Source organism: Chamaea fasciata, unplaced genomic scaffold (genome assembly GCF_029207755.1).
Source record: "Chamaea fasciata isolate MVZ Bird 193981 ecotype frontalis unplaced genomic scaffold, bChaFas1.0.hap1 SCAF_1, whole genome shotgun sequence".
Taxonomy (NCBI): domain Eukaryota; kingdom Metazoa; phylum Chordata; class Aves; order Passeriformes; family Sylviidae; genus Chamaea; species Chamaea fasciata.
In genome coordinates, this window is record NW_027094086.1 from 18325050 (window position 1) to 18469228 (window position 144179).

General features: G+C 38.9%; 1 protein-coding gene across 2 annotated transcripts; it reads left to right on the top strand.

Annotated features, from left to right (window-relative positions):
- The first annotated feature begins 11743 nt into the window (after positions 1 to 11743).
- RSPO2 (R-spondin 2) lies at positions 11744 to 114522 on the top strand. 2 transcript variants are annotated; one of them, XM_066177359.1, is made up of 5 exons: positions 11744 to 11974; positions 68284 to 68472; positions 74393 to 74536; positions 75239 to 75427; positions 112275 to 114522. In XM_066177359.1, exons 1-5 carry the CDS (start codon positions 11881 to 11883, stop codon positions 112382 to 112384), a joined length of 726 nt encoding a protein of 241 aa, XP_066033456.1. In that variant the 5' UTR covers positions 11744 to 11880; the 3' UTR covers positions 112385 to 114522. The 2 variants fall into 2 exon arrangements, with proteins under 2 accessions (XP_066033456.1, XP_066033462.1); XM_066177365.1 differs by having other exon boundaries at positions 75242 to 75427.
- The last annotated feature ends 29657 nt before the right edge of the window (positions 114523 to 144179 follow it).

A 144179-nucleotide genomic window follows, 5' to 3' on the forward strand; every position in this document is an offset into this window, starting at 1 on the left:
AAGAAGATGAAGAGGGATTTGTCATCTGTACAGCCTGAGAGCATGCCCAGGACATTTAGCACTAGGCTTACATCCCTCTTTTTCTTAGTTTTAGAACAAGGGTTTGAACCTCAACATCTCACCTCTCACAAGGCACTAGGGGGCTTTTCTGGTTTTGCAATTTCTAAATGATTTTTGGATCAGGTCTGCCTCAGCAGGTTTGATAATCGCTCCCTTATAATCAATGTTTAAGGGCTTTTTTCAAAGCAAACCAGCTGTATCTAAGAAAAAGAAACAATCTATTGTTTGGGAATCCAGTAATGCCAAGACAAATGCTTTCTCTACCTTGTATACAATATGATGCAGTTTATGGAAAAGTTTTGCTATAACAAAAACTCTCCAGCAGTGTAAATGAAGTGACAAAGTGGATTTATTTTAACTGAGGTACCAGCTAGTGATATCTGAGAGAGAAGAGCTATCTGCAACGGGAATCATTCTTAGCAAAGCTATGCTAATTGCTTACTTCAGGTTTTTGACTCAAAGGGTAGCTTTCTTCTACTGTTTGTTTGAACAAGTTACAAAGTATTGCAGGATTTTTTGTCTGCAGTCTTAACACTGGACATGTTTGATGCATATAGTTTAGGTTATTAACTTTTTATTTAGTAAAAAATATTAAATTTTTTTCATTAGCTACTCTGGTGTTTTTCTCACTATTAACATACTACTTGCTTTTACAAAAAACTCTCCACTTAAGAGTATCTTGCTGGAAGATTGAAAAAGCAAATAATGAAAATTATTATGTTGTGTGTGTTGCAGAGTCAAATGGAAAACCAGTTGTTGACAATTTGGCATTTAATTAAACATGCTGTAGCTACCTCAGCCAAATCTCTCATGTAATGTAAACAACACTACCAGGTTAGATGATGTTAAAATAATATTTGCAATATAGTTTTTTATGGCCTCTCTTCTGCTGGATCTGGGATTGTATGGTCATGACAGTTTATTGGCCTCGTTAGACTGCCCACAACCAGGTTCAGATCTTTTGTCCTCGGGCTTCCTAAGCAGTCTCAGACCTGACACCTCAAAACAGGTGTCCATCTCACTTGGCCTTTCTGTGCCAGCTCAGAAGACCCATCTCTGTTTTTCCCATTTCAAGAGAGGCATGGACTTGCTGGAGTGAGCCCAGCAGATGGGGACTAGAGCATCTCACTTGGGAGAAGAGGCTGAGAAAGCTGGGACTATCCAGTCTGGAAAAGAAAAGGCTCAGGGGAATCTTGTTCGTATGTATAAATAAATATCTGGTGGAACGGGATGAAAAAGAGAAAACCAATCTTCCGAGTGGTGTTTGGTGACAAGTTGAGAGGCAGTGGTCAAAAAGCTAATAAACTAAATTCAATCTGAACACAAACCCCCCCACTTTTTACTCTGAGTATAATCAAACACTGGCACGGATCAAACTTTTTCCTCTGAGTATGATCAAACACAGGTTTCCCAGTGTGTTCCTTGGACAAATGCAAAAGCCATCTGGACAACCAGCTGTTGCTACATGGGCAGAGGGGTTGGAGCAGGTGACTTTCAGAGGTCCATTTCAACGACAGCCATCCTGTGGTCCTGTGATAATTTCTTTGTACATGAGACGATAGAATGGAAATGTGCCAGTACCAAACACTGCAATGTACCCAGATTTAATAGAAAACTGTAAAATGGCAACACAGCTGTGCCAGACCTTAAGTCAGGCCCCAGAAATTACTAGGTGTGTATTCTCCAAGGATGGCATGACATGGGTCTAAGGTTTGTTCCCCTAGTACAAACCATGCACACAAGAACAATAGTTGGAAATGCCCAAAATGAATTCCTCCCAGCAATTTCAATATGACTGTGGCCAGGATCTGGCACAGGACAGGACAGGGCTGAGTTCTGGTGCAGGTCTGAAAGAAAGCTTGGTTTGATCAGAAGATGGAGTAGCTTCTTGCTTCTGTTGTGAACATCTGAAACATACCTTGAGCATAAACATGAATAGAGGGGGTCCTAGAGGAATCATTGTCATTGAAAGGTAGTTTGTATTTTGCATTTCACAGGGGTAAAGGATTTTTTTGGAGCAAAGCATTTTCAGGAGCATACTCTTGGGCACAAGGTGTGACTCCTGGGGATGGTGCTGTGCAGGGCTGGGAACTGGACTCGAGGATCCTTGTGACTCCCTTCCAACTCAGCTTATTCTGTGATTCTATGGTTCTGTGATTCTGTGATTCCGTGATTCAGTAATTTTCAGGCTGAGCCACTCAGCTGGGGGGTGAGAGAAGGGAACTCAAGAATGTCCTCAGTCTCAATGTACATTCAGATCCACATCTACTGCTCCCCAGGCACTGGGAGCCGTGTGTTTCCCTAGCTGGAATCATCAAGAGATGCATTCCTGCCTTCACTTACAGCTATGTCATGGACAGTGTTTGCAGACTGGGCTTGTTGTGTGCCGATTGCTGCAAAGGCAATTTATAGCTGAAGGCTCTCAACCTCCCATTCCAAAGTGGTTTTCTGTACTGGGACTCATAATATTTTAGGCAGTAACTGATGAATGCAAACACAAATATTTTGGGGGACAAAAAACAGGAAGCCATGCATGGATCTTTCTAGAATGTGGGGCTTCTTTCTCCTGCTTCTTTCTAACCTAACAAATCCTGATTTCCTGGGATTGTTTAGATCACTGTGTCTCCACCCTGCCTTCCACTACTAATTACTTAGGATACATTCAGAGATGTAGGTTTTGATACCATGAAGCAAATGGGAAATAGTCACTTGTGTAGTGTTAGGGTACTGTTGCTGTCTAACAACGAAATCACTACAGCTGTGTTTTGCAAGGACACCATTCCTGCATATTTTCCCAGAATGTATCTGATAAACCACACTGGCGGGGCTAGGGGCATAGACTAAAAACAGTAATACACATTTCATGTTTGTTTTGCAATTCAGGTTTGAGAATGTGTTTGCTGAAGGGGGTCTCAGCCTTCCACATTTGCCAGTTTGAGGTGGAAGCAAAGCCTTCAGGATCTCTGAAATCAAACTAAATGGTGCTAAGGAGTTTAAAGCCTCCAGCTGAGGAGGAAGCCAAGATAGGATTTTTTTTATTATTGGTTATTTTCGTTTTGGATTTAGGTGCAGCAATTCAAGTAAAAATTAGTTGCAAACATTCAAATATGTTTTTCAGGGATTTAGCCCCTAGTTTCTATCCCATATATATAAGGGGTGAGAGACAAGGAACCTTATCTTTCCCTAATATTTAAAAAGCATCTTAAGTTTTGAAGGTGACACTTTGTTAGGCACCAGCAGTAGCACAACATGAATTCCCTTTTAAAAATCCCCTGAAATTGTCCCAGCCACATCCCTCTGTATCCCTCATGAGAGGCAGATAAAATGTGGATTTTGATACTTCAACAATTGCTTACTGTGCAAGATGCTGTTCCCCAGAAGTACTAAACAGCAGGGAGTGGACTTGGGGCCTGAGATATTATTAGTTGTATTCACCAAGCCAGCTATCAGTCAGAAAATATTCATCTGCTAGCTGTGTGCCAAACCAGCACTGGGGTAAAGGAAAGTTTGGGACTGTCGTGAGGGCGTTGAAGATGATCAGTAGCTGTTTTTAGACTGAACCATGTGATTTGTGATATTCTCTTTGTTAGTTTTTATGCTAGTTAAAAAAAAAAACCCAAAACAGTATTTTCCCCAAGGAGAGAAGTTGACATTAAATAATGAAAATCAACACAAAGGTCCATCTGATCTGAAAATATTTCTCAAAGTGATGATAAAACACTTAAGTATTGAGTTCAGGGAAAGGAAAGTGAAATATCTGCATTTGGCATGGCCTCGCATACTCCTCAGCTTTAAAGGGCTCAGTGGACAGAAAAAAATGTCCAAAACAAAGTAGAAATTAAGTCTTCTAGATTATCATATGTATTATTCTGCCAGTGCATGACTGAGTCCTTTAATACTTATTTAAGCCTTTCAGTCCCTAAGGAACGTGATTTATGGGCTTTCTGCTGATCATCAGAAGATAGGCAAGGTTAGAGGCTACAACTACTTATGTACTGTGGTTCATGCTTTCGGTTCCAGCAGTCTTCTCAGCCCCTCGGGTACTGTTGGAATGGCAGACATCACAGTTTCTCTGCCCTATTCTCTAATTTAATTTTACTTTGGAGAATTGTTCTGAAGCATGATGACTTTAAATTTTCACTTTTTTCTCCTTCTGGTTTATCTCTATTTTATTGTAAGGACAGAAATTAGTCTGATTTTGGTTCCAGAAGACAGATTTGGTACACTTCTCCAAAACTTGCAATGAAGTAAAAGCTGCCAATCAGCCCCCATCATGACTGGCAGGGTATAAAGCTCAAACAAAATAATATTCTCTGTGGTTTAATGCACTTTTTTAAAATTAAAAGCTGTATTTTGTGGCTCTCTCACATTTTAAAAATATGTCTTCAGTTACATCTGTACAATTCCTCTGACAAAACTGAATGTAAGGTCCTTTGTTGCCCTTTCACTAAGACCCGTCATTTCTGTACTTAGGTATTTGTGCAAGGTCGTGTTGGGGCTGGCATCCCAAGTGCACTGAGATCATGCTCCCCTTTCCTATTCCTGTCACTATTTACTCCTTCAGTGTAGGATCATCGACTGCTCCAGGCTCTCTCCTGAGCTGGCCCAAAGGAGGTGACTGTGTTTCAGAGAGAATGCTCATGAGTTCTCTTTTAATTTGTTTTCCTGAGCTGTTTGTTCAATATATAGGACAGGGAGTAAAAAATGATGTGACAGTGGAAAAGTATAATATTCTGTAGATTATAAAACTTGAACATATGTTTTTTTTATTACTGGAGTCAATTTTATTTTTGAAAGTCAGTGTAGATTAACTACACAAATTTCAGGATTTTATCTAAGAATTCTCAACTGTCCAAAATTCTTTTTAAACTCCCTTCTTTATTATCATTTGGCAGAGGTACTTCTGGTATATTCCAACAAGTATTGCAATCAGTTCATTGCTAAATAGATATGCTGGAGAAAACATGCACTTAACATCACAACATTTAACACTTAGACTTTATTAACATTAAATAGTAAATATCTCTAAATTGTACTTGGAAGACATCTCCAAAGCCAGTTACTAAATTAGAAGCTTATTAAGAAAAGATGTTGAATACAACATATGCCTATGCTGTACAATGCTTCCGCTACAAGAAAATAACCCACAAATTCTGACATTTCAATAAAAAAGTTTCCACCATCTCATTTTTTCTCATTTTGAGAGCCATTTTTGATTGTCATTGGTCATTGTGGTAACAGTTCCATGTTTAAAGGTACACAACCATCTCTGCTCCCTTTCCTTCTGCTACCAACAGAAACAGTGGGAAAACAAACGAGACATTTCAAGACAATAGGGTTAGTCTCAAGGATGTAATTTTTAAGAAATGTCTTAAATATGTTCTCCATTCAATGCATAGGTGATAAGGAAACAGAGGAAAAGCAAAGTAGAAATAAAAAATACATATACATTTAAACCAGAATATATTATAAATATATACATAATTTTATACATATTTGTTATATATATATAATTCAATATAAAAATATATATCTACAAACATATATATATATTCAGGTATAAAAGGGAGTTTATAAGAAGATGGAGTTCACAGAGAAAAGTAAAAGAGCAATGATTAGAACTTGCAATGAGGAAACTTTTCTCTGGAGACATGGCAAAAAATTTTCACTATAAGCATGGACAAGCACTGGAAGAAGTCACTCAGAGAACCTGTGGAATCTTCCACCTTGAATTTTTCAAACCTCAAGTAGATAAGGCTCTCAGTAACCTGACCTAACTTTGAAGTTAGCTCTGCTTTGAGCAAGAGATGATCTTCCACAGTCCCTTCCAAACTCAGTTACACTACGATTTTTTTTTGTGGGGGGAGGGGTGGGTTTCTATGTGTATGAGAAATAAAGCAGTGATTGCATAAAGCTTACGGCACATGATGTAAAATCTTTGTAAAAAAACTGTGCAAATCCCAGCTCACCATTTCATCTTTGCATTCCAGGTCCTTGTGAAGCCATTTTGTTGAGGCCATATTAGAGCAAATTTAAACCCATGTATATGTGTTGCAAAACTCCTCTGTAGCTGTAGTGCCATGAAAAGCATTGCAAAACAAAAAGCCTGAACTTCGGTATACATTAATTTTTCAGTAGTTTTCTGATCTATATGCTGGCAAACCAAAATGACCATTCTCCAAAAGAAGTGGATTTTTTGCAGCTGCCAGGCTGGAATTTGAACTCTCACCTTCAGAATGCAGTATCCACACAGGAGGACACTGGCTCTTCCATGCTCCAAGAGAAACATGGTGGCCAAAGATGGCAGGCAGGAACTGGTAGTGTGGCGCCCATACAGACCGGGAATGGAGGATACACACCATTTAGAATACCCTTTAGGCAGCGACCCTGTGGGGTCCTGAGTGCAACCCCTTGCTAAAAGCATGTACAATCAGCAGAGGCCAGACCAGGCTGCTTAAGGCCTTGCTGTAGGAAGGAGAGTCCACCACTTCTCTGGGCAAACTGCTTCCAGTTCTTATTCATCCTCAATGGGATGAATAATGGAAAATTATTTTCTATTATACCTGGCACAAATCTCCCCTGTTTCAGTACCTGACCACTGTCTTCTGTTCTTCTGTCCAGCACCTCCATAAGGATCCTGGCACTTCCTGCTCAGTAACCTCCTCATAGGTGTGGAAAAGAACTGTTTGATCTCCTCTAAATCCTCTCCTTCAGGGCAAACAACCCCAGCTTCTTCAGCTTTCCTTCACAGGACTAGTGCTCCAGCCCCCAAACATTGTGGTTCTCTAGTAGTCTTGCTCTGGTTTTGGGAGCCCCCAAACTGGGCACAAAATTCCATTATTGTTATTATTTCAGATGACATTTTGAAGAACTAATGAATTAAGTGCATTTTAAGAATTTAAAGAAGGTAAAAATTGACTTAGAAATAAAAAGTTTGAACCTGGGTTTTATATGAATATATTTCTTTTTGAAGGTTAGACATAAAGCTTGCCAGATTCATTCATTTCTTTCACTGAAAATAAAGATATATCTTTTCTACTAAAATGTAAGGCTAATAAGACATGTTATTGCTGAGATTCCAGTGTTAGGAAAGATTATAACTTTCATGTAGCAATGAGTTGCCCAGTTATAAGAATATGGAGAAATTTCTTTTAAAGTAGACCTTAGTGTTGCTCATTTTAAGATGACAAAGTTAGGATTCTTACAGATCAAATCCTATGGAGCCCAATAATGAATGGAAAGATTCAATTACAATTACTTTATATTGCAAAAGCAGCAGTTCTTTGGCTTTAATACAGCTGAAATGTAGAAGGCAAGATCTTTTACAGTCAGTGAAACTTCTGTGGAGCACAACACATAAAAATTAATTTTCTATGAACTGAAATTTAGTTCTAGAAAATAGTATGATTTCTGAACAGTGTGTAATGAATCATCTCAGCACTATTCAGATAAAGTAATTTGGCTGCTGAGAGTTTTGAATAATCTATGTAAAATACACCAACTCTTAGCTATCCCCATTGCTGAAGTTGTTGCCCAGACTGTCATCATCTGGTATTTCAATCACTGCCACATCATCTACTTGGGCCTTGACTAAAGCATTCTTTCTATGACTATGTTAATTGAACATGCTCATATAATTTTCCCAGTTCCTCACTGTGACAGAGCTCGCCTTAGAATGAGTGCAGTGTTCATCAGAGCTGCAGGACACACAAGGTGCTACACCTACAGTCAAGCTGCAAAGGTCTACCAAGTCTTAGAGAACTCATCCCAGTCCTTCCCTTCTTTTGCTTTTTAATCTCCTGACTTTTTTCTCCTCTGACTGTAAAAATGTTCTGGGCTGTGCAGACTCTGTTTTGGCATCCAGGCCACTGATACCACACTTTGAGAGATGTCAGTCATCTTCAGTGCCAGCAGGACACCTGTCAGAAAGCACTTTCTTACTTTTATTTCAGACACTTCCAGAAGTGGAGCTGTGTAAGTGGGGAGCTCCCGGTATCACTGTTTGCAAAAAGGACTCCAAGGTTCTAGACAACTGTCGTTGAGTCAAAGCTGCATAATTATGGGTTTGCTGACATGAAACGGTAAAGGAGATTAGTTTCTGGAGTCCCCACAAAAGTGTAGGTAACACCTTTGTTTGATTTCCCCTTCTTGCAGTCTGAGATCTCTCTCCCTGGCATTAAAGCCTGGGAGGATCTTTAGGGTGCTGGTACATTTCTTATTTCTGCATCAGAAAATCACAAGCATATACTCTAAATATAGTGCTAATGCAAAAAGTCTCATTTTTAGCTGTCTAGTGTACACAACATGTCACATGAAATTAGAGTGGATACAGGAACTACACATCTTGGAGAGCTCCAGCTGACAGTAATCACACCTGACTGAAATAAATTATGTCCTCAATTGCAGCAAGTTTTACAGAAAAGTTTCACTGTCTAAGTAGATTGGGGAAAATAAAGACCATAAACCACATATATACATGCCTTTTTTTTGGCACTCTTTCCCTTAGCATCCACTCCAAACCCACTTGGACACCACTGACACTGAGCCAGACTAACCTTGACTGACTGACTTCTTAGATCTGTGTTAATTAGTTGACAGGTCACATCTTTGCAATTCTTAGATTATGACAACACTGAAAGGTACTGGTGCTCTGCATAGCACAATGGAATCTCACACCCAGTAACCCCATATTGGCAGTTATAATAAATAACTATTTTGCATCAGAAAATATATCACAGAATCATAAAATTTCTTGGATTGGAAGGGACCATAAAGAACATTTGGTTTCAACCTTTCTGCCATGAGTAGGGACACCTTCCACTGGACCAGGTTGGTCAGAGCTCCATCCAACCTGGCCTTGAGCATTTGCATGGATGAGGCAGCCACAGTTCCTCTGGCCAATCTGTGCCAGTGCCTCACCACCCGCACAGTAAAAAAATTATTCCTAATAGCTAACATAGAACTCCCTTTCAGTTTGAAGACAACTCACCTTGCATCATTATAGCCCCTTGTAAAAATTCTCTCTTCTCATTTCTAGTAGGCTCTCTTCGGGTACTGGAAGGCCGCAACTAGATCACCCCAAAGCCTTCTCTCTCCCAGACTGAATAATTCCAATACTCTCAGGCTTTCCTGAAAAAGTGCTCCATCCCTCTAAATAGTCTTGCTGGCCTCCTCTGGACTCACTCCAACAGGTCAATGTCTTTCCTGTTCTGAGGGCCCCACAGCATTCCAGGTGGGTTCTCATGAGAGCAGAACAGAGGGACAGAATTACCTCTGTTGACCTGCTGCCCATACTGCTTTTGATGCAGCCCGGGACACGTTTGGCTTTCTGGGCTGCAGGTGCACATTGTTGTTTCATGTCCAGCATCTCATCTACCAGCACCCCCAAGTTCTTCTTGGCACAGCTGCTCTGGTATTGGTACTGGGGGCTGCCCCAATCCAGGTGCAGCACCTTGCACTTGGTCTTGTTAAACCTCATGAGATTCCCACGTGCCCACTTCTTGAGCTTGTTCAGGTCCCTCTGGAGGGATCCCATCCTTCAGGTGTGTCAGCTGTATCACTCAATTTGGTGTCTTCTGCAAACTTGCTGAGGATGCACTCAATCCCTACTGTAATGTCACTTTAAAAAATCTTTGCCTTTAATATTAGTGATTAAACTAGCGTAGTACTACTATACACTGGAAAAATATAAAGAAGGGCAGCACAGGGATTACAGAAATATCTGAGAGCTTGGGAAATTCAGAACACAGTCTCATAGGCCTCTTGATTTCAGACAAGTTATTTACCCTCTTTATAAGTCAGTCTTCAGTATGGAAACTGATGACACTGATCCTTCTCTGCTCCAGAGGAATATTATACAACAAATGCAGTAAAAAATTCTGAGGTCTCAGGATGGTATGGCAAACACCATACCGTTGGACTTCACTTATCTGTGGTTTGAATATTCAGGCCATGGATGAAAAGCCAGCTTGGGTCTAACACGATATATTAGCTCAGGCACAGTGCCACATGAATGCAGTTATGCTCTTTCTAAGGCCAGCTCTGCTGTGGAAAGAGTACATCTGCTTTTGTGAGAACTTAGCTGGCTCCATCCCGAGGCAGCTCAGGTATTTCAGCACCAGAATTACTGGCACGGGGTTTGGTGGGAGGGGGCAAGGAGGAGCAGAAACATCCAGCACAGACCCTGCCTCGATCCTGGATCCAGCTGGGTTTATTAGACCTGGCTTTGCACCAGCTGTACCAGATCCATGCTGCCTCCCAGCTTTTGCACCTGCTCCACAGAGCTCCAGGTCCTACGGGGCTCATTAGGTCAGGTACAACGGGACGGGCATCACAAGCAAAGAGCCACGGTCTGTCCATACCTGTAGTGCTGGGGAACAGGCTGTGAGTGAGGAGCAGAGAAATAAATGGCACTGTGGAGTCAATGTAGTGGATGTTGTGAGGAATTAACAGACCTTCCTGTATCAAAACTAAATTCACTTGGAAACCCATGGCTTCCCCCTTGTTTCAACCTATTGGGATTCCCATTTTACTAGCTTTACAATACCTTTGCCAAGCAGAGATGTGGCTAGAAACCAGTACAAATCACTTACTGAAGTCACACTTTAGGACTTCTAGAGCCATCTTGCCAAGACAATGAAAGTGGTGTTTCAAGGAAGAGACTTTGAAACGTGTGAGATCAGACTTTAGGAAGCCAGTAGGAAGGGGGAGGGGGGGTGATGGTGGTGGTGGAATATATCAGTCAGGGTCTTAAATCCAGGGTTGAAAGCCATAATTATCAAGACGAAACGAAAAGGGGAAAAAAATAAAATAAAAAGGTGAAAGAACAGGGCGAGAAATAGGAAAGACTGGTTTTTCCCAGGCTGTAAGCAGGGCAGACTAAGAGAAAGGACGAGGAGGTTTGCGGGGAGAGGGAGAAGCCCGCCGAAGAAGAGCCTCCAGGCAAAAGCATCAGCGGCTCTCGGGCCGGGCCGGCGTTAGGGCCCGACGGAGGCGGGGGCGCGGGCGGCGCCAGGGCCGGGCGGCGGGAGGGCCGGGGCCGCGGCACCACCCACGTACCGCGGCCCCGCGCCGCCGCGCATCCCCGCGGAGCCCGCACGGCCCCGCCACCCGCGCCCTCGCCTCGCCGCATAAAAGGAGCGGGCGGAGGCGGGCGGCCGGGGGCCCGGCGCGGACACCGCCTGCATGTGCCCGGGAGCCCCCGCCACCCGCCCCGCCGAGCCCGCGCCCTGGCGGCCGCCGCCGGCCCGCGTGGGGCTGCCCCGCGGCGCGGAGCCGCGCTCGGGACCCGGCGGCGGGACGGGGCGGCCGCGGGGCCGCGCCGCGGGAGGTAGGGGGGGACGGCTTTGCCCCGCCGAGCCGCGACCTGAGCGCGTGTGGGCGGGGAGCGCCCCGCGCCGCGATAAATAGCGCTGTGCCCCGGCTGACAGCCCGTCCTGGGGCGCGGGGGCCGGAGGCAGCGCTCGCCCGCCGCTGTGGGACAGGCTTGGGGCGCTCGGTGACTCCGCTCCGCGGCCCCACTCCTGCCCCGACCCGGGTTGTGATTTTTCTCTCATTGTTTTGGGGAGAGCCACCGCAGGGGAGGAGCAGGAGAGCCCGGGTCCAAGCTTTTCGCCTCTCTCTCCCTGCAGCACAGGGGAGATGCTGGAAGCGGCGGTGAGTTCGCAGCGCCCGAGAAGGGCGGCAAGAGGCGTGTAAACTGCGGTCCCCAGCGGCAGCCGCTGCCCCGCGACCCTCCGCCGGCCCCTCCTCGCCCCACACGCCGCCGGCCTCGCCGCCCCTCGCTGCCGCCGGAGGAGGCTGCCCACCCAGCGGCCCAGGATGCAGTTTCGCCTCTTCTCCTTTGCCTTGATCATCCTGAACTGCATGGATTACGGCCACTGCCAGCCCGGCCGCTGGAGACGCAGCAAGAGAGGTGAGTAGCGCCGGCCGCTCACCCGGGACGCCGGCGGGAGTAGCTGCGGGAGCGCCCGCGGGGAAGGGCCGCTCTCCGGCAGGTGAGCCGCGCTCCGGCTCCGCGGGCACCGGGCCGGCACGTGGGGCGGCGGCGCGGGCGAGCCGTGGGGCGCGGGGCCGTGCCGGCGTGGCGACCGCTCCGCGGGGTTGCGAGCCGCCGTCCTGCTGCGGTGGTCGAGCCGGGAGCGGGCGGAGCGGCGTGGACGTGAGCTCCGAGGGGAAGGGACCGGCCGGAGCCCGGGGCTGCCGCGTACGAGAATGTCGAGCGGTAGACGCACGGTCCCCGGCCCCCGTGGTGCGTCCTGCCCCGCGGGGCCGATGGAGTCAGGGTCTCCCTGGGAGCTGGCCGTAGCGGGCAGGGGACGTCGCTGATGTCGCCGTCGCTCCTCGTCCAGCGGCTCACGGCTGCCGGGGGATCGCTGTTAGCCCGCGGAGTTTAGAGTCGCATGTCGATGGGACGGAGTTTGAGGCTGCTTTCCGTGGACGTTTCCGAGGCAGAAAGGCGGCTTCTCCCCTTCCATCCTCCGGCACCGCCGTGCCGCTCCCGCGGGGCTCGGCTGGCGGGAGAGCTGCGGCGGCGGAGCGCACCGCGCCTTGCCCAGCGCCCAGGGGATTTCTGTGCCGCCAACTTTGCTGAAAACGTGCAGATCCCTTTGTGGAAAAGACATGAACGGTGCGCTGGGGCTTCATCGGTTTCCCTAAACGTTGGTGTTGGGATGCCGGATCTTGGGAGCCGGAGCGGTGCAGTGTGCCAGTACAGCTCCCGTGTGGACGGAGAGGTTACTGCAGCGCCTTCCGCCTGGCAGCCTGGCCGAGGCTTCGTGGTGGTGGTTGGTTGTGATTTTATTTTTTTTTTTTATTTTTTTTTTAATTATTTTTTGAGTGGTGGGGAGGTTCACCTTATTGTGAAATGTTATTATTATCCACATATTCTGAGTTATTTTTCTGTCCCTTTTTTCTGTTATTATCTTGGCCATGTATCCCCTTCGCATTTCTAAGTTAGCTGAAAATCAGGTGGCTCGTGCCGCTGAGAAATCCGTATTTCTGAAAGAATTGTACTTTTAGTGGTATTTGGAAGGGGTGGGACTTAACATCTCCAGTGTTAAGGTGCTATAAATAGTGGTAAAATTGTGCAAAGAATATAGTTTGCACTTTCATGCGTATATCACCTTCAGAGTAGGTACAAATAAAAATGTAAGGCAGTTTGGTTTTGATGGTTTTTCAACAGATGGTTTCCAGAGTTTAATTTATGTGTGTGTGGCTAAAACGATAGCAGTCCTTTAAAGTGACCAGACTATCTGTGCTAACAAAGGGTATACTGTGTCTTTAATTAAATGTGGAACTACTTAGAGTGCTGGCTAGACAGCGGAGGGTGATAGTGGTATTTCTGCTTTACAACAGAGCTTAAGGGCTGCATTGTGGGAGTGCTGAAATGAATAGGCATCTAACCCAAGTTGTGTGAATTGTCCTCCTACAAAAACTTAAGCTGTTTTTAATTGATCTTATGTTCACTGATTGATCCTAGACCAATTGTTGTGCTTGTTGAACAGTTGGCTTTTCCAAAGGCGATTGATTTAAATTAGTTTTTAGTTTAATTATTGGATAAATACGATCACTATTGACAGTTGACTTACTGGCACTGTTTTGTGCTGTCACCTAAGGGTTTTGTTTTGGGCTTTGAAGAATGCAGTCTTTTTCAGTTAATAAGTCTAAAGAAGTAAGCATAGCCAGTTGTAAGCACGGAAAGCACAAGCTGAGAATGTATTCAAATTATAATAGATATTTGCCATGACACATCCAGTCTGAAGTAATGCTTTCGTACAGGACCCAAAATTCCAATAATTTCACAATTTTTCCATATCCCATCTGCTAATAATCAGGCAGTCACTGTGGGGTACTGGCAGTTAAAATTTCTCTGGCATTCTGTTTTGTCTGTTACATGATCTCAGATGCTCCATAATATCATTTTCTTAATGAAATACAATTTTTGGCATAGATTAAGTCTCCTGTGTGGTAGGAATCAGTTGCATTCAGTCTGGAATTATGGGCAAAATATCATGTGATTTTTTTAAAAGCAGCTAAATGTACAATAAACTTTAAGTGTATATGCCTGTATTGACATTTGCATGGATTTGTTGCTCATGTAGAATACTCTCGTAAAGAAAACTTAAGTAAATTTGGGGAGATGTTCCCAGAATTTCTCATTCACCATCTGCTTGCAACTCTTTCCCAAATCAAGGCTTGCAACATTGCAGGAGAAGTGGAATAACAAAATAGGGTTTAGAAAGTGGTTCGTACCTTGCATTGATTTGTGTTTTGCTAGTCAATGTCACTTCACTAAATTTTTTTTGTTAAGTATGTAATAATCAACAGGCTCTACTTATTCCACTGCTGCTCCTAGTTACTTTTTCAGCTCATTAGAATATTGCTTTGCATAGTTGCTCAGAACAGAACCTTACTTTCCTTAAAACACCCCGCCAAATTCTCCCTCTGGAAGTCAGTGCCTTGAGCAGATAATTATGGCCTTTTTTTGCCTTTCCTGCAGAAGATATTTGAAAACTTATTTAAGGTTTAAGGTCAGTGGTGTAATATCACAGCTGATTTAGCCTAATCTTTCTTTTTCTTGTTGAATTGTATAACTTGATTTTTTTTTTTCTCATGTAAGCCTTCTCCAAAGGAAATTTACATCTCTGTTTCGGATTTCTCTTTAGCAGTCAGTATAAGATGGACAGCTTCAGGTCTTAGCATTTCACTGGATATCACAGGATGCATGAAAGACCAGTGGTTTTTCCCTTTGAGATGTAATGAAAACAACTTTTCCAAAGAGCACCACAAGTCAGAATGGGGGTGCATAGATGAAGGCTCTTAGGCTGGCTTACTGGGAGGTGTGATGGTATTCTGCAAAAGCTTTGACGGCAGAGAATATAAGGAAAATTACAAACAGCCATCAGAAAACAGATGCTAACAAAATCCCCCAAGGGAAAAAAGGTCGATATGATAGCAGTGTGTGCATTGATGGGAAGACTCAGGAGTCTACAGAGAGGCTCTCTACAGTTAGTGAGACCAACACTGAAATATTAAAAATGTGAATGGGACACATTCACATAGTTAAACTAAAAGTTTATATCCAAACCAATTCTTATATCCAAGAATTCAAAACCTGTGGCTGTAAAATACTTGTTTATCCATTTAGTTCCTATTCATGGAATGTCATGAGGGCTAAGGTGAATACTTCTCCTAGATGCTTGCACTCTGTGTTAGAGGTACATAAAGGTGGCAATGTGTGAATAATGAGTGACAGTGGTGATGGCAAAATATCCACAGGTGGAAACAGGAGGAGTACCTGGGGCAGGAAATTTTCCAAGTGATTCTCAGACCTCAACAGAGCTTTGTGCACAGTGTTTATTGAAGTATATGCATATATGGAGGGACACAATCACTGGGTTTAAAATTATGTCAATTAAATATTTATGATCGTAATGTAAGATGGGAATCTTGACCACAAACCTGTTATTATTATAGGAAGCTGTTACATGGATTTTCAGCTAGAAGAAAAACCTGCTTGGATATTGGAGGTTGTGATTTAGCTTTCCTAAGAAGGAACTTACCTAGGATAATCTTAGAACCTGTCTCAGCTGGATTGTATGGTCAGGCTTTTGGAAAGATAGATGATTTGAGCATTAGGGAAAAAGAAACTATGTTGGAAATACCTGACTTAAATAAATACCACATCTACTTTTACAAAGACTATGCTAGCTCCTAAAGAGTAATTTATCTCACAGAAAGTCCTACTACATAACTTTTGATTGTCTAGCATTATCCGAATATTCTAGCTATTATTAGCTATTCTGTCCTTCTCTCTTTGAGGTTGAAACATGTTGTAACATGAAGGACAGTTAAGTTTTTATCTGTGGGTTAAGACTTAAAATCCTATGTGGAAGCTGTACTTTGAGATACTTTTTTCCCTCAGGTGTGACATTAAGCAGTTGTAACAGAACCTGTAAAAGAACTGAGTTGTGCTAACACAAGTGGTAATTTTTCAGGTACTCATGATCAGAAGAAATGCTTTGGAGTGCAGCTTCTGTTCCTCAGACCGGTACTTAGGATAGTTACTAATCATTCTTCATACATACATCATTACTACAGCAGTTAGAATATTCTAACACTGTAGCCATTGAAAAGTTAAAACTTTTAAACCTTTGGCTATTTGCACTTATTATTGAGTACATCTGAGGAAGTTTCTTAAACTGCCAGAAATCAAAATTTCTGAGTGAATGACTGAATACTGAACTAGCTAATGATGCAGTGTTACTGGGAATAAGCAGTGCTCACACTATATGTGAAGATTTGCAGAAGAATGCTTAAAACACCAAGAGCAGGATTCACTGTCAAAACAGACATCTAAATTTAGGTGTTTGATTCAGCTTCCCAAAGTTGGTTTGTAGTGCTGCTGACATTTTAAAGATCTACTTCTGGACTTGCTATGTGCATGACTCTCTTTAGCAACCAGAGGCTGGGCAGGATACCTTGGGGCAGGGTCCTATGCATTTGACACCTTTGGGTGGCCCAAGACCTGTTATTGGGGAAGCCAGAAATGGGGAGCATGTTCTGGCACAGTGTTGGTGTGTGTATGCTTTCTTCTCCTATAGGTTCTATTATAGGTCACCTGAGGTTAGGATGCTGGGCTAGATGGGTGTGCCTGATCAGACCTTGAAGTCTGTGTACATACCTGTGTTAAAATCTGCTGTAAGATTTACACTGATGAAGAGCTTAGATTTGTATGCTTGATAAACTTGTCTTAACTGTATATTTTCCCCTTTTGGGGGATGGAGGGGATACGCATTTTAAAAGGCTTGGCTGAAGACTTTCACTGAAGCAGCTCAAAATGCATGACAGATACTGAAAGTGAGTTTTTACACTAATATTGGGACATTATGGTGATAACAGCAAGGATGCAGTTTCTCAATTCAATGTGTCATTTACAATATACAGGCCAGCATAATTACTGCATTAAAGTATGTTAGGATAGTGTTGTTTTCATAAGCTGCCTTTAAAAATATGGAAAATATGAAATTATTTAAAAGGTAGAAAGTGGAAGAAGTGCTTGCTATCAAAATTCAAAGAATAATGAAATAAACAATGGTCTGTTTCTTTGTTGGGTTTTTTCATTATCCTTCTCTTTCTGCCAAGACTCTGACTATCCCGTAGAGGTCTGCATTTCGTTTCTGATTATCTATGTATTTTTTAATGCCAAAAAACTTTAGCTAACTAGAGAGATTGTCTAGTTAAACCTGCAGATCATCACAGGCTGAAAGCATTGCCCAGCTTACAGTACCACCAGCTTGAAAATTTATAGCTCAGCATAACATCCTTTCCAGAAATGTGTCCTTGATTTTGAATTCTGGAGTGGGATTCATGTGACTGCAGGTAACTATCTGGAACATGAAGGTCTACATTTTCTTTTGTAATTGATATAGTTCTAATTGGTGCAGTCCATCAAACTGTTGGTACAATTTAACTCATCCTATGGCAGGTGCCTGCCTTTGATCAGATAAAGCATACCCCTAACTAAATAAATATAGGACTACTTGATTACCTCTATCTTTAATTGAAGCATAGTTCAGCTGTACATGTCTTCAGTGTTAGCCCCTGAACAAAACTGAAATCAATGAGCCCCCAGTGAGAAAGGATCCACCACCTATATATGTTGGTGCAGCTCTTAACTTTAACAGATACAGTCCCTGAAAGTTCTAATCTCTCATGTATTAGAGATTGATTTAGTTTCAGGTATTTTTTTAATATATTCAGTTCTTCAAACATGCCCTTTCTTTTCACCTCAGAGTTTTGTTCAGGCACAGTTGGAGAACCTGTATTTGTTTAGGCTCCAAATATTTGCTAATCCTTTTCTTAGTAAAAAGCATGACTTCGTATGTGCTGTCTGTTGATAATGCACAAATGTAACAGCTTGATCCTTACATCATGGGCTGCTTTAGACACTGAAATTAAGTGCTGCTGTGGTTTGTATACTCATTGTATTTGTAGTACGTGCTTAGCAGATGTATTGCTTTGGTGTCAGTGTGGTGCTGCAAAGTAATTTTGTACAAGAGGAGTAAATCTATCACTATTTGGGACAGTAGTAGTGGGTTTAAACCTGTTCCCAAGTAATTTTTAGGGTAGAAGGTGGAATAGACTTTGTATCACTTTTTGGTACTTGGATTCTGACCAATACATGTTAGGAAGTGAGGTATCCAAGTGTCAGCTGGATCTTGCTTGTGAGCAGCAGGAGGCAGATGCAGAGCTCTCTTTCTTGCCTACACAATGGCCTTGTCCAGGCAGCTCCTCCATAAAGACCACTTACCTATCAGACATCAGTGATACAGTTGTTGAGCTTTGCATATCTGTGGGCAGTAAGGTCACTTGTAAGTCTGACTTGAATTCTAGCTGGGTCACTTTATTCTCTCAATGTTTGGCTCCTGTCCATTTTCACTAGTACTTTTCAAAACTCTGAGTAGAAATGAAGTTGAAAAGGACCAGGGTGGTGGTCTCTGCAGCATATGCCCCAAAAAGGCAGATGGTAATGCAGCACAGTGTCAGGCTCAGGAGAGGCAAGAGTGAAAGCATAAGTTTGCCAGCACTCTAACGTCACCTTTCCAATGAAGTTTCTGCAGTGAAGAGGGTGGGTGGGATGAAGGAATTAGTATTAGGAATTAGTATTTCTTGTATTAGGAATACAAGAAATAAGTATTTATACATAATACTATTTCAAAACGCTTAAATGCTGTGAACATAGAATGGAGATGTCAAGTGCAACTCCTGTGAAATGATGGAATATAATGATATTTTCCTCTGTAGATCTTCCTCTGAGCCTAAGAGGATTTGAGACTTCAGCTGTGTGTCCTTACTTTGGGATTTCTGTTGTCTTAGCACTTTGATTTCAAACAACTACGTACATCTCTGACCTCTGTCTGTCTAACTGTGGCCCATGGAGCGGCTGATGGCAGCTTCTGGATGTGTAGAGATCACACTCTCATCCTAGTGTTTCTACCTAAATACCCTTGAATGAAATATTCCAGTAAACTTCTGTAGCTCTGCTTTAATCTTGTCCTACTTTGATGCAAGTGTATGTTACTTAAATTCAAATTTAAGCTTAAAATTTCTTTTCAGGGGCCAGCATATGAAAGATTGGCAGTTAGATTTTCTGAAATTTCCTCTTGTTTGTGGACTTGAATGTGAAAACTGTGAAATGCAAAAGAATACAAAAAAAAAAAAAAAGGAATAGAACTATAATGTGAGGAAGAGATTAATTTTTATGGGAAAGCAGAGAAGCAATTAGTATTTGAGGTACCTTGATTATATGATCAATAGATGATTTTTAAGATCCCATCTGTTAAGTTCTGGTGAGAAGTACAAAAAACCCCTTCATGTTCTTTGTTTCAGTAATTAATCTGTTATGTATTTCTTTTTGAAATACAAATTTCAGTAAAGCCAAGTACTTGATGTATCTCTAAGATTTTTGTCCTTTTATGAGGAAATGTTGTCTCCTTCCTTTTTTGTTGTTTTTATGGTACGGTCGTAAGACTGTAACTAGGGAAATGTAAGCAATTACAGGTTACACACAGAATATTTAGAAGAGGTATGCAGTTCTGTAATTTTGTTTCAAATACCCCCTCCCCAACACTTTCAGTGAAATTGTGTGTTATATGATGAGAATTGCGAATCTCATGTGTAGTTAACATAGATCCAAAATATCATGGGAGTACTTCTACTGTGATTTTCTGTTTGTAAATATTTTTTTCTCTAGGATTTAAATCTAAAAATAATCAAAAGCATATGATTTAAGGACTGAGTCTCAGATTTACCTTTGACTATATTTTTTGTGACAATTGTGAAGATTTTCCCCATCTTGATGAAAATCAGTCCCAAACATAGATGCTGTGAGATGGAGGAAGGGACATGGAAGGTAAGTTATGTTTGTGATGTTGGCTTTTAGGTTGGTGGTTTTTTTAATCACTGGACAGTTGCACAGGCACTAACTCCAAAGTAACCATGTGCAGCAATAAAGACAGTGTTTTTGCCTTTTTATCTTGGAAGATACTTGTACTGCTTTTACACTACAAAGGGACAAGCGTATTTGTGTTAGAGAATTGCAATGCTGCCATAAAATATGAACTTCCTGATCCAAGCACATTATTTTCTTTTTTGAGTTGAAATGCTGGCTGAAATATGTTGCATACACACATATACTCTGCAGTCATGTATCGTCTTCTCAGCCGTATGGTTGCCACCTTTGGAATACCAGAAACCCCCCAAACTATCCACATCAGACAAATGTCTGTTGTGCATGCACAGATTAATCTGCACGTGGGTAGCAGTGCTGACAACACCCATCACGTCCGTACTAAAACTTTATGGGCGAGATGGAAACAACTGGAACAGCAATTCTGCTTAGTGAAGATAGGTGTTACTGATTCGCTCTTCTTTCTGGAATTACTCAAAAAATTTGGTAGATACCTTATGTTTTGATTATAAGCCTTCCAGCTAACAGAGTGCTTCCACTGCCAAGCATGTGGCTGTTGACTCTTAAAGGGGCACTTACATATCTTGGTTTGGGAAGACAGGTATCTGCCAGGGAAAGCTAGAGTTTCCCCTGGAATGGAGAATGTCCCTGCCCCCCCCCCCCCCCTTCCAAATTATTATCATTTTGCAATTAAAGGCTTTTCAGGCAAAGATTTGGGAATAGGAATAACAGTTCTTTACTAGAAATATTAAGAATGCAAATGTAGTACTACTGAAAACAAGCAACCAAATGAACAAAAATCCTAGAAACCCTGACTGAGTCAGAAAAACAACCTGACCACGTGTTGGTCGGGGTGTTGGAAGTAGTCCAAAGTAAGCCCTCCTGGAGTGGCAGATGTGGTTCTGTTGGAGTAGAGATGGTCCTATAGAAAGGGTCCAGTAATGGTGAGATGGGTCCAGTCCTCCTTCAGGAATCCTGTGGAAAACCAGAGCACCTGGTGTCCTTATGTTTCAGTTTTTATCTAGGTAGGAATGGTTTGGCTCTCCCCACTGGGGGGAGCATCTCACAATGGGATGATGTAATATGTCATGGGTGAGCCTAAATGGCCCATTAACAGAAGATATCACCAGAGGGTTTCCTGGGAGAGATAAGGAACAATATTCCACCTGGTTTTAACAGCTGGTCCATTATCAGAAGGCCCCCTGCCTCCCCCCCGGAGTTACAAGAGAGAAAGAAAAACATCTTCCCAGATGCTTTCAACAGATGAAATAGAATACACATTTTTTGGTTACATAACCCAAGACAGCACTAAAGTTTTATCATCTTTTGCTTTGTCTGTATTGAGATGGTATTTAAGGGTCCCAGCTGAGGTGAGGCCCTGTAGTGGTGGCCCTGCTGAGCTGACAGCCTCTGAACCAATGTCACCAGAGCGAATGTCAGAAATCTGTCCTGGGTTCCCTTTCTTATAGCAAACATATTCTTTGGCCCTTCATGTGAGCTGGTTCAGACCTGGTTTACATCTCAGTTTACACAGTGCACACTAATAATGTGAGGGGTGTGGGTTCAGTTTTGACTCAACAAGAGTAGCTGTTACCTGGCACAATCACTGCGGTGCACAAGAGGTGCATTAGGTTGTGCTCACAGCACAACACAGCAGCTGCTGGTTTTAGTTTGCTTAAAGCTTTTAGCAAATACTGAGAAATACTTACAACTAGCCTCTGATCTGAGATGATTCAGTCTTGCAACAAACCTAAATCCAAAGAGCACTTCACAGAGGGTTTGCTTATTTATCTGTCTGCATCAGGTTACATGTTTTACTTTCACCAGGAGCATTCTCAGAAGGTGGTTTTACCTCTAAATTTAGTCTCCTGTCTTCTCCAAAATGGGCAGTGTTCTCTCCCCTACTTTGTTGAATGCAAGGAAGGCTGACAGGCACTCTGAGGGGCATCTGAGGCAAGGCACCTTTTGGAGTAGGGTAGTTGTGTGCCTTTGCTGTTGTGATCTACTCCTGTGGCAGCTGGACAATTCTTCAACTTAAGTTCCTTGCCTGGGCTATGCAAAATACGCCAGTCTTGCATGCATCTGTCTTGGTCTTTTTTAAGTTATTCAGCAAATATTGATTGTATGTAGGTACAATCGATATTATACAGTATAAGTTTGGTTTTACCTGACTTGGTTCAGTGCTGGGAATTCTGCCTCCCTGGTGAGAGGGTACTTTCAGGATGTCACAGTGATTGCTTTCATTGTTAGTCTTTCTACCTGTAAAGCTTGTGGTTCATACATCAATGAAAATGGTAACAGAAAATAAATTACTCATCTGTAAATGCTAAACAGCTTTCCAGTGTGAAATGTTAATATTATGGCAGTAGGGATGTAAATAATGTCAGCATCTAATTGGGGTGGTGCTTCTAGACAGGTGCTTTGGCTTCCAACTGTTTCTTACAGCACTTGCAATATGCTGGAGAGCAGCATCTTTGATGCTGAGATGACACTGAGTCATGGCTTCTCTTTTTAGCTATAATGGAACTGCAGAATTACAAGTAGTTATCATGGTTCTTTTATTAGTCACAGAGTTTGCTGAATTTTGTCTGTAGCCTTTAAAGTTGTTTTGGAATTCAGTTTAGGAAATGCTTATGGCTGTAGTTAGGAATTAGAATGAGAGGAATCTCCAATATTTTTTGTAGTGTTTCAAATAACTTTTTTGCTTTTTTTTTTTGCTCTAAAGGTTACTTTGGCTTCACTTTACTTTTTTTTGTGGGTTTTTTTTTTTTAATATAGATTCTTGTCAAAGTAGAAAACAATGATCTTCTATGATGCAAAATGTGTGGTGTGAAACTGAGAAGCAAATCTGAAAAATCTTATATTTAAGTAAACAGTACTTGTAGACCACCTAGTCTAGTGCTGTTCAGATGTGGAGTAGTAAAATTATATGTACTTCTTTTGAAGGATTCAGGTAAACAAAACTGACACATGGAGAGGAAGAAGTGGCATAGAATAACCTTTTTATTAGAGGGCAAAGTTGGGTGTCTGATCTGTAGTTTGGATTCTCATATTCGCCTATATTCACTGGATTATGTAGCCCCTCTGTGCTGAGCCCGTGTACTTGCACAAAAAAGTATTTCCTCAATTTCAGATTAGTGTTCAGCCTCATCTGTATCTCTTTGAGCAGGACAGACTGTTTTTGTTATCGTTCTGTATTTGTGCTGTACATGCTCTATCCATCTCTTTTGCATGGTCTCTGCAACACAAGACAGAGACTCGTGTATTGTGTCAAAGGGAATCTAGTCTTGCTTAGCTTTGAGTACAAGAAGAGGATGATACTGTCTGTTCTTCTGCTAAAAATGTCTTGCTATTTGCATCTTATGCCAGCAGTGTTCTGGAGAATACCCCCAATCCAGGGGATGTCAACAAGCTGGAGAAATCAGAAGAAACCTCACAAAGTTCAACAGGAAGTGCAAAGCTCTGCACCTGAGAAAGAACAACCCCACACATCACTCTAAATTGGGGGACAATAAGCAGGAGAGCAGCTTGGCAGAAAGGGCCCTAGGGGACATGGTGGATGCTATGCTGAATGTGAGCCAGCAATGTTCCTGTGCTGCAGGGATAGCTCATGGTGTTCTGGATTGCCAGCAGGTGATCCTTCCCCTTTAGTCAGCAATGGTGAAGCACAGCTGAATGCTGTGTCCTTCTCTGGGCTCTCAGTACTAGAGAGTGTTCAACAAAGGACCACAGAGATGATTAAGGGACTGGAGCATCTCTTCTGTGAGGAAAGGTTGAGAGAGCTGGGTCTGTTCAGCCCAGAGAAGGCGCAGAAATATTCATATCAATGTAGCTGAAAGGGAAGGCCAGGCTTATGCTTGGTGCTCAGTAACAGAACAAGAAACAATGAGCACAAGCTAAAACACAGGAACTACCCTCTGGACATCAGGAAAGACATTTTTACAGTGCACCTGTCTGAGGATTGGCATGTGTTGTACAGAGAGGTGAAGTCTCTGTCCTTGGAGATACTCAAAAGTCATCCACATGTGATCCTGGACAGCTGCATTTTTCTGGCCCTGCTTGCACAGGGTAATTGGACCAAATGGTTCCTTTCACCTCCAGAAGTTCCTTCCAACTTCAGCCATTCTGTGAAAGATAGTTTAGAAATGTACTGGGTACCTGGCTTGAGCCTGCTTTTTTAATAGCCAGATGTGGAGAGGAAACAGACAGTCCATTCCCTTTAGGAATCCTTAGGATAAGTGACAGAATCATGCGCAGTTGCAATCCCATGTTGTTGGAGTACTAAAATGAACTTAGAGAAGCTTCTTGGTATTTAGCAGTAGCACAGGTTGTCATAAAAATAAGATTCTATGTCATGTGGATTTTGCATCCAATGAGTTTCTTGCTCCCCTATTTTTCTTCTCTCAAATGTTTAGAGACCAAAGAGTGCACTGTGAGTGTAATAATTAAGATACTAGACCTAACTCTGGTCTCCCTCATTTTGTTGTAAATCTGGGGGTAATGTCAATCTGTCTCAGGCATTGTGGATATTCCTGAGATGGTGCTTGCTCTGGGATGTTGTTGTCAATTTGCTGATGCTATATTTGAGAACTCGTTAATTACTTTTTCATCAGATTCCTGGAAAAAAAGTCTTGCCGCTTTCAAATTTTATTTCAGTTACTGTAATTAGCAGTGGCATCAAAATGTAGGGGTTTATTTCAGCTTTGGAAGAGGGCTTTTCTGTAATAGCTTTCCAAGCAGGCACTAAGTGAAACTACTCTATATTCAGTCTGATGTAACATGAGGCTCATTGGGTAAAATAACATTAGCCTGTGCTCCTTAAACACACTCTGGAAGGCTTAAGGAGGAGAGAAAGGGAAATATTTGAAGAGATCAACTGGATGTGGTTGAATACATGTAATGTCACCTGAGAAGGATTAGAATTTGCCAAACCTTGACCTGAATGAAGACCTCCATTTAGGGCTTGTGGTTCTACCAGATCAGCTACAGTAGTTTTTGTATGCACAGTTCTCTAGCAGCAGTCATAGAGTGAAAGAGTCCAGTGATTTACTTGGCTTCTGTGTCTCAGCTGTAGTAAGTTAAAAAAAAAAAGTCTCAGTTTAACATTCCTTCTCCTTATTAGCTGCAGCTGGCTTTTTCTAATTACTAAAGTCAACATTTTTTTCATCTGCGTTCTGTTGCTTTTATCTTTGCTGAGAGCTCAGTGTATACACTCTAGCTGATAAGCAGCTACACGTGTAGTTCATAGATGTGGACAGCTTCAAAAAAAATACATGCACTGACACTTCAAATTCCAAGAGAAGACCCAGTGGAGTAGTTGGTAGCAATGGTACTTCATCCACCATGGTATTTGCTTTCTGATTATGTGGTGTTAGCAAACCCAGTGACCTTTTTCTTAATTACATGATTACTGGGATTGAGTCTTTGAAAATTATGCGTTCTTCTGTTTCGTGATAGTGTTTTAGAGTGCTCAGGGTCCTTTCCTGTGCACTCCTCTGAAGTGATGGGTGTCTCTTATATGTGTGGAAATGGAGTCCTGGGGTTACAAAATGAAGTAAAAGAGAATGACAATTGAGGATGCTTAGTGCCTCTGGAAAAACAAGTCACAAGTGATGTTCTCCTTTTGCTCAAGTCTGCTTCAGAATTGGGATAGGGGTTGAAGAAAATTAAATGACTGATGGTGCCAATATCATGCAACTAGACAGATGTTCACTACAGCAGTCCCCTATAGCCATTCCTGCTAAATCTGATTTTTGACTGTTGAATGGTAAAAGTAGGTAACACTTCTATATAGCAATAAAAAATTACGAATTTTGTTATTAAAATTATAGGGGTTTTTAGAGGAATTACTTAATTTCATCCATCTTGATATAGACTTGAGTATCACAGTCTGGGAATACTCTTAGCTGGAAGATGAATTTGCCTTTACCTACAAGAGGTTTCTGATACCTTCCTCTAAAGCATTGACTGCTGCTGGAGTGAGCAATGCTTTTGCTCAGTATAAAGTCTTCTATGTAAAATTTCTGTTGCAAAATTTCTTTTTCTACACAAAATGGTAACTGAGTCTATATTTTTGGGCTTCAGCATAGCATGTGCCATTTTGGGCTTGATCTTAAAAATACCTTAAGTCATAGTTAAGTTTGGTGGATATGTAATGAGAAAAAGCACACAAGGAAATACAGTGCTATAGAGGAATAGAATGTCTCTCAAGAGACCTACTTTACAATGATTTAATGTCACAACCATTTAGACTTAACCTTCTTTTGCATTTACATCTCATATCACTGAATTACGAAAGTGTGACTAAAATCTAACCATTTTGTTTAGCCACAAACATAGTTATCACTGCTTGTTATTGTGTTTGTTTTTGTCATTAATTTTTAGTTTGTAACAGAAACACTCTCCTTGTAGTAGTCATGTAAAGATCCTCATGATATTCTACTGTGTGAAATAATTTTTCTTTTGTTTATGTATGTTTAGCTAAGAAGAAATCTGATTAGTTGAATGCTCTTGATAATATTCAAGTACATCCTAGAGCTTTGCATTTGCTGTTTGATGTTCCATTTTACAGCTTTACTTCAATGCTCTGCAGGGATTGTGTTTTAGTGGTGAGAGCATGAAATTTGAATCCAAGGTGCCTGGTTCTCTTGCCAACAGAGCTGGTCAGTATGTTTAAAACCAAATTCTTGTACCTCACCACCCCATAACGGATTTTTGCATGTGTGTCTGCAAGGTTTTTTTTTTCTTCCTCTGTTTTTCTTAAATAAATATTGAGCAGCTTAAACAGGCACGGCAAGTCTGTCTTTCCTTTCTGTGCCTCCAGTATCTCTGGTGTAGAGCGCAGTGTTTTATCACAGTGTAGTTTAACTTATAACAGTGATATGCCTGGCTAACAGGACCTAGAGTGTTAATCTCTAGGTATTTATATGGTTATTATGAAGGATAATAAGCACATAAATAAGTTTCCTGCCTCCAAGTTTATTGACTGAGCACACACAACCATGTAGAACGTTGCATTAATGACAATGATTTAGGAGCTGCTGGCTCTATCTAATGTGAAGACTTTTGTGCTGTCATGTCTGTCAGAACTAAGATAGTAAAATCTATTTGACTCTACATCAGTGCTCTGTGGGGTGCAGAAACTACTACTGCCTGTTTTCGTTACTAGGTAAGTGTCTGAAAGTATTTAAATGGGGCTTTATCCTGACGTTTAAACTTCAAGATATGAAGGATGGAGCTCTTCAATTTCAGGTAGGTATTTCCAATAGTCTGACTTAATTATTACATGAAGAATTTATGTGTTTGCAAAAAACCCCCAAATTATGTGTTATTTCCTTCCAAACTGAGATAACTCAGATACCTCAGGTCTGGGCGGTGAAATTAAGATGTCTCAGAGAGGCCCGTATTTAGTGTCACTAAGCTGAACACCTTAATAAATTTACCTCATCTGAAAGTGGAAACATAGCTTTAAAATTTTAGGACATTCTCAAAATTAAGAAATGTGTTTTTCTTGTATTAAGAATATAAGAAAAGGAGATATAATTTTTTTTGGTCTTTGCCTCCTCAGAGCTTCCACTATCTTTTCTTTAGTTCTCCTCTTTCTCATTATTCACAATGCAAACATGATTTCTGTATTGTCAGCCAAGTTGCTTTTAGTTTTTTAGAAACATATGACCTGTCTGTTTTTAAGACTGTATTTGCATTTCCATGGAATTATGAAAAAAAAATCAATCGGCACTTGCTAAATGCTAATTCTAATTTCTGCTTGAAATGTACTGAATGGTAGGCACTCAGAGTACATAGGTAAATTTAATACATTTTTATCTTCTTTATGAGGGAATTCTCATTTCAATTTAAAAAAGCCCTGTAGTCATTAAGCATCATTTTTCAGGATGACACCCAGCCTGCTGTGATTTAAGTGGATCTGAAATACAGAAGCTAGTACATTTAATTTCATTTTTAATAGTATTCCTGCAAGATGTAGAGATAGCTATATGTATCTGAAAAGCAGATATGCTCCATCTGTTCTAGTTCAGGATTTCTCAGTCTGGTCCATCATCTTTGAAGTCTCAGGCTCTGATGCCTGGGGTTGCCAACAGGGAGAATGACAGGAGATTTGGAGGAGGATTTGAATGTGGCGAGTACAAGCAAGATGTAAACCTCAGTGATATTGGTTTGAATTAAAGCGATGTCCTGAAGCTAAGTGTAGGTTTGTGTAGTGTGGAAACATTCAGTTTGTCTTTTTAATATATCTTTTTCTAAATCAGATACTTTCATATTTTCAGAGTTCTAATTTTTCAATCCAGTGTTTCTCCACTGTGGTTAAAGATACCTATTCTTCTCTTCTACCTTCCCCCTTCTAGTTAAATTGTTTTGCTGCTCCTCTTCTCAGCCTTGTGCAGCTATGGCAGCATAAATAGCATTTGTTCTTCCTTCACTGTTTGTCCAAGTATCTATAAGCTCTTTTATTTGCCTGAAAATTCAGCACTTTCTCAAAACATATTGCTGAAAATTCCATATTTATTTGAAATACCACCTCCTTGTCTCCCAACATCTAAAAACCTGTCCTTATTGAAAGTGGTTTCATTGGTTCATTTTTGTCTTGGAAGATGACTTTGTAGGAATATTTGAGGTTTTTAAAATCTAGTAATTTGAGTTTTTTTAAAGAGTTCTATGAATTATGGTTTTGCAGTGATTTTATTCAATTTTGCTAAATGTTTAGAGCAGAATAACTGCAGTGATAAGGATCTCTCTCAGGTGCACAGAAGATATATTTTAATTTCTGATTCTCAACATACGTGATCTCAGTGAAGTTGCTTGAAAACATCCTGTATCCACCTTTATTTTTCTGGAAAATGGGACATTTGCTCCTTGCATAGTCTTGCAGCAGCTCTACAATGGTGAAGAATTTGTACATCTGAGAAATAAATTCATTTCTGTTGTCTAGTATTTTGGTTTTGCTTGCATTCTGCTACATGTTTTTTTTTTGTTTGTTTGCATGTTTATAAGTTTATAACTGGGAAGATCTGTTCCTTAGCATTACATATTTTCTTCTTTTAGTGCCTTTATCTGGAATGTTCTTTGGAAGCTTTCTTCCTTGAAGCAACAGAATGGTCAGAATCTCTTGCTTGGACTTTAGATAATAGTATTTCAATTTGCTTAAATTGCTCTATAAGTTCCTTAGGGCAAAGATATAGGGAGAATCCTGGCCCTGTGAGATTAATTGCTCGTCCTTTGCTGACCTGGGTGGAATGAGAATATCACCATTGGTTTAGAAGTGTCAGATGAAATGTTGTAACAGTTGGATGTGTTTGTGAAGAAACTTTGCTTATCCCGTGCTGTTCCTGGGTTCTGGTAAGACTGTTCTCCTTTGTTTGTTTTCCCAGTAGTTTTCATGTCTTACGTAGATTATAATGAAGCCTTAGGTGCCTTAGATGTAGGTGAAGTGAGCTGGAAAACAGGCTATTTCCAGTACAGAGCCAAGCTTGTTACTAGACCTCAATAAAAGTAAGAGAATGGGATTTCCTTCAAATTTCTGAATTTTATTTACTCAGCTTAGTCTTAGCATGTAAAATCTTATGGGCATGAATGAGATTAAGTAACACACGCTCTAGTTAGCATTGTTTCAGACTTGGCAATAAACAAACTTTTCTCTTTTCAGCCTTTCAGTAGATAAATGCTTTATATTTTATGAGAACAGTTTGGCTCCTGACATGAACTGTAAGCCTGTTAAGCCTGTAATATAGTGATTAAAATTGGAAAAATACAGGATGCAAATATGTTCTTCATTATGCACTTTAATGCCAACCAGATATGTAGTGTGCAGTCTAGAACATGATAGTTGGAGTGTACTAAGCAACTAGCAAATTGTTGACAAGGCTCATCTGCTGTTGGTTTGTGTTGGAGTTAAGAGCAAAAGACCTTAAGAAATTTCAACTGTTTGACATTGTATGTTGATGCCTGTTGCATCTGGCTGGACACAGCTTTAATAGGCAGGGCCAGTACCTTTATTACCTTCTGCTCAGTATTCTTCATTGAAGCAAGAAACAGGGCAAACTAAAGAATATGTGGGGAATTAATCAGTATATCTTACAGAAGAAAGAGCTTCCTCAGTTATGAGAGTGGCTACTTTTTTACATTGGGAATAATAATGTAAATTCTCGTAATTCTCGTCTATGAAGCAGTAAATCCAAGCTATTCTACCTACCATGATTTTTTTAATATGGGACTGGTTTTCCTTCCCAAATTTAATCTGAGGGTTGCACGGATCACTTAGAATGAATCCCTAATGATGCCATTGCATCTACTATGATGATTTTGGAAGTGATGGTAATGGTCTCAGTTGCCAATCGTTGAGTTGCTTAGTGGGGAAAATCAGCCTCCAAACACTGGTCTCCACAATGGAATGTGGGGAGCACACACATGGAAAGGAAGCTTGAAAGCCTGTTGAATTCAGTTTTAATTTTTCCATGCACTGTTTTTCTCTTGGATTTTCAAGACATTAGACTTCTGCTTGAAATTTGTGAAAGACAGAATATTGATGAAGAATCCTCAATAAATAATGGAATCATAAAGCCATTCACCTTGGACAAGACCTCTAAGATCAGTGAGTCAAGCTGTTAACCCAGCACTGCCGTGTCCACCATTCAATCACGCCCTTGAACACCCCATCCACATATTTTCTAAATCCCTGCAGGGATGGGAGCTCAAACACTACCCTGGGCAGCCAGTACCAATTCTTCCTTGCCATGGCTACAAGAAATATGCAAATTATTATTGGTATTAGTGATTCGTCCATGTCTGTGGCTAAACCCAGCAATACATTTCTGCACTTGCTTGGATTTCCCTGTGTATGCCATTGTCCAGCAGCTCCCCAGCCTTTTTCCATCTCATCTGGCACTATGGAGAGCTTGGCCAGCATGGACCAACCTTAACAAACTTTTCACTTGGTGCCAAGGACAGCTTAGGCCTCTTTTTAGATTCTCTTTGCCAGATTAAATCGATTCAGGCTCCCACATGGTGCACAAAATGTGCAGGCTGGACTCACAGCTGCCTTCATGAGACATTCACTCCTCCAGAAATCACACTCTATTAAGCTGGACTTGCCCCTGGAGACAAACTGTCCCTCAGCACTTGTTCTACTGTGCACCTGGACAGGCTCTTCCTCTGGCACAGGACAGGAAGCAGGAAGGGCTCAGCTCAGCCCCTGCCTGCACTCCAACACCGCAGAAGCCTTGAGCTCCTTGCTGGGCCCATTTGTGTCTCTCTACCAAGTGCCCCAGGACCAGACTGCCTGCTCAAACACCTGCTTACAGTGGTGATTTGTGATGTTTCAAAGGTTTTTGAAGTCCATAAATGGACTTGTTGTCCCGAAATAGGTTCTTTCACCAGAGTACATCAAACTCGCTGTGTGCTGTAGCTATTTTTATTGTTTATGCTGAAAGCCATCATGGTTTTTTATAAAGTCCTTTCCTACTCCATGGAGTTTGTCCTGAAGATATTTCTGTGTTGGCTTCCAAGCCAAACAGACTTTTAGTACACTTGCATAAGTGAAAGAATAGTCCTTTTATAAATGGAGGAGACACTCTTTTGAAATCACCAAACTAATGATAAATTAATTACTGATTTAATAATGCAGCAAAATTAGTACATTGCATTAGTGTGCTGCTATATTATTTCTTTTCTCTTACAAGACAGCATAGCAGAAATTTCAGGTCTTCATTAATGGCTTTTGTAAGAATCAGACTTGTTCCATGGCACTGGCAATTGAGCAGTAGGAGATAAAGTGAATCTGTGCCCTTACTTTGTCCCTTTCTTAATCCTTAGACCTCTCCTTTAGGACCAAAAACACTACACTTCCACAGCAAAGAATGTGGAAAAAGTGAAGGAATCAGTGTACTTGGGGGAGAAAAACAAAAAGGTGCTTTCTATTGGTGGTTGAGGTTTGGCAGAGAAATAGGAAAAATCCCTCTTTTTCATGAAAAGCAGACAACTATCATAGAAAGTATCATTCAGTGAAATAATTGCCAAACAAGATGTCAGTCTAGAAGCTTACAAGCCCCAGAAAACAGTACTAAATTCATTGGTGTGGGATTTTGGGGTGCAATTTATATTGGATCTGATAAAGTGTGCTGTGATCTCTTTGGAATGAGACTTCATAGAACTATATTAACAGCCTGCATACAGATTCAGAAAACATTCCTCTATTTGAAGTGGTTTAGCAAAAGTCATTTATCCATTAAATCAAGAATTGTGTTTAGGCTGCAGGACCTGATGGTCCACATAATGTGCACTGGGCTCCTACCAGTCATATGTAAACTGTCTAATTGCTCTCAGCTGTGTTGTAACAAATAATTGGAAACTGAATATCTACTAGCAGCCCTACCTGTAGCTGTAACAGTAGCAGATATTTCTCTTACAGTTCCTTGGAAGAAAGATGAGAACCCTCAGAAAAAGTTTAGTTTTCTTTTTTTTTTCCCCCTGCTACTTTAAAAAGCTGCTGTTGCAGCATGACTTGCCTGCCTGTTGTCCCTATTGCATTATTTTCCCTGAACGAAAGCCAGTTGCCTTTTTGGCAAGTACTCTTGCCAAATTCACCATTTGAACAACTGTGAGTGGGGAGAGATACATTTCTGTGTTGATACAATGATGATTTTAACAGCTTGCTGATGCAGTGGAGTACACTGCAGAAATCTTCCTGGATACAGAGATCTTTGCTGTGAATCTGAGGGTGCTGGATGGTAGTCAACTCTGTCCTGTCCACCAGGTAGACTTTCATGTCTAAAAGACCAGTAAACAGCCATGGTGGCATTTGATGTTATTCCTTGCTCACTTTGTGTGTGGCATGCAAAAGCAATGAAAAAAGTTATATCTGATGTTCTGCAGAAGCATCGTTTCTGTTTTTATAATGTTTCCTGATCTGTTGGAATTTTCCAGATATTGAACTGAGGAACACAAATCTGCTCAAATGGGAGAGGACCCTGAAAGTAGGGTTATGGCATTAGTTGACAGAGCTGTGCAGTCCTCTCAAAAACATAAAGGACATACTTGTGTCAAAAATTAGAAAGAGCTGAAACAAAGCTGTAATGAGATCTCTTGAAAACTATCATTATGTACACTTTCATTTTAACTCAAGTATGAAATGAGAAATCTTTTCTTTCCTTCGTGGCTGTGTCTAGCAGATGTAACTATTTTGGTGTTCTATAGTTAGCCCAGTAATTAGCTGATGATTGCTCAGCAAAGAAACCAACAAATCAAGAATGCAGAGAGTACAGTGACTCATCTGAGAATATTTGCTGTGTGTTATATTTGATTGTTAATTCTTGGTTATATGATTGCTGTATGAAGTATCCTAGGTTTTGTAACTGGAGAAAGGAGATAAAGTGTAAGAGCTGGTTTTCAAAGGAAAATAATTTCTTGGGTTTGTGGAGAGGATCTTTCACATTCAGGATAAGCCAGTGAGGCCAAAACAGGAATGAAAAACTTCAGAAGTGTCACTGTGAAGTTTCAGGTGATAGCATGATTTAAACATTTAATTGGAAACCTTACATTCATCTAAGTCTAGCTGTGTTTGTAGTGTTTAACAGGTGCTGATGTGTGTTAACCACCAACATCTTCCAGGACATGGTCACCTGTTCTTGGTCTCCTCCTGATCTGAACTGAGCAGATGATGGGCTCAGTGAGACATGGATCTGCCCAGTGGAGAACCTTGCACATTCTCATCTTCGTGGCCTTGTGACACTTCATAGGCTGCCAGCTGGCACGTGAGGAGAGCAGTCAGTCTTAAATCATAGAATGGCTTGGGTTGGAAGGAACCTCAAAGATCATCTAGTTTAACTCCCCTCCCATGGGCAGGAGCACCTTTCAGTAGACCAAGTTGCTCAGAACTCCATCCACCCTGGCCTTGAATTCTTCCGGGAGTGGGCCATCTGTAACTTCTCTGGTCAACCTGTTCCAGTGCCAGGAATGTGTGGTCTTCTCTTCCCTCCCATTTTTTTCAATATGTTGGCTTCTAATGGCCAGCATCTGTGTGAGATTGCTTTATTTGTGGACTTTCAGATTCTCTTAGAACTCGTAGCAAAAGCTTAAATTTCTTGGTATTCAACATGTGTTGAATTTGGTGGTCATATGGACTTGAAACTTTGTAGTTATCAGTAACAGAGGGGAGTTAGTTCCTTTGCTTCCATTTATGACTTTGAAAATATTAATTCGTAACCATTTGAGCAATTTACTAAATCTTACCATTTTAACTACCTTTCTCAGCAATAAAGATAAGGGAGTTTTCTTATGCTTATATTTTTTAGTTAGCCTCTGCTGTGATTTTGGGTGACATACATTTTGATTGACAGTCCATATATATATGTATCCATAGAAGTGCAGTGCAGCTATATTTTTCTAAATATTTCTTAAACTTTACTTCCCTGCTGTTCAGTATTTGGATAGCATGCATTTCAAGAACACGGTCCCTTGAATCTTGAGTGTGCACTTTGTTCCTTGCCTCTTGGGTTTTTCTATTGTAGCCCTTATCTTAAAATAAGGTATAATGCAAGATATTTTGTAGGTCTGTGATGAACTCCACTGAATTCAGGAACCACGTGTAAGATCAAGGCCTAAATACTTTAATTATGAAGACCTAAAGAGTATAAATAAGGAAACGAAAGTGGTAAAAGGTGATGCTAATGTAAGGGAGCAGAATGTGGCATCAAGTGGAAGGAATAGTGGAGAAGGGAGTTTTTATTGTGGAAGGGAAATCAGTTGAGTTGATTGGTTTCATGTGTGGGATTCTTTTTTAAAATATTTGTTTATGAACTAAATGGAAATTCCTTACTTGGGAATATTGTGGTGTGATTATGTATGTGTGACAGAGGATAACAATGTATACATTAAAAAAGAAAACCCCAAAACTACTCAAAATGTCAGGGGATTTACAGGAGAAACATGTCTTCATTGACTTTAACAGCAGCTAAATTGTGTGTCCCTGACTTAATTAATGTCAAAGTTACTTGGATCTCATCATATTAATCTTCTATTTGTAACGGTTAACTGAAATACAGTTCTCAGGAGTGTTTAAGTTTTAGATGCTGATGGACAAAGTTTGTGCATCTTATAAATTGCATGCACTGTGTAGAACTCTTATTAATTGGTGGTGGAAGTAACAATCCATATTTTAAATAAGTAGCATAATACAACCATTCAGAATTACACCACAAAAAAGAGAGGGGTTTAATGGACTCCATATGTCTGCTTTTAGAACTGGTTACGTAAAACTTTGTTATACCACATAATGGTAAACCATCAGTGCTATAATGTCCTTAGGGTCTTTTAAGAACCGCCTTTTTACAGAGTTTCTGACAAAGATTAATTCATTTATGGATTCAAAGTAACTGGAATATAGTTTATATTGGTGCAATGAACAGGCACCTTTTTTGGTTGCATTGTCCCTTTAAATTCCTGGAAACTGAAATGCAATATCCTTGCTTGTGAGGGAGAACTAATTTTGAATAAGCAGTAGCTTTTCAAGTACATCATTTGCATTTTAAAACAATTGTTTCAATGCATACTTTAGTTCATGTTCTTTCAGAATAAAGACTAGAATCATAGATGTATCTAGGAACACAGAATGCAATCTTCCCATATCAGTGATAATTTGGGATATAGAAATGTTAATAACTATTTCTTAAAAGTTGTTTCATGTTTAAGCATTTTAATATAACAGCTCTATTTATAATTTCTAAGTTATAAATAGTTAGGATACTAATGGGTAGCTAGCCTAGGGCCACATTATTTAAATGGTTTGATGACCTGCATCTCCTTCCCCCATCATTTCCCCTCCCCTTCCCCCACCAAAGTCATGCTTACACTTGGGAGTATTTCCAAACCCAGTGACTGTACATGTGTGCTGCTTGGGCTAGCCACTTCTTTCTGACTGAAAATCAGATCACTGGATTCTTGATCAATATTCCCATGGGGAGCATTTTAAAAACTAACAGTTTGCCCTCCTTCGTTTGCACCCCTGGGGCACAGGGTGGTGAGAAATGTGCACACCCCCATCAAATCGGGATATTCTGCTTCTCCATTCACACCTATCTGGGTCTGCTGCTCTGTGGATCAAAACTGTGCAGTGGCACTAAAACATCTTCTACGGGGCTGGCAGAAACTATAGGTAGAAGTTGATAGCAGGAATTCTGGACGTTGAGACTAGCATGTTTTGGTAGAAAACAAAGGCTATGGCACTATTAAAAGGGCATAGACAGGAAGCTAATAAGCTGTTTTTAAATTAAAATTATTTGTGCTTTTCAGAATAGTGTATGTAAATATGTATGTTTGTAAGTATGTGAGTACATGCAAGGGAGTTACTGCATACTGTTGAAATTCTTAAGATGTTCTGTTGAAGTGTCAAAATTAAAAAAATTACAGAACCAGCATATAAAAATCGTCTTTTCCAACATTCTTTTGAAAAACTAATTAACCTCAATCTTTTTATTACTTTTATTCAAAATTCTTTCATATTGAATTATTATCTCTGCGAAATGTTAAACTTTTTTAAAAAATAAAGGTAGACTGACTTTGAAAGGAACTTTTACTACACACACTTGACCCCCTCAAACTCATATTCAGAGCATTTTGTTCTTCTTTTCAAAGCAACTGCCCCGTGTTCAGATGCATCTCCCACTTCCATAGTCCACATGGATGTTCCCACTTTGTCGCTGTAGGGCGTGAAAGAAAAACTCCAAATGTTTCAGAAGGCAAAGAGCATAGAAAAAGAAGGCTTTATTTTCTAATTCTTACTACCTTTTATAAGGTGTTCTGATACAGACTTAATGTGATTGGTGAATAGGAGCAACACCTCTCTAATCCCACTGGTTAACTAGAGAAACAGCAAAACCCCACCTGAAAAAGGATTGTTTTGAGAAAGGATAGTTTTTTGCCAAGATTGTTTTGAGAAGAAACTTTCTTGAGAAATTTTTCCTTGGGAAAAAGTTAGCAGCTTCTAGCAGGCTAAAAATCTTTCAGACTCACAAATATCAGGCCCACAACTCTTCATCTCAGGATGGCTGCATGTGTCCCAAGTGTGGTGAGGTGACCTTGGCTGGAGGTCAGATGCCTGCCCAGCCACTCTCTTGCTCCTCGTCAGCAAAACAGCATTGGGGAAATAAGATGATAAAACTCACAGGCAGAGATCAAGACAGGAAGATCACTTACCAAATGCTCTTTTGCTACATGGGAGTAACAGTAGTAGGGATCTAATTTTGACTCCTGGAAAGACAGAAAAGGCATATGGGCCACTTCTTGAGTGGTATCACAGTGTTGCCTTGTGATAATGAAGTAAAACAGTTTCCTCAAATCTTAACTGGAATTGCTGATATTTCTATAAATCAAGGGAAATAAAGAAAAAAAATTGAACAGTTCTTGGTGTGTGAAGTCACCCATGTATTTCAAGGCTGTTACACGAACTGACTGCACACTTAGGCTTTGCTTCATCTATTTTTCCTTCATAGTTTTGTTGATTTTTTTTTTTTTTTGAAGAAGAGAGAAATGCCATGGCTTGCTTTTTTATTTATCACAGGACTCCAGGACCTGTATATTTAGGATCCCTTTCTCCCATATCTTCAGTCTCAAAGCAATACGTTTGGAGGTTCTGCATTTCACCAAAAATACAGTTTGCTGCCAGAAGGGAACTATATAGCTATCAGAGAAGGACAGGAGAGATCTCCTCTCATGGAATTTTATTTATAAGTCATCATTTCTCCTTTCAAATAGGACTGATTATTGTTAAATAAGTTAGTTATTTGTGAGTTCGCTTTTTTTTCATCAAGCAGTAGTTACTGTAGTAACAAATATAACACATTAGTTATTTCAGATGTTGGGATTGAATACATGCTCGCAATTACCTTCTGCACATATGTAATACATTCTAGCTTTTTATAAGGCTGTTGGTTACAAATGGCTTTGAAATAACTACCATGCCTTGCAGCTATAAAATCCCATAATAATTATTCATTATATCATCATCATTTTTATTATGTTAAAAGGGATTCTTCCACACCCCCTCCCACAGCAGAATGTTGTAGAAGAGATTTCTTTTGGCCACATTAAATCAGAATTGTTTAGCACTGCAATACAACCATATCATCTTTGTTTTAGGGAAAACTGAATGGAGTGAGACAGCTGCTCCATGAAACTTCAGTAATTGGATTCATGTTTAAATAACTTGGGCAAAAAACCCCTTCAGCTTCCTAGCTTAATTCTTTTTATTATCTGCATGTAATCTGAGTAGGTTCTAACTAGAAGTTCTCTAACAACTAGGCTAGCTGGCTTTATAGCTATAATTTAGGCATAGTTGAACATACCTCTGACAATTCCCACTTCCTGTTACATATTCAGAACATAAAAGACAAAGATGTTGAGATGGTAATTTGTTTCTGAAAATGAATTCTGATTATTTTAGCCCCTCTTCCTTAAATTTTAAAATTATTCTGGAGCTTAAGGCCATTTATTTATGTTCAGTTTTGTTTTCCTGTCTTCTATATTTAAGACTACAGAAAAAAATCTGATTTTAACTTAATTTTAATGTGGTATATGCTGTTATAATATGTGACTTTTTGAACATATTTTAGGCTATAAAATACACTCATTTAAACTGCTTTGGTTCCAGAGCATCTGATTTAGATACTTGTGCATTCACTTCTTAAATAAAGTGAAAGCATATTGTGTCATACAAGATTATTTTTTTCTTCATTATCTGATCCTTATGCATTTGAACTTGGGCTTCTGTGACAAAGGCACAGTTGTTTGTCTGCTGATTGAATTTAACAAGAAGCTGGTGTTCTCTAAGTACAAGTCCCTCATTTCCTATAGCATAACACTACAGTAATGCTAAGGGCACATATGTACAAAAAAGCATTAAACTCCAGAAAATCCCCTTAAATCTCAAAGCTGGAAATTCAACCACTGAAAGGTAATTGTACTGAAATTTAATCCTAAAGTAATTTTCTTCCATGGTTAAAGAGTTTTAAATGTGATTAATAAACTGCAATAAAAGGGATCTTTAGAGGCAGCTTCAGGGAGATGTTATGAGCTCATGTGTTGATCAGTGATCATAGTTCCCAGCCAAATGTACAGCAAACAGATATTTTAAACCCTCTTGGGAAATAATCATCATCATCATCATCATCATTTTACTGCAGCTTCTCAATTTCTTCTGTTAGATGTTTATGTTAATGAAGCGTTTTTGGAGAAGCTGCCTAATAAACAGGGACTATAGGCAAGTGTCTCTCCACCTACCCCTGTAGTGTAGCACCCTTGCATTTCAGCAAAGGAAGTAGAACCCTGGTTTAGATTAAAGGTTAGAGAGGGACCCATTTCATTTAACAGCAGCCATCTGAAGGTTAGGCTCTGTCTGACTTAGCCATTAGTCAGTGAAACAAAATGGGCAGCTCAGCAGGGATGCTCATCCCCCTTAACTTTTAGGTTCCTCTCTAGTCAGTGGAACACCACGAGAGTCTCCAAATTTGTCTTATTTCAAAGGGCTAACCTAAGAATGAATCCTTAAGGTTTTAGCTGCTGAAGTTAGCTGGGGTGAATTCCATCTCCAGCTCACTAAATATTGTTACTAGGGTGCACTTGTTTATGACTTGAGAATGATCCAGGGTCTCTGTGCTGGAAATTAAACCTTACAAACTTTAGTATAGCAGAACATTTGTTTTAATATTCTAGAGCAACACATAATTTTGAATTGTGAATTTCTAAACAGAAATACCTTTGTCAAGGCTTGGGATCCCCACGGGTGGGCTCTCATCTGGGAAGTTTTGATGGAGTCTAATGACTGAAATTTCAGTGATTTTTTGAAGTATTCCATTATGATAAAAGATTATGGTAGAAAAACACTTTTAAAATTAAACCTAAACATGGATTTTACATTGTGCAATGTGCACAGGTCCTGTCCTGTTATTCATTCCTGTATTTTCTGATCCTTACCTGCACAAAAGTTGGAATCAATATATCCTGCAAGCCTTCAAGTGCACAAAGCTAACACACTTCCGTGAGTGACATTGTTTTTCTCACAACTGTCAATGAGCTGATGAAAATACCTAAACAAATGAAGAAAACTGCTTGTTTCCAGTTTTGTTAAAGCAACATTAAAGTTTCAAATTATTCAGCAGTATTGTTCGTGGAGAACCTTGCCATAGTATGTTAAATTTCTGGGTTTCCTACAAAGATGTTCTGCTAAGCTTCTAATCTTGGTATGTTCACTTTTTCAGCAGTATTAACCTCTTCATAGTATTCTGTATGTGTAAGTAGGTTATTGGTTTTTCTCTGGTTCCTGTCTGGCTCTACTTATTTACCACCCTGGGCTTTTTTTGGGTAGATGGGTGGGGCAATGGATTGGCTCTTAAATTGTTTTGCTTTTGGCCCTGGTGACTGACTGGCTTCTGCCTTCCGTTTAACTCCTTTTTTTTTTATTTTGGTTGTAGTCAGTGTTCTTTATCTCTAATACTTACATTGTGATGTGTTTGTTTTAGAGTTTCCACAGCGTGCAGTAGTTTGTTCTTTGCATAGTCCCATATGTTCATCTACTGACTTGGACGGCAAAGAGGAAAAAGGAGAAAAAAAATAGAAAGGAAAAAGCATATGTATTTTTTTCCAACATTTGTACTCAACACAAAATACACTATGGAAAACACAGTTATTTCAACAGGCTCAAAGCTGAGACCTGGGTAAAGTTTATAGTTTCAATGAGACTCAAGGGAACATGTATTTTTCTGCCAACTCTAAAAAGACTTGAAAATGTGTTGAAATCTTATATGTATTGTATTTGTTTTGTCTGTGTAGGCAAGTGCTTCTGTGTGGCCCCTGTATTTCTTGATGTTCTCTACAGCTGACCTTGTAGGTGGGTTTTATGTCTCCACTGTTGATCAAAGGGAGTTTATAAAATCTTTTTTAAAGTTCTTTGAGAGTTGGTGTGACTCGTGTTTCATGGTTTTGAAGTGTTTATTGAAAATATGTTTAGCAAAGTAATTTCTATTTCTATGGGGAATTTTAATTTAGTTTCTCGAGTGCTAGGATTTTTTTCCCCTCTCTACTACAAAAAATAGTGATTTTCAATGGTATTTAAGTCGAAAACTGAGAATTCCCATTTTATGATTTTATGATCTCATGTACCTGAGTGTGTGGTTTTGCTCATGGTAAAGTTACTGGTCACATGTAGGTGAACATATTAGACTTCTATGCACCTGTACATTAAGGTAAGATTTTTAGAGTGGCATGTGTTGCAACTTCCTACATGTCATTAGATTAATTCGTCCTTTTTCAAACAGTTATAATTCCTGTTAGCAATTTTTAGTGTTACTCAGTGCAGCTAAGGAAGGGTTAGGGTATTCAGCTGTGCCACTTCAGTTGTCAAGGAGGGAGCAGGTGCCTGCTGTTTGATGTCAAGTGAAACAACACATCGCTGGGACGTGACTTAATTGATAGATTTATTGACCCAAGTGTACTTGTTTTGTACCATATATTGTCTAAATTTTGCTCTAACTTTGAAAGTTACTTTCCATACTTGTGTTTTCAAACAAATTCAAATGCGTACAGACATAACTCATTTTAAATATCCAGTCAAACCAGGCTGATTTCAAGACCACTGGAAGTAAGGAGTGTCAGTACACTTTCCATTTTGACGATGTTGGAACTGTTTTCATGAAATTTCTTGGTGAGGTCAATTAAGTTGGTAGTGAATTCCTCAAACTACCAGTGGATCTGAGCAGAATTTAGCCTTGTCTCTCCATCATGGTGCTTTCTTCAGAAAGCTGCTGTTCTTAATCTGTGAAAAAGCTCTGCACAACAAGTATGTAAAGATGGGAGCTCTCACAGTAACATACTTAAAACTGCACCACATATGTAAGCAGATGTTATTTTGTGGTTTGGAAATAAAAACTTTTTTTTTTTTCCTTCAGCTGTATACCAGGATCTTCCATTTGTGCACTTTCTGGATACAGTCAGAAGGTTATGTATCAGTTTATCAAAAAGCAGTCTGTTCTCTATTGTATTTGTGCCTGATATTGCCAAAGACACTTAGATACTTTTGGATGAGCTCTTTCACTTTTGGATGTGTTTTTATTTATTTATTTTGATACATGATATTTTGAGATTGCTGCTCTGCAAGAGCAGCAGCCAAAAGGAGATGAGACTAATCCTTTGTTTAAACAGTTCAAAGACTAAACTGTTATAGTAACTGCTTTTAGACTCTCCAAACTATTTTGTAACAAAACCAATATATTTAACTCTCTCCCTGTTATACTAAATGCATGTATACTAAATTATTTTCTTTAATCATCTTTCTATTTGAGAATGAAGTGATTTGGGGTATGACAGTAGGAGTCCATGTCAGTTTGGGTTGTCTTCTGCCTTTTCTCTTTAGTCACACTGCGTCATGGTCTCACCTTTTCCTAGAATAGCACATCTCTGTTCAGCCACAGAGATTGAGTGTGTGTGCATGTAGAGCTCTCCCTTTTTGGGCATTGTTTTCTGAAATTTGTATTAACTCCTGGTCAGGTGTTTTTCCTTGCATTCTCTTGTACTTCAGTGTCAAAACATACCTCCTACCAGTGGATGGAGATCAATTAAAAAAAGAAATTAATTGGTTGATCAATCCTCTTTATCAAAAGTGACGTTTTCAGATGTGTTCAGGATATATGACTTCTTTTTTCCTGTTCTAAATCCCACTTCAGCACAACCTGTTAATTTCTGCTGGTGAAACAGTTTATGCTGAAAGGGCATTTGGAGGGAGATCTCTTGAACTGCAGAAGAAAGCTTTGATGAAAAGCGATGAATGGGCAGAAATATTGCAGGAGGACTCCAGTAACACTTTCTGTGCCTCAGAGAGCCTGGCAACTCCCTACCTTTCCAACTGAGCGCCACTGTGAGACTACTCTCCCAAGGGATGAAAAACATTCAGGATATCTCTGAGCTGTGCTAAGTGTCTAAATCTAGCAAATCTATACCTTTGCTACTGCAAAGTAAGAGGGAAGGTCTGAGGATTTGCATTAGCAGTTAATAATTTCAGCTTTTTGATCTGATTCCAATGATCTTTTTTCTTGATCTTCTTTTTTAGGACTTTACAGGTAACATACTACCATGAGATCTCATGGTGAAGTTTTTATTTAGCCTAAGTTGGTCTGATCTTAAGCACTGGGCACAAGAACTAGAATTGGTTTTCTTCTTGGAAGACAGCAGTATCAGAAGCTTGGGGCAACCTTGAGCTTTATTGGAGGCCAAGCTCTGCTGCTGCTTTCCTCATTGCCCCTCTGATAAACAGCAACTTGTACTACGACTGACTCCCTTCTTCCACTTGAGAAAACTGCAGTGCTCATGTTTCTCCAAAGCTGTGACATTGCGGGGTGGCAGATGCTCCCAGCTCAGCTGTGCAAGAGGCAGCTGGCTGGTTTGCCTCCTCCAGGGAAAAGGCACTGAGCCAGATTCAGCTTGTTAACTTCCAGCTGGATCTTACTAGCTAGTCTGTCCCAACATCATGCAGAAATGGCAGCTGACATTTAGGAGGTAAGCACAGAACTACAGACTGTTAGAGAATATACTTTGACGAAATTTGAAGCTCTTCTAAAAGCATTGAGAGAGCTTTCATAGTACAAAAAATTCATCCAATAATCCATTGTCAATTGTGCATCTGAACTGGGGTAGGTCAGACCTGAAGTCAATCGGCATCGTGAAACAGACTGTTTAAAAACTCTTTCACTGGCTTTACCTTAGCATTTATTTTATCTTCCTTTTTGCATGAGAATTTTGGTCTACATCTACTCACTCCTCTGCACGCCACTTTCTTTAAGAACCTTTCCTTGAAGCCTGAGGAAGTGGTTTAACATTGGATACAGACGCAGGCACATGACACACACAAGCATAAAATCCCACTGATAGAAAAGGAGTGTGACTTCCTGTACACAGCGGGATTGATGAGAGTGGGAATGGCACAGTTTCTAAAATGCAAACAGCAGAAAGGCAATCCCCAAAGTATATAAACTTCCTAGGATTTAAATGACTAAATCAGCTGATGCTGGTAAATGTTCTACTGGTTCAGTATGGAGTTTAAATGTTTAACCCACAGCCTCTTCATCAACCAAAGTTGGACTGTGGAGCCAACTATAAAGACCATGGGGATGGATTTTAAAGGAAGGTAGTAGGAATGGTTTTAAGCATCTTACTACACAAACTTAATTTCCGTTTTATTGTCAAGTAGAACTAAAGATAGGCAACCTATCTGCAGCATACAAAACTTCTTTGAACTGGTTGAACTGTAACCTGGGCTTCCTTGTAACTGAATTTCTGCTTCTCCTTTGTTAATATGTGTCTCATATAGTAAAGAACTAAAGTAAAGATCCCAAGTCAAATGCATCCTGGCCTGCATGAAGGTTGCTTGGGATATATTCAAGGTAGAATAGCAGGAAAATGGTGTGAGTGTGATAGAGTAATTTTCATTTTTGAAATTTTTTTTGGCTATACTTCCCCATACATGTTCTCCTCCTGTAAAATTTTTGCACACCCATCTCCCTGAAAACTTGTTGAAACTCCTTCTGAATGCCCTTGATGTTCCCATGTGCCCTCAGAACAGCCAAGCATAAGGCCCTGTGGGGTAAAAAGTTGATGTGACCTGCTTCTCTGCTACAGAACCCATTTAACTGGGTACTTGGACATGTAAATGCCTGAGTGTCTTGCTTCTTAACTGATATATTCCTAATTCTCTGTGCACTTTATTAAAGAACGCAGGTTCTTCCACAGAGGTCCATTCTTTACTAGGTGGTTGCTAGGGACTGCAAGAGGACCTGGTAAGACAGCATTTGTCTGGAACTTTCCTTTATGAGGAAAAGTATAAGGGGATGCTGGTGCAAGAAAGAGGATTCTTATGGGCCTGTTGAAGGCTTTAGAGGTATTTGTCTCTGCAGCAGACTCTAGCAGTACCTGTCCGATCAGTAGGAACAAAGCTATGAGAAAGATCATACTCATTTTTAAGTAGAAATGAAAAGCAATCAGCTGAATAAACCCAGAAAAGCTCTTACCTTGGCTGCTCATTACCAGCCAAGGTAATTTCTTGCTTCTCAACCACCTATTTATGGGGAAGAAATCCAGTCTTGAAAAGTGATGTTGAAAAGATCTTTATCTGAAACTCCTTCTAAGCCTCGTGGTGGTGCAGATTTCTAAGACCACAACTTGGACTTGAGAGAGTTACGACAAGCTTTTCTTTCTCTCCAAATTACCAGATTCTTCAAAAAGACTGTCCCAGTATCACTTATTCTTCTCCATTCCTTTTCTCTCGTGTTTTTGAATATTATAAATGAAGTTTCACCCTTAGATAACCTTGTGTCCCTACAAAATTTTATTTAGATGTCTGCATTCCTAAAAATAATACATGAATGAAGCGTTCCAAGCAGCAAACCGCAGCTTCCTGAGGTATCAGTGGCTGTAATGCGTTTTCTAGTTCAAGGATTTTGTTTTATAAGTGATATAACATTGCAGAGTCTACATCCAGTATTGCTTTGCTGTGTGCTGTTTGTGTTTTTCTTAAACCATTTTTAGGTGCAAAACATATGTCATTTAGTTGACTAACATAAACAGAAGATTGCTGAGGTATGTTTTCTGTGATATGTATGTCCAGTCCTCCACTTTACAAGGTTTTTTAACTATATAATGCTTCTAGCCTGCAATCAAAACACTGCCCACAAGTTATAGTCATATATTTTATCACATAATGAAAGTGCGTTTACTTTTGCAGAAGATTTATGTATATTACTCTGATTCTTGGTGTAAGTTGTTTTCCTGCTGTCTAAAGCCATGTTTGCTCAAGCAAGCTCTTGTGAAAGAGAATCTGACTGGGATTCAGTAGCCAAATGTTTTTTGTAAAGGCATCATAAATGGAAAATTATGATTTCAAGTTCATTTGTCTGGGACAAAGCCAAGCACGATAGGTGTTATGTTCCAAAATTAGTTCAGTGATATAGAGTGGGGAGAGATGAAGGGGAGAGTGAAATGGTAATTTGGCAATACCAAAATACTTAATTTTCATAACAAAGTTCTTATATTTTAACGCACCATTGTTTGGACAGCAACCTTACTGGCAGTAAAACTAAGGATTTAAGAGCTAAGACTGTTACAGTTGGAGGAAGCTATAATTAAGGCTCTGTTTTCTTAAGGAAAACAGAGAGTTCAGGCAGCCTTTTAAAAAGATGGTAGTTATATGTGAACTTCTGTGTAGACTATGTATTGATAAGTACATGTTCTGTAGTCTTACTCCAGTAAGTTCAGAAGTAAAGTGTATCCTAAGTAACTTAATTTCTGTCTCCCGATGTGCTGTTTCAGCTCTTAGGTGATTTATCTAGTAATAGTTATAATTTCTTCTGATTGTGAGTCACAATTCCTTAATTCTATATCTTTCATTGTCGACAGAGAAAGGGAGGTGTAGAACAAGGTAAAATTTAATGGATATGGCTAAGAAGTAAACTGGTTCTGAAGTGTTATGCACTGTGTATGTATTTGCACTCTATTGTAGCCTGTATGCTTCCAGAGACTCAGGGAGACACTGCTACTACCGAGCACAATAGCTGGAAGATTGTTAGTTGACAAGTAAGTGTGGGTGTATGTAAGTATTGTCAGTCAGCACGTCATTACATACAACTCAGTCTAGACCATCTTGGAATCACTGCAGAAACCACTGGCATATAAATCCCTCTTAGTCTGATGGGCTTCCCTGGGGCCGTATTTTTTAGTCGGGAAAGATGCTGTGGAGGCTGGAGCTTGGAGTGGTGATTGCGGCAGCTCCTGTGCGCTGGAGCTCTCGCTTTACCACAATGTTCCAGGGCTGTCAGGATTTTGGCTGCCTTCTCCACTGGCTTCCCAGGCACTGTGGTGAGAGCAGACTGGTGTCCTGGTGCTGAGCCGTGTGGGCTTCCCCTTAGCCTTAAGTATGCTGGAAGGGCGTGAGTACCTGGGAAGCCCTGTGATGCCAGTTCCTGAGTACTGTATTCCTGCTCTTGGTGCAGTCACTCTTGTCAGATAGGCAGCACCAGAACCTGGCTTATCTTTGAATTATCTATTCCTATGTTATTCTGCACTGGAATGAAGACTGATTTTGAAACAGAAAGATCTGTAAAATGGAATAATACTTTCTCAACGTTCCTGCAAATGAGAATGACTGTTTTTTGTATCACAGGATTTTGAAGTATTAGGTAGGTTCAGCTAAAGAGTTATGTAGTTCAGGAACAGAATACCTTAAAAAAACTTTGTTTAGAATTTCATCACAATAGTGGCATAGAAGGATAGTGTGACATATAAAATTCTCTTCTACTTTATATTATTTTTCTAATCAATGCTCCGTTTAACAGTCATCGTTAAATTGGCAGATTAATTGCTGTTTGCTGAGTCAAGCATTTGTGGTGATTTTATTTGAATTTTAATGGGGTGGAGTTCAAGTCTCTAGCATTAAGGTTTATTTTGTGAGTGAGTTAGAGTAACCAGAAAATTTTGTGTGAGCTTGTGTAAACAGATAATTTTGCATGTGAGATAGTTTGGTTTTGAGGCAACTTCTTCAGAATCTAGTTAGAGCTGTCTGTAGATAAACTGCTGCAGTGCTGTGAAGAGTATGTATGGTACACAGCATTATGTCCTGATGGACAGTGGGGCAAGTGGTATCCCTGAGGAGCCCACACTGGGCCCAGTGCTGTTCAGTATCTTCAATGTTGACACAGAGGGATCAAGTGCACTTATAGCAAGTTTGCAGAAGACACCAAGCTGAGCATTGTGGATGATATGCCTGAGGAAAGGGCTGCCATCCATATGGACCTGGACAAGTTTGAGACATGGACCCATGGGAACCTCATGAGGTTCAGCAAGGCCAAGTGCTGGTGCTGCACCTGGATTGGGGCAACCCCCAGTATCAATCCAGGCTGAGGAATGAACAGATCGAGATCAGCCCTGCTGAGAACAATTTGGGGGTGCTGGTGAATGAGAGTCTGGACATGACCCAGAAATGTGCACTTGCAGCCCAGAAAGCCAAGTGTGTCCTGAGCTGCTTCAAAAGCAGCATGGCCAGCAAGGAAGGGGTTTCTGCCCCTCTACTTTGCCCTGCTGAGATCCCACCTCTAGTGCTGCATGCAGCTCTGGGGCCCCCAACATAAGAATGATGTTTGTAATAGGATAAAGGATAATGATTTTAAAGTAAAGGAGGGTAGATTCAGACTAGATATAAGGAAGAAGTTTTTTACAATGAAGGTGGTGAAATACTGGGACAGTTTGCCCACAGAGGTTGTGGATGCCCCATCCCTGGAAACATTCAGATTTAACAGGGATCTGAGGAACCTGCTCTAGTTGAAAATGTCCCTGCTTATTGCAGGGGGGTGGAATTACCTGACCTTTGGATGTCCCTTTCAGCCCAAATGGTTCTGTGGTTCTGTGAAATTGTTCATGCATCCTTCCGTCTGTTTTTTTCACATATGAATAATTTTTAAAAGCTAAAGTAAAATGAATACATTTTACACTGCTGGCAGCTAAGCAGAGCTAAGCATAGCACCATGTTTTTTTGCAGGTATGTATCACAATTATGTTTTTCTCTCCAGCTTTGGAGATGAAGGAGGCAGCTGTTCAATGAGGACCATAATGGAGAGTGAGGGAAAACTGTTCTTTTGGCACCTGGGATACTTTTCCAGTTTCCAGTTTTTACATTTAACCAACCCTGAAAAAACACACAAAATGTTGAAACACAAAGTGTTAAGAATGACTTTCCAGGTCACGGGTTATGTTTTAAAGCAGAATCATGTTGTTATAGTTCCTGATAATATTTTTGGAATTAGAAACCTGTCAGTATTTCCATTTGGAGATAGGGAGCTATAACTGGCTATAAAAATATGTTCCCAGCCAAGGCATGCCGTATGAGGTTGTTGCTGAAAAGCAATTAAAGTCTGGCAGCTTTGAAATAAGAGGCACATCAACAAGATCGGGAAATCTGCTGTTTTCTGTTGGTGTTGCTTTTCTTGAAGTCAGGAAATGTATGATGATAGGTGTATGGTGGTTGTTCAGGGTCTGCTTTTATGGGTCACTGTGCAGAATCAGGTCTGGGTGGATGATTTTGGTTTGTCTTTAGTGTTAGGTTTTCTTGTGCTCTGGATGTCATTTCACAAATTAAGTTCTTGATAGATATTTTAACACCTTCTATCCATTTCCTAAATCTTTTGTGCAATTGGTCCTTTTCCTTTGGTTCACCACAACTTTAAGTAGCTCCAGCACATTCTTCCAATTTACAGCGTCTCCCTGACTCACCAGCTGGACTCCACACATAGCCGTGGTGCTCCAGGAAGGAAGACTTGGCATTAAGTAAGTATGGGGTTAATGAAAGCCTGTCGTGGGAAGTTATAAAAATCAGATGGGTATAGTAATTTTAAGGGGCTGTACACTGAGTTTAATAGCTCTGTGGGGAATGGTGATATGTATATATGAGGAGTGGAGAAGAAGAGAATAGGCATAGTAAGGTGCCATTATATATATCTATATATCTATATATCTATATATCTATATATATATATATATATATATATATATATCTCCCTCTTCCCTCTCCCCTCTCCCCTTTCATTCCCTCTTTTCAGGAGATTTGATGTTTTGGCCAGAATCCTAGTCTGACCTGACTGCACTACATCATCAAACAATCCCTACAGAAAGCTTTCAGAGAGGGGAAGCTGTTTTCAAGGTCCAGTTTTCTCCTCTGGCTGCAATGAAATATTTGGCTCTGATAATCACACGTGATAATTTCTCTAGAATTTGCCATGGTAATTCTAAATCATCTACTTTATCTTTTATTGTGATCAGATACTTAGCTGTTTCATCTTTTGTTCAGGCAAATGTAAGATAAGTTTTTTTAATAGGAAAACAGCCCCAAAGTTAACTTGGATTTTGATTTGCCCCAAATTCAGGGTCCAAATCACGGGGGCCAGTGCTCCTGCTCAGGTGGAAAGATATAGTAGCTGGAGGCAGGTTAAAGGGTTGACTGTAATCGCAAACTTCTCATGACTGGCTGCCTGTGATGCCCAGTGTGGAGGCAGTGCTGCAGATTCAGGAGTTCACAGCTCCATGTGGAGACTCTGGCAGTTGCTGTTTGAACAGGGTTGGTGCTTCCATCCTTGTCCCTTTGTGGGCAGAGGCCAGATGCTTGATCTCAGTGAGCTGGACCATCGAGTCTTGTCCCATGACCCTGACTATAAGGAGATAGTGGTGTTACTTATTAGGCATAAGAGGACATGGAAATTAGGAGTTTTCTCATGTTTAGGGTTATACTGTATCTTAATCTGTGGAAAATGAGTGTTCAGGTAACAGTGAATAGTACTGTGTTGAGGTATGATGATTTCTAAATAAAAAAGATAGATAATATAACCTTGTAAATAAAAAAAATCTTTTATAAGGGAAAATCTTCTATGGGACTGTCTTGCATTCATTCTCTGTCAATCTCCATAGTGTTAAATGGTGGTTGTTTGTCTTGTTGGCTTTGCAAAGTCAGCATTGTGACAAAGTAAAATCTTGTATATTTCAAGAACAATGAAATAAAGTTGTAGCCTATATTCTGCTTTTATTTTCATGTTTTAATTATGAAGGCTGTGTTTTTAAAGTAGTCTAAAAGAAAGAATAGGGAGTATTAATTAAACCTTTGAGGGAAATACAAACCCTTTTTATGACGTTGTTTAATTAGTTGTTTTGTAGGGCTGGTTTTTGCAGGCAGTATAAATGCATGTGCATATGTGTGCATCTACATAGTGCACACACATGCTCATAACTTGAGCAAACTATTATGGCACATCCTTGAGACTCAGCTGTGGAACACCACTTTTGGTTTAGCAGTCATGTTTTGGAGAGGAACTGTACTTTGAAGAATATTCTAACTACATCATTTATGCAATTTTTCAAAAATATGCTTGAAAACAAGAAATAGCTTGTTTTCTGTATGCTTCACAATGTCAGAAAAATAATAAAAGCAAACAAAAAGCCAATACCATAGAGATTATGTATCTTGAGTTTTCATTTTAAGTGTTCAAATAGACTTTTGAATATAAATGTGTTTAATGATGTTTTTACAGAGGCAAAATTGTGTTATGACTTACTAAAAATATGCCTCTGGTGGTAGAGATGAAAATGTCCTTATGATTCTCAGCTGCAGCTTTATGTGTTACAAATACCCCCTAAAAATCTTAGAAACTAAAAACTCAACTAAGTCTAAGCCACAAAGTGAGAAATTAATTTAAATATATTGCTTACTTCCTATCAAATAACTGTGAAGAAATCAGGTTTATTAGGGGTCATTTGAGTGCACTCTCCTTCTCAGAACACAAGCTTTCATTTCACATGCAGTGAAGTAAATTTGTTCTCAGTCGTTTTGACTTCTTGTTCTAGAGCCCAGACATACACACACAAAGGTTTTGCTTATTACGTATAGTTTTGTGAATGAAGGACGCTAATTTTTTTTTTAGGTCTTAGTATGGGACTTAGGACAAATAAATAGGAGAGCATGTTTAGCGCTACTAATTTTTAGGCTTCTCTTGTTAAATAACAGTGTGGCCAGGATTTTCTTTACTCAGGTGCTGTTGTTTGGGCTGTCCACAGGCTTTCTTGAGAAAAAGGTTTTGCCTGTCTTTACAGAAAACACTATCATCTGCTTTCACTGGGACGAGAATTTTTCTTTCTTCCAGTTAATTACTTTGAGTCAAAATGTCTCTAAATGGGAGTTGTAATCATGAGCAGGTCGAGTTTAAGATCATAGTTGCACCAAGGCTGTACTACATCATCCCTTCTTTCTGGAAAACTACCAACAAACTTTTATCATTCAGAAAACTGTACCAGGAGACTTAAAACTGGAGCACTCCTGACTGCTACTGTCTTAATTGAAATGACTGGAGTCTGTTCATGTACAGCAATCTTGAAAAAAACATGTTTGAATATCTATTTAACTGCCAGGTTTTCAGGGCCTCATTGGAAAATTTTTCTGCATTTTTCAGTAGCTGGTTTTTTTTCAGTGGCTTGCGTAATTTTTACGTCTGGTGGTCTGTAGAATGAAATGTTTTGAGAACTGATAGGAGAACTTTGGAGGATTAATTTCTCTTTTATGAAATGCTCCAGAATTTTTTTTCCCATTTTTAATAGATTGAACTCTTCTCTTTCTCTCTTTTTAGAATGACGTATAAGCCCATGTAGCTTCTCACTTTACGCCACTGACCCTCCTTCCATTCTGAGATAGTGAAGTTCTATTATCTGACTTTTTAGAAAGAGGGAAGAGTAAGAAAGTTATTTACCCAAGTCATAAAAACAGCTATTTTTGCTTTAACTTATGTATGTCTTATCCTAAACTGAGGACTCACTGAGCTAGTTCAATCCTCCTCTCAGAGTTACAGCCTTTGTAATAAAAGGGAGTAAAAAATAAAGTTATTTAGCATATTGTAATTTGTTTTGTTGCAACTAGGAAGGACTGTTACTAAAATACATCAACAAGTATTAGTGCCATTTACTCAGATGTATGCAGACTGATGATTCAAACTGGCACAAAGCACTCCAATTCAAAGTTTACTGAACTGTGTGTCATAGACTACAGCAGTGACCAAGCAACCGCAAACCACTTCTGGTCCCTGGAAAAGTGAGAATTAACTAAATGAAAATTGTCTAGATAGTCCCAGAGGAAGAAAAATAATTTTCCTTCATTCTTGGGAAGCTGTATCTGCTGGTTGCGTGTTAAAGTTGATAGCCTTTCAAGGTGATTGGGTGGGCCCTGAAGTATGAGACTATGTGTAATTTATAAACTTATGTGTCTCTGCTCTTTTCAAGAGGTATTTCTGTGGGGAATTGTTAGCAGGTTATTAGGCAGTAGAGGATATTTTCTTGTTCTTTCCTCAATTTCATGTTGTTTGAACTGAGCTGCATTGCTACCTGTAGGTCTTTTTCTCTGGTAAGCAATTTTTGTCTCTTAAGATTACTCACTTTGTGTAGGAAAGGGTACCTCCAGCTGCAGAGATACCCTTTTTGTTACCTTATTTGCAGTTACAACACGTTTCTAAAATGCTTTGTTTCTATTTCATTCATTGATACTTGTATCGCTCCATGGGAACTCCTGTGTAAAGGAATATACCTGGACATCCAGAAAACTTTGTACGTCCCCATGTGCTTTGTTGTCTGTTCCTCCTCCATCAAAGTGTGTTTCACATCATGTAGCTCAAGCTGCCTCCTTCTTCAGGCAAGAAGTGAAATCTGATGCTTCCTATGCAGGTTGTAGGACCACAGGGTGTGCCCTGTGGAAGTGACCTCTCTGGCAGGATTTTTGACTTCCCTTAGCAATCTCCTGCTCGAAGCAGGGTCAGGTGTGATGCCAGACCAGGTTAATTGGGCTTTATCTACTTGGGGCTTGAAATGGCTGTGCCTTTGTTTAACTGTACAGGAGTGTTGTGTTGGGAGTAACCACTGCATCCATGTAGCTTTGAATTTCCTTCCTGGGAAAGGATAAGACAGTATTTCCTCTCTGCCTAGTGCTTCAGGAAAATTTTGGCAAAAATTCAACTTGAGTTGTAATGGATTCAGCCCAGGAAGACATCATGGAACCTTAGGTGCTATCAGTTTTCTAGTGCAAACATAATCATTATCTGCTCTCTGCCAGCTGCTGTGCTGAGGGGATGCAGTGCTGCATCTACACAGTACCCAGCTCAGTTTCTTTTCAGACAAATCATATCTACCAGGAAACTACTGGCTTAGTCTTCCACAATACTCTAAGGAGCAATTTCCTTCTGTGTGGTCAAAGCATCATTCTCAACCTGTGATGCCTAGCCTGAAACCCCAGTCCCCTCCATCAGGCTTGGACATCTGGCAAATCTACTTGTACAGGCCCTCACTGAAGCTTGAGTCAGAGCTAGCTTTTCTCAATGTTAAGAGCTCTGCAGCATTCCTTCTGCAAAACTTCTGATACTGTGAATATAACCTTACATGCATTTTAACATTCCCTACTTAGCTACTTACATCTTAGCTACTTACATGAAATCTTCCAGACTATTCACAGCTATCTAAACCTTGAATTTCTTCATTCCTAGAGGCTACCACTGTCTGTTACTTTCCATTTAATAGTGTTCCTAAAAATGAAAAAACGATGTTTGTTATTTCTGAAAGACTAAGCAGTGTGTTCACTGCTGTATAATCTGGAGAACTAAGGCATATTCTTCATTGTTATAGATTTACAATTGCAATAAAGGGTTTATTTGTTTCCTTTGTCATTTCCTTTATGTGCTAGTTCTGTTGAACAATAAAATGTGACAGTATCAATAGTTAAGGTGTGGTCATTAGTTTACTGGTACCTAATATAACAATGCAAATAAACACTTAAGTCTTTGCTTCTGTTTATTTCTGCTGGAATTTCTGTATGAGTGCAGATTGGGTATCTATGACTTTTAAAATATGTTCATTTCATCTTCTGGGAAGTGAAAACAAAGACTTAAACTCCTTCTCTAACTGTATTTTTTTTCTGTTCCTCAGTCTTTTCTGCCTTTTTAGGAATTTTTTTCAGTAAAAGTATGAAAAGGTAAAGTGAAATGTCACCCATCATGCATAAAGTCTTCTTGTATATCATTGTACTTTGTGTCTTAAGCAGAGTGTTCTGGATCTTCATGTCTGTAGCTTCAGTGCTGCCAATAATGTTTTGTCTTCTGTGGTTTGGGTGGATCTGGATTTGGAACTGTGTTTTTGTTGGAATGCCTCTACATTGGATCCCTGCAGTTTTCAGTGCTCGGAAAAGTTATAACTGACAATGGAAGACAAAGTAAACCCACCATCAAAGGGGAAAAATTAAATCTCTGTTTATTCACCTGCGTGCTAAGATGAATCTTATTCATAGCAGCTAGCTGAAATATTCTAGATATTAAAAGACTTTGAAAAAAGTCAATTTTTTTAAATGCCTGGGACTTTGTTCCAATAGGATTTGTGTCCCAGATGTTGACTTGCACCAGCAATATGCTGGATGAAATTTGTGTTGAATGTGCTAGCAGATAGTGGCAAAGAATATGTACATGGGAAAAATGCATTTCTGTGCAATTTTGTAATTAAGGAATAGGCTGTGACAGCCTCTGCATTTCTGAATGACTATAGCATGGGAATCCTAAATGGAAAATCTGAGAATGGTGTCCAAGTGACTTTTAACCATCTGGGAGGTAAAAAAACACTGCCTTGTGGACTCCACTGGCCAGGCCTCCCCACTGACATGGTGTTATGAGGAAAGAGTAAAGGAGTGTTTGTTGTTTTAAGTTTTGTTTCCCTTTGCAGCTTTCACACCAGCTCTATGTATAAAGAGTTGGTCCAAGGTAGCTTCTAGACTTCCTCAAGCTTCCAGAAGAAGCATGACTATTTTTCTGTATTAGAAATATAATTAACAGCCTTGGATTGAGCATCTGCTCATGCTTCCCAATGAGATTTATTTTCAATGGAAGGCAAATAGAACACCCACTTGAATTAATCTGGGGAGCGTGGTGATTTTCATGTACTATCTTCCCTGCATATCTCTTCCCACAGACAAAGTCTAGAAGGAGCTCCTGTGCCTCATATATGGGTAAGACATAGTAGATGTAAGTGAAAAAGAGATAAATCCTCAGATGAGGAATGTGATTTTTCAAAAACCTGTTTGGGAGGACACAGCAATTGCTTTTGAAAGCCCACAAGTTCTGCTGTAGATGGTTGAAGGTCAGCTCCGGGCAGGTTCCTGTCTGAGCAACTGGGCTCTTCAGTGGACACACTCCTGTCAGATACAGGCTGTCTACAGCAGGGCTGAGATTGCTGAGTTACTGCCTGGCGGCCTGTTGGAGGGGAGCTGTAGCTGTAGCTGTCCCTTCATTGAAACCAGCCTGCTGGGCCACTGTCCCGTGAAAAGAGGAGATTTCTTCAGCCCTCAGTATTTAATTTGCCTGTTAGTGTCCCAGGAAGGCTGAGACCCTTGTTCCCAACCAGTCTGTCAGTTTCCCATTACAGGGACCCTTCACTGAACAGTCCTGGATCAGAGGATGGTTTGACTCACTTAGGCAGGAACACACACCAACAGCATGAAGGAGACTGCTCAGTGGGTCTTCCCACTTTATTTGAGGGTGTTTTCTGCTGCTGGTGACTGCTTGTGCCCATGAAGGATTCAACACTAACAGTTTACAGAATTACACTATTTATTAATATGATAATTGTGACAGATTAAGATTTGAGGATTGCCAGTGATAGTATCAGACTGCAAAAATGTATTCAAAGCAGTATTGCTAATCCCCGGTAAAAGTATTCAGTGTGCATAGAGTATGGTTCTTACCCAACAGGTGTCCCTGTAGGGGGGTTCAGCCCATTGACTGGTCCCAGCAGTTATGACAGTGTCTTCCCTGACATATTCCCATTCTCAACTTACTTACTATTACTTTATGTTTAGGTGGAGCTTGAGCGGCTCTAATCATACAGTGTTTGATTAGAGCCGCTGTTGTTACTGAGTTACTGAGTGGTGTAAAATTATCTTGTTTCGCTCTTAAAAATGCAGTAAAGAAAAAATTACAGAGCACATGTTTAGTGAGGGGTGGTCGTATCTTGGAGTCAGGTAACTTTGAATGGAGATTAATATTATAATTAGGTTACAGTGAACTGAGTTCATCTGAGGAGACTATTTTCACCACACTTGCTGGACTCAGCATCTTCTCACGTCTCTCCTGGCTGACAGGTGCTGTGTAGTTTACCAGCTGCAAAGTACCATCGAGTTCCCCTCCCTGCAAAGATTCCTACAGAGCCTGGCTGTGGTGTCTCCACTCTGCTTCACCCTCTGTTCCATCCCTCTTGGTTACAGATCATGTGTGTGGGGAGTCATTGTGGAGCATTGCAGTCATGGAGCAGCAGCTGTATTTTACCCTGTAATTTCCATAGCGTTACAACTTATATTAGGATGTGAATGTAACTTCTCAGTTTCTGCTTATTTTACCCCAGCCCTCTTTCCATTAAGATGAAAGAGCTCCGTCATTGCATGAAGGGCATTTCAGAGAGAGCTGGACATTGGGGTAGATCTGAGGGGTAGACTTGCTGTCTGGCCTCTGTCCCATCACTTGATTTGTGCATTCTTCATCAGATATAAATAATCTGTGCTGTGGCCAAAGTCTATGATTGAGGTGCTCTTCCTCCCTGTCTGAATTGCTGGGGTTTGAGGAAGAACAGCAGCTTCTTTATAAGGAGTGGTTTGGGGGATTTCTATATTTGACTCTCTAGACATGTAAAAAGGAGGAAGTGTAATTAATGTAAAATCTAAATAACAGCATCTGAGAGACAAGTTATCCTTCAAAAGAACTGCATGTTAAAAGTCATCTTGAGTTTTATGATTGGAATTTCTTAAGGTTCCTATACATGAAGCTATTGACATTTTGTCACATTATCTGGGACTTATAAAGTATCCTAAAACCCAGTGAGAGTTCATGCAAAGCTTATATAATGAATATTTTTACAGAGACTGAAGATGCCAGGTAAGAAAAAGACTTTTGAGATTTGGAGTAGACAAAACTGCCCAGAGCTGTGCAAATAGTGCAAAATTGGCAGATATTGTCAGTGTTTCAGCACTGTTAGACCTATAGGGTTTCTAAAAAGGCATCAGTCTATCAACTCATAAGGAGATGAAACAGAAGTCATCTTGGAAGGACTGTTCTCAGTGTGATGAAAACTGAAGCAGCCACTTTACAAATCAGCAACTTCAGTTGATTAAAAGAAGTGACTGGTTAATTTGTTGGAGTAATGCGATTTCTTAGTGTATCTGAAATGGATTGGCCTATAAATTACAATTCAGAAACGGGATTGGCAACATACGTGAATGTGAATGTGAATCATGCAAGACTTTCAAATACCAAAATGAGTAGTTGGTGGGGAATGGGTGGTGAACACGGCTTCAGAAGAAATGACCTGTGAGTGGTATTTGTAAACCAGTTGGTTGTTAAGGCTTGGTTGTTGTTTTTTTCTGTTTGTTTGTTTGTTTGTTTTGGTTTGGTGTTTTTTTGTTTTTGTTTTCATTTTTGTTTTTTCTGGACAGGCTCTTTAGCTGTCCTGTTTGCATGAACACAATGGACAGGGCTTATTTTATTTTATTCATTTTATTTCATTTTATTATCTTTTTTTTGGTCTCTGAGTATGCTCTATGGTTGTGATACTTGGACCTTTTATCACCAGTGTGTCAAGTGTGTTTAATTACTCTCAGTTAGAATAGGAAGACCTAGAATAAAACTGGTGAATCTGTGTACAGAAAATATTGATAAAAGCTAACATTCCCTAGGACATTGCAACGGGGAGTATGACACTTTCCCCTCTCTGGCTATTTCTGTAGTTGTTTTTTAGGAAGGCAGGTGGTGGGGTGGTGTTTGTGACCTGCAGCAGATGTTCTGTATTTTTTTTCAGTCCTGTAGACAGAATGAACATGGATTAAATGTAAATTGATGACAGCTCTGGATTTCAATACTGGAAAGACAAGTACTATCGGCAGGGAGGACTGGGGAAATGCAAGAGGTCTGAGCAACCAGGCTGATCCATTTTTGGAGGAAGGGGAAATGTCTAGGAACTAAACAGAAATTGTGGAAGAAAATTCATGTCCCAAGTATAAGAATGAAGCAGCATTCAGAAGTATTAAGGCAAGTGTGGATTGGTAGACTGTGAACAGTGGACAGAAGAGGACAAGAGGAGTTAAATGTTTCCAGATGACAGTGAGTATCCAGAAAGTGAACTATGAAGGATACCTTTAAAAGCTCCAGGTGGTCAAATGAAAAAAGATGGCTGAGATACCTGTGTTAGTAACAGTTCATCCTAGGTGGAAAGAAAATCAGTAGTTTTCTCAAAACATCTAGGTAACCAAGCATCCTGAAACCAACATACATGTCATTTTATTGGTAGACTTCTGAACTTGGTATGCAATGGGACTAATGCCTAGAGTCACTAAATATGACAAAGTATCTCAATATGTAGGTGATTTCTGGAGACTTGCCAGGGTGCTGAAGGAGAGTAATATCAAACTGATCCTCATAGAGATTCTCCATGTCATGTTGGTGGGAAAAAACATACAGAAAATTCTGAAAGTATTCGGCTGGATAGCTGTTTAACAACAGTAAAATGTTTTGATTTGGAAGAGGAATAAAATGCCACTGTCTTTTGAGTATAGATGGAATGAAGAAAAGTCTCTAGGAGGCCTACACTAGAATAACCAGAAGGACATTTTTTCAATAATGAGATAAAGAAATGAGCTGATAAGTGAGAGTAGTCTAAGCATAAAATTGTGATATTGAAAATATAATGAAGACCTCCAAAGGAAGTGAAGGAATAATAACCAGACAAAATTGCTCACTTACAAGTAAAATTTGATGAGATTTATACCAAACTCATTTAAGTGAAATGCCACCCTACAGTTAATCTGTTTTCAGGGGAAGAGTGGGCAACGTGTGTTTTCTCAGTTGTGGAAAACTTTAGAGAAACTAGAGAGAACTTTAGAGAATGGAGTGTTGAAGGCCTGGTGCCCTGAGAAGGGACACTGAATGATCTCCTTTGAAACAAAAAATATGGCTGCGTCCTACCCAGAGCAACATGGTACTTTGGATGTGGTATCTTCATGGTCAAAAAAATTTGCATCACACATGAATGTTTCAGGAGAGTGAAATTTAGGAAAAGTAGAGAAGTTGTATCACTTCTTTATTTTGTATTGGTATAGCTGCTTTTCCAATGCTGGGGGTTTTTTTAGTATCCATAAGCCTGTTGATAAAATTGTAAGGGATTGATCAAAGTACTGGTTACTTTGCCTTGTGGTGAGACATTCTGGAATCTTGCTCTGTTTATCTTACCCATGAGAAAGCTAGGACTTGACCTGATCAGAGGGTCTGCATTGGGAAAAAAACCTTGAAAAACTGTTAACAAACTGGCAGGCAAAGATATAAAAAGGTCCAGTGGTTGGTCCTTGAAGTTCAAAATTCCACTGCACATTTTCAACAGTGTGAGTGATTAGCCCCTATGATATCTTAACAAAGGTTGCGGTGGTTTCCTTACCACTGACAGTTTAAAAATTAAGATTGAATGGTTTCTTAAATGATATGTTTCAGTAAAGCAAAAGTTCTGTGGCTTCTTTGTACAGGGCATTGGCCTAATTTTTCATAAAAATTCCCTTTGACCTTGAATTTCTAAATTCTCTTTAAGATAATTACTAGAAACAAACTTGTCTTTTTTGTTTTCAGTTGAAGTTTTCTACTGAAAACTTACTTTTGCTTTTACAAAGTTCTAATGAAAAATAGGTATTTTTCTTGGCCAGTTTCTATTCATAGCCAGTCAGATGTTTTTCAGCTGTGAACCTGCAGTGTTACAGTCTTAGTGCCTTGGTATACTATGTACTATTGGTTTATCTATAGGGCTGTATTTTTTTGTTCAATTTCTTGGTGCTCCTGAAGACATAAGTCAAGCACAGGTGTATTTTATTGAGATATGAATGGAATATCTTCAAAGCATTAGTTGAATTCAGGATTATGAAATCTACTGCTTTGCAGTAAGTGCAGCTTGTAATGGTCTTTTAGTTCCTCACCTCCTCTGAGTCCCATCTGCACATCTCATGGTTACAGTGGTGTCTTGGAGACATTTCTGCTAGGTCTGTACTAAAACCCAGTTATCAGCATTCCTGTGGCTGCAATCCCAGTTAGGGTGAGAGTGTCATTAAGCTGGTCATTGTATCAGCAAGCTGTTTCTGACTTCAGAGAGCTCAAAAGACCAAAGACTGCCAAAGAGAGATGCAGCAACCAGATAGCAAGTGACAGTAGGGACATAGTGAGGATGTTAGCCTGGCTCTCTAAAGAAATGCTTATTAGGGAATGACTTTACTGCTTGTTTCTCTGCCAGGATCTCTTTCTCCAACTGGTTTTGGATTCATTTGCCTATTTCAGCCTGGTTTTTACAGAAGCATAAAAATGCCAGGTTCTTGTGGTGAGCTGAAGCACCAGGTTCAAAAGAGTTTTGTGGCACCCAACAAATGGGTATGTAAGAAAGACACAAATTAGAAGCAGTTGTAGTATGGGCTGCAGGACAGTAATATCACAGAAAATCAAATGCTCTAAGTTCTCTTGCTTACAGAACAATTTGTATTCTTGTGGGGAACAGGCTAGACTCATTTTGATTCTCTTGTGATTTTAAATAGTCATAACAACTCACTTAAAACTGCTTCAGCAATGTGGCTTAAATACATTTGATCTAGACAAGAGTTAAAATAATTAGCTGACATTTGATTTTACTTGATATGGATCCAAACCATGAAACTTTGAACACCCTTAGGGTTCAGAAGTGTTTCATTCAGTGTTTGGGTACTAGTCTGTGTTCTCAAGTAACCTTTTGAAACTTGGCAAATTTAGTACCAGATTTAAAATAAAGGCATGGGGAATCAAGTCTGTAAATGCTTTTTCTTTAACTGTAGAGGTGCTCTGGACTATAGTTATAGAAGCAGAAAGAATAGGAAATGCATTACCTATATTAAGGTGTGTGCTTGTGTTTATATGCAGTGTTCACACCTGTGTACATACTTATGTGGCTGTACAAAACATTGCTCCTGCTGCAAGGACCTTACAGTCTTAACAGAGAGCCAGGGCAATCATGTGCTTTGAGAGCCAGAGGATGGTGCTAACTTACAGCATATGTGCATTTTCAGTTTATCATGTGATGACAGCAGCACTCTGACACTGGTTAACATTTGTGGGCCTTGTGGAAGGAGCAAGTCTCCATGAGGGATTTGGCTGGAGGAGACCTGCCTGCCTGGCACACAGAGATGAGGAGGGTGTTCCAGGCAGGGTTGAAATAAGGATGAGTAGCGTGATGTTTTACATTGCATGTGATGCAGTCAGTAATCTGGAATGTGATAGACCATGTTTTATGAGCTTGTTATTTTTTCTTGCAAACAAATACAGAGGGGAGAAAAAAAAGAAGTTATGAAGAAATTAAAAAGGAAGTGTATAGATGTTTCTGTTGAAGGTGGAGGTGTTCGCTTCCTCTTCACAGAGCAATTATATGCGAACTGGGAAAGATGTATGTGGTAACAATGCATCCAATTTGCTGTGTTAAGAAACTGAGATGGGAAGAATTAGAGGCAGGGAGGATTTTGTAGCATTTAATTATGGCCTATGTATCTTGGGCCAAAAGAGGCACAGCTAAGTGGGTATCTTCAGGATGCCATCCTTACGTGACCCCAAAACCAGTGCTATGGTATTTGATTTATTAATATATATGTCCATTGTTCAAGTAATTTGTTGGTAGATCATACCACAATTTTCCCTGGCACTGGGAAAAATTGAAATAAAGGAAAGGTTGCAGAATTCAGAGCTTCCCATGAAGCTCTGAAAAGAAAACAAGCAACAGCAATGTGGAAGAAGATCAATTCAGTGGTACACACTTTACAGTAACTTACTGTATGCTAATAACCTGGAAATTATTCAGTTTAATGCTTAAGCAGCACAGTGGGAAGTTTTCGGATTCTTTCACAAAATTTCCTCTTTGTAATGCAACATGCAAATCATATTATCAGCCCCTTACCATTATAATTCTTAAGTGATTTTTAATTTGTTAATGTGCTAAAGTAAGAAAAAAGCTAGGAGACCAAAGCTAGGGGAAATTCATCAATATGTGACCATCCATTAGGTGATGAATATGAACACTGTCCAAATTCAGTGTGACTTAAATAATTTTTCATTTAAGTAACAAGAAATACAATATAGCTGAGGATTTCAGAGCAGTTTACAAGTTTTGAATCTCACAGCATTCTTATAAGAAGGTAAAAAACCACAGCTATAGAAATAAAAAAAAAAATTAAGGTGGCTCAGAAGATGAAGGAGGAGGGTCCAGATATCATGGTTTGGGAAACCTATACCATTTGCAGAATTTATATATTGCTGAACTCTTTAATATATCTTGAGCTGACCTTAAGTTTTGAAAGATGTGCCATCCATTTCCTGAACAAATAATAGCATAGGATAATGGAAGATAATTTTATCCTGCTAGCTCCTTTTCTATGGAGCTGAAGTCCAGAGGAGTCAGCATAATTAAATTTGCCTGCAGAAACAAAGGGTTGTCAATAAAGATATCTTAACAGAAATAGTCAGAAAAGGTGCTTGGGAAGAGAAACACGTGGCAGTAATAAAGGAAAGTTGGAGAGCAGAGTCAAACTCAGACACATTTCGTGGCCAAGAAGTCAAGAGTTTTCATGAAGATTCATGAGAGAAGATGGCAAAGAAACCTACATGGAGGCCTGATATGTATCTGCTCCAGAGCCTAATTCTTGCTCCACAAGATCAGAGAATTGTTTAAATTGGAAAAGACCTTTAAGATCGTTGAATACAGCCATTAACCCAGCACTGCCAAGTCCACCATGAAACCATGTTCCCAATCACTGCATCTACAGATTTTTTTAATAACTCCAGGGATGGTGGTTCAACCACATCCCTGGGGAACTCTTTCCAAGGCTTGACAACCCTTTCCACAGAAAAAGTTTTCCTAATATCTAATCTAAACCTCTCTGGCACAACTTGAGGCTGTTTTCTCTCATCCTCTTGCTTGTTACTTGGCACACTGAACTCCACCTTGCTAGAACTTTCTTTCAGGTATTTGTAGAGACTGCTGTACTCCCTCATCCTCCTTTTCTCCAGGCTAAACAACCCCAGCTCCCTTGGCGGTTCCTCACAGGACTTGTGCTCCAGACCCTCCACCAGCAACACAGCCCTTCTCTGGATGTGCTCGAGCACCTCAGTGTATTTATTGTAATGAAAGGCCTAAAACCCAACACAGGTATTGAGGTGTGCCCTCACCAGTGCCCAGTCCAGAGGTACAATCACTGTCCTGGTCCTGCTGGCTGCACTATTTATGACACAGGCATGGATGTCTCTGGCCTTCTTGGCCACCTGGGCACATGCTGGCACATGTTCAGCCACTGGGCAGCTTTCCAGCCACTCTTTCCCCAGTTTTTAGCATTGCAAGGAGTTGTTGTGGCCCAAGTGCAGGACCTGGCACTTGACCTTACTGAAACTTACATTCTCAGCCTTCATCCATAGATCCAGTTCTCTCTGCAGAGCCTTCCCACTCTCCAGCAGATCAACACTCCTGCCCAATCTATATCATCTGCAAACTGACAGAGGGTCCCCTCAGTCCCCTCATCCAGATCATTGATAAAGACGTTAAACAGGACCGGGTCCAGTACTCAGCCCTGGAGGGCACCACTGGTGACCAGCTGCCAGCTCTGTTTACCACCACTCTCTAAGCCCTGTTATCCAGCCTGGATTTTTGCTGAATGAAGAGTACTCCTATCCAAGCCATGAGCAGCCAGTTTCTCCAGGATGATGCTGAGGGAAATGGTGTCTAAGGCTTTACTAAAGTCCATGTAGAAACATCCACAGCCTTTCCTTCATCTATAATGTGGATCATCTTGTCATAGAGGAAGATGAGGTCAGTCAGGCAGGACCTCCCTTTCATGCTGGCTGGGCCTGATAACATGCTTGTCCTGTGTGTGCTGCATGAGGCACTTAAGATGATTTTCTCCATAACCTTCCCCAGCACTGAGGTCAGACTGATAGGCCTGTAGTTCCCTTATCCTCTTTCTGATTCATCTTCTAGATGGATGTCATCTTGGCCAACTTCCAGTCAACTGGGACCTCCCTGGCTGACCAGTAAGTGATCCTCCACCAGCTCCTCCAGTATCCTTGTGTGGATTTCATCCACATAAAATTGTATGGGTCTAAGTGGTGTGGCTGACCATTTCCCTGTGGATTATGAAGGCTTCATTCTGCTCTCTGTCCCTGACTTTCAGCTCAGGGAGCTGAGTACCAGAAAAAGACTAGTCTTATTACTGTTACAGACTGAAAAAAAGAAAACATTATGTACCTCAGCCTTTTCCTTATCTTTTGTCACTGTGTTAACCCCCACATTCAATAGGGAATGGAGATTATCCTTAGCTCTCCTGCTGTTGCTAATGTATTTATAGAAATATATTTATAGAAATATTGTTACTGTTATTCATGGAAGTGGCAGATGACGTTCTTATTGAGCTTGAGCCCTTGCAATTTTTTCCCTGCATAACCTCATGATATCCTTGGAGGCCTCCTGAATTGTCTGCCCCCTCTTCCAAAGATTATAAACTCTGCTTTTTTTTCCCAAGTTCCTGCCAAAACTCTCAGTTCAGCTAGTCTTCTTTCCCCCGGGATCTTCTCTTGTCATGTGGCACCAGCCTGCTCCTGTGTCTTTAGGATTTCCTTCTTGAAGACTTTTTAGCCTTCTTGGACACTGTTTCCCCAAGGTAGAGGTTTTGGTGACCCCCTTCCTTACTTCACCAAGAACCAAAAAATTACCATTTGATGATCACTCTGCCCAAGATGAGCACAGTGACCTCCAACTGTCACTTCCCCCACAAGTCCTTCTCCATTCCCCAGCAACAGGTCCAGCAGTTACCTTCCCTAGTGTGCTCCCTCACCAGCCTGGTCAGGAAGTTATGTGACCCCACGTTCCATCTTTCCTGTTTGCTGTGCTGTGTTTCGAACAGACATCTGATAAGCTGAAGCTCCCCATGAAAACAAGGGTGAGTAATTGTTTAACTTCTCTCAGCTACTTAGAGAACATTTTATCTGCCTCATTCTCCTGGTTGGGGAACCATTGCAAACTCCCACCTTGATACCTTCCTTGTTGGCCTTCCCCCAGTCCTTACTCACAAAGACTCAACCCTATCCTCACCATCACTAAGCTCTAAAGAACCTAAACACCCCTACCTCCACTGAGACAGCAGACTGACAGAATTTCCTAGTACCCTGTCCCTCAGGTGTTGGTGTCCTGCTCTCAGACTTCAGTGAGCCTTGTTTTATCCTTTTCTCCCTTCAAATCTCTTTAAAGCTCTTTCAGTGAGCCCTGCTAACTTCTGTGGAAAGGTCTTTTTCTCCCTTTGAGACAGTTTCACCCTGTCTATTGCCAGCAGGCCTAATGTTTTGTATTTATATTTATATGTATATAAAAATATATCTGTGTATATATATATATATATATATCCTTTAGCTATATTCATGCTGTTCACCAGTTGGCCTGGCCCTAAGTCAAAATCATATATATGATTTCAGCTGTTTTGAACTCCAAAAAACACTCTGAGTAGTGAATCAGTTCAGGCATCTTGCATCCTTGCTTTTGCTTTGTTCCTTATAACTCTTTTGTTATAATACAGGCTTCTCTGAAGAGCCTTGAATAAGCTGGAGGTAAAGATTTACTGAGAGTGACAACCAAGGAGACTAAAAGAGAAATCAGAAGTCCACAGGATTGCCCACTGTGTGTTAAGCAACAATTGCTTTGGCGTACACAGTCACATATTATTTGATGTGGTTACAGTAAGGCAATCCCTGCTGACAGTGAGAGGAGGGATGCATCCATGTCGAGTTCATAATATGTTTGTCTAATTGTATTTCTCTGAAGAAGTGGGTTGGGAGTGAAAACAGTTACAAGAGGAAGTGCAGGAAAAGTTTTATCTCAAGTCTTTTAGGCAACAGAAGTTGGGAACTGTTTCAGAAGTGTAAGGCAGTTGGTCTGTTAGGGTGTCTCATTTCAAAAGGGTTAACAGAGTGCTGAAGAATCATGCATATACCATGAAGGGCAAGGGTTCTTTTCCCGTCAAGAGGATCTCTCCTAGTGAGACAGGTACCAGAGGACTCCAGCACTCAGAAAGTGTCCCACTGACTGAGCTGTTTCACACCAGATTGCTTCTCTTCTTGTCCTGCCTGCCACCCACTAGGATTGTTTGTACAAGATGGGAGTTGAATGCTGTCGCACTGAACTTAGTGAGTCCTCTGTGGGGGATGGGAGCAAAGAGGGAATTGGAATGTGGTGTGCAGATGTGTGAAGGTGAGAGTAAAGCTTATCAGCTACTGGTTCCAGAGGGTGGTGGGCTTTTCCTTGTTTTTTTCCCTGACTCTGCTGGTGAAGTCATCAGTTGAACAACCTCAATTATCCAGCCATACAAGGTAAAACTACCAGATCATTATGTTAGGGTGTGAATAATTTTAAATATTTAAAAAATTAACAGTTAAGCATAGGCCCTTTTGGTTTGCTGCTCCCTGGGTGGCCTCTATTAAAAACCTCTTGAGACCCTAAAGACACTTTCTTTTGCTGCTTTTGTTTTTGGTAAACCAGGTTTGAACTGGCAAATTTCTGTGAAGTCCTGTAGCCAATTTGATATTTAAAACAAACTGCAAAGTTATGCTGGTTTCAGGAATGTCTTGAATCATCTTCCCTCTGCTAACCTACTGTGCTGACCCAGCACCTGAGAAGGACTTGACAGCCCATGGGGACAAAGAAGTTTCCTGCAACTCTACAGTGAGGCAGGATAATAAAAGCTCATAAGAACAAAGAGTGATGTGGCTGAAGTTTGTGTTGTAGTTATCCACCAAGTAATTTAAAAGAAAAAAAGAGAATAATCCAACAAAATCAGAGCATAGACTTGAATGCACAGCAGCTGGTGACCTAAAATGGTAACCTGCACTAAATGTCCTCCTTTGGTAATGTCTGTGCATATGGTTTTCAGCCCATTTTGGGTAAAAATTTGTAGAAGAAGGCTCTTAAAAAATGCTTTTTTTTTTTTTTTTTTTTTTTTTTTTTTTTTTTTTTTTAATTTGTCTTGATATCCAATAGAGAAGAGTCTGCAAGAAGACAGCTGTTTTAGAACCCTGAGGGCGAGGGTACAGCTATTGCTCGGGCTGAACCTGTTCTGCAGAGGCTTCTGTACTCTGGATACTGCTCACTTCACAAATCAGAAATTACATTAGTGGTGTTGCTCAATGTCCATGGGCATATAATTCCATGTGCATATATCAGGGTGCTGAAGTTCTTATATTTTGTTGCTGTTGTATGCTTATGTCCCCAGCTTCAAACTAGAATCCAGCACTGCATTTTTATTTATAGTGTGAACTTTATAAAGCTTGGTCTCCACTTGCCTGTGCCTGTATTTAAAATGTGTGTAAAATCATTAAACTGCCCTGCATACAATTAAAAATGCAGAGATTACATTTCTTTTTATTCAGTGCCAGTGCAGATGTCTGAAATTGAGTGGACTTTCAGAACCCTCCTTTCGAAACTTTCTGTAGTCGTGCAAAAGATGAGTAACGCTTGAGAGGATAGAGAACCACCAGCCAAAAAAAAAACTTTTCAAATGACCTTAAAGTGTAATTTATCTTCTTATTTTGCAGCTAACTATGGACCAAATCCAATTTGCAAAGGTTGCTTATCTTGTTCAAAGGATAATGGGTGCATCAGATGCCAGCACAAGTTATTCTTCTTCCTGCGGAGGGAAGGGATGAGGCAGTATGGTGAATGCCTGCATTCCTGCCCGTCGGGGTACTACGGACTGCGAACACCAGACATGAACAGATGCTCAAGTGAGTTATTTTTTGAGCCCTTTTGGACACTTTTCTCAGAAGGCCATAATTCACGCTCAGTCTTTAAGATGATATATTGTGAAACAGAGTTGTATTTTCACAGATGTCTCAAGATCATCTTAAAACTTCTTTGCTAAAGAGGGTCCCAGCTCATTCAGCAGATTAATTACTTGATGAATTGACCTATTTTTTATTGTTGTTATTATTATTATAAGTTTAATTAGAAGGGTAATATATGGAAAATAATATGATTCATGCAGATGCTCCTAGTTTTAAGAAACAAATTCCCACTATATGAAAATAAAAAGGATTCATTCTGAATTTAACATGTAGGTACAAGTCAGTATAAACACTAGTATATGGGTGGGCTTCTTGTCATACTTTTTGTTCCCACACAAATTTCAGGTGACCAGACACCTCACGCCAGACATGCTTTAATATGTAAGTGTTGTTAATTTAATAAAACAGATGTACTATTAAAAACAAGCAACCTACCTTTCACTTTTAGTGAAACATTTTATTTGGAAATTTACAACCTGCTAATGTGCAACAAGATTCCCTGTTTGCATGTTTGTGCCTAGAAGTGCAATTGTTAAAATCCACAAGTGCTCTGGTATCTCACGTTATTTCACCTCTGTCTGGCAGTTGTGCCTATTCATATAGATTTTTCCATATGGTCATATGTGGAGTATTAGAATCCATATGGATTATTAATCATTGCTGTTACCTCTAATTCTTGTTTAGGGGGAGAATGTTTTTGTCATAGTGTAACCAGAATCAGGTCACCTGACATAAGAACCTGAAGTGAGAAGTAGCTTTTCTTTGTTTACTGCGATAATCAAGCGTCTGTTGAATGTGTGGCACCTTTCCCCTAATGCTCTGCCATCTCATTGGGAAGATGTGAGAAAGCGTGTGCTGGTTTTCACATCACACATAATCTCACATGAGGTCACTCAGTGGCAGTCTGGGCTGGATGAGGAGCACTTACGGCTGTGCTTGGACCTGTCCAAAGCTATCCCACCTCTGTCTCCCCATTCCCTGCGTGGGCTCCATGGATATAGTATTCCCAACAGCTGTGTAATATTGCAGAGTGCTGCCTAATCTTTCCCAGGTGGTTAAGTTTTGATAAAAAAATAAATGAGACAATATATGGTTTATGCATTCATTCTGTAAAGTAACGTAGAACCTTGGCCTTAATTTTCATAACACATTTTTGACTTCAGCAACTTCTCTACTTGAAACCTTTCAAAACTGGGCTGTAGCTATTTCCCCTTATAAAAATGTTTTTGAATATATTTGTAGGTTTAGGAAATAGATTAATTTATTTGTATTAGCCTGTGCTGTGCTCGCAAGAAAGGCAAGGTAGTCTGTATTGGCAATATTTACTTTCTTGAAAAGAAAAAATAGAAAAGTCAATTGCAGAAGGTGAAGGGTGAATTCAATGTAATTTTTTTTTTTTTTGTTTTACCACTTATGGAAAGTGGCCTTTTCCCCTGAATTACAGGATGGATTTTGAAAAGCATAAATGCAAGTTGTGTCTAACCCATACTGGCATGTGTTGAGCACTTGATATTTATCTCAGCCTCATGCCTTTGATAGTCTCCTCCTGTGAGAATAATGATGCAGTTGCATTTATGGACTAGTCCTGGTTCTCCTCTGATGATTTTTGTATTGTATATTTTTATGTTAGTGTAACTGCTAACTGTTGTATTTATATATCACCTCTTTTTTTTTTTCTTGATTTGGTGATCTTGGTTTGCACATTTGAAGCATTTCAGACACACCGACATTTTGTTGATTGAAGTTGAGTTGAAATAAACATCCTTAAAAATTGAATAGGTTTCTTCCTACTTGCTCTTCTTAGATATGCTTACAGATTCCATTGCTCAGATAATATTATCTCAGCTAAAAACCGTAAAAAATTTGGTTATGTTAAAATCCTTATGGGAGTTATAGGACTTGAATTACATAAACTGAAATAATTTCTGCCCTAATAATGTCTTTATAGGCACAAAAGGTTTTTTAATTTTTTTTACTGGAACACTTTCCTGTTTTTGTTAGAGAAGCTATAGAACATATTTTTATGGAAAATGTTCCCTTGATTTTAAAAGCCAAAAATGGCCAGTGCCAAATGTAACACATTTTGGCAAAGTGCAGCAGCTCTAAAATTATGGAAATTTTGTATTTCAGGACAAATTTTCTTCTCTACGTATAAGCAATATGTGTGCGTAGAATTTGCTAAGTGGTTCTAGACTGTTTTTCTAGTGGCAGTGAATCATGAAATTTGAGACTGCTTGTCTCTAGAAATCAGGGTAGAGTTTCCTGCTGGATATGATTTCCACCTTGAACACTGCAGTATGAGAATGCAGTCCTTTTGGACATGAACTTGGAAAGTGTTGATTCTCTTCTGTGGAAGAGTGCCCAAGAGACGAGCTACCCTTTGTTGATTTTCCAAGGAAGTTTTAGTAATTAATGACTTTGAACTGAACTGCTCCAACAAGAAATAATCTCATGAGAATAAAACAGAACTGAATTTAAAGACTAAGATGAAACCTGTCAGTTCAGTTGTTGAACTGATTAATGGATTAAGACTATCTTGAACCTTTCATTTTAGTCTGTGGTCATAGTGACCTCTATAATTTTAGGAGAGAAACCACTCAGAGATTAGAAATAATAGCTGCCTTCAGTTTTGGTTGATTATTTATTTGTTTAGGCTCTCCCTCTTTTTGCTAGGTAGGCCCAACACTGTAATTTCCCCTTCCATTCACCTTCAGTAAAAACAAGATGAACTTTTAAACAAATCAAGCCTTTATTAAACAGGTGTAGTTAATTCAATGCATTGAGAAAAGTAATGAATTTTTTAACAGAGTTACAAAATAGCAAGACTTCATTAATATGCTGTTGCTTGACCTATACTTATGTAGCATATTGGAGCATGTGATCCTTTGAGACTGTTGTAATTGCAACTGTAGCAGTCAGGTGGTTCAATTACCAAAAAAATTCTGGAGAGAACTAGCACAGAAGGTGCTGCTGGTCCATGAGAGATTGGTGCAGAGTGCCAGTGGACACTGTGGGATGGTGGTGTGAAGTTAGAGCTGTAGCACCAATGCTGTTCTAATGAGCAGCAGAGGGATGGGAGTAGGAGCTGGAAGGAGTGAGTATCATGGTCATGGGGACAGTCTGGGGATTGGTGAAATTATAGAAGAGTCAGATTGTTGTCACTCCTAGTTTATCTTTACCTACAGTTAAATTATCACTATGATTAGCACTCAGTAACCCTAAACATTATGATGAATATCACTCTGATGAATTAATATTTTGATTTCAGAATTCTTACAGTATTTCTAATACTCTTTGAGTTTTTTCCCCTAAATTGCATCTGATACAGATCAAATAATAGCTCTTTCATGTTTAGAGTAGTTTATATTCATAGGAAAGAATGAAAATAAACTGTCTTGGTTGAAATCTTCACCCAACCTTCATCCAACCTTCACTCCACCCAACCTTCACCTACTAAAACTTCTAAAAGATAGTTATCTCAGGGACTCTGCTGTGAGCCAAAAGGAAATTGGCATTGCAGGTAAAGCAGGAAATATAAACAAGATGGGAGTTTTGAAGTTAGACCAAAACAGAAACAGGATTTATTAATTCATTTAATGTTTAAAAATGGGTTATTCACATAGGTAGTTGCATTAAATAGAGATAGTTTTGTGGAGGGAATCCCCTGTGTAAAGTGAGGCCAGCTTCCACCTGCTGAGCTTGTCTGTATGGTAACTTTGAGCTTATCAAATGGTAACTCCTGTTCAAAGTTTTTCCTGTTTCAAAGTTAGTCCTTCCACACACAGAGAAAAGCTTTTAACATGTTACTCCCAACATGTTTTTTGAAAATCATAATTAAAATGTGGTTTAAAATATGTTGTGTCACTTGGATGTGAGGGAGTGTTGCAAGATGCTGATTTTTCTTTTAATGTTCTGTTCTGCATCTTATCATTTGGACTACATGATTTGTAAAAACTTTGATGTCTTTTCAGGTGTCTCAGATGGGTGGGCAGAAGGCAAATATTTTTTCTTAATATTTAAACACACAGGATATTTGATTCAAGCATCACATTTAATAAAATACTTGTAGTACACCTTGAGTGTAACAAACTAAATTAGCAATTAAGTATTGTGGTACATCTCTGGGGCAGCTCAGCTGGTTGGTTTTGCCTTGCAATTCATTAATCTAGGAAAGTGATATTGCAGGGTCACTGTGAAGACATTGACCAGGATCCTGTTCTTTAGGGACTGGTTCAACCCTTGTGAAAAAGAAATCATTATTCTAAGGAATTTCCTATAAACTGAAGTGTGGACAAGAAGCCCAACTTGTGCTGCTTATATGAACTGAAGTTTTAAAAGATCCTTTGAAAAATGCTGGACACGGGAATTGGTAGCATTCAGGTTACGTGTGGTTGTGTCTAAACAGACCAGTAGAGGTTATCTTTGTAGGGGCAAGGCTTTAAACTGATGCTCACATTCCTTTTAACCAAGCAAAGGTCACCTCAAGTTGAAATATACTTTTTTTTTTCATTCAATCTGCCTAATTTGTTGCCCAATGCCACCAGAAATCTGATCTAAAAAGCCTCATATTTCCCTAACTGCTAACAAAGAATTTTACACACTCACACTTGCACGCACACTTTTTAAGTATTGTGGGATGCCTTGTTTTAGTCTGCTGAAGTTCAAGAATAAATATTAAAATCTGTTTCATAAAGACTGGCTAAATTTGAAGTGTTGATTGGAAGTATTTACTAATTGCTATTTCAGAATAGTGACCTTATGGTTTGTGCTTTTTTTCTTCTTCATTATAAAGGAGTGAAGAATAAATGAATGACAGAATCACCAAAATTATTATTATGTTGTTGCATGACATGAATAAAAAATGCTTCTTGCTGTGGCTTCAGGTAGCTGAAGTGAGGATACAGTTAATGTAATTTATTTAATTTCGTTAGATGAAGGATTAGATTTTTTAAAAACTAACTGTAATATGATCCTTGCTGTTCCAAATATAATGGCTTATCCTTTTTAATGTTTGGTATATTTTTCCCTGGTATTTTTTGTAGGTATGTATGCTATACATATGATCATTGATAACTAGTTCACTTTCAAGTTGACATGTTTTAATATGAAATAGGATATTTCTGAAAAGCCTACACCTGAGTCTCTCATCTATTGCAGGTCATATTCCTCTTAAATTTTCAGAAAAATACAGTATTTCATTAAGGCAATAGGTTTTTTTTGTTTGGTTTGTTTCAGTTTTTTGGGTTTTTTATTTATTGGTTATGGTGTATGTCTCCTTAAGTCACTTAAGAATGGTTATTTTTTATGGATTACATGTCTTAATAATAGAGAGGAGTTAAATCCAGAAAAATTGAGGCTTTTTGCACATGCATATGTGTAGACACAGACATCAGATATACTATGTAAAAGCATCCACTCAGCTATTTATAGGGTCATCTAATAGAAAAAATATGTATCCTGCTTTCAGTGATAAATTATAAACTGAAGAAAATATATATCATATATGCATACTTCCCAAAATAATTTGTCGCATCTCGGTTTCATCGAAATTACTTACACATGAAAATAATTTATATTGGACATATTTCCTCCAAAAAGATTTCATTAACTCAAATATAATTAAACTAGGGGCTTTATTTACAGTTTGATTTAAAAAAATAGGATTAGAGTGACATTGTGGTAAACAGAGTTACCTCTAATTCCATCTATATACCATGGAATGGATGGATTTCAGGATGACAATATTTCTGGCTTTGATGGCATTTCTGACTTTGCCATTTTATTGCTTTATAAGTCCCTTCATTTTTAGTCTTATCCTAACTTTGCTGTCTCATTGTTCCTTGTGATCCTTTTGACTTAGGATGCAGAATAGAAAACTGCGACTCCTGCTTTAGCAGAGACTTTTGTACCAAATGCAAAACTGGCTTTTACTCGCACAGAGGCCGCTGCTTTCGAGGATGTCCTGCTGGATTTGCAGCCTTGGAAGAGCTTATGGAATGTGTGGGTGAGTCTTCTAGCACAGTAGTGCTGCTGAGGTAGCTCTTTTGCCAGATGGTCATATTAAAGTATGGCACTACGTTATGATGGAGCTTAGTATTTCTTATCAGGAAATACTCAGTAATGAATTATTATTGATATCTTTATTGATAATACCACTAAATTTTTCCAAACTTTAAAATCCTGCCTCATTGGGAATGCCTCTCTGTTGTGTACCAGAATGTTCTGTCCTCTTAACTGTAAAATCACCTTGTATGAAGATTTGCAACTCAGAATTCCTAAGATTTCAGGACTTGTGTCAGAACAAACTCTTTCTTTCAAGAGTATTGCTTGCATTTCATGATGGAGAGGGCTTGGAAATGTGAACTTCTGAAGTTTTCAAACCCAGGTGACAACCAAATAGGATCTATATATTAGATATAGAAAAAAGTCAATCTCATTATTTTAGGAGAGTTTTTCAGTATTTGGAGCTGTCATAACATATCAAACATACAGTTCGATTTTTTTTTTGGTTGGGTTGATGCTGGCTAAAAACATTCAGGTTCTGTAAGAGATTTTGATTTTGTTTCTAGCTTTTTTAACCTGCTAATAGTAAAACTATCAAGTATTGCTTTCTAACAGTGTACAGTGTCTTCTAATTAAAAAAAAAAAACAAAAAAACAAGAAAACGAGAAGAATTGCTCACTTGTGTTTTCTTTTGCTTTATCAGAAGGCTGTGAAGTGGGTCAATGGAGTGAGTGGGGAACTTGCAGCAGAAATAACAAAACATGTGGATTTAAGTGGGGCCTGGAAACGAGAACAAGACAAATTGTGAAGAAGCCAGCAAAAGACACAATACCATGTCCAACCATTGCAGAATCCAGACGGTGTAAAATGGCCATGAGGCATTGTCCAGGAGGTGAGTTTAGCCCATGCCAGAAAAAACTTTATGTGCTGAAGGCCAAATTCTGTCTCTGTTCTGCCAGCCAAGGCTGAAAAGCAGCAAGACTACATCAGTCCTAGTCTGTATGGCGAGACTGCAGGGAACTGCTTGGCTTGGGAGTAATCAGTCCTTCAGCAGACTGTGAAACTACATTTTTTTTGGTGTGGTACTGAGGGTTTTTCAAAGAGGTGCCTCATGGAAGAACCATAACAGGTTGCAGTTTGCTCTTCGGCATGGAAACAATGCTGCTGCTGGTGGAAGAACAACTTGTTCTGCACATGGCAGGAAAGATTATGATTCTAAACCTCTCCGCAGGTGGCACACAGTGTTGGTATGATGGGTATTTAAATTAAGAGAAGTTAGTTATACATAGCAGTGTTAGCAGGAGCTATTAGCTGGAACATGTTATTTGTTTTGAATATTGTAGAGCGAGGCCAAACTGTCACAGATGTGATACAAGTAGAACAGCGATAGATACCAAGATTTTCAGCATGAAAGTGCCTATGGCAATTGCCCCAAGGAAATAAAAACAAATTTCTTTATCATGGTGTTGCAAGATTTAAGGACTTAAGTAATGATGCTGATGTGAAAAAGGAAATCGAGTTTCAAATTTGGGCTTGGTTTTTCAGACCCCAAACTGAAGACACGTAACTGGTAGAGAGCTTTAGGTTGAAAAGTTTAACCTCTCAGCTATGTTTCCTTCCCTCCTTCCCTCCTTCCCTCCTTCCCTCCTTCCCTCCTTCCCTCCTTCCCTCCTTCCCTCCTTCCCTCCTTCCCTCCTTCCCTCCTTCCCTCCTTCCCTCCTTCCCTCCTTCCCTCCTTCCCTCCTTCCCTCCTTCCCTCCTTCCCTCCTCCCTTCCTCCCTTCCTCCCTTCCTCCCTTCCTCCCTTCCTCCCTTCCTCCCTTCCTCCCTTCCTCCCTTCCTCCCTTCCTCCCTTCCTCCCTTCCTCCCTTCCTCCCTTCCTCCCTTCCTCCCTTCCTCCCTCCCTCCCTCCCTCCCTCCCTCCCTCCCTCCCTCCCTCCCTCCCCCCCCCTCCCCCCCTCCCCCCCCTCCCCTCCCCTCCCCTTCCCTCCCCTTCCCTTCCCTTCCCCTGCAGGCAGTGTAGCTTGTAGTGGAAAATTTGAGAAAATTGCAGAATTTTTTCTATTCAACATCATGTGGTACAGATTTAGTCATTTATGTACTCAGTGTGTATAAAAGGAGGTATTTTATGGATGCAGTGTCCAGCTTCTATAAAAACTCCTAGCAAGTAGAAATGTGGGTTTAGTCTTGACAATTTCGTTAGGATGCAAATTATTCAAATTTTTGTAAATAGTTTGTGATCAGTACGCTCAAGTTAACCATAATATTCAAGAATGCTGTAGCATGCTCATGTAACTATGTTAACTTGGAGCTATCAAATGTTCCTACCTTTTTAAGTCATATTCTCTTAGGTTGTTTCAAATTTTCTTGTCTAGCCATTCAGGCTGTTGCCTAAAGATTTACATCTCAAATTTATCCTTTCAAAGGCACAGTGGCTTTCCTTAGAGTGAGGATACTTATTGCCTAGTGTCCATAATTGTCTCTTATTGTATTAAGATCTCTGATCAAATCTTTGCCCTTCTTTTCACCATGTATCAGGGGAGTTGCTGCTGCAAATACAAATTTAGTGTAGTAATTGTAGTACTCTTTCATGGGCTCCAGTAAATCCTAAAGATTGCAGTCCTCTCCTCCCTTGGTGTGGAATTCCCTGCATCTGTTCTCAGAGATAAAAATAAATGTATACAAAACTACAGGTTTGAACTCTCCACCCTGAACACAGTGTTTAATACTGCTCTGTGCCATCATAGAAAACACATCCCAGGGTATAAACTCCTTTCTCTCTCCTAAGAATCTCCTGGGAGAGTGTTAGTGGCATTTTAAGTGCCTAGGGTAAGTCTTCCCTGGACTTGGTTATCTTTGCAGGTGAGGAAGCCACAGAGGCTGCCCTGTACACAACTCCTGCTTTGTGTTATGTTTTAATTTATACTATATCCAGGGCTGGTCTAAGACCCTGTTCCTTTATCACATTTTAGTTAGCAGGTTGCCCCATTAGACACTCAAAATGTTTTATTGCCTATTTGATCACTGTGACATAGTGGGAGGCACAGACACAGGTTACAGATTCTGACTGCCAAGGAAGAGATTCTGTGTCTTTAAAAATATGATGTTTTCCTAATGTTAGGAATTTTGTAACTGAACTTTTAAACTGAGGAAATAAGAGAAAAAAATTGTAAGGTTAGCACTTCTGGGAGACTGAAGAACCATAATCCCCTGTAAATGTCAGTTGAGAGGCTGTTAATAAACCCTTTCATCCTAATGTTCTCAGTACATAAAGTCACACAAATGTGGAGAATAAGTATTGGATTATACAGCTAAAATGGTTGAAGATTGTGATGGATTAAGCTGAGCGCAGGAAGTAAGGATATTTTTGGTAGAATAGGGTCAAATAAAGTGCTTTTGTCATGTGCTTTCTACTTCTGCATATTTTAAAGTTACTACTTATGGTCCACACTACAGAGAAATTCCAAACCAGATTTTTATGCATTTACAGTAGAAGGAGAGTTAAATTCTGTTTTCCTGGTAATTATTTCAGTTTCATATTTTTGAGGTGCTACCCAGTTGGCCATATGGCTGTGGTATGATTCCAGTTTTTGATGAATTATTTATCACTTTCCCAGTATCTGCAGGGTTGTAGAGATACAAGCTGGAATACAAGTGAAAGATGATTTAATTTCTTTCCCACTGAATCCAGCAACATAGGAATAACACTGATTTAATATTTTTTACTTAGAGATATTTTCTTAGTAGTTATTGATTTAACTGTTATTACCGTATGAAGTATCACATTTGTGTATCTCCTAATGTTATGTAAGTTGCCCTGTGGCTTGACTGTAATGTGAGCTGTACTTTGAGAGGTTAGACTTATACAAGGGAGATTTGGATTGTTCAGGCCACCTTCTATCCGTGCTGGTCTCTTCCTGATAAGGAGTTTTCTCCTCTTTAGTTCAAAAAGAGAGAAAATCAAAGTTTTTAAAAAGTCAATGGGGAAATCAGCAGTCAGAAATGTACAATAGACTGATAAATCTTGCTTTCTTCATGTTTTCCCGTGTATTTACTATAAACATTTTATTTGTGCCTCTTATTTGTATGTTCCTCATGTTTACCTCATTAATTGCTCCCCTTTTGTTTGCACACCCCAGGAATCTGCACGTTGATTAAATTTTTTGTATTAAGTGTTACATAAGCAAGCAAAACAGCTCTCTGCTGTTTTAGTGTTCATCAGACTGCACTTCTTCAAGCTGTCTGAAACTTGAATATTACTCTGTGCCAAACTATACTTCTGCAAGTGCACATTGCTGGCCCATGGCCAGCCTCTCATCCTCAGTCTCACTTCACAGGGTAAACAGCTCCTGGCTGTGTTGGTGATGTGTCAAACTCTATCAATATTTTTCTTTTCTTGAACTGTGGTACCCAAAGCTGCATATGGTGTTCTAGATGTGGTCTGATGAACATCAAATAAAGGAAGATGATCACTTCCCTTAATCTGCTGTCATGCTGTATTAGCAGGTAAGCAAATTGAAGGAAGTGATCACTGCTGCTACAGCACAAAGTTGGCTCACATTTAGCTCAAGTTTTGTCAGGACCTTCCCAGGAGAACTTTTCCCCAGACAGTCCATATCTAGCCCATATTTTTTCAGGGAGTACTTCCTTCCCAGATGCAGGACTTTGCACTGTGTTGAATTTCATGAGAATCCTTTCAGCTACAATGAATCTTTTCCTCATAAGTGTGAAATAAAAACCAGTCAAAATCAATATAACACCAGAACTCAGTAAATGATGTTTGTGATCAGGCAGTTGATCACATTCTTGGTTGAAGATTGTGATGGATTAATTTTGCAGTTGCATTGGACCAAATCTGCCCTTCTTTGCACTCACCAGACAGGGAGAAGCTGCATTAAGTGTACCTCCACTGAGTACTGGCTGTGCTAGAATTCTGGTGTCACCAAGCAGGTTTTCCTCCTTGGTGTGTTTTTTGCATGCCACTCTGGCTAAGAAGACGTGTCCTTAGCTTGTCTGAAAATATGACCCATCATTTTTGTTTGCAAATCATGACTCAAAGCTTTTGAAGGAGAGAAGGAAAACCCACTTCGGCATTAGTTTACAATGAGTAAACTCCTTGTAAACACTTAATTGCACAGTGCAGGGTGGGAAAGCCGTAGTAATGAGGAAATACTTTTGTGAGTATTTTAGTTGATGGCCATTCTGCACATTTTGTGAAGGACCTAATAAGTGGGAGCAAGAGAGGACAAAATAGTAGTCTGATGTATTTTGGAGGCTTTCCAGGAAACAAGAACTTTTTTACAGTGTGCCTTAACCCTCAGAGCCTGGCACGCTTGTTAGTACATTTATTCAGGAAACAGGCCTTTGTCAGCTGCAGATTCTGCTTGTCTGGATTGTCAACATCTACTTTGTACAGAGAATGTTGTGCTGCAAGTATTAAAATGTGGGTCTTTTTCTGCCCTTTAGTTGATCACATTCAGAAGGGACTGCAGCCAGTGCAAACTAATTGTAAAGGAAGTCTAGACCCCAAAGAAAATGAAACACATAATACTTCTCATTTCAGTGGGAGTGCCTGCAACTATATTTTAATTAAGGCACACAGGAAGGAGCTGTAGTTATATCATCAATAGTCAATTAAGTTTTACCACCTTCTAAGTAGAGCAGAAATGTTTACATCTCTGGTAACAAAAAAAAAAAAAGTGAAAATCAAATCATAAGTAGTTTCAGGTTGGAAAAGGAACACAGAAGGTCATCTAGTCCAAACTCCTGCTTAAATCAGGTCCGTTGTGAGAAAACCAGGGTTAGGCATTACTCTCACAATCCTCAGACATTCAATAGTATCCCTTTTTTGGTCTTAGTTCTATTTGTCTTCATATGCTTATTTCAGAGATGATGATTTACAATTTGTTGTTTTTATTTGTTTCAAAGTGGAAAATATAGAAATGCACAGCAAATTTGTAGTTATATTTTCATGACATTTGCATTCATTGGCAGTTAGATGAAATGCATGCATGTGCCTGTATTGGGAGCACCTGGTGCTTCTTAGATTTTCAGGTGAAAGTTAGGCAGTGTAATAGCATACTATAGCATACTGATGGCATTCTCTCAGGTGATAGCATACTATAAAGTAACGCAAGTGAAGCAAGAAACTGATTTTTCTTTTCTGCATTGAAGTATCATGTTTCCTGTAATCTTTCTTCTTAGAAACAAAAAATTACATGGATGTTTCTTGTGCATTTTGGGGGGGGCTAAGAGAGCAAATAACTTTACTATGCAAGCATTTGATTAATATTCATTAAAATGAGTTCAAGTATAAACTTACTGTGACTTTTAAACAATTGCTGTTATTTTTCTTTTGTATTGTTGGGAGCAACCCATTCCTTAGGTTTTTTCCAAAGAGAAAAGGCAGTCCAATTGGACTTATATTTGAAAAGTAGTTAGAAATAGTTTTTATAAGCCACATGAACTTGAACATCAGTTTGAGTAGCAGTCATGTTCAATTCTGAAACCAAAGACTATCCATCAAGGACAAACAGGCAGGTTTTGCAGGAATGGCTCCTCTTTGCTGATTCTAGATTACATCACGTTCCTTCAAGGCTGAGGTGGCTCATAAAGCTGTGTGAACAAGATATAGCTGTCGACTGATCCTCCTCCTTTTTCTATGTGTCTGGAATAAGGTCAGTTAAAGTAAGCAGGTAGAAAATTAAGTGCTCTGAAAAAATATCAATACTTATTGAAAATAACCCTTCTGAGATTTGGATCATTTAGGTAACTGTTCAGTGTCTGGGTTTATATTTTCCTTGAAAATGGGATGGTGGTTCTTGCTTGGGAGTTGAGGCAGCTTGTTACTATGCCACTGTGCTCCTACAAAAATTTTTTGCTGTTTTTGTCTGGATAAATATTACTGTGGGTTACAATTGCAATTATTAAAATGTGTGGGTTTGTGTGAATGTGGTGCAATATTGCATTACTTATACTGAAACCTGTAACTTAACTTAGATAGACCTAACTAACCTAAACTTCCTTGGAGTGCTGTTATAGTGAAGTGTGGTTTTGGTTTGCTTTTTTAACTGATGGATTATGTTTTAAAGCTTTTAAGGGACTTCAGTCTCCTTGAATGAAACAGAATTTAAGAATGCATAGACGAGAAATTAAATCTGTCTAAAGTGGCCTCTAGAGGGTACCTTTCATGACATTAGCAAAACACTTGCAGAAAAGTATTGTTGTAATTTGATTTCTGTTTTAGTTTTCCTCTTCAGTTCCACTGCCCAAAGCATATCTTGTAATGGACTGTATATGCTGAGCATAAGGTTTTAACTTTACGTACTTTATCAGGATGATTCAGCCTGTGGAAATTTATGTATTGTTTTATCATATTGGCAGGATACATTCTCCACTTATTTTTAAAGGGTTTCGAGGGAATTACTGGCAGTGCAGAAAAGCCAACTCAAGTGCATTTTTCTCTTTCTTCTGAATATAAATTTTCCTTCAATCCAACTTTTTAATTAAAGTAATAGGAATTATTTCCTTGGGAAGACATTAACATCGTTTTCCCAATCATTAAAAGGTAAGATGCACAATTTATTTATTTATTGCTATTATTATATCTTAAACCAGTTAAGTACTTTTAACATGTGTGTTTCTTTAAGTAAACCATATTTCAGAAGTAGCATGAGTATTGAGTGATGCAGTATCTCCTATGGGAGTTATCTGTTTTTAATGAATTACTGAGTGCACTAGAGTGTAAATCCTCGTAAATGACCAGAGTATGAGTTAGAATGGTCCCATGGCAATTATACAATTCAAGGTTGTTTAAAAATACTGAAGGAGAGCCAGCTGCTAATCCACATGGAAATACAAATACTGAAAAGAGCTGTGGCTGATCCAAGTGCACAGATTGATTTTGTCCATAAAAAGTACTTGATGGACTTTATTGTGCATATCCTTGTGAAGTAACTCCTGTTGGTTTTTGTCTCTTGCTCATTCTGAAACCTCAGTCCACTTGTAGGAGAAAAAGCCGTATACATACTCATTTCTAATTCTTGACCAAAGAGCTATTTTTGTACATTATGGTGTCAGCCATTCCAGTCACAGCAGAGAAACCAACAAATGTTCACCTGCCTGAAATTATATGTTCCACCCTTAGGATCAATCAGTTAGGCACAGTTCTGTGCATATCCTCTGCCTAACCACAAGCCTGGGTATGGCTTGGAGAGGTCTGGAGTAGGGTAGGTCTGGAGTGCCATCTGCCTCAGATGTGGCATGACTAGAGAGCAATCAGCCTTTCTCAGTTTTTAAAGGTTCAATAAGGCTTTCTTTGCACAGAAGTTTCTCCTTAAGTAATAAACCTATTAGGCTATACAGATAGTATTTGTATTCACAACATTGGTACAGGGGCCATATCCCAACTGTTCCATAGTATCCTCAGGCACAGAGGTAAAGCTTACAGGTCTGTATTTCCCAGGGTTCTGCCTCTTGCACTTTTTAAAAGTGGGTATAGTGTTTCCCTTTTTTCAGCCACCTGGTATTTCTACCTGATGGCCATGATTTTTCAAACATCATGGAGAGGGACTTGGCGACTCCATCAGCCAATTCCCTCAGGAAACTGGGATGCATCTCATCAGGCTCCATAGGCTTATGTACATTCAGGTTCTTTGGGCAGTCATGAACCTGATCTTCTCTTACAGTAGGATGGATTTTGCTCCCCATCTTCCAGTCTATTCACTCAAGTCGTGTGGGAAGAGAGGTTGTTGGTGAAGATGGAGGCAAAAAAGTTGTTGAGTACTTCAGTGTTCTCCTCATCTGTTGTTACCAGTTTTGTCTGTTTTGCTCATCAGAGAGGTACACTTTCTTTGACCTTCCTTTTCTGACTGACACACCTGTAGAAGCCCTTCCCATTCTTTGTGTCCCTTGCCAAGTTTAAGTCCAGCTGTACCTTGGCCATCCTGACTCCATCTCCACAGAACCAGGCAGAATATAGGCAGAGTGTCTGTATACTTCCCAGAATACCTGGCCCTGCTTCCGTTGCCTGTGCATTTCCTTCTTGCCCTTTAGTTTGACCAGTAGGTCTCAACTCAGCCATGCTGCTCTCTTGCCTTTCTTTCCTGATTTCTTACACCTGGGAATCGTGAGCTCTTGTCCTCCATGGAAAGCATCCTTAAAGTTCTACCAGTTCTGTTCTACCGCCTTGTCCCTGAAGGCAGTTTCCTGGGGGAAACCAGGGTTTTCTATTGACTAATTGAAATAGGACCAGAAGGTCCTATTGACCAATTCCTTGACCAGCTGGAATTTTGCTTTCCTAAAATGCAAGGTCCCAACTTTTCTCTTTGCCTGACCCATATCCCTCAGGACTACAAACTCCACCAGTGTGTTATCACAGCAGCCCAGGTTTCCTCCAGTCTTGATGTCACTTGATGTCAATGATCACTTGTGTTAGTGACCATTGGGTGCAGTGCTCCTTGTCCATACCAACGCAAATTATTTAAGTATAGATCACCCTCCCACTTGCAGTAGGCCAGCAGAGTACACAAGCTAATTGCAGCTGCTTGACTCTTAAGATAGAAACTCATTACACTGCTGTAATTGTGATTGTGATGTCTTGTCTCTAGCCTTCATAATAGCTTTCTTATTCTGGAGAATCATTTTGAATGCTCTGTGGCCTGCTTGCTTGACAGCTTGTGGCAACCTAAGGTAGCCTAAGACAGGAGCCTCACAGCTTTGGGCTAAATTCAGCAGAAGTTGTTAACTTCTTATCCTACAGCCAGAGAGCACAAATGTGGAGGGCAAATAATCCAGGAAAGAGAAGGAGAGAGGAAGGAAACTGAGAAATAGAGTGAATGCTTCTTCCTCCTCTTTGGTTCTTTAGGCAGAAAAAAATCATGAAGGTTCCTAATTAATGGCTTTGTAAGCCAGTGGGAGAATGTAAAACCTATTCACACCTGCTGATTCACTGAATGATTTCCAATGCCTTTTAACACCAGACAAAGAGTGTGCAATTCTACAGTGATGTATATAGTTCCGTGACTCCTAAGCCAATGCTGCATAAAGTAGCTCAAGAAATGGAGAGTTTAAAAGTGTCAGCATAATGCTGTGCAGGAGTTAATGGTCCCTGCTGAGACACACGATTTATTAGATCTGGCATGGTGCTGTGCAGATATAATGTTTTCAGGTCATGAGGTACTCCGTTTGGGATGAAGAACTGTGGTTTGCTCTATGGGTGCATAGAACAAGAATGCTTACTTGGGGGACTCATTTTCTTGTGGCATTTATTCCTATCTAATTGTTACAGAGGCTCACAATAACTTTGGAAGGGCACACTGCTCGATGCATAAATGCAGCAGCTTCCAGTACTCTGCTGCAGGCCAGATTTAATTCAATTAACTTCCAGCAGACAGCTAGAGGAATGAAGGAGGAGTGCCGAGAGGGAATATGTGAAGGAACAATCTCCCCAGCTGCTCTCACTTGGGTGACCACCAGTGCTAGAACTAGGCTGGAGTCAGCTGCACTGATTTTTAAGGCTGTGCAGTGAAAGTCCTTCACAGAAAGCTTCTAGGTACATCTACATCTTTACCTCTCATGCACAGCAGAAGAAGGGCAATAGAAGAAGGGGAATGGAAAAACAGATCAGCTAGGCTTTTTTTTTTTTTTTCATTTGTTGCTTGGTTTTTCCTTTTTGTTTTTGTCATTATTGTCGTTGTCTTTTTAGAGTTTTCTGAGATAATTTGAGATAATTTTATTTCAGATTGGAAAATTTGGGCACCAATGATTCCTGTAGTACATTTTGCTTTACGTCTCAGAGGTGAATGCAAAGAACTTCCTCTTGAACACTTTGAATTCCTGATTCATTTTGGAGAAGTACAAAAATTCTGCAGAAGTGTTTGGTAAAGGAGTGGGAGCTTGAGCAAAGGAAGAATGAGAGAGAGCAAGAATTTCTCACGATGAAAAGGGGGCATCCCCACTCTCCATTGATGTTACATGGTATTGTACTCATTAAAAATGAGTAGGTTTAAATAATTTTCTGAGCACAGTCTTAAGAATAAATTAGCCCAAAATGAGTTGTAACATGTAAAGAGCAATGCAATACCACAGAGATATCTCAGTACTTTTCCTGTGTCAGTATAACATTCTGCACCAAATGATCAAACACTGAAGCAGTATTAATTATGATAGACACAATGCAGGGCCCATTTGTGCAATGAATTCTCTATCATAAACATATTTATTTTGTGTCTAAACTAGCAATGTTTAGATTTTGAAGGGCTCCCAAAAGTCTGTTTTAAAGCATCCTCCACTGAGTTAGTATTTTACATCATCCTTGCCATTTAATGTGAGAGTTTATCAGATTGTGTTTCTTTATAAAATTGTGAATTAGGTAGAAGGCTATTTGGGTTCAAATGAGGCTGAGTTTATGCAGCCTTACACAACACCTTCAAGTTTGACATTTCAGTCGTATGTTGTATACATCTATTTACCATGTAGAAATATTACAGGCACAATAGCAAGTTTTAGTTCATGTTTTAAGACTATTCTACTTACACAACTGTATTACCTTGGCTGTTCATATATTTGTCTATTTTAAGCCTTTTATTGGTTTCCTATGAGCATTCCTTGGCATTCTTAGCTGGTCATACACATAACTGTGGTGACTTCTGCAAACCTGGTACCAAATCAGAGGTATCCAGTTGCAAAATTCAGCAGCAGGAGGACACTAAAGCAGGTGCTTTACATCATGTCAGATTTCTTAAAAACTTTAAGAAGTTCAAACAAGGGGCATGACTTGCAATTCCGACATATCTGCTTGAGCTATCGTGGAACTTAAAGATTCCAGGGATTTCCAATGACTTCAGAATCCCATATTAACACCATGGCTCTTGTTAGAATAGCTCCTGATGGAAATGGCAGCCAGCTCTTAAATTACTCTGCTTCTCTGTCAGAGACAAATCTGAAAATTTTGAATGGATTACCAACTGTACTTATAGAAAAAGTTCAGCGCAGTAGAAAGAATACGATAAAAATTGTCAAACTCTTTTATTTCATTACTTTTAATGTTGCACAATGAAACCCTAGCTGTTGACTAGAGGCAAGTGCCAAGCAGCTTTGATCACATCTGGCATAGCTGCCCTGAAGCTAGATCTCTAATACTATATTATCTTCAATACTGACGAAGTTGCTACATTTATCTACTACTTGACGTGAAAAATGTTTAAAGGGTTTCTAAAACTAAGCTAGTTGTGAACAACCAAAAAGATGGTTAAATTCTGGGGTTTTATTTTTGCTCTGAATTTATGGACCAGATTATTTTACCATCTCCTTATTTACCATCTGTTGTTCCTTATAACATGTAAACAAGATGAAAAAACTTCTGTTAGGGTTTGAAGAGAAAAACCACAATTTGGTCAAATATAGAGGCTAATGTTAAGCATTGCAAAACATCGTGCAGGGGATATGCACTAAAAATCAGTCTGCAACTCTGCCATATAGCACTAAGAGTGATATATGAGTAGGACTCTTGGAGTGTACTTACAACAGAAAAAAAAGACTGTGTATTTGATAACTGGTGGCTGAAGAAATTTCTGGGCCATAAAAACCTGACAGATGAAAAATATCTACAGAGCAAGTCCTGTGTCAGGCTTCAGATCATTGCTCTGGTTAGGCAACTGGAATAACTAGTGGGAGGTTTCTAGCTAAAAGAAATTACTGTGGCAAAATAAGGGGAGGTGAGTCTGAAGAAAAAGGAAGTTGTTTCAATATTTTACAGATTACATTACAGATTTTGTCAGCATGATAATACAAATTACTGACATTCTGATGTGAGGTCAGAATCAATTTCTCATAGCCACTGAAGGTGATCCTATATATGTTCTCTGTGGGATGGACAGATGCTATCAGCTGTAATTCCCAGCACTCAGCACATGATTATTCTGCCACCAGACTTTGTTAATCGTGTCTGCAATCCAGTACCAGCTTGAACGTAGGCTGCAATAATTCCTCTTTTGAGAGCAGGGGAAGCCAGTGGATCATGAGCCCATGACATATAAATGGAAAAATCCTGGGAGATAAAGTTCATTTTCTCCTTGCAGCTGTGGCAAGGAAAAAGAGAAGAGGATTTATTATTTCTGCAGAACTCAGAGATGACTCAAAAAATAGCATAGTGTTTTGAGAGAAATTTTAAAACATGCTGAACAGTTCTTTCAACTGGAGTTTTTTAATTAAATAAGTAATTCTTCAAATTTCAAGTGCTAAAACAAAAGTTGATTCATACGTTCTTTTCTAGAATAATTTTTTTGGGGTGGAGTATGTTGTGAAATAATAATATTTTACTTTTCTCTTAGTTTTCTTTCAAACGTCTGAATTATTTTTTTTCAGAGAGATAAAAGAAATTCAATTTCTTTGGAGGGGAACTTTCTCCCCCTTATATTACAGTGTCATAGATTTACAGTATCTCAAACTGTGACTCAAGCTGTTAAAGCATTCACCTCCTAGTTCTTTTGGTGACATGCTTATCTGGAATAGGTTGGTGTTGTTTTATAGATGAGTTGCTATTAATCTCTCTTAGCATTGATGAGCGTTACTCCTTGATGGTTGTTTCCAAAAATCAGAAGTCTCATCAAAGCCAGTAAAGTTTAATTGCTTGGTTGGTTTAAATGAGAAGCAAATCTATCTATTTTGTAATTATTACTTGTTCCATGAAGTAATGGGACCTCAGAACTTAAAAGTGAATGTAAAATAGGAGCCAAAATATAACTAAAGTCCTTCTCACTTCATTGAGCAACTTTAGAACCTCTTTAAAATTTAGAGAATTTCTCTAGAACCTCTCTAATTATAGAAGGTTTTTCTAGAAGAAATAATTTTAAAAACCCCTAAAGTGATACACTTCCCTCAAGTAAGTATAGAATAAGAGTTTAAATAGCATTGCTGGACTTGGAGTTATAACTGTCTGCATCAGTGAGTACACTTCAAAGCTGGGAGCAACATGTTTCAAAACAACCACTTAAAAATAATTATTCTTTTTTAGACAGTTGTTCAAGTCAGCATCTCTGTATCATCTTTCAGGGTTATTAAAGAAGGGTGTGGATCTATTGATAGGAGTTTTATTTTTCTATGTGAACCAAAATTTCGTCTAGTTGGACAATTAGCTGTGTAAATTCTCTAGAATTGGTAGAGGCTTCATGTCAACTCAATAGCAATTGAATTGGTGCATTTACCTTTTGTACCATTTACAGTAATTTTTCTAATTGTCTTGTTCTAAGACAGTAAGGGACAAAAGAGTAGCAGAGGCCTTCTGAGAACAGTGTCATGTACAAACTTTTTTCTTCTCCCTCAACCAAAATTGACTGATTTTGGAAAGACACTTCTTTTAGGGAGTGGAACTCCAATGCTGTCAGTGGGGCAATGCTTCAGCTGCCAAAGAAAAGATACAAATGCCCTGAAATCTGTAAGAGTATCTGTTCCTTGTGGACACTTGGAGGAATCTCATGTACTTCCTTCAGCAGAACTCTTTGAACTGTGAAAGTTAACGTGTATCAGTGCAGGAATTGTTATAAAAAGTTTTACCTCATTTCTTTCTAAAATGATTTAGAGAATAAAGTAATAATGAGGACATTAATGGTTAATCAGATCACCAGTTTCCTGATTTCTTAAAGCTCAGCTGCTGGAACCACCACATAATAACACTTTTAATGTTTTAGCTGTTTTTCCAGTCTTTATAGCTGCAGGCAAAAGTTGGAGAAAATGGACACTTTAAATGTTTCAACACCAGAAATTAAATGAAAAGCACTGGAAATTAATTATTCCATTTTAAATCTAGTGAATTTAAATTTTACTTGCAACTGCCTTATGATTTTTGACTCAATGTGGTTGTCAAACTTATACCTGACATCCAGCACCAAAGGGAACGTATTTAGGTTTGCTGGTTTAGAGTTTGCAGTGTTTGCTAAAACACTGTGTCTCACTTAGGTAATCATGTGAAAACTCTGATGCCTTTCTGTGTGAAAACATTTGGTTTGCATGGAGTCTACATAAAACCTAGTCAGCAGCAAAAAATCAAGTGTTATTAGTGAAGGAACATTTCAGTGCACTATCTGGCATGCTAATTTGAAAAAATTAAAAATTCATATTGTCTATTAAGCTCTAAAAAATGAGCTAATGCAATGCATTGTGACTGAGCAAAAGAATAGCTGGTAATTTACTTCCTTGGTTCCTGTCAGCAGTTTCATTTGTCTTGAATAGGTACAATTGTGTGTCCAAAAAGAGATTGCACTAAACCCAATTGTGATGTAGTCAGACTTTCCAAATCCTGTATTAAGCACAGCAATTTCCTGCTTCAGATAAAAATATTTCAGTCTTCAGTTATATTTACATTCTGCTATTAAAACATAGCTTTTTTTAAAAATGTGCTCCTTGTGGTCTTCAAAGCTGCGTTGATTGAAGTTGTCCTATTACAGCAATGTTTGTGTGAATATGGTGTTCAGCTGAGCATAAGTTAAAATCAAAAAAGCTCATTTTAAAGGGCTGTTGAAGGATAGTGATGTCACCATGCTACCTCAGGTATGAGATTTGTAAAGCAAGCACTTGCTGATTTTTTAAGAATCATGAGTTGTCACAAGGGTCATGTGTGGGTGGTTTCAAGCCTAAGCCATTTTACAGAAAATGAAGTGATAATAGTTACTGCCATTAGCCATATGAGTCAGTAGTAACTCAGAGAAACATTGTTTATGCTTGGCAGAAGTTAATGCTAAACAAGCTCTATAATCTCATTTTTTTGCTAGCAAATATATTTTCCCATTAAAAAGGAGCTAAAATGTACTTTTGGTGATCTTACACTTCTGGAGATAAATGAAGAGGTACTTTGCCTAGTTTGGAAGTTTTGGAGTGTTTTTCTGCCAAATTTATAAAAATAATGGTAATAAAAATCAGATCTAGATCTTCCTTGCTTTAGGCTTCATACAGTGTTTATCACAGTCTAGCTTTATTTTGATGGATAAATACCAGGAAATTGAGTATCTAATTCTGTACATAATAGTAAAATGTGGAAACATTTTTATCTGAGTGACTATACCTCAAGAGCCAATGTTTATTATTCTTCTTTTATTTTTCTACCACTCAATACATTTAGCTAAGATACGGGAACTTAGATTTTGTGTGTGCTTAGATTTTTTCTGATTAAGTTTGGTATATATTATGTTTTTCATTTATACCTGACGCTTACTGTGTTATCCCAAAAAGCTAACACTCCTGCATTAGAGAGATTAAGACAATAGTCATCTGTTTAGATATAATATTAATACTAAAATATATGTGTGCATGCACAGAACTAAAAGTGTTTGTGTGCTTCCAGGCTTGCTGGTATTTCCTAACTCCAGAAGATGCTTGCAGTTAGAATAATTTTAATTTTTCACTACTGGTGTTTCTTTTAATACTGCTGTTGTTCAGGCTTTCAAAAATTTGTTCCATAACAGTTTTGTTATTATCATGCCCTACGGAGTGCCGAGCACTTTTGAACATTTGCTACTGAAGAATATTCTTTCATAGGGATAAGTGTGTTCAAAGTTTCCTTCAGCTTTTATAAAAATGCCTTACTGACTTCTAGATGGGGTTGCTGTTCTAAATCCTTCAGGGGGTTGTGAAAATGTTCATCATAAAGTTAGTTTTTTCTGCCCAGAGTAATGGTATTACAGAGCACGCTGGAAGATTTTTTTGTAGTCTTACACTTCTCCACACAAAACTTCAAGATTGTAAAATGCCATATTACAAATAGTCCCATAAAATCATATTCACTTGTTTTCCTCAGAAACAGTGTCCTAATTTGTGAAACACTTCTGACTATGTTACTGTTATGCATATCAGCCTAAAGGAGACAAATAACTTAGTGGTCAGATGTGCTGAACACTCCACAAGGAGCCCTCCCTGACTGGTTTAGAAATGGGACTTTGAAACAGTTTGGCAATAAAAATGTTGTTGCACTGTTCTTGGAATTTCTTGATATCAGTGAAAATATACACAATTTATTTTCAAGTATTTAATACCCTGTTTTTGCAAGGCTTAAATGAAGGGATGGAGTAGAAGGATAGATATTTTTGTGTTGTAGCTACCTAAAACATACTAGCTTGGAATAATGGTAGCACAGCACGTCTTAGTATGTCTTTGGATATAAACCCACAGCCCTAGAATTCTAACCATGACCTCAAGGATATTTAGCTTTCTATGTCATTGCAAAAAAGTCTTGATCATGATTTACTTTATCTTACTATTAAAAAGGAATGTAAAACCTTTCAAAGTCATGCCATAAGAACAAACTTTCTTCCAGGATTTTGGAATTTCCAGTACTGGCTAAAAGTAGGAATTGCAGAAGTACATGAAAATATTCAAATTGTGGTTAATTGAGTGTTTTGTTTTGTATGATTATATTGCTATTGTATTGTGTATAATTGTGATACTTGATATACAGCTATTTTTCTAAATGTCAAGATGTGGCTACTAAATAACCCTAGAACTCCAATTCTTGGTTACTAAAATAAATGATTTTCAATGGAATAATGCAGTTTGGAGAGGAGACATAGCTCACACTGTGCATTTTTGTTGGGACATTTCTACTTCTGGGTATTTTTTTTTTTTTTTTTATTTAGCTCTCTAACATAACCACAAAAAATTTGATATGTTTTCTTAAGTCCCTTGAGGAAAAAGAAAATCCATAGCATTTCATAATATTCCATTCAAATCATGCAAATTTTTTCAATCCTGTACCGAGACAAGATTTGATATTCTTGTTTGATGGAGCAACCCTCCACTCAGTATGTTTGTACAAAGATAGATCCACTCTTACACAGGTACTGGCACAGTGCATATTGAAAACCACAATTTCAAGCACTCATGAAATAGTTGTAGCTTTGCCAAAACCTCCATTTTTGAAGTTGCTGAGCCTTGCAGACATGCATAATGATGTGAGTTTTCTGCCCTCCATAAAATAATTACAGTATTTAATTTTAAAAGCATTATATTCAATTATTAATTGTTTTATTTGATGGATGATTATAAAAAGCATCACTTAACATAAATTCACCAAAAATATCAACATCAACATTTCTTCTGTCATAGCATTGGTAATATCTAGTGACTACCCTGCTTCTAGCATTTTCTAAAACTATTTCTGGACACCTGTGTGCTTTCTTCTTCCTTCAGTTTTCGACACATTTCTCTCTGTTTAGCTATGTTCCTCCCTACTTCCCTAGTTTACTTCTGCGTCCTATGCTTATGCTTAATTTTTCTTCAATAAACAGGGGTTTTTACACTGTATCTTTTCTATTTACTCACTAACGCTGTAATTCAATATTTCAATTTTGTAAGCTCTTTCAATCTGTGTAAAATAAATTTATTGATGTAATTAACCTAACTTTTTAATAATCAGTAATAATTTTTATCAGTCTGCCCAATAATTTTGATGATTGGTGATAATACCACTTTGTATTTAATAGGGTATGTAAATGGGATATATTTATCTAACGTTTAAATAAGAAATCTCAATATATTTATGTATTTGAGCCAGCAATGTGCCGTTACAGCCTTTACAGCCTAGAAGGTTAATGGTGTCCTTTGCTGTTTAAGGAGAAGTGTTGCCAATGGGATGAGGGAGATCCTTCCCCTCTGCTCAGCAGTGGTGAGGCCACAGCTGGAGTAGTGTGTCTGCCTCTGGGTTCCCCAGTACAAGAGAGACATGGACATACTGGAGAGAGTTCAGTGAAGGGTTAAGCGAAGATGATTTACGGGACTGGAGTGTCTCTGCTGTGAGGAAGAGCTGAGAGGCAAAGCTGTTCAGCCTAGAGAGAAGGCTCAGGGGGATCTTACTAATGTGTTTAAATACTTGAAGAGAGAGTGGTAACAAGGCAATGAGCATGAACTGAAACATAGGAGGGTTCTTCTGAATGTCAGGAAACAGTTTTTTACTGTGAGGCAACCAAGTGCTGGCACAGGTTGCTCAAAGAAGTTGTGGAGTCTTCCACCTTGGAGGTGTTCCAAAGCCATTTGAACATAGTTTGGGGCAAATAGCTCTGCAAGGTCCTGCTTGAGCAGGAGATGTTGGACCAGATAACCTCTCTTTTTAAGCTCAAAGTCCTTCCCAATTTCATCCATTCTCTGCTATCTATAGCTCGATTTCAAATTTGAAGGGGTGGTAAATTAATCAAAATTGTTATACTAGCTCTCTTAAAAAGCAAGCATATTTCCAGAGCTAAAAAGTTCATGGCTTTTTTATTAATTACATAGTTCTCCATTATTAATTAAAAAAAAAAAAAGGTGATGTAATATGTGCTTTCATGCTATGTAATTTAGAGAACCTGACATTTTAGTCCACCTGACATTTTTAGTCTGTTGCTTTATCACAGAAGGGCAATTTATATGACTAGATGGCTGATGGGAAGCTATACACCTCACTGGAACTTTGAGGGTGATTGTAGAGAAAATTTCTGAAACTTGCAGAAAACTAAAGAAAAAAAAATAGTGAGAACTTTTGTGGGATATATAATGAAATATCTGCAGTTTACTTGATGTAGCTGAAAGTAGAATGTAGTTCTTTGCTGTACTCTGGATGCTCTTTTGTTACAACTGAGACATTAGCATCATTTGTGTCTTTTTCTTAATATCCTAAAATAATCCCCCTCTTTTGTAGGCACTCTATCTCTCCCTCTCTTCTACAATAATAATTAAAATCAATATAATAAGTGACTAGAACCTAAAAGGAATGCCTGCCTTGAAATTTCAATACAGAGGCCTGAAATCCCTTAGCCTCTTAGACTTTGATTTCTGAGTCGACCTATGTCTTAATCTCCTCAAATTTACAACTGAACATTTGCAGTGTTGGTGGTTGAGGCAAGGGGCACTGTGCTTAAAATTCTCTTTTATAATGCTTGTTAAAAACACCAGCATCTTCAAAAAGCCCAGAGGATTTGGCTGCATTATATTCCACTGCACATCTGCAACAAACTGTTACCATTTGCATTAGCACAATAGTTGGCTGAATAAGCTTGCCTCACAACAGAATACTAACAGATGCTTTTCTCTTTTCTGACCCCATTTAATCACAGTGAAAATAATTTTCTGTTTTCTTTCCCAAGGGTGATAGAAGTCTTACTTCAGTGTATTGACTGATGCAGACAGCTTATAACAGGAGTCTTAACCATTCATTTTATCAGAAATTATTGTCTCCACATGCTTTCATGTTTTGTAACTACCATCCTGGGCCAGTCTTTCCAAACTGTGGTACTTGAAAGCCATATGCAAAAATCCAATTATTTTTGTAGTAGTAAACTTCAGATAACAGAAATGCAGGAACTATGTGTCTGATTTATAAGGCATTTAAATTAGAGATGGAGTGATGCACACATTTTTGTATGAGACACTATGGAGCTACGAGTTTTAAGTGGCAGCATCTTGATGGCTACATGATGCTGTAGGTTAGCATTGCAAAAGAAGTAGATTCATGGCCTATCATGTCAGGACTGGACCTGGTGTTCAGGGCATGAGATAATAAATATCCTGATTTTAGCATGAAAACACTGTTATGGTGAGCTGTGCCTCCACTCTTTCTTTTACTCTCTATTAGTGTAATCTCATACAGCAGTTTACATTTTGCCTTATTGTTTCTGATCTCTCATGTCTCAGGCAGTACATGTGAGACTTGTTGGTTCAATCCATGTCTCGTTCTTTTTGAATAAGCCTGCCTTTCATACATTTCAGTTTCTTGCAAAATCAGCTGTCCTTTTTGTGCAAAAAAGTTTGTCCTAATCTATTACCAGCTGAAAAATTGTAAGCCAGAATGTCATAGTTATGTGGTCCTAACCGGATTTGCGGGATTAGTATCGTGAGGTGGCAAAGAAGTTCCTGAGTGGCAGAAAGTCAGGCTGAGGCTTTCACTCACAAGGGTTCTGCCAGGATAAATGCTCTCCAGCAGAAACCTGTTTCCAAGCCCTTGTGCAGTGAGGGCCTCCATATGGCCATGGACATGCCAGGCCTCATGTGTGTTAGGGAAGCTTCTTGTGAAAGGGAGTGCATGCCTTTGCCCTACTTTTGTACTATTACTGACATGTTAGTTGTGGGCTACTGCTACAGCAATAGCTTTGGTGGATCCTTGGTTGACCCAGAGCAGCCACTTTCATGTTTTTGTATTCTGATGCCACCAGATGACTCTTGCAGCCCATAACATTGTGCACGTAGGCTTTTAAGGATTTGTGAAATTTGAGTTTCAGTGATTGTTCAAGACTTATGGCCAGCATGGAATGAGCAAAAATCTGCTAGTGATAGTAACTTGTATCTGGTCTGTTGTTTGCAAGCTCAATTATGTTTCCAAGTGGTAATTCTTGTGAATAAAAAGAGAATAAATCAGTTCTTCAAAGATGACCAAAATTTCATTGCCAGATGAAATTTCAGAAGAGAATTATTTATCAAAACAACGTTTTTGAGAAATGATGAGATCAGGCTAGTTAAGTTGTTCATTATGTAAATTCTGGATGAAATCAATCCCATCTATTATTATTTAAAAAAAGAAAACCCCATCTTCCCATTTAGTAACATACTGTATTGTTCAGTGTTAGTTTTAGCTTCTGTACTTGGCCTATTCATAGATCTGCAGCCCATTACAGTGGCGCCTGTTAGGGCAAATACTATGAAAGTTTTGCCAATTTTTCTATGATAAACCATGTTTTCCAGGAATTCATACTTAATCATAAAATATCCCTTGCAGTTGAGATTTGGCTTGGAAAGTCTTGATTCACAAAAATTTCACTTGTATGTTTATACAGATTTTCAAAAATAAATCAGTCATCTAATATATAAAATCAGAGGTTTTTCAAAATAATGTATTGCCTAAAGATCAGAGAATTGTATTTGTTGGAAACAAATAATACTATGATCACTTAATCTAAATAGACACATTTCCTGACAGTGAATAATTGATTTGTTGCTCTTACCTTACTAATCACTCTTAAACATTTCTGTGTGTTTTTTTCTGTTGGGCAGATCCATAGTTTAAAATGGTCAAATTTTTTCAGTATTTTAGAAATATTCAAATGTCTAAGATACTTTCCTTTGAAAAGCTAACTGTGTATCAATAAAAATCTAAATATATAAATAACTCTGTAACTTGTGGTATGATGTTGATATTACATCCTAATGTGTATTTCAAAATATTTTTTTCTGGATGTCATGCCTATATTGCTGGTGGCAGGATTTTTTAGTTTAGTTAATTACATGTGAATAATGATTAATGCAAGTTGTGAATGTTCATCATGGAGATATGAGAGTTAATCTGCGTTTTTACTCTTACCTAGGATGTTTCCATTCTTCTGATAGGGACTAGCTTTAACACTGGCAATTTCTAACAAGTAGTCCAAATAGTTGTGCGGATTTAAATTGCCCGTAATTGACAGACAAATCAGTGAGAAACGCTTATTCCGTAGTACAAACATTTCTTTTCAACTGTGTATTAATTTCCTGTTGAAATCAGGTTTGAGGAAAAGAGCTATTACCTAAAATTTATTTACACAGCAATGAGCAACAACAGAAGTCACATGTTCAAAGCCTGTATATGTGGAAAGAAGTTTAAAGAAGAATAACTAGTCAGCGTTGGGGAGTAAGTAATTATTTGGCTACACAGAAGGGAACTGGAAGATATTACGCATAACTGGAAGGAGAATAAATTCAGACAGGATTTTGAAAGGAGTTTTGTGAAGTCAGTAAATGAGAAGAAAATGCTTTCCAGTCTGAGTTAGGGAGAAGGAAACTGGCTGTAATAGTAGTTTAATTGTCTCAGTAGAGAAAATAAACAGTTGAGAGGATGCTTTTAACTAATTCGATAAGTATGTCACACCCTAAATGATCCGGTTGTCATCCACTATTAATCTTACAGGACAGTTCAAATCAACATATGGAACAGATTGTGATGAATGTGCTGGCCAAGAAATGAGTATTTGCTAACATGATGAAATAATTAGCGTTTGGTAGAGATCAGTCATTCCTCAATGTGAGAAGCTGATAATAACTTAGCTGAGCTTGGTCCAAATTAATAGTTCCTTCCAGCACTTGAAATGGTATCAGTTGGTCCAAATATGTAGCCACAGTCATACATTTGTGTTAATTTTCTTCCTTGTAGCTGGTACAGTGCTTGTATTTAGGATGAGAATAATGTTGATAACACGCATGTGCTGGTTGTTGCTGAACAATGCTTATACTAAGGCCAAGATTGGTCAGCTTCTCATGCTGCCCTGCCAGCAAGGAGTTGGGGGGGGGGGCACAGAATGCTGGGAGGGGACACAGCCAAGACAGCTGACCCCATCTGAACAAAGGGATATATGGCATCATGCTGATCAACAAAACTGGGAGGAATTGCCTGGGGGCTAGCAGCTACTTTTCAGGGACTGGCTGGGCAATTGCACTGTGCATCACTTGTTTTCTATATTTCATCATCATCATGGGTGTTGTTGTTGTTGTTATTGTTATTTTCCCTTCCTTTTCTGTCCTATAAAATTGTCTTTATCACAATTTATGAATGTTACCTCTTTTCCAATTCTCCTCCCTCATTCCACTGAAGACGAGTGAGCAACTGGCTGTGCAGTGTTTAGCTGCCTGTTTGGTTAAACCACAACTTGCATGTCTGGTCTTTGGGACCATGTATTCCAGGCATTTATCACTCATGCATTTAATCTGTAAAAATTGCTCAGATTGAAAAACAGCTGTAAATTTGAAGTAGTGAAGTCGAGGGTTCAGGTAAATGTTTCATCATCTCTTAATCTTTTGCAAAGAACAGACGAACAGGAAGATGTCTTTCTTGGAAAACAGTTGGCACAAGGAACGTGCCAGGAAACCTTCAAGTGTTTCAGGGGAGTGTTCAAACCTGTGTTCTGGCTATATTTATTTTTATATAAAAATAAAATGGTTTGGAGTGGGAGGGACCTTAATGACCCTCTAGTTCCAACCCTCCTGCCATGGCAAGGGATGCCACCCACCACACCAGGTCACTGATTTTATTCATAAGATGTAGTGCTTGCAGCTGGCCACCAGTTTAGCAAGGATTGTGGTTTGTGCTGCTGTACTGTATTCCAGTCTCTGACTGCCAGCCTCAATCCAGCCTCAATATCTGCTGGTGGAAGTACCTCTGGTGCACAAAGAATTATTAGCATCAGGCATTTCTAAGCAAAAAAAAAAAAAAAATTAAAAAAAAAAAAAAATCTTGAACCGTTTCAGTCTTTAAGCTAATACTGTCACAAAATAATAAAGTCAAGATCTCACATACATTAGAAGCTCACCCAATGTAGCCATAAGAATCTGATGATGTGGAGCTGGAATAGCACATAAATTTATATTTTTCATATGGTTAATTAAACCCATAGAATCATTCTGTTTTATTGGTATTAGAATAAGGAATTTCTTTTTTTTTAAAAACCCTGAAACTGATAATTACTTCTCTGTGTGCTTCTAATCAACAGTCTTTGATGTACATCTGTTTTTTAAGCACATCTGTACTGTAACTTCCAGTCAGGAAAAGCCTTTTATGGCAAGTAGCCTTTAAGCTACATCCTGTGTTTATTTCATGTATTCTTTTTTCCTTTTCTTCTTAAGAAAGTATCCACACATTTTGCTTCAACTTTCATTTGACTTTTCAGTGAATATATACTTTAAAATGTTTTATGCAAGAAAAAATTCAGGTTTTCAATTTTGTTTTGATACATTGTTTAAGCTGATGGTAGAGGTCATAATAATGTCTTTCTTGCAGATGCATCTCAAAATAAGAAGAGAACCTATTTGTCCACTCCACGGTATTATTAGACACCATGTTATATTGCTTCTTATATCATGTGATGGCAAGTGCATGTCCAGCTGCTGTGTATATGAGGGGGATCTGAGGGGAAAGACAGCCTGCTGTGGTGCTGAGGGCATCTACAGTGCTAGGCTGCTGTAACAGAGATGCTGCAGACCATTCTATTGATTCCCCTGGCAAATCAGTCTCTGACCTCTGGAAGGGGAAAAAGGCATTTTTTGAGTTGTGTTCTTCAGGTCAGTGGTGAATGTAAAAAATACATGCTTTTGAGTACGTGTTTAAATATTGATGCACTTAGGGGTGAAATACATACTCGTTATTTACCATATTTAAGCATGTGAATAGCTCCTGTGGATAAATTTATTGTCATGGGGTTATTTCAGTTTAGTGAAAAAATGTTCAGATTAGCCTTTGTTCAATTAATTCTGGGTGGTTGCTGTACGTGAGGCCAGCACTGTCCTGCTGTAGGTGTTCCTGCAACTGGGCCAGAGGAAGGGACATGGGAATGCACAGCTGTCTGGAGAAGGGACATAGGAGTGCACAGCTGTGGCAGAGGAAGGGACATGGGAATGCACAGCTGTGGCAGAGGAAGGGACACAGGAGTGCACAGCTGTGGCAGAGGAAGGGACACGGGAGTGCACAGCTGTCTGGAGAAGGGACACACACATGCACAACTCTCCATCCAGCCTCCAGCAGCACAGGTGGAGCTGAGCCTTCCTGCAGGCATGACACTTTGCTTCTGTGGGCTGACAATTTTCATGTGGCCTCTTCTGCCTGCAGAGATGGAAGTAGTTGCTGGGTTGGTGGGCACTGAGGAAGAGCTTGAACAAAATTGTTCCCAGCAGCTGCATTTGGAAAAGGGGCATTCCCTGCAATTGCAGTAATCCTGGTTTCATTCTGAAAATACGCTCAAGTTATGTTTCTAATGGCTTTTCCTAGACATACATTTCAATTGTGAAGATAAGTATCAGACTTGGGCTCTGTGGCACCACCCTGAGGGATCACATTTTGCTTATTGCAGCTTCTGATGTGAAAGATGTTACGGGCATATGGTTAAGTCCAGCCCAGGTTGTTTTGGTTTTCTTTGGTATTGTCATGCTATCAGAAGAGTTTAACCAAACATAATTACTTTAAAAGTAGAATTTCTTTTTGTGAGACTAAGCCTGTACATTCATGTATGGAAAGCTTCTGCAAAGTTTTTTTTTTCCTTTTGGATTAATATTTGCGGCCATAGAAATGAAGCTAACAGAAGCATCACAGGAGTCGTGTCCAGGTCTACCTAGCACACTTGAATGTTTTCAGAATGTTTCAGACATTTATAGACCTATTGAATTTTCTTTATCTTTACCACAAAATAAAATTCAGGCCTTTGCTGGTTGGATGTCTAGGAAAAAGTGGTGATGGCCTCTAGCTGTATCTGTAAGCATTACTAGTTGTTTTAATCAGTTATATAAACATCTTTTAGAAAAAGAAATAATCTGAGGATAATGGTAAACTATACTATAGAGTAGACCCTACAATATACTATAGAGTGCACCCAAAGAAACACGTAGGTTACTTTGTAAAGCAATCACAATTACTTTTCATGTAGTTAAATGTAAAGTTATTGTGGAGAATCAAAGAGTTATAGAACTAGGAAAACATTTCTGCTGGTATGTTTCTCAAAGGAAATTATTTGAGTCCACTACAATATATAGAGAAAAAAATTCAAATGCAATTTCTTTCTGTATAACTTTGGCAATAAGGAAGAAACAAAATAAATCAATTTCAGAATTCTGACATCCAGACAGAGACCTGTATTTTAAAGAAGATAGTGGAAAACTAAACAGGTAATTCAGTTGGAAACTGCAGGTACAAGTGAAAAAGAATTATACCAGGACTGAAAAATAAATTTTAAAGAAAGGTGTACAAAATCAGCCATATGTGTATCTTCTCAGATGATGAAAAAAATATTTATCTACAGTTTGATCTAGGACAGAAAGGAATAATGAGAAATAAGACCTGCATAATAAAATTCAAGTTAGGAATTGGACAGGAATTCTGGTGGCTGGAACAATCACCAAAGTAGTGGACCCTCCATTTCCTCTTCTCTGTGGATTTAGATTGGAAAAATTTCTTCTACAAGTTAGTAGCCTCAACAGCATATGAAAATAATGTTTCATTTCTCGTATTTATGTAAGAGGTCTCATTAAAGGTCCTCTTGACCCCAATTCTCATTTGTAACCACTGCATCATCTTAAGTTTTAAGCAATAAAGTATGTTTTCAATTATATTAATGTAAAATGTGGGCATTCTAAAAAAAGACATATCTAATTTGCCTATGTATTTATTATTTAATCTACAGACATTGAAAAGGTATGCAGGTATGAATCATTAGGGCCTCATAGTCTTGGGAAAGTGCTTCTCATTGAGCCACCAGGAAATCTACTGTAACAGATTTTGGGATGAAAGCCATGTAACTGAGAACATCCTGTAACTCCTGACTGGCCACAGTAGGAAGATAGTCACTATCTCTGTAGTAGTTTACTAAAGTTGCTGGGGTGTTACCTGGCACGCATTGAGGGGCACAGGTTGGTCCATGTCCATATTGTTCAGGTCAGAGCTCCCAAGGTAAGGAGATGCCTGCAGGAGCAGCCCTGGCCTGTGCTCCCTCTCTGGGAAGGGCAGGGCTGCCCCAGATCAAAGCACTTCAGACAGCTGAGGTGGGGTCTGGAGATGTTCTCCAACACTGTTGAATTTGGTAATGCAGGCCTAGCATTACTGTGGAGAAGTCTGTGGCCACAGTGTGTGGGATGTACAGGTAAAGGGAAGTCCTCAAAGCTCTGTTTGGATCACTGGTCTGATCAAATGTCTGTGGAGACTGGAAAGGTGTGCACTGTATTCAGCAGTGAAGTTATGGATAAACAGAGACTGCCTGGACACATTCAGGTAGACCCTGCGGGTATCCCAAGCACCCTGACAATATAAACCCAGTGAGGGTCAGTGGGCAGTGCAGGTGCAGCAGTTCACCTGGTACACTCTTCACTACATGAGAAGAATGAGGCAATAATTTTACATCCTATTAGAAATAATACATTCACATTCACTTTCAGTTATTATTCGGAAGGAGTCTTCCTGCTGGACTGTACTTTAGCTTGTTGTCAGGTGTTTAATTTAGGCTCTTTTTTTTTCTGAACATCTATAGGATTTACTGTGCAATACTTAAAGAGAGGCATGAACGATAATATAAATAAGTTTTGAGCTGTTTCAGTTATAAAAAAGGAAGAAAATGAAAGAAGAAAAAGAAGATCCCAGAACAAATTTATTCCTCAGATCTTGACCTGAGTCCTTGGAGGGAATTAAAAAAGGACTAACTCTTCATGACTAAATAGTATTCTACAGAAGAAAATATATCTCTAAAAAAAATTAGCTTCTTAGTGTAATCTTCCTCTCTGTAAGAAATCCTTAATTGAATAAAATGCAATTTCCAGTATGAAATTAAACCTTGGGGGTGCCACAAGTAAATGTTTCAATAGAATTCATTTTTTATTCCCAATATGATGAGATAAAAATAAAATTAATTAAATTCACTTGGAAACAGGAAGAAAAATAAAGAATCCATTTTGAAATACAAGGCAGAGGGAGTTTAAAGTCAGATTCATATCCAGTCAAACCTAGAGAAGTTCAAACCAATTAGTTTTTAGCTACAACTGTTGCCTGTAGAGTTAGGATGTATTTACATCTGTATGCATACTCTTGACAGTGTATAAATATTTTTTATTATTTTGAAATTTGCTTTATATTTCTCTGTAAAAGGAAGGAAAATAAACAAACCCAAACCTTTCATTGTAAATATTTTGCTTGGCAGTGCTTGCAAAGTATCTGATCTGGTATGGTGTTGATTAAGATATGAATAATGAGTACCCTGCATGCAACTGATATTCATATTGTTTTATTCTGAGCTAAATTTACATTAGACAAACATTTTGCCTGCAGTGGAGACTCACCTGTTTCCATGCAACTGTGACTGAGAGGCCAGTGGGATCCAACATTTGAGCATCTGTATATTTACCTAAACATGGAGTCTCCTATGAGGGTTTTATAGAGTTTCCTTGTCCCCTTGAGTTTACTAGTTTTCCTCTGCCCTGAGAGTGCTTACTCTTGCTTTCTTCTCTGAGTATGTTTGTGAATTTTTAGTCTTTCACTTTCATTTCTTTCATGAATATGTACTTCTACAAATAAAAAATATTCCTGGAAATGTTGGAAGTGCAAGCCAGTTTTCAGTTCATATCTCACTGCCATCTACTGTATATGCTGGAAAACTGCACTGTGGGAAATGCATTGCATTTCAGCTGTGTAAGATGACTCTTCCCAGTTAATTTGCCCTAAACTTGAGGGAAAAAACGACTGAACTTTCAATAGGCTGTGACATGTAAATTCCATTCTTTGTGTAGGAATCAGAATTTGTAAAACAGATGACAATATCTGATGACACTATATTATCCAGAAGGAAAGAACATCAGATTATAGTATTGCTTAGTTAGTCTGTATTCAAGCCAGATGAAAAATAGATGGGTAGTTTGGCAGAAAAAGAATACCTCACTTTGCTTATTCTTGTCCTAGGAAGTAATACCTTTAATTTCTTAAGAGATATGTCTAAACAAAAACCTAGCAGGATTTAGATGCAGGAACTTGAGATATTTTGATATTTCTTTTAGTTGAAGAATTAGTCTTTGAATCTTTTAAATTAGCTTTCATCTCAGTAGATGATGTCTAGTGTATGCAAATATCAAGTATATGCAACACTAAGTAGTTGTTGGGATAGATATAATAATTTACCTAAAGTTGTGACATTATGAAATTGAAAATAAACTATCAGGATTCTGGATGTCAGGAGTTGAGTAAGATATCACTCAGATCAGCTTTGCAATGACTGCTTTTGTAATGGTTTGTGTAGAAAATGAAAGGTTTACTCAAGACAGAATTTATTCTGATTTCATTAGGAAAGCTGACATCAAATAGACAAGAATACACGCAAAACATCAGACTCTGTATTTGCATAAGTGAATTCCACTTCTTAGTCTATTATTAATTTCATTAGGCTAGGAATATTATTTATACCATTAGCCACCAGTATTACACCAAAAAGAATAAAAGAGGACCAGGAAGCTTGCAAACTCAGGCATTTCAAAGCTGAAGAAGTGCCTTCATTTGCGTCTTATTTTTTTCTGTTTTGATGATGGCCATAATTATGGTATGGGTTTTTTGTATTCTTATTCAGTAATTGTTCTAAGATCTCATTTGCTGAACATTATTTAGCCCTTGCAAATGAAGAAAGAATGGTTAAAGACTTCCTTACTTTTTGTGATGTCCATTGTTACCATGTTTCAAGGCTTTGCAAATGTTTATTAACTAACCTTTACACATTCTGGTCTTTGGGGATTTGAAATGGTATTGTGGGCAGATGATGTACTCTGTGTGATCATTCCATCTCTTCTGGTGTCTTCAGAGGCAAATATGTGTTCAAAAGACTTTGTCAAATGACATCAGAAATTCACCCAGGAAAATGAGGAAGCATTTCTTACACTTGATCCTATCTGCTGCATCTCCTCAACCTTATTTCTTTTCCCAGTATCACCATCCAAGACCAAATGCCTTTCACTCTTTGTCCAAAAAGGTATTTTACTTCGGCTGTTTTCCTCCAAATCATATTCCTCCTAAAGCACATATCGAGCACAGCCAATTTCAGCCTAAATGTTACAGCATTAAGAAAATCCACAACTGCAAACTAGTTTAGGAAAACTGTCATGAATTCAGTGGTGAGGGACATTGGTAGAGATGCCCATGGGTTCTGGTTTGCAGAGTTATGAAAGCTCTGTATGTCCCCTTCTTGTGGGCCACTTGTCAGTGTTGGTTTGTAAATCATGCTTTAGGAAGAGGATGACTCTCTAGCAGTGAGGAATTTTTTTTCCATTGAGTGTGTTTATAAGATTTCTTAATAATTTGTGCATTTCTCTGGCAGTTTCAGTATCCAGAATTTTTAACTGAAAGCTGTGGGAAATAATTTATTTCTGGGGAATAATTTCTGGACTGAATTCTTTGTTTGCTTGGCTTTTGGATTTTTGCAGTCTGTGTTTATGTGTAGCTTAATGTGTGGTGCAACTGCAAAGTAAGTGATGAGGCGTTTGTGGGTCTGTGCATAGCCAGTGTCCTGCCAGAGGGAGCTCCTCCAGAAGCTGACCTGAGGAATGGCTGAGGCAGCAGGGGCTGTTTCCCTGGGGAAGGGGGGGAGTCAGAGCAGACCTTATCACTCTCTGCAACTCCCTGAAAGGAGGCTGTAGCCAGGTAGGGGTCAGGCTCTTCTCACAGGCAGCAAGTGACCAGATTAGAAGACACTGCCTCAAGCTGTGCCAGGGGGGGTTCAGGGTGGACATCAGAAAAAATTCATTCACAGAAAGGGTTGTTAAATCAGGGAGGTGGTGGAGTCACCGTTCTTGAAAGTTTCAAGAAAAGATTGGACATGGCACTTAGTGCCATGGTGTAGTTTACAAGCTGGTGATTGACTGGACTCAATCTTAGAGGTCTTTTCTAACCTAAATGGTTCTGTGATTCTGTGATTGGGATATGCTATTGTGGCAAACATGGTGGTGGTGTTTTATTGGTGGTTGGACTTGATGATCTTACATGACCTTTCCAACCTTAATGATTCTATTCTGTGATTCTGTGACCTGCCATCTTTCTCTTGAGTTGATCTCATTGACTGGTTAATCACTGAGTATCTATCATCTTTCCACTGTCATTAGTTCCCTGATGTTGCCATCTGTAGTGGTTTGAAAGCAAAACAAATGAGAGGCTCCAAGTCAGAGACACAATTTAATAGGAAGAAAGGAAAAAAAGTAAAATAAAATAGTTGCAAAAATACAAAAGACCACTGACAGAGTGAGAATACTACCTGAGCAGAGTGATGGAAGCAGTCCAGACGAGGTAGTCTTCTTGAAGCAGTGATCCTGTAGAAAAGGTCTGGTAGCTCTGGTCCTCTGGGAATCCAGTGGGTAAGGACCCCCTGTACTGTCCCAAACCCCAGATTATATCCAGGTGAGAATGCTTGGTTCCTCCCCCTGGGCGGAGCATCTCACAATGGGATGATGAGTCATGCAGGGGGTCCTTGATGGCCCATTAAACAGAGATAACTCCCTCCGGGAGTTATTTATGAGTCATGGGCAAGGCATTTGATGGGCCATTAACAGAAGATAATGGCCCAGAGGGAGAGGGCTGGGAAAACACTGCCCCACCTGGATTCAACCGTTCATGAAGATGGTGATAGAATACTTTGTGCACATCCCATACTACAACCCAGGACACCATCCTTCAGTGATACGACTTGATAATAACTTTTCTAGCTTCCCACATGGATGAAATACTGCCACACAGGATGTCTGTGGTAGAACTGTGGCTGTAGGAGCATGATGTACAAACGTGCAGCATTTAGCTCCCAAAAGGACAAGTGAAAGGGATGAAGAGGCTAAAAAGTGTATTTAGCAGGGTCTGCTGGTTATCTTAGGACTCCTTTGTGCCTTTGCTGCTAGCAGTGAAAGTTCTGCGTATGAAAATCCACAGAAGGGAAACAGGCACACACATATAAATCCCATCATTCAGTAATCATCAATAAAAGAGAAAAATGTTTTAAATAAGGAGGGGAGTATAAAGCATTCTAATCGCTCTAATATGACGATTTGTATGTAAGACTGCTGAAATTACACTGTGAAATAAAGCTGCAGATGGTAGTTTTCTTTAGTTTTTCCATTTTTATAAATATTTTACATGTGCTGCCCTCATGTGGCTATATTCTCTACTTTCTCTGCTGTAACTCCCAGTGCTCAGGATTTGTTAGGACAGCACTACATGCAGCAGTGTTTATACACCAGATGAAGAGCAGTTCAGACATTTGCTGTCTGCCTGAGTCAAGTATCTTAAGAAATGTGGCTGGGAGTCCCTGTGAATACATTTTCTGCCTTTTAACTCTGGAGGGTCAGGACTGCCGTTGGTGTTAGGAATCTGCTGCCCAAATTCTGTCTGGAGTAAGCTGCCTTTGCAGCTGTCAGAAGACGATAAAGGCTCCTTCTGAACCAGGTAATGTGTATCCCCAATTGACCAGGTGGGTCCATCCAGAAGGAATATGCAGTATTTCCAAGCATCTTTCATCTTTGTGTATGAGACAAACCAGAAAACTGAGCAGAAGGACATGAGTTGTAGGAGGAGCACAGATAAAATGGTACAAAAGCAAGATAAAATATAGAAAAATGACCCAGCAACCTGAGTCATATGTACCTGTTACTCTTTGGTGTACAGATAATTGCTAGGTATATTAGCATAAATAATGTTTTTTCAGGAATTCATGTTATAATTGTATTATAATCTATATGTTATCGGACCATTACCTATATGTTGCCATTAAGAGATGTGGTACATGGTTAACTAAAGATAATATTTCAATGCATAGCATATTAGTTGCCCAGCTACCTACCAGAAAAAAAGTTTATTAATAACACTGTAAAGATACCACCCACTGGAAGAAGTTACTTAGAAAATAAAGACTTACTCATTGGTAATTTATAAAGCAAATTGCAAAACTGGGTTTTTTAAAATTGGAATAAAGAGTTTAAATTAGTGGCTCTACAAATATTGCTTCTTCAAAAATAACCTGTGCAGAAATGTGTGACATAGAATGATAGATTGGGCTTTCAAGTCTTTCTTTTTGGTAGTAGTTCAACACTGAATTCAGCTACATTTCACATCTTTCTTGGGCCCTATACATGTCAGTGTATACGTATGACTTTACAGAGAATTAAATTATGTAAATCATGTTCAGAGCTAACTTTGATAAAAGGAATTGAGAAGCCTGTTTTTAGACAGAAATAAAAAATCTTTCAAAGGAAAAGCTAGTTAGCTAGTTAGTATGCAAGGGAAAACACAGTTGATGTAAATATAAGAGTACAGTAACCTGAACAGTACTCAGATATCCTGCTCTTAGCATGAATTATTTGTATTTGCTCCCCTTGCTGCTAGTATCAAAGTCTTAACATAAAGAGAGCAGTCATAAAACAAAGATTGAAGATGTGGCCTGATCTGGAGACCTATAACCCAGAAAGCAGAAACAAGGTGCATTGCTATCTGCCAGATGACAAGCAGATGAGCATCCTTCCACAGGAAGGATGTAATGTCACTTAACAGATCAGTGCTGACTGTGGATCCTAGGCGATTTCAATGGATTGTTTGCTTGCTCGGATACTGCTTCTGATTGAGGAGGGTTTATAAAGTAGCTGGATCGGACTTAATATCTCAGATATTCATATAACCATAGAATGCTTTGGGTTGGAAGGAACATTATAGATCATCTACTTCCAAACCCCTGCCATGGGCAGGGACACCTTCCACTAGACTGGGTTGCTCAAAGCCTCATCTGTGCTTGGCTTTGAACACTTCCAGGGGTGGGGCAGGCACTTCTCTGGACAACCTGTTCCAGTGCCTCACCACCCTCACAGTAAAGAATTTCTTCCAGATATCTAATCTTAACCAACCCTCCTTTGGTTTAAAGCTATTTCTTCCTTCCCTATCAGAACATGCCCTTCCTTGTAAGAAATCCCTCTCCAGTTCTCTTGTATTGTCACTTTCTGTTCTGTACAATAATATTATAGCACGTTTTTGATGGTGATAAAACCCTACTAAAGAGACAGAGTCCTTTCCCTCACCCTCCTCATTTGTTTCAGTCAGGAATTACCTTTTGTGTGCCATAGCATTTTCTGGACTGCAATACAGTGCTGCTAAAAAATGCACTCCTTTTCAACTGCACAACAGAGCCAAGCATGGCAGAGCTCTGCTGCTTCCTATGGAGAGACGAGCTTGGAGTCAGGGCTCTTGCTCAGAGGGGCAGAAAGTGAGCATGGCAAGGTGTGGGGAAGGTTGTGCACCCCTGACCCATGACACAAAGACGAGATAGCTGCTGCCATCCTGGCCCCAGGGGACAGTCTCCTCCGTTGGCTGTCCTCGTCCCACTGTCGTCCAGTCGGGAAATGGGATATCTTGGCTCACAGATCCTCTCAGAGGACCTGCTTTGCGTATCATAAACATCATATTCTTCAAAAGATGTCTGTAGCAAGATATTCAGAAGATACTTCTGTTCACTGTGCTTCTGCTCATAAAATAAACACTGTAATTGAAATCTGCATTTAATAAAAGTTGTCATGCAGGGGGACTCCAACAGCATACTTTATTTGAACTCTAGTCTTTATAATCAGTTTTTTCTTGCTAATCTAATCTCTGTTGCATTCTACTAACAATATGGGAACTAATGGTCACTCAATAAATATCTTTTACACTCAGTTTTCTGGTTAAAACTACATGGAATTTGGGAGTCTTAGCATCACCAAATCATCTGGATTTTCTCTGTATGGTTTAACATTGTCCTGAAAATAATGAAACGTAATCTGTGCAACAGAGAAATTTGAGATATAGTGAGCAGCCAAAGAGCTCTTAACAGAAGAACAAACTGTCATTTATAAGTGGCTTAGGGACTGCATGGGTAGCTACTCCACAGCACGTGTTAAAGAAGGTAGTTTGCCTTTGGTGTCCCTTGGAATAAAAAAAACAGATACAGAGACAATTGCTGCAGAGCAGCAGAAGCATTGTAATGTGCTTGTTGCACAATGGCATCAAATCATTGAACTCTTGTCCTGTTCGTCTCTTTTTTCAGGATATCATATGGGGAGTGTGCTGGCAATTTGGTTTGATGTTTGTGTTGCAGGAGTTTCTTTCTAAGGCTTAGACAGATACCAACTGTGTTGTGTGTCATTTTATCAGTGCAACTCATGGTTTTTTAGAGGAAAAATATTAGGATCTTTCACTACCTTAAACTTATAGTAAGCAGTTAATCTAGTTCTCTGGAGGAGGTTGTAGAGAAACTAGATGAGACACTGACTGAAGTTTATATTTCTTTTACTGACTGGTCTATTTGATGAAAAACTCCAGAAGGTAAGATCACTGAGAAAACTGGGTAGCAAATTTCCAGTAAAGCTCCTGTTGATTCTGCTGCTCTTGTGAGAATCAATTGACCAGCAGAATTGGTCACTTTTCTCATATTATTTCCCCTCATCTACTCCTCCTTAACAAGCGTTTCAGAGATTTGGGTGAAAAAATTTAGAATATAGAAAGTGCAAGTTAGAATACAGTGTTGAACAATACATCCATGCAAGTTCTGATGCCTTAAAATATACCAACTAGTACAATTCCTTTAAAAAAATAAAATTGAAATTTCTATAATTCAAACCACTTTGTAATTGTAATGCCACTTTTTGTCAAGAGTTCCTTCCCTCTGACCTCATTAGGCGTGCCTTGTCATTAGATACACTGTTACTAAAGAGTTTTAACTTAAAAGCTGCTTTGATTAATGCTTGGTTGGACCGAGGATTTATTGTGTAGGATTAACTAGATTTAAAAATGGCAAAATGCCATAGTAACTTCAATGCCAGACTTTAATGAGAAGCAGAAGTAAACTCCAAAAACCCTTATGATTTTTTTATATGGACTAAACTCATGTGCTCGTTACCTTAATGTCCTGTCCTGTTTTAGATACAAGTACTCCAATAATTCCTAGAGAACAGTAGTCTAGAAAGTGTATAACAAATGTGTAACCTGAAGTATGTACATATTTTTAATGAATCATAAATTTTGATAATTTTATAATCAGAGTTATTCATTATTATTATCAAATAGAGAAAAACTTTTTGCACTGGTTTGGGCCTTTTTAATTAAGAAACAATATGGGAGTCAGACAAAACCAGACTAGCAAATATTTTTCCCAATTAACAATGTACTGACAATGTAGATGAAAAATTGCATTTTCACATTTTTATGTAATCTGCTAATTGAATTTCTTTTTACTGTCTTCTTAAGTTCATTAAGTGCTCCTGAAAGTTTACAAAGTTGGCGCTTCTAGAGTTTAATAACCTTATTCTTTTACCATTGATCACATATTTTAGTATATGATACTGCCAAGAAAATCCAGACCATTCTCACATCCGACAACATTTGGTCGTCTCCTTAAATCCTACTAGACTTGATAGGATTTAAGCATATACTTAAAAGGTAATGCACTGCTCAATGAGGGCCTTTGTATCTGACATTTTTTCTGTCCATGCTATCTTTGCTGAGGTAACCAAAGGGCGCTGATTTATTATTAGAGCTAAACAAGAAAAACTTTCTCATTCAAAAAGCTTGTGAACTTCTTTTCTAAATTGATCCTGGTTTCCCAATTTTGTTTATTTTTCAGTGAACTTCCAATAGTAGAAGCATGCAGTTAAATTTTTGTTTCTGCACAGTTATATACTGTGAGAATTAGGCACAGTGTGCTAATAAGCAATAACTACAGTTCTTCACAGAGGTGGTACTGTCTCTGCCAAAGCATGTAGGATGGCATCCAACCAAGTTCTTGGGCTGTAATGCCTAATTTCATTGAAATCACAGATGTATTGGACATGACTTAAATAGGATTACTCACTCAAGCAAATTTACACAAGGGTCTAAGGCATATATCCAGCTTCCAGTGAGTAAGGAGTCTGCATACTCATTTGGCTCAGGGCCTTGGGCACTTGCATAACGTTGCTTGTGTAACTTAACCCTGCCAAAAATGAAACCTGCATCAACATGGTTACTCATACCAGAAAAATTGTGCCTGTGGAGAAGTGATGACAGTTGGGGATCCTGCTTCCTTTTGTAACACACTGAAAACTTCTGTTTTCACTGAAGATTGAAGCTCTTTAGCCAGCATAACCATTGCAGTCCCTATTGATAATTTCTGTACCACTGAGTTGTTTTGGTTGGGGTTTTTAATCACTCCTGGATTCTCTATTTGACTCATTGCTATTATTTTTTTCCCTTTTTTTTTTTTTTTTTTTTTTTTTTAGGGAGAAGGCCGGCAAAAACGAAGGACAAAAAAAAGAAGAAAAAGAATTTGATGGAAAGGGCTCAGAAGCAGCACAGCATCTTTTTAGCAACAGATAAAACAAGCCAGTAAAGACTCGATTTTCTTTAATGTATTTTTTTTGCAAAGTGCACAAAAGCTGCTATATGCTCCTGCCCATGGATGCACTACAGTTCAGCTGCTTTGACAGTATTGGTGGCAAATAACTTGTGAAAATAAAGCCCACAAGCTTGTCTGTTTTATTTATATGTATTTTTATTTTATTTTTTCCTCTCATTTTTGACCTGAAGACTTCAAGGTCAGGAGTGCACTGAATTGGATCAGTGGAAGTGGTCCTGAAGTGCATCAGAGATATTGTTCTGAGTCCCTGATCAGCATGTTGCCAAGGAAAGAAATCTACGCAGTACCAGTAGGTGGACTTGTGCATATTTAAATAAATAAGAGAAAAAGGAAGTCTTGGAGGTGTAGGTACAATTGCATTTATGGCCTTTGTTTCCTATATTTGTACATTTCAAGAGTAAATGGATTTGACTTACCTACTCAGTGTTAATGTACATTGTTCTCACACCTGCTACGTCGACACAGTTGTATAATAAAACTGCTTTAAGACAACGTGCTGCAGGATTCACTGCTGAGACTCACTCAAGCACAACAGACTCTGTGTACATACTGCGCTGTCTACATATAAATGAACATATTTACTGTACATCTATGCATTTATATGTATAATATTTTATACATGTTTAAAGGCATGTCCTGTTGGTTTTAGTAATATACTTCTAAATAATCCAGTAAATGTTTATTTTTTGCTATGTTTTAAGTATCTTCTCATGTTCCTCAATAGCTACAAACTGGATTTTTTTTTCTCATTTGCAAAACTACCTTGCACTGACTCTCACAATGGAGTGTCAGCTCTGAAGAATATTTGCAGACTAGTAATCCACAAATTCTTTCTGCCATTCAGTACTTCTGTCTCAGACCCCATGTATTTTGTCTCAGAAAAAGAAGTTTAATGCTTTTTAAGATGAGGCATAATGATGATAGAAGTTTTGAGTGTCAGGAGAGAAATTACTTGTAAAGTTCTTGGTATCTAAGACTGTATGTGTAGGGTTTTTTGTTTGTTTGTTTGTTTTGGTTTGGTTTGGTTTTTTCCCAATGCAATACACAATGTTTCATTTCAGTTAGTCTTGATGCAGTCAGATAGGAAAACAAATACCTGAATAAAGAGGAATCAAAAAAAAAAGTCATGTGAGGTCAACTATTCAAAAGTATAGAAAACACCAATGTCCCACTGTTGCCAATTATTTGTAGAAGCTTAACAAATTTATTCTGCAGCCGTTGTTTGCTTTGGGATGTTTTTTGTGGGGGAGAGGTGGAGACAATTTTCTGTGTAGGACATTAAAATCACTCAGGATATGTAATTTGGTGATCTTGCATTATTGGGCTAGTATTCAAGGTGATTTTTGGATATGTGACAGAGAAAGCCTACACTAAAATACTTGTTGTTTAAGCTGACACTTAAGAGAAATTATTTCACTTTTAGGCCTAAAACTTGCATATGACCTACACAAAAAAAATGAAACAGCAAAACAGACCCCAGACCTCCACAAACCTCTTTTTGACATATACTTTAGAAAAATCCCACAAATACCAGTTTTAGTTTTATGGATTATATGCTTTTCCAATAAACCAGGGAAATAAAGCATCTGTAAGCACAACTGTATCTGTATTTAGCTATGACAAGTGTTACTACCAAAATGTGCAGTAGTTAGACACATATGAATGTTCTATCAAACTGCTTGTGGACTTCCACTCAACCATGAGGTTTTCACTGTATGTTCATATTTACCTAGATCATTATAATGTTACAGACAGTAAGATTGTTCTAATCCTGGGATGCTATTTTGGACATAAATGCTCACTTAAAAAAAAAAAAGAAGAAAGAGAGAAACAATAAGAACTGTAGCTGTCTGTTTGCTTATTGGTTATCAAGTTTGGCTGTAAGTGCAGTAAATGCCCTCATACACGCCTTTCATTAATGGTTAAAAATACTGTATTAGGCATGTCATGGAAAGAATGCTACAAAATACAATAAAATGGTGTCAAAAGCTCCTGAGTAAAATATTTTTGGTCCTTTTATATTCAAATAGCAAATTCTTTTGGAATTTCATACATGTAGAAAAATTGCAGTAGATGGGGAGGTGCAGATTTTCTTCCACTGTAGTAAAAAATGTGAGGGTTTTCCATACAATTTCTTTGTTTGAAAAGACACTGAGAATTAGATGTACATGGATTTCTCCTGTCCCAGTCACCTTCACATTTAGAGTTTTCTTGGGAGTGTAGAATGAAGAAAAATTATCCCTAAGTAGCCATGTGTAGTTCCTCCATTGTCCTAGACATCCTGCCCTTGCATGGTGGAGCCTGTCAGTGTGTTCATGGCACCGGGGTTTTGTAGGATCGTGCTTTGGAGGTTGGAAAGGACAGTTCCTTGGACGTTAGGAAAAGGCTTTGCCCTGAGAGGGCATTTGGTCACAGGCTCCTCAGGGAAGTGGTCATGGCACCAAGCCTGTCAGAGTTCAAGGAGCATCTGGACAATGCTCTTAGTAATATGGTTTGGGTTTAGGTACTCCTATGAGGAGCAGGGATTGGATTCAGTCATCCATATGGGTCTTTTCCGTCTTGAGATGTTTGATGATTTGATGAACCTATGACCTTGAGAGATGAGCTAGTTCAAATATTTGCTTGAAACAGGGTGACCTCGAAGTTACCTTTAGATACTGTTTCTTGATAAAGTGTGGTTGTTTCTTTATTAAGTGTGCTCTCTGTGCCTCTTATTTACTTCCATCAGAAGTGGACTTATAAAGATCTTAGTTGTTTTCTGGTAAGCAACTGACCAGGTACAAATGCCATGTTTCCCCCCCTTTCACAGCTGTTGCTGCTTTTTGCATCTGTTTCTCTCAAACATCAGAAGGTTTCAGAGTAGTGGAACTTTTGTGTTCACAAAGCTTTTATGCCCTAGTTTAATGATTCATTATGGTAACTTTATTTTAAACTACAAAAGATTCAAATTAGGAAGACAAAGAACTTTATATGCTGTAGTCATTGGTTTTAAAAAGCTGTTACATTCTGTGATGAGTAGAAAGTGCTTTTTAAAAAGTATACACTATTTTATATCTTATTCATATGTCCCAGAAAAGACAATTGCATACTGCACTGTGTATTTAGGATCTCTCTATTCTCAGTTTGCCTTAGCTTATCCTGGCCTTCTAATATCTGTCTCTAAATTAAAACAAAACCAAACAAAACAGAAAAAGAAAAAAAAAAAAGAAAAGAAAAAAAAAAGAAAAACAAAAAGAAAAACAACCCTAGGTGTATCTTTAAAGCAATTATTTTGTGGTTGAGTGGTCTTTATTGCATTTCAGCTGCTCTTGTTGGTAAGACATTATTGTTATATGTGTCTTTGTTTATTCCTGGGGGACATAAACAGTGTTGCATCCCACATTATGGTAATGCAAATCTTCCGTATTACAAATGTCAGTATAAGAAAATTGTTCTCTTACACCTGTATGCTCAATGTAAAGATGTCAGCGAGAGAATAGTGATTAGTTTCAGAGCTTACATGATGTGTCTCCATATGTCAGTATGAGTTACAGAAAACTGCAGAGCAGAAAAAAAGTAGATTTTCATCCATGTTTGCTAAAAACAACCCAAAAAATCAATTAAGTGTCATGGTGACTTTTTTAGACAAAAGTATTTCTAAAATCCTGATTGAAACCTTATCAAATAAGAAGACAGATCTTTTCCAGACTGATTAAAATCCAATTCAATGCTTCAGCTTTGGTATGCTGATGAAATAGAATACAGAATAGAAATAACCAGATATTTCCAGCACAACTGCCATGCTTTTTCAAGTGGGTGACGTTACTGAAGGCTGATGCTACCACTTACCGGAGGGTATGAGAGGTTTTTGAATTCAAACTCGTCTCTTCACCAACAAAATGTATTTGTCTTTTGACAACAGTTCACTTTCACATCCAATGGTGTAAGCCAGCATGAATTCCAGTAAGCTCTAGACTGAGGTTATTTTGGACTGACACCAAGAAGAACAAAATGTACCCTTCTGAAAGTGTAACTCAGAAACCACTGTCAGCTTTTTTGTTTAGTTCTTTAACGAAAGCTCTGTGCTGAACCTGGCATTGTTTCTTTTATGAAAAGCCTCTGTCCAGGACTGAGGAAAGGATATTAACTTTAGGATGTATTAGAGCAGCCTGATCTGCAGGACATCTGGGAGAAGAGCAGTCCAGTATTTGAAGTGCAGTTCCTTTCAGAAGGGAAGAAATTTAAGAAAAGTGTGACTAGAGAGAGTGTCCGAATGAGCCCAGCCTTTAGTCCATTGCCAAACTCTTCCAGACTTCAACTGATTTTTTTAAAATGCAAACTGGTTCTGTTTATGTCTAATAAACATATGTCTTCAACCCCAGTGAAGCTGTATACTTATTTAAAGGGCCACTAATATATCTGTGGTCATGTCAGCTGCAGAAATGCTCCCAGCCTCCTTGTTTTCAAATTATGTCTTCAGTGACACTCATGTAACACTTGATTTTAATTGGGCAATACTGATGAAGCTAAATAACAGTTCATAGACCACAAATGAATAAACACTGAAAATGAGGCTGGTCTGTTCTACTCCTGCGACTTTCCAAAACAGAAATTCAGCTCAAGAAAGCAAACAGTAATAGTTAGAAGATATATCTTGGCTTGAAACTGTTTCGTAGCTTCCCTTCAGACCTTAAGGGGCCTTTTTGAGAAAGATAAGGGTTTTGGGGGTTTATTTGGGGTTGTTTGGCTTTATTTTTCCCCCTGTTTTTTTTGTTTTTGTTTTTGTGTTTTTTTTTTTTTTTTTTTTTAATCAGAAACTGCAGTGAGACTTTATGTTTGCTTTCTGTTTCTGAGTGGATTCAGTTGCCATCTGCAGAAGCTAAGGGCCACGGCTGTGAGGGGCTTCCTGTTATTTGCTCCAGAATTATTTCAGTTTTTTATTTAATTGTCTTGTGGTAGGTACATGAAAAGTCTCAGGGACATGGAGTGCAGCCACAGGATTTCTCTGTCACAGTTTGGAGCTCTCCTTCTGGCATCATGTTCCTTGTTATGCTGTAGCCTGGCTTCAGCAGGAGCACTGAACAGTTTTTCTACCATAAATGTCTTCTAGTCTGCATATTCTCTTGGCTAGGGCATGTGATTTCTAACTCTAAGGCTGATCCTAGTAATTTATTTTGTGGTCAGATATTTTCTCTCTAGAGAGAGTTAAATTCAAAGACTAAAGGTCTATGAACAGATGATGAGAGGAATAGGCAAGAATGTAACCTCTCAGAGCTATAATCTAATACAGGAATAGGTAATTGTATAGATAAATAGAGTGACCATCCCTGATCCAGTGATTGCAGATGCTGAGGGAGTATGAGATGAAGGGACAGCAGATAATGACTCAGGTATTACACAGTATTGCCCATTGCCAGTGTTGGAGACAGAATATTAAACTATTGGTTTGACTTGTTAGAGCTTCTCTTTTAGGCTTTTATGGAAAAGTATGTTGTGTTTGTTGCTCTACTAAGATAGTTTAGATAACGGGTTTTCTGCTCCTTTTTTTTTTTTTTTGTTGTTCAAAATGAATTTATAAATTCAAATCAGTTTCATTTCAGTTCAGTGGGTTTGTTTAAAATCAAAGTCTTCAATCAGTTCTCTTGGGACTGTTGATAAAGGCAGTCAGTGATCTTAGCAGGGAAGGTAAAAGGTCTTTATCCTCTAAAGGTATAGTTGACTTTGAACTAAAACCATGACAGTTAATGACAAGGTAGAAACTTGTAGAAACTTGGCAACAGATAGAAAGATGTGGAAGAAATATTTTTCAGTCTTAATTTTATATGCAGTAATGGTAACTATGTGTGAATGCTGAATTATAGCATTTTAAAGATCCTTAATGAGATGAACAGAATTGTGTTTCTTCTGTATGTAAATGACTGCAGTTCTGCAATGTTGATTAATTGAATGAGGCTATATATCTTCATTTTTACTCTAATTTTGGTTCTATTTTTTCTTTCGTGTTAACAGTGCAGCACAAGGGTTTGGAGGTTTTGCCTACTCTATTCCCCTCCCCTCCTGTTCCCTGCCCTCTGTCTGCCATAATTCAAGGGATTTCCACAAGTCCTAAGGTGCAGATGCTTTGCAATATGCAGCTGAGTTGGGTATGTTTTGGCATGTATTTCCAAATTACACAGCCAGGCACTCTGAAGAAAATCCAGATGTTATTCTGAGAGAGAAAGTAGGTAGCATATGCATTCTAGATAAGCATATTAATTCTTATTATTTCCCTGGTCAGCTCCATTTTTTCAGATGTGATGCGAGAAATACCAGATGCATTTTCTAGGAAGCCTCCAAATCCACTTCTTAAAAATTGGAAAATATTAGTGTGGTTTTAAGCAGAGTGCTACTATTGTTGTTCTGAATAGAGAGTGGAGGGGGAGAACTCAGCTCCACAGCAGAACTTCATGCCACAAATAACCCTGTCATAAAATTACCTTTGCCCTGTTAAACTGGCAAATAACAGATAAAAATATAGATGAAGGCTTCTTGAGCAAATAAAGATCATTTAAGGCTCATGGACTCTTTGCTAACAATGAAGAAAATGTGTGTGTGCCTGGACTACTGTACCACCAAGGCATTATTCAAGACCAGTCTTGAATCCTGGGATTGATTTCTGGAATAGGACTTGAAACATAGAGCAGGCCAATTTTCATTTCTTTAGTGCAGTATCATGGAATCATTAAATGGTTTGGGTTGGAAAGAACCTTAAAGATCATCTAGATTTTTAGAAATAAACTTTCCAACCACTTTGAGAGTTTAGAATGTCAGCATTATTTTATTCAGCACTGTGGATGCATGGGGATAGCTCCACCTAACATGCACACGCACTTTCAAAACTTTTCATTATTTATACATTTTGGCAAACAAATTCATTGGCTATAAATTACCTAATTTACTTTATTAATTATTATTCTGTCTTCTATTGTTTATTGATTTTTCACTTCTCATGCTAATTAGCCCACCCACATTGGGTTTCAGGACAATTGCTGAATTGTCTTAGTTAGTTTCTTTTTTATCTCAGGGCTCTGAAAAATGTCCTTGTGGTTCATAAATTCTGCCTGTCTTGTGCCCAATTTCATCAATATAGCTCCCTCCCAAGGCTTTGTCACCCTCCTTCCAGGTCTGAGCTCATTGAAGCATATCAAGATTGATTACAACTGCTTTAGTAAAACTTCGAGTTTCATTAATTTTCCCAAACTGTATTCCCACAATAGCAGCTTATCACAAACCTTGCTAAATGCTGGCTACAGTGGGATGTGACAGAATGGATAATTGCAGTGCTCATGATTATTTAAAGCAATTAATTAGAAAATTAATCAAAAAATATAAAAGGTATTAGGAAAATTATATCATTTACTGTGCACTGTATGATACAAACCTAAGCATTAATCACAGCAAGGGATGAAACACTATTGTCTTAAGGTTAAAAGAATTTTCCCATGTCTTCCCCCTCTGCTGCATCGATACCTTTTTAAAGAAATAGAACCGGTTCTGTAACATCCTGAAGGACCAGGTGTGCATATGGCCAGAAAGAAGGGCAATGCACAGCAGGTAATTTTTAATTCTTGCATAAATGTCTCTTTACAGTTGAGACAGTATGGCTGAGGACTGAGTCACAAGCCTTCTTCGACTTAACTGTGGTAGCCAGATACTTTGGAGTTCCCACACATCTACTTCACAGGGATCATCACTATTAAGGAAACTTCCCTCTCCAACCATCCAGGAGCCACTCTGGCAGTCACTGTCACACCACATCACCTGAGCTGGGACCCAGGCCCCTTCATGGCTACACACCCCACACTCACACTCTCAGAACAGGTTTCCTCACCAGCTGGACCCTGGGTTCCCCAAGGCAGAACCTAAGACATGGGGATCCTTTAAATACTTTAATCATGGTGGAACAATTAAATAACAAAATATCAGCTTGAGCCGGTGCCTCCCAGAAGAGACCTTGAGCAAAGGAACCCCTGCGCTTTTATACCCTCACAGTCGAAGTCCACAAAAGCCTGGGGGTCATTGGCTCCTGCTAAGTTTCTGAGTGTCTGGTCCCCTGGCCAGGCTGCAGTCCCCATGACATTTGTTGTGTGAAGGGTCAGCAGGTCATGGCCTCTTGCCTGGGGCTGTCACCACACAACCTCAACCTGCAGCTGGCACTGACTGCACACAGAGCTACAGGCCCTGCACCTGCTCTTCAGCAATTGTCACCAGCCTCTGTCCTCAGCTGTGCTCACTGAGATCCACGTGTAGTCACCGAAATTGAAATGGATGGAAATGCATCTATGTTAAGCAGTTTATAAATGACAGCACCTCACTAACAAATGTAGTGTACTGCCATTTTGCATTAATCTTCAGAGTGGATCTGAGACTGGCATCTAAGTGCAGGTGCTTTGTTAGATCTTGCAGCTGAATTTGTAGATCTTATCAGACACCACTGTGTTCATCTTGGTGGTGAGGTCCCAGAAGGCATAGAAACTTTAGTAAATTACCATGAGTTTGAGCAGGCACAATACTGTAAAAGTACAGACTCTTCTGGAGTCCTAAAATATCCCTTTTTTTTTTGAGAAAATTCATACTGGTACTCAGTCAGACGCAAATAAAGATAGACCCAGACATATTCCAAAATTTTTATCCCAAGCTGAAGAACAGTATGACCTTAAGGTAGCAAGAATTCTGAAACCCTTAACCCTCTTGGAAGTTATCAGATGTAATCAGAAGCACAGGCTCACAAGCACTACTAGTGAAGTCTCTCCATGGTTAGATATTATTTAACTTTAGACCCTCAGACCAAAGCACATTTAAAATGTGTTTTACTTATATCTTTGACAACTATTTAACAAGAGCAGTAAGACATGACATGGTGTATGTATTGAAGTAAAAAATCACAGTTGCACAGGACACAGATCTTAAGAGGAAAGGAGGAGATCTTACAGGCTATGCCCAGCTGTATGTGTAGAGTTGTTTGAAGTTATGTGCCATACAGGGAAAGATATGACACATTTAGATAATTAGTTGAAGATTAGACACCTGGATGAATCTGGGCAGTATTTTCTTTGTAAATATGAATACAAATATACTATTTTATTTTTAAAAGCTGGCCTTATAAATGAGCTCTCCTTTACTTCTTCCCATTTGGTGTGTGTAGGTAAACCTGTTGCCTTCTTGGGGAGTAAGTCCTTTTTCCTGACTTCATGAAAAAGAATAATCGTAAGGGCAGTTTTTCATTAGTGGGTGACAACAACAACTCAAAAACTGGCATAAGCGTTAATAAGCCCTTGACTTTCTGAAAATCCCCACATTTTTTCTGAGAGTATTATTCTAACCAGTCCTGGATCGCAGGATCATGGGGGAGATAGAAAGCATGTGTACAAACATGAACTTCTCAACAGCATTGGACGCCATTGGCTTGGACTCAATGCCTTACATATTCAAAGCCATTTCAATGGCAATTATGCAAATTATGCTTAGAGGGCTGAGAGCTTCATAATTGTTACTTAGCTTTTTAAAGACAATGCCCGTTTTTTCATTTTTGTTCTTTTTTTTTTTTATTTGAAAACAAAAAAAAGGAAGAAAATACTATGTCTACCCTGAGTTCTTTGTTTCAGTTAATGATTCAAAAATACATGATTGCAAATTACTAACCAGAATTGAGGTAAGATTGATATCTGTAAATTGGCAAAAGTACTTTTTAAATAAACCCTCCAAATGTAAATGTCTAGTTTATATAAATAACAAGTTAAAAGGATTCTTTGATGAGAAATATTTGGCAGCGTGAAGCATAAGAGTATGACATAAATATCCAAGCTGGTAACAATTCAGTGCTGTTTTCACAATATTTTGTCAAAAGTTACCATTTTATTTTTCAGCACGAACTAATTTAATCTGAATTTATTGTTGGCATATTAGTAGTCATAAGTTGCAGGTTTTATGTCTCAGAGGGATGTAGTGACCTGTGTGAGGAGACCATGAATTACAATGTGATGTTCACAGCTTCTTCCAGCTGACTCTGAAAGAAATGTTGTCAACAGTGGTAAAACCCACCCATGATCAGAACTTTAGTTTAACCCAGAAGGTGGTTAAACTAAAGTTTTGATCAGATGCTGCCATTCAAAAATATTTTAGGACAACAGCAACTCCTGGGGACCAGAGATGCACTCTTGGAGCAGGAGATATTCCATGCTGAAGGGGGTATGGACACAGCAGATTGCGTGAGCAGCTCAGACTGGTGCAGGTACCTGTGAGGGACTGAGGCTCATAATCATTGCTGGATTTAATATAATCCAGAGCAGAAGGAAGGAAAAAACAGACTGGGAACAGAGTGGGGTAGGACTTTTTATGACTGATTCTTTTGTGTGTGTGTTCTTTTTCTCAGCACAGACTTGGTAAGCAGAGATTTGTGTTCATTGACACTCCAGCAAAAGCCCCCAAGTCTGTACTTTGCCCACAACCACACAGGTTGAAATAGACTGGTAGAGCTGATAGGCCTGAGGTCCCAATTTTGCAAGCAAAATTCTTTTTTCTGTTTGTGTTTGTTTTGCAATATCCTTGAAAACTGTTTTTCAACTTTGTTGAGTTCTCATGGGAAATGCTGAAGGCAGCCTACAAAGAAAAATTAGCACCCATCAGATGAAAAGTAATTCATAAACCTCTGGCTTGTGGAGTTGTGCCAACCAGGATTGGTTCTAATGTGCATGGTCTGTTACTTTGGGTAGAAGTAACAGAAATATATATCAGAAAGGTTGTAGCAGTAGAAAAAAAGCATGTTAAGCTAACATATGATGCTATAGAGAATAGTGGCAGACTGTTTTAGTCATATTTCAAATGAGCACAGCTGCAGTTTTAATTTCAAAAGTCTCCATACCCTCAGATGATTGACATGACAAATAGTTCCAAGCTGAGGAAACTGCTGACAACACTCAGGTTAGAGAAGTAATAAAAAGGTCCCGAAAAGATTAGGATTTTAGACAAGATAAATTTTTTTTCCCCCCAATCTGAAAAAAACCATAAAGCTACCTTTATAAGGAGGTAGTAAAGGAAATTTACTGTGTTGGTTTTGTTGGAAACTTAACATTTATTTTCGTTCTTTGCTTCCTTGAAATTTTATCTGAATTTGTGTGCAAATATTTCTGAGTCATTTATTGACTAAAAGGATTCATTTGGCAAGAGTGTTGCAGAAACCAAAGAGTTGCAATTTTTGATTAGAAATGCAATAACACATTTAAAAAGAAAATTATGAAACAACTTTTAATGAGGAACTTATTTAATGTTTCCTTTTCTCTGTCTTGAAAATCGTGTCAACTGGTAGCTAGTAATATTTTTTGCAGAGTTTAATGGCAACCTAGAACAGAAACAGATGCTTCATTTCAAAAAACTTGGAGTTTTTAAATGCTCCCATGTTACAGGATGTCTGATGATACCCTTCTGTCTCTTTGGTAAGATTCAATTCAAATCCATTTAGCTATGAGCCTGTTTTTAAGGGTGCCTTGGCTGAACATGCTGTCCTTGAGGCACATGCCTTAGAAGAGCCAGTGCAAACTGTGGCTCCTGCAGTCCGCAAGACAGTGCTTGGAGACATGAGGCGATGCTGCAGGTTTGTTGGCTCAACAAGTAGGAATTACTGTAACTTGTCACAGTTGTGTGGTATTGCAGTGTTAATCCTCTTCTCAAGAATCTGTCATTCAGGTGAGTGTTGAGACCACAGTGTTCAGCAAGAAAATGTGTTTGCACAGAGCTGGAGTTCTATTCCCCAGTCCGTGTGGGAAAGCAGTCAGAGAGTGTGTTGGTAGAGGGAAATGTATGAGGGAAAGTGGTTTTCTCATCAAGATTTTCATGTTTGGCTTTCTTCCTGAGTTCTGTGGGTCAGATTTTGAAAAAAAAAAAAAGAAAAAAAGAAAAAAAAAAGAGGCCTAAAGATTTGTGTGTCTGTGACCCAAGCACAGTTCTCTAGCACTCTTCTTGCTCACTAGACATCTGTGTATAGATCACTTTGACTAGATAAGATTATTCTGATAAAAAAATAGTGATAAGAGAGGAATTTCTCTTCTTGATGTCAAGAAATAGTAACGTCACACAACTAGTGGTGCAGCCCTTCTGCTGCTTTCTGCTGCTTCTTTTGGGAGCCCTCTGGAGATCCTGAGCCTTTGAAGGAGAGACACATGTACAGCTCCAGCTGGAGAATTGTCAGAGAATGCCATATCTACACAACACTTTTTTGTCATGAACTTAAAAAGAGAAAGGAATTTGTCCCCAAGGCCAAAACAAATTTAAGGGTCAATGGCAGAAATACCTTCATGAGCAAAAGCCAAAGTTTCTGGTCATGTTTCTGTCTGCCCAGACAACAATAAATGGGAGTTCATCCACCCATGTCTGCGAAGAGGGTGTGGGTGGTCACTGAAATGTCACAGACAGTATAGTTTTCATAACTCAACCTCTAACTCTCTCATCCATGAGGTCTGGAGAACTGGAAAGGTCAAGACTTACCAAAGCAACCAGGCCTGTTTAAGCAGACTGCAGTTTGGGCATCACTGCTCTGCATGCTTGAAGGAGGAGCTGGGCCACCCTGAACGTGCTCTGTTCTCTTCACTTTTGCACGAGACACAAAACTGTGCTCTGCTGGATATCAGCTGTCTGCTGCAATACTTAGAAAAGCTGTGATCTGTACTTAAGATTAATGCTATGTATTCAAGCAGCTGTCAAATGTGAAGAATTTAACATATTCAAAATCTTCAGTTTCTGCATGAAATCCTCAGTCATGGCTCATGGTGCTTGCTGTCCTTCATTTTCCCTAACTTGCTCTCTGGTCATAAAATTCTCCTACCCCTGTCCTTTAATTCAGGCTCTCTGCACAAAATAAGTGGAAATATTCAGACACTGCACAACAAAAATGTTTATAATAGTGGAAGATACCAAGACTTTAACTAAAACAGTAGGAAAGATGTATTAGCTCAAAGATGCATTAATAAATGTAATATTAAATAAAGCAAAACCTTCAAGAGGTAAATATTTAAATCAAGCCACAAATGGCTCAAAATGTATAAAGCTTTGAAGAAGAATGGAGTGTTTTGTTGAACAGAGTTCTGCAATATGAATGGTAAAATTTGCATTAAACTTTATGCAGATTTCTCTGTATCATAAAACTGAATAGAAATCAAAAAAAAAGATGTTTTGCTTTGTTATGTAAACTGGAAGACGACACAGCACTCAGAGGGCTTGACTGACTCTTGTTTGCCCTCCATGCCTGTAACAAGTGCTGCCAAGAGAATAGCAGCACTTCATTTCTTTCTAGTCTTTCCAGACCCTTCTGCATAAGACACTTGTGAAAAAAAAACCCACCCCAGAGGAGAAGGAGGGCAACAACATTCCAAAACTCTGAGCAGAAACATTTTCATCCTTGTTAACATGAAAACTATGCCCAGCATGTTCTTCAGCTTATTATCATCATTTCCCTTAGAAACTACAGAACCACAGCCCATATGAAAAGGAGAGCTCTTATCCACAGGCGGCCTGGCAGGTCCTTAGAGAAAACTGAGAAGGGAACACAGGCTTCATCTCCATCCCTGCAGAAGGCCATGGACTTTTAGAGACTTCTGTGGAGCATGTTATTGGAGAGGGGCACGATGCAGATAGAACAGCAGCAAAGAGCTGTGTTGGAGCCCCTTCTATTACAGATGTCAAATATTGCCTTTAGAAAGTGAGGAAATTATTCATTTTTAATAACAGTCTTTTCCACAATATTCTCTCTTATTACCTTCAAGAGACAGAGATAGGGACTATCTTGAGCACATCACCTCCTAGGATTCCCTGAATACCCCTTTGTCTGACCGTGCCTCTGTTCTCCTGATTTTTATTTTTAGCATTTGTTTAATTGACACTCTTGTTTCAAGAGTAATATGCCAGTTTTTTATTAATGCAATAGAATTTTATTTCTCACAGGGTTGTTTGAAAAGATCAATATTTTACTATTACTTTTCAGTTTGAACAAGCAGATTCCCATTCAGTATGCTCTTTACTCACAGCCATTTTTGTTCAGGAAGGAATAAAAATCCTTATAGCTTTTGCTTGTTGCCTGGAATTTCTTCTTCCTTAGTCTTAAGTCGTATGAAAAAATACTGCTGCATTCATCTATCATAAAAGGCTCTTCATTAGAAATGTATTAAACTTTAATAATGTTATCATCTACACATTAATGAAGATACAGTGATTAACTCTCTTCTGCACACTGTGATTCATGCACTTGCACTTCATGGGAGCTTGTTGAGGGACATAGCTTACCAACCTTTCTTATCCTGGAATATCATCAAGGTTGCCTAAAACTTCTGGTCTGTGCTTTGTGAAGCCTTTGTGCTCTAATGCCAGCTCTGAGTTGCTCTTGAGATGCCCCACTATTAGATATAGTCCTGTCCAGCTAATTTTCAGTTACCAGACCTGCTTTTCTAAATACATCATGATACACTTTCCTGGATCAGCTGCTGTCCAGCTTCACTACACTGATTTGCTCTTATTTTCCACAGGAAGACATCAGGACTCTCAGCACTCTGGAGGAAAATTACTGCTAGTCTTTCATGCTTAGTCAAAAGAAGTCTTCATCTTCATCCCATCTGTAATCATCAAACAGCCTGTCACTGCTCAGCAGGGTAAAATAGAACATTATTATCTAACAGGTACTCTGTTCAGGTATGACTTCTTGCTAACATCTTAACAATTTGCATTAGAAGTTTTACAGATTAATTTTCACTAAGAATCCACATCACAGGAACCTTCAAAGGATCTTCTCAAAGGAACAAGATCAAAATAAACACTTTTTGAAAATAAGGCAGTTGATCAAAATTGATCACTGCTTCCTTTGAGAGTAATCAAATGAAAATTTGTGGGTAAAAGGCATCCTCTGGAGGCAGTAAGGTTGCTTGATATTTTAAACGAAAATCTATCTATTAATAATGAATTTGAAGTATTTCATTCTGCCTAAATTCATATTAAAAAAAGCCCTTCCTCTGCAAGTAATAATGAGGAAAGAACATTTTTTTCCTTGTTCATCACATAATAAAAATATGGTAAAGACAGCAGTTGTATGAGCCAAAGGCGGTTTGGACTTCAGAACTTTTTGTAAATTCAAATTCAGTTTGTGCAAAAAATAAAGCACAATTTCTACTTCCCTCATATTAAACATTACTGGCAAATCAAGTGGTCTTTGGTTTAAGAAAAATTTTCTGCATCTTAAATAGAGATGATTTTGCTGTCATAGCTTTTAGTAAAAAAAAGTGTCTTTTTTTACAAAACCAGTCTCACATCTGTTAAATGCAGAAAAATTCTCAAAGAAATCTTACCAGTTTTGGGGGTTTTGCATGAATAGAATACATACATACAAGCATAAAAGCATACATACATATACCAATATAAAATGTAAAAAAAAATCTAGGAAACTTTATCTAAGGAATTTTTTCCAAGAAGATAAAATGCATAATAGTTTGCTAATTTCCTCCCCCCATCCCCACCCATATAGATTAGAGTAAGAGCATTTTTAATAAAAAGGAGGCTGACCCTCCAGATTTATCTCTCTGAACAAAATCATAACAGTAACATGTGTGTGTGTGTGTATGTTTATTTTAATATTCTTATGCAGAATTATAAATTCCGAGTTACTATGGGAAGCTGTTCTCTTGACACTTCCATTTCAGCCAGAGCCAAGCATAAGAGTTACTTCATAGATATTGCGCAGCTCTTTTGTTTTCCATTGGTTTTCGGGGGATAGTTCTAAGAAACATGCAGATTTGAAAACAGCATTCCTTTCTGATGGGAAAAGGCCCTGTAGGGTGGGAATAGCAGCGACGCAAATCTCGGGAGCGCACGGCGGCGGAGCGCGAGTGCCGCCCCGAGGCCGCGGGAGAGCCCCGTGCCTGCTGCTGCTGCCCCTGCTGCTGCTGCTGCTGCCCCTGCTGCTGCTGCTGCTGCTGCCCCTGCTGCTGCTGCTGCTGCTGCCCCTGCTGCTGCTGCTGCTGCCCCTGCTGCTGCTGCTGTTGCTGCCCCTGCTGCTGCTGCTGCTGCTGCCCCTGCTGCTGCTGCTGCTGCTGCCCCTGCTGCTGCTGCTGCTGCCCCTGCTGCTGCTGCTGCTGCTGCCCCTGCTGCTGCTGCTGCTGCCCCTGCTGCTGCTGCTGCTGCTGCCCCTGCTGCTGCTGCTGCTGCCCCTGCTGCTGCTGCTGCTGCCCCTGCTGCTGCTGCTGCTGCTGCCCCTGCTGCTGCTGCTGCCCCTGCTGCTGCTGCTGCCCCTGCTGCTGCTGCTGCTGCCCCTGCTGCTGCTGCTGCCCCTGCTGCTGCTGCTGCTGCTGCCCCTGCTGCTGCTGCTGCCCCTGCTGCTGCTGCTGCCCCTGCTGCTGCTGCTGCTGCCCCTGCTGCTGCTGCTGCCCCTGCTGCTGCTGCTGCTGCCCCTGCTGCTGCTGCTGCTGCCCCTGCTGCTGCTGCTGTTGCTCCTGGTTCTGCTGCTGCTGCTGCTCCTGGTTCTGCTCATGGTACTGCTGCTGCTGCTGCTTCTTCTGCTGCTGCTCCTGCTCTTGGTACTGCTGCTCCTTCTGCTACTACTTCTGCTGCTCCTGGTTCTGCAGTTGCTCCAGCTGCTGCTCCCGGCCCTTCCATCCCACTGCTGGATAATTCCCGCAGTAGCCTAGGCTATCCTGTTGTGCACATCTCCCAAGAGTAGCATAGATTTATGGGGGCCTTTCCACCCCTTAGGACCCTTGTGTTTGCTTTATGTGGGTGACGCCAAAAAGTTGTGGCTTTTAAACTTTTCACATCTCTTCATCCTATCAGGCGCAGAGGAAAACAGTCCTGCAATTTTGTGCTTCTGCACGCTGGGGGAAAAGGGTCTTTACAGCAGTTTAAGGCAACATATGCAGGTATATAATTTTTTATGAAATGTGAAATACTTCACATCAGAAGAAAAAGAATTATCTTCCAGAAACTCTAGCTCCCTGATTTTCAAACTCCTGCTTTCCAAACTTAACAGCATAACGGAAACATGAAACTGACAAAACATCTGCTGCAAGTTCCTCACAGTCCACATTTACAAGTGTATCCCTGCACCTCACCTAAGTCAATCAAAATCTAATATGTTAGATGTTGAACCTTGTTTCTAAATTATATTTCCTTTCTTAGTTGAATAATGTAAAATGTGTGGGCACATGCTTCTACAAAACTGATGATAAATAGCTGACAATACACAGCTATTAAAAATATAAATCGTAACTATTGAAGCTGGAAAATATCTTTAAGATCATTGAGTCCAAACATATACCTAACACTGCCAAGTCCACCATTAAACCATATCCCTAAGTGCCTCATCTACACTCTAAGCTGGGTCTCTAAAAGTTGCATCTACATATGGTTCTTTGCAAAGGAAGAATGTAATCCTTAAAGGATGTTATATTTCACATGAGGAAGTTTTTCATGCTCTGTGTGATTGATATTTTTATACCCCTGCAGAATAACCCAGGTAATCTTCATTCAGCAATACTTCTCTATTTTTTTGATTTCTATGTCTGAATGAGGGCATATATCCTCCTACATTATAATACTAATTTTGTGGAGACTGTGTATTCTTTTAATTTATATAGATTTAATTATTTTTCAAATAATATAGACATTTATACTTGAAGATTGCTGTAGGTTTCTTCCAGCTGGAACATTCTATTCTATTCTATTCTATTCTATTCTATTCTATTCTATTCTATTCTAGACTGAACTGAGCTGAACATTCCTTGCAAGATAATCTGGTTTAATGTTAAGGAATTTGATACTTAATATGTTATTTTTAAATTTCAGATAAGGTTAGATTTAAAGAGATCCTGAATCAATTCTAACTTGGAATATTTTTTTTTGCCACTTAATATTTTATTGCCTGGTCTACACTGTGGGAAAGAAAGCCCTACAGCTAAAACAAATATATTTGCAAAAATAAAATATAAATTAAATATAACATAGTTTCTTTGACTGCTTTTAGTTCAGCTATAAGGGTTTAACATAAGTTGCCATCATGTGTTACTAAAGAAATATTGCTTATACACTTTCAGAGTATCCAGGATCTTGCATTTGCCAGATATGTATTTTAAAAAGAGAAGCATAGCATCCCAGTTAGAAGCGCTGGTAAAAACGTTTACTTTACAGTTCTACCTTTTTTCTCACTAGTTACTCTCAGCTAGCCATGAATTTTTAGTTTTGTGAGAGTATTAGAAATCTTACATTTCCAAGATTAAAATGGACTGAAAGGTTTCAAATTTTCATTTGCAAAACAGAGACATAGACTTATAAAAAGAATCACAGAACCAAGGAATAGTTGAGGTTGGAAGGGAGATCCCTGGAGGTCCTCTAATACAACCACCTGTTTAAAGCATGGTCAGATAGATCAGAGTGCTCAAGACTGTGTTCAGACAGGTTTTCATTATTTCCAAACATTAAGAATCTGCAATATCTTTATTGGAACAGGTTCTTAAAAGTTTTCAAGCACATTTACAATTAAAAAAACCCAACCCAAAATCCTACCTTTTTTCTAAGTCTAAATGGAATTTCTTTATTTCTCTTTGTTCCTGCTTCCTGTCCTTTCACTACACACCACTCAAGATTCTGGCTATGACATTTTTATTCTCTCTCATTGAATATTTACTTATATTTACGAGGTCCTTCTGAACCTTCTCTTCTACAGGCTAAACAGCACAAGCTCTCAGCCTCTCCTTGTATGACAGATGTTTCAGACTAATGATGTTTCAGTCCATTAGTCATAGGATCATAGAATATCCTGAGCTGGAAGGGACACAAAAGGATATCAAGCCTCACCCCTGGCCTACGCAGGACAACCCTCAAAATCACATATTTATATTCCTATAAATGTCCTTTCACTGGGCTTGCACCTATATGTTCATTTGCTCCTTTGCAGGGAAGGTCAGTGCTCAGGACATGCCTCATGAATGCTGGGTAGAGGGGCACAATCACCTCTGGCAATCTGTTGTTGATTCTTTACCTGAGGTAGAACATGACGCTGTTGACATTCTTTGGTGCAAAGGCACATTACGGACTCAAGTACAACAAGCTTACCACCCTACCTAAAGTCAAGACAAGCAACACCCATTGCTACCCTCTTGCCCATAGAACCACTCATGGTGGGAAGGTGTCAGGTTGGTCAAGCAGGACTTTCACTTCAAAAACCCATGTTAACTTCTTCTCTTTATGGCCTTAAAATGTTTGGCAGCAGTTATGGGGGTTTATTTGTTCCATCACCTTCTCAGTAATTGAGGTAAGTCTGAATAAGTTAGAAGTCCCCAGATATACCTTCTCACTGTTCTTTAAGAGAGGAGTGACATTTGCTTTCTTCCAGGGGTGACATAGACTCTCTTCTGGTTCTCAGGAACCAATTCCATCTATTGATGCATCCCATCATGTCCCATGGAATTGCGTATGCCATTTGATCAACCTGGTGCCATTTGGTTAACCCGGTCCTCCTCCATGGGTAAGTTTTTCTTGCTCTAGACTTTCCCATATGCTTCAGGGGCTTGGATTCGTGAAGGCTGGGTTTATCAGTGTAGTCCAAGTCAAATAAGGTAGGCACCTTGATTCCATTCCCTTTGTCACCAGGACCCCTATTCCATCAGAAGTGGGTCTATGTTTCCCTATATCATGTCTTGATTTTGTTACTGATAAATTGGTAGAAGCCTTTCTACCTGCTCTTTGCATAGCTCACCAGATTTAACTCTAGAAGTGTTTGTCTTGCCCATCTCTGCTCAGACTGTTTTTATATTCCTCCTGTTTCACCTGTTCTTGCTTCCATCTCCTCTGTGATTTCCTTTTATACTTGTGTTTCATCAGGATGTTCTTGTTCATCAATGCAGGACTCCAGCAAACTGCCTTTGCTTGATTTCCTGCATGTGAGGGTGATCCGTCCTTGAGCTTGGAAGAGGTCATCCTCAAAAATCAACCAGCTCTCCTGGACTGCTCTTCTCTCCAGGACAGTATCACGTGATATTTCTCCAAGCAGATCCCTGAAGAGGCCAAAGTCTGCTCTCTTGAAGTCAAGGGCTGTGACCATACTTTATTACATTGTGTAATCCTGCTCTCTACCTTGATCTGTCTCCTATGGAAACAAAAATACTTGGAACAGAATGGGGATTTTTTGTTAGATTTGTCTATTTTAAGACCTTTTATTCATCTACAATCCAACTACCTTAGTACTAGCTAATGAGATTTCTATACTTCTTGAATTAAGAAAAAAATCACATCCATGGTAAATTATGGATGAATGAAAAGCCTTTTTTATATATAAAATTATATATATATATATATAATATATTACATATTATATATATATATAATATATATTATATAAATTATATAATTTTACATACTTTTAACTTAAATCTCAATTCCATTTCAAAACTCAAAACCTAAACACAGATGTAAATCAAAAAAGATTGCCTTTCTCCTTAAAGTGATGAGTGCATTTTTGGCAATCTGAAACTGAGAACTGTCTACAGAAAACTGAAGCTGATGCTTTTTCCTCGCTCTTTGTCCTCTTAGCTGTTGCCACAATTTTGTTCATTCTGGTAACACAGGATAAGTGCACAGGTGACACATATCATATACCTCAGAAAAGCTTGTCTTCTGAGCTGAGACCATAGCAGGGACATTGGCTGCTCTAAGTAGTTAACTATAATTGTTCCATTAAGGATGCACCAGTAGGTAACAGGATAAAATGAAATTTTCATGTAGAAATGTACCTGAGGAAACAGAAAAGAGCCAGAAGAAAGTTATATTCGTTTCTTTCCTCTCCCTTTTTCAATGTCAAGAACATATGAAAGTCAACAGGGGGAAAAAAGTCTAGCATCAAACAATGAAAAAAGCTTTGTTTAAAGATGCTTCTTTTGTATTTTCCCTTTCAAAATGCTAGGCAAAACTGAGGAGAGAATGTCGTTCCTCCCACCCCATGCCAGAAGTAACCAAAAGCCAGAACACAGGGAGATCAGGAGTCTCAGAGCAGCTTGCCAAGGAGATTGTTAAGAGAGTCACAGAAAATCAAGAAGTTTTCCAGAGTTATAGAAATTTCCTAAAGAGGTGTGAAAGAGCAAAAGAGATGGGAAGCAGCAGGCCAAGAACAATGACAGAAGAAACAGAAAACCTGGTTCTAAGCAAGAGAAAAGCCTTGGGAGGCATCAAGTGAAGAAAGACACACTTAAAGGTTATGACTCAAGCCAGGATAAATCAAATATTCAAAATGCTCTGTCTGCTTCAGGGACAAGCTTAGATATGACCTAGTGAGAGGATACTGTTCAAATTTGGAAATCCTTACAGCTATACAGTTCATGGATCGAATGTTTCCAGAGAGAAACAATTGGCAGATGGATAGCACCAAGACGTAAAATCAAAGGATGTTTGTTATCCCTCTTTTCATCACAAGAGAAAGCATTCTGAAAGATGGTAGGTCTGTTTTCTGCATATTTTGTTCCACATCTCATGTCAAGCAAAAAATTCTAGATAGCTGGCTAGCATCATCTCAAGGAACTGGACTAGATCAGAAAAGAGCCTTTAACCCATCCCCCCATTAGAAAGTACAGCTACGAACATTTCTTCACCTTTTTTATTATTTCCTATAGATTGATAAGAGAAATGCTTTCCAGCTCAGCTGGAAGTGTGGCTGGGCAGACGAGGGATAGGTCGGACTCTGAATGAATAGCTTTCCATTAGTTAGTGACACGTGAGTCTCAGAGCAGGAATCAGATAGGATCTGTTTTTCCTATGACACTGTTGGGAACACAAGGGACAAACTCCACGGGATAGCCGTGGAAAATACAATCTTACTGTAACTAACTGGTGGAGGAGGAGAGAAAGTGAGTGTCCTGCAGACTCTTTGTACTAAAGCTAAACTTTTGTCCCAGGTCATAAGAGAAAAGAATCAAAAATCCGAAGCTCCTGTTACTCGCCAGAATTACAGTGTGATCCTAATAGTTTGGGGAGTGAGCCAACTCTCTCTTGCAAACTGGTCATAAAATCATTGATAGGTCCGTAGACCATTGGGGATTGTGTGTCACCCTCCCTTGCACAGACGCTTCTCTGGAACTACCCGGAGGCACCTCCAGGGAGCACCACAGACCGACGGATGTCTCAGCAGCCGGCACCGCGCAGCCCGGGCAGGTGCCGCGGGGCCGGGAAGCCTTTTCCTGCCGCAGGGAGCAGCCCTGCTGCATTCCTCTGCCGGGGACCCTTTTCCTGCTGCATTCCTCTGCCGGGGACCCTTTTCCTGCTGCATTCCTCCTCCAGAGCTCCCCACGGCACTGTGTGCTGTCGTACCGCCGCTTGGAGAAACACCTGCAAGGGACAGAAGAACACAGTGCTGGAAGGCGCCAGGAGAAAGACAAGTCGTGTGGAGAGAGTAGGATTGTTTAAGGTCGTTGCAATGAGAAAATGAGGAGGCTCCAGAGCACAGATGGCTAGAGAGCCTTCATAAAGCCAGGGAAGGAAGGCACTGCTGCAGGCATAGCCCCGTTGACAGCTTGAAGATAAGTGCCGTGAAAAAAATTACCTCATTGCCAGAATGCAGCTAGTGCTGGTGTGTACTCTGCTGCTATTGCCAGATTAAACTGGCAAATATTTTCTCAATGAGGCAGCCGCATGCAGAGGTGACAGCATCCCAGCCAAAGGCAGCTGACTCAATCTGCACTTCTTCTGTTTAATTTTGTCTTGAATGATTTCAATCAGCCATGCATTTTATTGTTCTCATGTTAAAAGTGCATCTGGTCTCACAAAAGATTACCAAGCTGGGCTTTTCTTAATAGAAAAATCAAGATAGGAAAGAAAATCTCAGAATAACGTGTAAGAATGGTAGAATTGTATTTTAAACATGAGATTTAAAGGAAAACTGTGTTGTGCCTAATAATAATAACAATAATGAAATATATTTACAATGTTTTAGTTTGAGTCTTATTACTGGCAATCATATCAGCTTTAGAGACAAAGAGATAATTAAAGACATGTGTAGGTTTGGGGTAGATAATTAGTATCTGCCAGAATTAGCTGCATGAGAAATGAAACAACATAAACTGCATCTCAGCTGTGGTTGAATTAAATGAATTTGGTTTGTGCATTTGCAATAAATCTTCCACAAAGTCTTCAAGGAATAACTTGCTGCTTCTTTCTTTCTTTAAAAAATAAACTGGTTTCATTTGTAACATAAAAGTGATATGCATCCTTTTAATTTCAGCTAATCTGGCAGCTGGCTCTAATTTCTGTGTTTATAGGAGTAAATGAAAAAAACACAAAATATGCTGTTCAATAGCTCTTCATGATATTTTGTGCTACTCTACTTACATACTGAGATTATCTCAATTGTTTAGACCATGGTGCTAAGGCTGTGGGTTTGTTCCCTGCATGAATCATTCATTTAAGAGTTGGAGTTAATGATTCTTGTGGGTCCCTTCCAACTCAGACTGTTCTGTGAATCTACATCAGAACACTTGTCAGAGAAACTAATCCTTACATAAACAATATTGTACTTACAATGTAACTGGAGAATTGGTGATGTTAGAGTGGACACCAAATGAACAAAAGCATAAAGTGACACTTCCAGTGTTCCAGCCTCAGTGCAAATGCTGTTGATTTAATGTAGCTCTTGCATGGTGATGTAAGATCCATTTCCAACACTGTACTCTGACTGCTCCATGTGGGGATATTTGGACTTTCAGAACTCAAATCTCTTGCTGGTCTGCTGGGGTCTGGCTCTTTTGATTTGGGATTTTCTTCAGCTCTGGTAGGTTTTTTTTTTTTTTCTTCCCTCATTTGTAAAAGCCAGGATAACTTTTGAAGGACATCTAATTTTAATGAGATGTTACTCATAGGAAATATTTTTTTCTTAGATAATTTGTTCAACAGTGGAAAAAAGCTGGAAGTATCACTATGTTAAATGGAAAGCATTTGACTTTCTGCACATTGGTTAAAGGAACAGTTACACAATTTTTCCTACTAATTCTTCTTGTTACCTTTAGGGAAAAATATAAAAAAATGCTATTATTTTGCTACAAAGAGTTTATTTGCTGAGTTCTGTGAATGACTTAATACTCAATTGGGAAAAGTCACATGGTTCAGGCTCCACAAACATTGGCAGTTATAGCATTTGAAACATGAATCTGATGTGAAAATGCAATGATCTTCCCCATTGCATGAGTAAAAACTTATTTTTTTAAAAGCAAAACCATTGTTCTTCTTGAACATAATATGGAACACTAGAAAAGAGTCCATAGCTCCAAAACTTGTTATCCTAAAATTCAAACTCATTGTCAGAATTTCATGCCAGACAACAGAGGAAATTAAATAAAGCTGTTGTCACTTCTGAACTTGCCATGGAGTTAGAGCTTAACCAGATTTTTGAGGTTCCTATTAGAGATTTCTGTTTGGAAAAAATATCTGTCTGTTCATCCATCCATCCATCCACTCATTCATCTGTCCTTTCATCCATCCTAGAATGAGATTTAACAGCTTGAAGGAGGAATTCTGCTGGTGAATGCTGGCTGAAATTTCTGTAGTTTTTCTTTTGCCCTCAAACTGATACTGAGAGAAGGTTGAATGCTGAAGGTTCTGTTGTGCTCTGGTCTCTGCTTCTCATGCAGGTCTCTCTATCCTCCCCTTTCCTGTTGGGTCTTTGGGAATAGAGTGTTGATGCTGATGTTCAGGGTTAGGAAACAGCAAAAAGCTTTCAAGATTCTAGAAAGATCATATTTTGAGGCTACAGTTGTTGGAGTTGCTTGGCCAGTTTCCTCACTCCCTAAGCAACAGCTAATTCTTGTTGATCCAGGCTCAGATTTACTATTGAAGTGGATAGAAATATTTAATTAGAAAATGGAACTTTCTCCTTTTCTTACATTACAGTTTTAAACTTCCTAGAGAAAATATAGAAACAAAAATATAACAAAAAATTGTTATGCAAATGAAGAATTAAAGGGATTATTGTATCCGGTACCTTTTAAAACTTCTTTAAACACAGAAAGTTGATTACCAGCTGTATGTCTTACAAAATCCTTTAACCAGTATTAATCTTACAAAAAGTATAGAGAGTTAGGAAACGAGGGGAAATATAACACTTCCATGCACCACTGACAGCTGTGAATAGCAGGAATTGTTAAACCTCAAGTAACCAGATCATGCAGTCAACTCCAGCATCCCTAGGCTCTTTTAATTCCTTTCATGAAGCAAGCATATGCATTCTTTTTAATGCATTTTTGTGTGAACAAGACTATTATTTCTCCACATGGTCTCATAAAAAAAATGACTGATTAAAGAGATCTCAGATGTACAGAATCGACTGGAGCATGCAAATATTCATTTTAAACACATACAGAATTCTTAAAAAAGTGTATTTTAGAAGGTAACTAGTCCCCAAAAGAAAAAGAATACAATTTAGAATACATTTTACATTGATACAGGGGAAGATCTCTATTAGTGGTGCCTTTCATCCATGAATATTCTTTAAATATCCTCTATGAAATAACAGTAAAAATAAATGTAGAATTAAAGAAGCAACACACAGCAACAATTGTATGGTTATTCCTAAAATAAGTGAAATGGTGTCATTGTTTAAGCATCTCAGTTTCCAGGGTATAATCTGTCAGCAGTTGGCTTGGGATCCCCATTGTAGGTATTTTATTGTAGGTACTTGAAAGAGTAAAGTCAGTCTTTAGGGCCTTTAGTAGACCCTTCAAACTTCCACTGGATGCTGAACAATATAACATCTAAGCACATTCTGGGTCTTCTTATGTTCCTCCATAATGTCAATGAACTTTCACAGAGAGGCAGACACACATGAATGTAGCCACCCCTTTTTTGGGTTTTTAGACATGTTTTCCTGATTAGTGTACTCTGAATTCATAACAGTGCATGAACATGAAATGCACTTGGAGGCTTTTTCCCTCTCACAACTTTCCGACTTTTGATTAACGCTTTCACAGGTGCATGTCTAAATAAATTAATTTGTACAGCTATATGAATATTTCTGCAAATAAAGATTTTCAGGTTTTTCTGTACTGCTGGTCATTGATTTAGCCACTCACAGGTGTTAACTATTTTGTTAATTGATATTGTGACCTCAGCTGACTTACCAGTAGGCCATTAAAAATGTTGTCCTCTTTCTTCTGTTTGCAGAACAGCAGACAAAGATTTTGGTTTACCATCACTCTTCGGGACCCAGGACTTCTGCTGACAAAAAGAATGCAAATACAAACTTCTTTGGTGGTTTTTCAGACTAACTTGCTGTTCCACTCTCACAGTTCAATAGAAGAGTCAGTATGCTCTTCAGACACTTTAGGGAAAATATTGTAAAGCGGACTCACAGAAGGATAAGGAAGTCTCAAGTAATTCTGTCAAGATATGGCTAAGCTGTTTTAGGTTACCGATGAAAATAAATATTTGCTCTCTTACAAATTAAGGGAACTAGGGATGGAAAAGTCACTAGATTTACCACAGGTTTTAGTTGTACTGGTAATTAGTGTAATTGATATATATAATTCAATGTATCTCTTTAACTCCTTGTTAGCTAGAGCTCCGTGAATAAATGTCATGCTTTTATCATGTTTGGGGACAATACACGACAATTTTGAGACACACTAAGTTCAAGTGTGTATTGATATAAAAGTTCAATTTGAAGACTCAGTATTTTGGGAAAAAAATTGTGGGGTTTTTCAACAGTTAAAGACATTTTGGATGGTGAAAAAAAAGGGAAACCAAGACATTTATTAAAAAAAAAAAAAAAAGATAAATGAATTTTTGAAGCACTTTCCCTTCAGTTTCTTTATGGGACAAATAACTTTTCTTGTTGGCATCAGGAAATCTGTGAAATAAAAACTCATCTAGTTCTAATGGCTATTCCATATTGGTGTTCACCAACAGGGGAAATGATCAAGAGGAATGAGTTTGTTTCAGGAATTTTAAACGTGTCCAGTGTGGATGGTGCAGCAAGATACCAGTGGTGGGTTCAGAAAACTGCCCCTTCTGTCTCTGGACTCAGACATGCCAGGAGGACTGGCTCTCCAAACTTCCTAAACCACTAAAAGTTGGTTAATTGCTTGGGAAATGCCAGTGGCCAACAGAGGATGAGGTGGTGGTTATTTCTCAATGTATTGTACATGTATCACATTCAGTTAAATATGTCCAGCATAATCCCATTACAGTGTTTAATATAACTTTTGTGTAAACTAGGTGTAAGATCCTTACTTCCGATGAAGTAATATAATTCCAGTCACCAGGCTTTGGAACAAAAAGCACGTGTTAAATCACCTACAGTTTTTTTCTGATATACATCATGCCAACATATTCTTTGTGATTTACAAGTCCAAAGAGAGTTTTCTTTTGTTTATGGGGTTTTTTTTTCGGTTTGTTCTGACATAAGAGAGGAGTTAAGCTGTCACATAACAGGAACAGAAAAAAGCCCCACATGATTTACAAAACAATCCAAATTAAACAGCATGCCTATTAATCACAGCTCTTAAAAAATGTTGTCCTGTACTTCAAAGACTGTTAAAAAAATAAATGAACTTTCTAAAATATTTTAAATTTTTGTGACAAATTGTTGGAGAACATCTGTTTTAACATCTTCTAATAGTAATACTGTGCATATTTTTCCAGTAGTTCCTCCAAAGATTTAAACATGCTTTGCAAATAGCTGCTTAAGTAGTTAATGAGTGTATATTGCTTGGATTTTCTTTCTGTCTTTGTAATTTTTTAAAAGTTCAATGATGTTTAAAAAAAATTCAGCTTCCATTTGCTCAGTATGGGATGATTTCAGAGCCCCAGCTTTCATTTGCTAAAAATGAGAAGGTTTAGTGTTTTTGTTGTTAAGGTAGTAGAGCACATGAGATTTAAGTCTGTTATTTTTACTGATTTCATTATTTGTGTCTCAATATCGATGCACTTACTGAATACCTTTGAAATGGCCTTTTTCTAGGTCAATTTAACGTGTTCTTCTCTTAGTCTCAGAACTTGTTCCCAATCAAGAAATACAATATTTCTGATGCTTGTTTTCCATGTATTTCATATTACATTAATATAAAATTCCAGCATAACTTTATTGTCTCTCAACAGAATGGGCAGCTCTGCTCAGTTAGTAGCAAAGAGATTTCCTTCACATGAGCTTCTTTATCTTGCAAATTACCCTTAAGTACCAGATTTTTTTCTCCTACTAATTATAGGAGTACACTTCCCTGAAGTGGGATGCTGTTATGGCTCTTTCAGCTAAACGGGTTTTATTTTTTAATGAAGGGAAAAAATAATAAAATCACTAATAGAATACTAAACTTAGGGTTGGATTTACATCCTAGGTACAAAAGACCTCTAATGCATGGGCTCCTGGGTATAGTATTCAACATAGGCTGAGTTTGTGACTGTCCCTCTCTGGCATTAAATTTAGTGATTAGAGATGGAATATAGACAAGCTCTCAGATGGTTCATAAGACAGGTAGATAGATAAACTACATTGGAATATTGTCTTTTTTTTTTTTTCTGTGTATCTATCTGAAGCCTTTCTTATATTCCTCCATAGTATATGAATGAGATAAAAATATGAAATGAAAAGTAACAAAGACCTGACATACTATAAGATTTCATAGAATTGGTGAACAGAATATTGGAAGTCTTTCATCCTTGATCCATCCCCAGTCTCATCAGTGAAGGACTAGAATATTCTTCAAGATGACAAGATACCTTTTTTTTTTGTAGTTCAGTATTCAAATATACCAGAAGAAAGATCCTGGTAGAATATTCCTTTTTAGATTACCTTTTTACCCTCTATATCTGTAGTTTTGATATCAAAATCTTTAGTGAATGTTTCTAAATAGATGTTGCTGGGAGACAGAGCTGAGTGGAAATTGTAAAATAAGTCATGCTTTGTGGAAATAGTGCATTAAGGCAGAAATAGTGTAAATTTAAAATTTTCTTAAGAGTTGTAGCACTAAGGTGTACCTCAATGAGAAATGAGTTTAATTTAGAGTTTAAGAATAATCTAAATTTAAATCAAAAGGAATTATTCTCACAATAAAAATGATAGTGCTAAAGTTGTCTTTTAACATCCCATTTCAATAAACCAGTGCAATTTTCCTGTATGAACTAGGTCTTCATTAAATCTCTGTACTCCCTGATAGTTTTAGTTTAGAGGGTTCTTTAACAATTATAATTGCTTATAAATTCTTATTTACTTTAATCCTTAGAACTTTTACAGATACAGTTACATTTTTATCTACAAAATGAAAGCCTAAGTTCTTGTTGACAAGTAGAACTCTTTCCTATTCCCATCAAAACATTAATTTTTCTAGTCTGGGTGCCCAAATGTCCCATAGCAGGCTCTGGCTTGGAGGGCCAGATGGAATGCTGAGGCCATCCAGCAGTTTACAAATGAACATTTAGTGTATAATAGTGCTTGCTTTTATCTTGAATTCCTGGAATTTCCTATGCTTCCAATTCAAACACTTCAGGCCCCTAGTGAACTTAACTAATACAGTTTGTAAATACAGAAAGATTGTCACCAGCTATATACAGTGAGGAAGACAATGTTGAGTGTTAGGTAATTTTGAAAATAAACTTGTGCAATGGGAACTACTTGTATCTATTTGTAGAATTCCCCTCTTTCTGAGGGAAGGAACTGATAAAATATACAGCAATAATGTGCTTGGGGATTCTCAGCTGTTTCTCAATATAGACAATCTTTTATCAGCTCTTAAACAGAAAAAGCCTTTAATTATCCTCCTAAAAGAAACAGCATTTGTATGCTTCTGACCAGTTGTACATCATTTCATTACAGCAGTGATTGTTCTGTCTGTAATAACTTTGTGCTCTGAATGATTCTCTCCTTCTGGAAGAACAGCATCCACACTCCTCAGATGAAATGCACAGCCCGTGTCAGTTCATCTTTCGGCACTCATCTTATTTTTCTGTAGATGCCTTGAACTTGTCATCATGAGTGAAATAAATACACATTCTTTGGCTCTTAACTAAAGTTTTGTTGAGGAATTTCAACTCCTGTGCCTTTGACAACTTCCCTAGCTAGCTGCATGGTTTCAGTATTATCACTCTTTTCTGTATTCCTACATTTTATTTCTTGACTTCCATTTATATCTTTAGTTAGTTTGTACCTTCCACTTTTTAAAAAACAATTCAGTGTGTCTGAAAATGCCAGTATGAGCCTTTCTGTTTGATGCAGTGGACACTGCACTGGCACCTTTCATAGGCTCTAACTAGTCTGCCATGGCATTTTCCATTGGTGATGTATCCTCAGAGTGTTTGACTAGTTTTTTCTAAATCCTAAGGACATTATAAGGGCATGGGTAAAGTATAAAGCTTAAAAGGTACTCAATCAAATTTTCCTCTCCTTTGTATGGGTAAATAGTCTGTATGGTGACAAACTATATCCATGAAAGGAACTAAGAGTTTAAGAGTCAATTAAACATGATATTAGGGAACATGTCATGTCACAATTTACAGCCAAATAGCTATTTGTTCTTCTTCCTATACCCTATGCTATTCTCAAACCATTCTCAGATGTTGTCTGGGAGAGTGCTTTTCTGCATAAAAAACAACCAGGAGAATTTCGAGTAAATAAACAATGTGAAGAGTTGTGTGTTTGGTCCATAATAACTGCTCTCATACAAAGAAGACAAATTCATTCCTAGAATATCCTGAATTACAATGGCCACAGAAAGGTCATTGAGTCCAAATCCAGGCTCTGTGCAGGACAATCCCAAGAATGGTAAATGAAATCCAGAACCAAACTACATCCTCATGGAGAATTCAAAAGATCTAAAGGATAGAAAAGAAATCTTGAGTTTTGAGTAACCATTGATTTTTTGAACTTCCACAGACTTTTATAAAGGCTATGGACAGGTATTTTGGCCATTTAGTTACCATAAAGCAAAGGTGTCTCCTGGGACTTACGATCAGAACAAACTAGTCCTTTATTACCCAGAAGAGTAGAGGTTGTGTTTCCGATTGTAATACTAAAGCAGTTGGAGCTCTTGCCGGAATGTGGGATTCTTAAAATCAATATACTTTTACAATCTGCTAGGATTCAAATCCACAGAAATATACTCAGGTTCTCACAGTATGACAACATAGTGGGTGAAGAACATCACTCACTGAATCACACAATTTATTGTGTTAGGGACCTCCAGAGGTCATCCAGTCTGATCCCTTGCTCACAGCATTTCTATTTAGACCAGATTTCTCAGGGTTGTATTCAGAACATCTCCAAGGTGTAGATTCTACAATCTTTCTGAATGACCTTTCCCAATATTTAATAAAAAAACAAGTTTTCTAATATCTAAGCAGATCTTTCCATGTTCCTAACTTGTGTCTCTTGACTCACTTTTACTGTGCAGTTGAAAGGGTTTGATTTCATAGTAGTCCTATCCTCTTCTCAGGAACTTGTAGACAGCAGTAGGGTCTTCCCTTAAACCTCTTTTAAGGCTGAGCAGGCCCAATTTCTCAGCCTCTGCTCATGGGCCTTGTTATCTGACCTATTGTCTCAGTGCCCTCAATGGACTTGCTCCTGTGTACCAGTGTTCTTCTCGTGGTGAGGAGCCTCCCACTAGGCACAGTACCCCAGATGTGGTCTCACAGCTCTTGGAGTTGGTAAGGACATGAACTTTAGTCTGTGCTTAGGTGTAAAGGTTCCATTTCAGAAGTCCCAATATTTTGAAACTTCATAAATCAATGGATTTTATCTTCTATGAAGCATAGTTTTCCACAA

Excerpts from the sequence above, each read along its gene's own strand:
- RSPO2 (XM_066177359.1), top strand. The coding sequence starts at position 11,881 with ATGCAGTTTCGCCTCTTCTCCTTTGCCTTGATCATCCTGAACTGCATG. Across the intron at positions 68,473-74,392 it reads AGACATGAACAGATGCTCAA|GATGCAGAATAGAAAACTGC; the intron begins GTGAGTTATTTT and ends CTTTTGACTTAG. Across the intron at positions 74,537-75,238 it reads AGAGCTTATGGAATGTGTGG|AAGGCTGTGAAGTGGGTCAA; the intron begins GTGAGTCTTCTA and ends TTGCTTTATCAG.